This window comes from Panicum virgatum, chromosome 9K (assembly GCF_016808335.1).
Source record: "Panicum virgatum strain AP13 chromosome 9K, P.virgatum_v5, whole genome shotgun sequence".
NCBI lineage: Eukaryota > Viridiplantae > Streptophyta > Magnoliopsida > Poales > Poaceae > Panicum > Panicum virgatum.
In genome coordinates, this window is record NC_053144.1 from 66,133,956 (window position 1) to 66,264,910 (window position 130,955).

General features: G+C 48.6%; 21 protein-coding genes and 4 long non-coding RNA genes across 39 annotated transcripts in view; 13 read left to right on the forward strand and 12 right to left on the reverse strand.

Moving 5' to 3' along the window:
- Positions 1 to 16,916: 16,916 nt before the first annotated feature.
- LOC120647170 (cyclic dof factor 1-like) lies at positions 16,917 to 19,631 on the reverse strand. The gene is made up of 2 exons (XM_039923842.1): positions 19,283 to 19,631; positions 16,917 to 18,387 (listed from the first exon to the last, which is right to left on the reverse strand). Exons 1-2 carry the CDS (start codon positions 19,397 to 19,399, stop codon positions 17,203 to 17,205), a joined length of 1,302 nt encoding a protein of 433 aa, XP_039779776.1. The 5' UTR covers positions 19,400 to 19,631; the 3' UTR covers positions 16,917 to 17,202.
- Positions 19,632 to 23,791: 4,160 nt separating this feature from the next.
- Positions 23,792 to 27,907, reverse strand: LOC120647167 (probable glucomannan 4-beta-mannosyltransferase 4). Its single transcript, XM_039923834.1, has 9 exons — positions 27,341 to 27,907; positions 26,562 to 26,660; positions 25,491 to 25,743; positions 25,174 to 25,284; positions 24,973 to 25,109; positions 24,760 to 24,873; positions 24,478 to 24,677; positions 24,190 to 24,387; positions 23,792 to 24,080 (listed from the first exon to the last, which is right to left on the reverse strand). Exons 1-9 carry the CDS (start codon positions 27,677 to 27,679, stop codon positions 23,912 to 23,914), a joined length of 1,620 nt encoding a protein of 539 aa, XP_039779768.1. The 5' UTR covers positions 27,680 to 27,907; the 3' UTR covers positions 23,792 to 23,911.
- A 636-nt stretch (positions 27,908 to 28,543) lies between these two features.
- Positions 28,544 to 33,027, forward strand: LOC120647173 (50S ribosomal protein L18-like). 3 transcript variants are annotated; one of them, XM_039923846.1, is made up of 5 exons: positions 28,544 to 28,813; positions 28,899 to 29,002; positions 29,078 to 29,230; positions 29,306 to 29,469; positions 32,518 to 33,027. In XM_039923846.1, the coding sequence occupies exons 1-4, from the start codon at positions 28,684 to 28,686 to the stop codon at positions 29,456 to 29,458; spliced, it is 540 nt and encodes a 179-aa protein (XP_039779780.1). In that variant the 5' UTR covers positions 28,544 to 28,683; the 3' UTR covers positions 29,459 to 29,469; positions 32,518 to 33,027. The 3 variants fall into 3 exon arrangements, with proteins under 3 accessions (XP_039779780.1, XP_039779779.1, XP_039779778.1); XM_039923845.1 differs by lacking the exon at positions 32,518 to 33,027 and adding an exon at positions 29,853 to 31,156; XM_039923844.1 differs by lacking the exon at positions 32,518 to 33,027 and having other exon boundaries at positions 29,306 to 30,278.
- On the reverse strand, positions 29,679 to 34,925 carry LOC120647168 (pectinesterase 31-like). 4 transcript variants are annotated; one of them, XM_039923836.1, is made up of 5 exons: positions 32,546 to 32,688; positions 31,738 to 31,842; positions 30,876 to 31,063; positions 30,473 to 30,652; positions 29,679 to 30,279 (listed from the first exon to the last, which is right to left on the reverse strand). In XM_039923836.1, the coding sequence occupies exons 1-5, from the start codon at positions 32,570 to 32,572 to the stop codon at positions 30,108 to 30,110; spliced, it is 672 nt and encodes a 223-aa protein (XP_039779770.1). In that variant the 5' UTR covers positions 32,573 to 32,688; the 3' UTR covers positions 29,679 to 30,107. The 4 variants fall into 4 exon arrangements, with proteins under 4 accessions (XP_039779770.1, XP_039779771.1, XP_039779769.1 ...); XM_039923837.1 differs by having other exon boundaries at positions 30,473 to 30,638; positions 32,546 to 32,582; XM_039923835.1 differs by having other exon boundaries at positions 29,859 to 30,279; positions 30,473 to 30,638; positions 30,876 to 31,842; positions 32,546 to 34,925.
- Positions 34,926 to 36,892: 1,967 nt separating this feature from the next.
- LOC120647169 (rhamnogalacturonan I rhamnosyltransferase 1-like) lies at positions 36,893 to 40,721 on the forward strand. 2 transcript variants are annotated; one of them, XM_039923840.1, is made up of 8 exons: positions 36,893 to 37,259; positions 37,734 to 37,801; positions 37,890 to 37,978; positions 38,070 to 38,232; positions 38,315 to 38,604; positions 39,327 to 39,531; positions 39,791 to 39,948; positions 40,076 to 40,681. In XM_039923840.1, exons 1-8 carry the CDS (start codon positions 37,097 to 37,099, stop codon positions 40,311 to 40,313), a joined length of 1,374 nt encoding a protein of 457 aa, XP_039779774.1. In that variant the 5' UTR covers positions 36,893 to 37,096; the 3' UTR covers positions 40,314 to 40,681. The 2 variants fall into 2 exon arrangements, with proteins under 2 accessions (XP_039779774.1, XP_039779775.1); XM_039923841.1 differs by lacking the exon at positions 36,893 to 37,259 and adding an exon at positions 37,493 to 37,523 and having other exon boundaries at positions 40,076 to 40,721.
- A 291-nt stretch (positions 40,722 to 41,012) lies between these two features.
- LOC120647172 (ribulose-phosphate 3-epimerase, chloroplastic) lies at positions 41,013 to 44,947 on the reverse strand. The gene is made up of 9 exons (XM_039923843.1): positions 44,549 to 44,947; positions 43,871 to 43,979; positions 43,375 to 43,515; positions 43,169 to 43,282; positions 42,601 to 42,679; positions 41,971 to 42,080; positions 41,835 to 41,891; positions 41,658 to 41,727; positions 41,013 to 41,517 (listed from the first exon to the last, which is right to left on the reverse strand). Exons 1-9 carry the CDS (start codon positions 44,641 to 44,643, stop codon positions 41,468 to 41,470), a joined length of 825 nt encoding a protein of 274 aa, XP_039779777.1. The 5' UTR covers positions 44,644 to 44,947; the 3' UTR covers positions 41,013 to 41,467.
- Positions 44,948 to 45,364: 417 nt separating this feature from the next.
- Positions 45,365 to 48,781, reverse strand: LOC120647174. Its single transcript, XM_039923848.1, has 3 exons — positions 48,507 to 48,781; positions 46,368 to 46,441; positions 45,365 to 45,772 (listed from the first exon to the last, which is right to left on the reverse strand). Exons 1-3 carry the CDS (start codon positions 48,687 to 48,689, stop codon positions 45,703 to 45,705), a joined length of 327 nt encoding a protein of 108 aa, XP_039779782.1. The 5' UTR covers positions 48,690 to 48,781; the 3' UTR covers positions 45,365 to 45,702.
- An 864-nt stretch (positions 48,782 to 49,645) lies between these two features.
- LOC120647175 (methyltransferase FGSG_00040-like) lies at positions 49,646 to 51,764 on the forward strand. The gene has a single exon (XM_039923849.1). It carries the CDS (start codon positions 49,819 to 49,821, stop codon positions 51,433 to 51,435), a length of 1,617 nt encoding a protein of 538 aa, XP_039779783.1. The 5' UTR covers positions 49,646 to 49,818; the 3' UTR covers positions 51,436 to 51,764.
- Positions 51,765 to 55,391: 3,627 nt separating this feature from the next.
- Positions 55,392 to 58,864, forward strand: LOC120647177 (probable RNA 3'-terminal phosphate cyclase-like protein). 2 transcript variants are annotated; one of them, XR_005664698.1, is made up of 7 exons: positions 55,392 to 55,749; positions 55,858 to 56,007; positions 56,388 to 56,569; positions 56,648 to 56,823; positions 56,938 to 57,148; positions 57,581 to 57,915; positions 58,341 to 58,864. XR_005664698.1 is itself a non-coding variant. In XM_039923851.1 (6 exons), exons 1-6 carry the CDS (start codon positions 55,545 to 55,547, stop codon positions 57,788 to 57,790), a joined length of 1,134 nt encoding a protein of 377 aa, XP_039779785.1. In that variant the 5' UTR covers positions 55,392 to 55,544; the 3' UTR covers positions 57,791 to 58,106. The 2 variants fall into 2 exon arrangements, 1 of the variants encoding a protein (XP_039779785.1); XM_039923851.1 differs by lacking the exon at positions 58,341 to 58,864 and having other exon boundaries at positions 57,581 to 58,106.
- A 152-nt stretch (positions 58,865 to 59,016) lies between these two features.
- LOC120647178 (SWR1 complex subunit 6-like) lies at positions 59,017 to 61,639 on the forward strand. Its single transcript, XM_039923852.1, has 4 exons — positions 59,017 to 59,477; positions 60,379 to 60,481; positions 61,033 to 61,136; positions 61,228 to 61,639. The coding sequence occupies exons 1-4, from the start codon at positions 59,367 to 59,369 to the stop codon at positions 61,429 to 61,431; spliced, it is 522 nt and encodes a 173-aa protein (XP_039779786.1). The 5' UTR covers positions 59,017 to 59,366; the 3' UTR covers positions 61,432 to 61,639.
- Positions 61,640 to 61,769: 130 nt separating this feature from the next.
- On the forward strand, positions 61,770 to 64,633 carry LOC120647176 (cytochrome P450 704B1-like). The gene is made up of 5 exons (XM_039923850.1): positions 61,770 to 62,788; positions 62,890 to 63,105; positions 63,221 to 63,517; positions 63,620 to 64,033; positions 64,124 to 64,633. The coding sequence occupies exons 1-5, from the start codon at positions 62,462 to 62,464 to the stop codon at positions 64,505 to 64,507; spliced, it is 1,638 nt and encodes a 545-aa protein (XP_039779784.1). The 5' UTR covers positions 61,770 to 62,461; the 3' UTR covers positions 64,508 to 64,633.
- A 2,950-nt stretch (positions 64,634 to 67,583) lies between these two features.
- Positions 67,584 to 68,930, reverse strand: LOC120647179. The gene is made up of 2 exons (XR_005664699.1): positions 68,780 to 68,930; positions 67,584 to 68,689 (listed from the first exon to the last, which is right to left on the reverse strand). It is a non-coding gene; the product is annotated as an uncharacterized LOC120647179 (long non-coding RNA).
- LOC120647180 lies at positions 68,805 to 69,371 on the forward strand. The gene is made up of 2 exons (XR_005664700.1): positions 68,805 to 68,969; positions 69,045 to 69,371. It is a non-coding gene; the product is annotated as an uncharacterized LOC120647180 (long non-coding RNA).
- Positions 69,372 to 70,166: 795 nt separating this feature from the next.
- On the forward strand, positions 70,167 to 72,611 carry LOC120647182 (pentatricopeptide repeat-containing protein At5g15300-like). Its single transcript, XM_039923853.1, has one exon. It carries the CDS (start codon positions 70,603 to 70,605, stop codon positions 72,214 to 72,216), a length of 1,614 nt encoding a protein of 537 aa, XP_039779787.1. The 5' UTR covers positions 70,167 to 70,602; the 3' UTR covers positions 72,217 to 72,611.
- A 1,304-nt stretch (positions 72,612 to 73,915) lies between these two features.
- LOC120647183 (pentatricopeptide repeat-containing protein At5g15280, mitochondrial-like) lies at positions 73,916 to 81,342 on the reverse strand. 5 transcript variants are annotated; one of them, XR_005664704.1, is made up of 5 exons: positions 81,122 to 81,336; positions 80,346 to 81,031; positions 76,876 to 79,778; positions 75,424 to 75,623; positions 73,916 to 74,516 (listed from the first exon to the last, which is right to left on the reverse strand). XR_005664704.1 is itself a non-coding variant. In XM_039923854.1 (3 exons), exons 1-3 carry the CDS (start codon positions 81,169 to 81,171, stop codon positions 79,707 to 79,709), a joined length of 795 nt encoding a protein of 264 aa, XP_039779788.1. In that variant the 5' UTR covers positions 81,172 to 81,342; the 3' UTR covers positions 79,560 to 79,706. The 5 variants fall into 5 exon arrangements, 1 of the variants encoding a protein (XP_039779788.1); XR_005664703.1 differs by having other exon boundaries at positions 75,452 to 75,623; positions 76,876 to 81,031; XR_005664701.1 differs by having other exon boundaries at positions 76,876 to 81,031.
- LOC120647184 lies at positions 74,401 to 75,560 on the forward strand. Its single transcript, XR_005664705.1, has 2 exons — positions 74,401 to 74,539; positions 75,182 to 75,560. It is a non-coding gene; the product is annotated as an uncharacterized LOC120647184 (long non-coding RNA).
- Positions 81,343 to 95,489: 14,147 nt separating the features above from the next.
- LOC120647185 lies at positions 95,490 to 97,493 on the forward strand. Its single transcript, XM_039923856.1, has 6 exons — positions 95,490 to 95,814; positions 95,920 to 96,149; positions 96,243 to 96,329; positions 96,604 to 96,753; positions 96,876 to 97,070; positions 97,159 to 97,493. Exons 1-6 carry the CDS (start codon positions 95,769 to 95,771, stop codon positions 97,267 to 97,269), a joined length of 819 nt encoding a protein of 272 aa, XP_039779790.1. The 5' UTR covers positions 95,490 to 95,768; the 3' UTR covers positions 97,270 to 97,493.
- On the reverse strand, positions 97,414 to 99,637 carry LOC120647186. The gene is made up of 5 exons (XM_039923857.1): positions 99,226 to 99,637; positions 98,464 to 98,563; positions 98,245 to 98,368; positions 97,885 to 97,980; positions 97,414 to 97,773 (listed from the first exon to the last, which is right to left on the reverse strand). Exons 1-5 carry the CDS (start codon positions 99,557 to 99,559, stop codon positions 97,651 to 97,653), a joined length of 777 nt encoding a protein of 258 aa, XP_039779791.1. The 5' UTR covers positions 99,560 to 99,637; the 3' UTR covers positions 97,414 to 97,650.
- Positions 99,638 to 100,414: 777 nt separating this feature from the next.
- On the forward strand, positions 100,415 to 101,887 carry LOC120647188 (late embryogenesis abundant protein 29-like). The gene is made up of 2 exons (XM_039923861.1): positions 100,415 to 100,786; positions 100,891 to 101,887. Exons 1-2 carry the CDS (start codon positions 100,522 to 100,524, stop codon positions 101,682 to 101,684), a joined length of 1,059 nt encoding a protein of 352 aa, XP_039779795.1. The 5' UTR covers positions 100,415 to 100,521; the 3' UTR covers positions 101,685 to 101,887.
- Positions 101,861 to 105,813, reverse strand: LOC120647187 (major facilitator superfamily domain-containing protein 12-like). 3 transcript variants are annotated; one of them, XM_039923860.1, is made up of 13 exons: positions 105,554 to 105,813; positions 104,975 to 105,197; positions 104,790 to 104,859; positions 104,508 to 104,704; positions 104,356 to 104,431; positions 104,003 to 104,086; positions 103,830 to 103,909; positions 103,629 to 103,755; positions 103,077 to 103,136; positions 102,883 to 102,933; positions 102,633 to 102,791; positions 102,399 to 102,531; positions 101,861 to 102,270 (listed from the first exon to the last, which is right to left on the reverse strand). In XM_039923860.1, exons 2-13 carry the CDS (start codon positions 105,142 to 105,144, stop codon positions 102,104 to 102,106), a joined length of 1,374 nt encoding a protein of 457 aa, XP_039779794.1. In that variant the 5' UTR covers positions 105,145 to 105,197; positions 105,554 to 105,813; the 3' UTR covers positions 101,861 to 102,103. The 3 variants fall into 3 exon arrangements, with proteins under 3 accessions (XP_039779794.1, XP_039779792.1, XP_039779793.1); XM_039923858.1 differs by having other exon boundaries at positions 104,975 to 105,219; XM_039923859.1 differs by lacking the exon at positions 105,554 to 105,813 and having other exon boundaries at positions 104,975 to 105,502.
- Positions 105,814 to 106,916: 1,103 nt separating this feature from the next.
- On the reverse strand, positions 106,917 to 113,144 carry LOC120647191 (F-box/kelch-repeat protein At1g55270-like). 2 transcript variants are annotated; one of them, XM_039923864.1, is made up of 2 exons: positions 109,976 to 113,144; positions 106,917 to 109,147 (listed from the first exon to the last, which is right to left on the reverse strand). In XM_039923864.1, exons 1-2 carry the CDS (start codon positions 110,021 to 110,023, stop codon positions 107,897 to 107,899), a joined length of 1,299 nt encoding a protein of 432 aa, XP_039779798.1. In that variant the 5' UTR covers positions 110,024 to 113,144; the 3' UTR covers positions 106,917 to 107,896. The 2 variants fall into 2 exon arrangements, with proteins under 2 accessions (XP_039779798.1, XP_039779797.1); XM_039923863.1 differs by having other exon boundaries at positions 111,546 to 113,143.
- A 435-nt stretch (positions 113,145 to 113,579) lies between these two features.
- Positions 113,580 to 118,423, forward strand: LOC120647192 (serine/threonine-protein phosphatase PP2A-4 catalytic subunit-like). Its single transcript, XM_039923865.1, has 11 exons — positions 113,580 to 113,824; positions 114,389 to 114,445; positions 114,960 to 115,043; positions 115,166 to 115,237; positions 115,431 to 115,502; positions 115,722 to 115,762; positions 116,206 to 116,272; positions 117,102 to 117,293; positions 117,378 to 117,467; positions 117,554 to 117,661; positions 117,934 to 118,423. Exons 1-11 carry the CDS (start codon positions 113,732 to 113,734, stop codon positions 117,997 to 117,999), a joined length of 942 nt encoding a protein of 313 aa, XP_039779799.1. The 5' UTR covers positions 113,580 to 113,731; the 3' UTR covers positions 118,000 to 118,423.
- LOC120647189 (fatty acyl-CoA reductase 2, chloroplastic-like) lies at positions 118,113 to 121,520 on the reverse strand. Its single transcript, XM_039923862.1, has 8 exons — positions 120,878 to 121,520; positions 120,659 to 120,762; positions 120,338 to 120,537; positions 120,141 to 120,241; positions 119,797 to 120,007; positions 119,480 to 119,641; positions 119,326 to 119,407; positions 118,113 to 119,223 (listed from the first exon to the last, which is right to left on the reverse strand). Exons 1-8 carry the CDS (start codon positions 121,227 to 121,229, stop codon positions 118,630 to 118,632), a joined length of 1,806 nt encoding a protein of 601 aa, XP_039779796.1. The 5' UTR covers positions 121,230 to 121,520; the 3' UTR covers positions 118,113 to 118,629.
- A 1,487-nt stretch (positions 121,521 to 123,007) lies between these two features.
- On the reverse strand, positions 123,008 to 123,413 carry LOC120648893. Its single transcript, XR_005665112.1, has 3 exons — positions 123,357 to 123,413; positions 123,225 to 123,278; positions 123,008 to 123,148 (listed from the first exon to the last, which is right to left on the reverse strand). It is a non-coding gene; the product is annotated as an uncharacterized LOC120648893 (long non-coding RNA).
- Positions 123,414 to 124,933: 1,520 nt separating this feature from the next.
- Positions 124,934 to 130,955, forward strand: part of LOC120648253 (serine/arginine repetitive matrix protein 1-like) — a 6,424-nt gene continuing 402 nt past the window's right edge. Inside the window, exons 1-2 of the mRNA XM_039924982.1 lie at positions 124,934 to 124,952; positions 130,345 to 130,955. The exon at positions 130,345 to 130,955 is cut by the window's right edge and continues 402 nt beyond it. Coding sequence (XP_039780916.1) covers positions 124,934 to 124,952; positions 130,345 to 130,955 — 630 coding nt within the window. The remainder of the gene's footprint in view (positions 124,953 to 130,344) is intronic.

Below are 130,955 nucleotides of genomic sequence, written 5' to 3' on the forward strand. Positions count from 1 at the left end.
CTCTTGGCGAAGCAAATGGGGAGGGGGAGCTCGGCAGGAGGGGGTGTAGTAGAAGAGAGATTCGGCGCGTGCGCGGCGTCGCGGTGGCGTGCTCGCCGAGCGGCCTTAATGGCCGGTCAGGGCGAAGCGAGGAGGGTTGGGGGCGTCGGTGGCGCGCGGCATTGAAGGCCGGTGGCGGTCAGCGGCTCAGGCAGGTGCATGGCCGGCTTGTTGGGCGCCACGGCGGCGTCGCGGCGCGTCGTCGAGCACTCGTCGTTTGCGGCGTGCTCGTCGACGGAGCAGAGCGCGGCAGGCTTGACGGGACGGGGCAGGGGGAAAGTCAGCGGGAGGGCGTGTAGGCGAGGCACTCATGGCCGGGCAGCGAGCACGGCGGTGCAGCGGCGCAGCGAGCTCGGGTGCTCGAGTGCCCTGCCGCGCGCGTAGGGAGGAGGAAAGGGGGAGAGAGGGGGGGGGGAGAGAAAGAGAGAGGTCAACGGTTTGACTCGTTTCAAACTCAAAATTTTCAATTGAAATTCAAAAAAGTTTGAACACGAAAGTTGTTCAAAATTCAATTTCCTACAACTTTCCTTTCAGGCCAAAATTCGTTTGAGCAATGATTTGAAAGTTAAAAATTTGAATACAAGTTTAAATTAAAACCCCCTAAACCCACTGTTTTTCGGGGTTTTCACCAAATTTCATGTTGTAACTTGAAAAACTTTGAATACGAAAGTTGTTTATCTTGTCAAACTCTACAACTTTCGTTTTGGGCAAAAGTTCATTTGAGCCAAGGTGTGACAGTTGACTTTTTTGGTTCATTTAAACGGATTTCTGGCTTTTAAGTAATTGAAAATTTGGGGGTTTAACTTGTCATTTCACAATAATTGCATGTTTAAACAGTGCTAAACACCGGAGGTGTTACAGCTAGACTCCTTCATTACTTGGTCGACGATGAGTTGAGAGTCGCCGCGCACGTCGAGGCGTTTGACGCCGAGCTCGATGGCGATGCGGAGGCCACTGAGGAGGGCCTCGTACTCCGCCATATTGTTAGATGTAAGGAAGTGCAAGCGTATCACGTACCGCATGTGATCTCCGAGGGGTGAGATGAAGAGGAGGCCGGCACCGGCGCCGGTTTTCATCACCGACCCGTCGAAGTACATGGTCCAGCATTCGGCCTGGATCTGTGGTGGGGGGTAGCTGAGTGTCCGTCCACTCAGCCACGAAGTCAGCCAAGACTTGGGACTTGATCGCTTTGCGGGGGACGTAGGTGAGAGTTTCTCCCATCAGCTCCACGGACCATTTGGCAATTCTACCCTCGGCTTCCCCGTTGTGGACTATCTATCCCAAAGGGAAAGACGAGACCACGGTGGCGGGATGGGCTTCGAAGTAGTGGTGCAGCTTGTGCCGTGCCAAAACCACCACGTATAGCAGCTTCTGAATCTGTGGATAGCATGTCTTAGTTTTAGACAACACTTCGCTGATGTAGTACACCGGCCGTTGGACGGGCAGAGCATGGCCCTCCTCTTGTCTTTCGACAACGACCACCGCGCTGAACACTTGGGTCGTCGCGGCTACGTACAGATAGAGGGGCTCGCCATCCATGGGTGGCGTGAGAATGGGGGCGTGAGTGAGTGATGCCTTCAGCCTGTCGAGGGCTTCTTGAGCTTCGGGGGTCCACGTGAAGCACTCGGTTTTCCTCAGGAGTCGGTACAGGGGTAAGCCTTTCTCGCCAAGACGCGAGATGAATCGGCTGAGGGACGCTAGGCATCCCATGACCCTCTGTACCCCCTTTAGGTCTCGGATCGGTCCCATCCGAATGATGGCCGAGACTTTGTCAGGGTTGGGTTCGATACCCCGCTGGGAGACAATGAAGCCCAAGAGCATGCCTCGAGGGACTTCGAACACACACTTCTCGGGGTTGAGTTTTACCCCTTTGGCCCTTAGGCAATCGAATGCGATCCTGAGATCGGCAACCAGGTCGTCCGCCTTCCTGGATTTTACAACGATGTCGTCGACATATGCCTCTACGTTACGCCCGAGATGATCCCCGAAAATGTGGAGCATACACCGCTGATATGTAGCTCCGGCGTTTCTGAGGCCAAAGGGCGTCGTGACGTAGCAGTACATGCCGAAAGGCGTGATAAAAGAAGTTGCGAGCTGGTCGGACTCTTTCATCTTAATTTGGTGGTAACCGGAGTAAGCATCAACAAAGGATAAAAGTTCACATCCCGCAGTTGAATCTACGATTTGATCAATGCGTGGCAAAGGAAAGGGAACCTTCGGACATACTTTATTTAAACTAGTGTAGTCTACGCACATCCACCAACTCCCGTTCTTTTTCTTCACTAATACAGGATTAGCTAGCCACTAGGGATGGAATACTTCCTTGATGAATCCGGCCGCCAGAAGTTTCTGCAGCTCCTCGCCGATCGCCCGGCGCTTGAGCTCGTCGAAGCGTCGCAGGCGTAGCTTCACCGGCTTGGAGTTGGGTCGGATATCAAGGGAGTGCTCGGCGACCTCCCTCGATATGCCAGGCATGTCCGAGGGGCTCCACGCGAAGATGTCTGCGTTGGCGCGGAGAAAGTCGACGAGCACCACTTCCTATTTGCTGTCGAGGGTGGCGCTGACCTGCAACGCCTTGTCGTCGGAGCGATTCGGGTCGAGGGGCACCTTCTTGATACCCTCGGCGGGTTCGAAGCTTCCCGCGTGTCGGTGCGCGGAGTCCAAGGCCTCGCTTGCCATTTTGTCGAGGGTGGCTGCGAGGGCCTCGTCCTCCGCGTGCTCAACGCACTCGACATCGCACTCGTAGGCGTGCTCGAACGAAGAGCCGACGGTGATGACACCCTTCGGACCCGGCATCTTCCGCTTGAGGTAGGTGTAGTTGGGGATGGCCATGAACTTGGCGTAGCAGGGACGACCAAGAATGGCATGATAGGATCCCCGAAACCCCACCAACTCAAAGGTGAGCACTTCCTTGCGGAAGTTGGCTGCCGTGCCGAAGCAGACGGGTAGATCGATCTGGCCGAGGGGTTGGACTCGCTTCCCCAGCGCAACGCCATGAAATGGCGACTTGCTGGGGTGAAGCTTTTTCAATCCAATCCCCATGAGCTCCAAGGTGTGGGCGTACATGATGTTGAGGTTGCTGCCTCCGTCCATGAGCACATTGGAGAAACGGGTGTTGCCGATGATGGGGTCGACAATGAGCGGGTACCGTCCCAGATGCGGGACGTAGTCGGGGTGGTCCTCGCAGCCAAAGGAAATGGTATCCTTCGACCAGTCGAGGTAGGATGGCGTGGCCTTGGTGACGGAGAAGACTTCCCGGCGCTCACGCTTGCGCTGCCGAGAGGTCATGTTCGTCGTTGGTCCTCCAAAGATGAAGAAGGCGTTCTCCACCGGGGGGAACTCGTCATCTCCACCTTTGTCGCCAGCATCCTTCTTCTTATCCTCGTCGCGATGCGCGACGCGGTTGTAGTACTTCTTGAGCATTTCGCACTGCTCAAGGGTGTGGTTGACCGAGCCCTTGTGGTAAGGCACGGTTTTTTCAGCATGTCGTCGAATAGGCCGCCACCACCTCTAGGGGGGCCTCGAGGTCCTTTGCGGTCCGGGGCGGCGACGAAGGCCTCGTCGGAGTCTTCGACCTGCCCTGGTCCACGCTGGATTGGTGGAGCCTGCTTCTTCCCTTTCCTCCCCCGCTTTTGTTTCTTAGCGGGGGCGTTGATCTTGGCGTTACCGCGCTCTGCGGGCGCATCTTCCCTGCGTTTGTTCGGCTTGTCGTCGAAAATGGCACCAACTGCCTCCTCACCGGCGGCGTAGTTGGTGGTAGCGTCGAACAACTCGTTGTTGTTGGCGGGATGGCTTCGCGCAAGCTCGTGCACCAGGTTCCTGCACGTCGTGCCCTCGAGGAAGGCGTTGATGACCTCGACGTGGGTGACGCTGGGGAGCTCGGTGCATTGCTTGGAGAAGCACCGCACATAGTCGCGTAGGGACTCATTGGGCTTCTGACGACACCCTTTGAGGTCCCAGAAGTTCCCAGGGCGCACGTATGTGCCCTGGAAGTTGCCCACGAAGATTTGGACCAAGTCGGCCCAGTTGTGGATCTGGTCCGCGGGCAAGTGCTCGAGCCATGTTCGTGTGGCATCAGCAAGGTCAAGGGGAAGGTTGCGGATGATAACCGCGTCTTCCGTCGCACCGCCCAGTTGGCACGCTAGGCGGTAATCATTGACCCAGACTGCGGAATCGGTTTCGCCCGAGTACTTGACGAGGGTGGCGGGTTGTCGAAAGCGCAGGGGGAAAAAGAGCGGTCCGAATCTCCCGGCCGAACACCCGGGTACCCGGAGGCTCCGGTGACTCGCCCCTATCGTGCTCGGGGTCGAAGCGTCCACCCCGTCGAGGGGTGTACTTCCTGCCGTTGATGATGTAACAGGTGTCGCTGTCGCCGGCATGCCCGCGCGTGTCGTGGAGTCGCTCCCTTGCGGGAGCCTTTCCGATGCGGTCTTGCACCGAGGGTGCCTTCGCGTCGTGCGCTACGGCTGCCTTTCCCTTCCCCCCTGGCGGAGTGTGCACCGAGGCCTCGTGGTTCAGGCGTACAGTCCCACCGGGCTGCTTCGGGGCTATCGAGCGCATGCGAGACGCAGAGCTCTCGGCCTGCTGCACAGCAGCTTGCTCGATGAGAGCCTGTGCTTCGCGGCGCAGGTTGCGACCCGAAGTCGTCGACGGCTCGGGCATTGCTTGGAGTAGGTAGGCCGCAGCGACGAGTTTTTCGCCGGCTATTTTCAATTCCAGAGGTTTGTCGACGTTGTCATCTGCAAGGATCCGTTCCCGGGCAACGCGTGCCGCCGCCTGGGCATGTGCGCCATGCGCGGTGCGCTGTTGCTCGAGTGCGGTGCGTAGCTCCTGAGTCTGCCGACGCTTCTCGTTGAGCTTGGCTTGAAGCTCCTTGAGCTGCGCCAGCTGTGCCTGCCGCGCCGCCGAGCTCGACGAAGAAGAAGGGGCCGGAAGCGGTGCCACCGGTTGGTTCGCCTGCGCGTCTGCCCCGCCATTCCCTTCGTCACCCGGAGGGTTGTGCTCTTGCCCGTCCTCGAGCTGGACCATGAAGCACTCCCGGGCGGGATCGTAATCTCCCTCGCTGGAGTCCTCGGAGTAGGTGAGGCAGTAAGCCGTCGCCAGCTGGAACGAGCGGAAAGTGTCGGGGTCGCGGACCCCGGAGTAGTCCTCGGCCTCCTCAACCGTGAAGTTGTCCATGAAGAAGTTGATGTCGTCGGCGATCGAGCTCACCGTCTCGGGGTAGGAGTCGTTTGGAGATGATGCGATGAGGCTGCGGATCGTAAGGAGATGATGACCCGGCAAATCCTCGTACTCAGTGAAGTTGGTGCTGGATGAAGAAGCGTAGGACGCAGCATTGCGCATCCCGATGGGGAAGGGCGACGCCACAGTCGCGCCCCCTGGGAGGCACCAGGGATGCAGTCGATGATGGTGCCGGCACTGCCGACGCTGAAACACGTGATGATGAAGCGGTGGCCCCGTCGGCCGCGACGCTGAGCCGTGACATGGCAACCTCAACCCACGTGGGGGAGATGAAGCGCGCCGCCCAGCGCCGCTCTGCGCGCGCTTGTCGCGAATGCTGGCCCGAGCGCCTGTTGTGCCGGCTGGTGAAGTCGGAGTGTCCGGGTTGCGTCTGGGCGAGAGGAGCTCCATGAGGTAACCGTTGCCAGTTGCTCTGAACTCGAGACTCCCGAACCAGATCACATATCATGCTGGGAGCGGATCCGAGACGCCCATGGGGAATGGGTTGGATCTGCTCGCCATTCCTGGAGATCAAATGGGAACAAAAGAGAAAACATCACGCAGCGAGCCTCTACCTGGCGCGCCAACTGTCGGTGTCCTGACCCGGCGGTCCGGATCCCAACTAGTAATGCTGTGTGTTTCCTCGTCCCAGATGTTGATGCAAGAGGCAACACAGTAACGCACGGGTTTATCCTGGTTCCGACCACGGGGCCGTACGTCCAGCAAAAGGGGTGTGCGAGGGCACTGTATTATCTTGCATCGGAGGTTCCTGTAGTAGGGGGTACAGGCGAGGCGAGAGAGGGAGGGAAGCTCCCAAGTCTCTGCTAGAGGAGAAGTTGATTGAGGCGAGTGCCAATATCGGGTGCTGAGTGTTGTGTTCTATCGAGTGGTCGGATTGCGTGACGATGATCGCGAACGTCCCCTTTAAAGGAAGCCCGCCTCCTCCTTTTATAGTCACAAGGAGGGATGGTGTACATGCGCAGGGGAACGTGGAAGTCGTCGGTTTCCCCCGAATCGCGGGGGTGCAGTGGTCGAGCACTGTGGAAAGTACACTGTGGGGCATGGCGTCGGGCGTGGCAGTCGTCCTGAGTATCATCCTTGTCTTGCGGAGATCGCACCGGCGTCCTGCCTGCACCAGCAGTCAGTGCGGTCATCGCTGTAGGGTGTACAGTTCTCCAGATGTGGCGTGGTGGCGCTCCATGAGCCCTGCAGGTCAGGGTCTTGCGTATATATGTGCGCCAGCGCTGATGGTGCGCGTGGCGGTCCCGGACACCCCTTGGACGGAGTGCTGGCGCGTGCACTAAGGAGGTCTGGGAGTCACGTGGAGATCCCGGACCCCTCGAGGGGGGAGGTCCGGGCCTCCGGCTGCTAGCACTGAGCGTCCGTTGACACTCCTTAGAGCCCCAATTTACGTACCGCAAGCACACGGATCGTGGTAGCTTTTCCCTTAGAGTACTCCCTCAAGGTTTTTCAATCCGTGGATCGGAAGCGAACCGACTAGGGTTTACCATCTAATCTATTGAACCTATCCTAAACATGAAGCGAAGATTGCATATAAACTGAACACTTGATAGATATGAATGAAGCATAAGTGTTCATCACACCCACAACCGTAGATGAGATAACACAACCAAGGAGCTAGGGCATATCGTCTCTAGGTACAGTTCTAGTCAAAAAGGTGATCAAAACATAGATTGCATCTCAACTAAAGGTATACGAAATCATCTCTCAGAAAGGCGGCTCGCAAGCAGCCTACTTTCCCAAGGTCGCCGGTGCGAGGTGCGTGTTAATGCCTAAGGTTTCCCAAAGCTTTACCCCAAACGCCCACCAAGTATTCTTACTCGAAGCTCCTCCTCTTGGTGGCCGCGCCACGACTCCCATGATACTCGCCATCGATCCTATTCCACATCATGTCGTCACTAGGGCTTTTCCCTCCGCCATGCTGTCACCACACCGGGGTAATCAACCAACAAGCTAAAACACGCTACCTCAACGTATCCGCAAGATATAGACTAATCACCACGAATAGATCTAATCTTACTATGAACATATGGATGCATCACATATGAGAAAGAAAGCATGCATTGAAGTAGACCAAAGTCGAGACAACTAGAATAAAGAGTAGATTGATATCACCATCGTGTGTGTACATACCCCGACGAATGTTGGGGGTGACTCCCGAACTCCACCATGGCACAACCTCGCAGGGAGGCCATGGCGGCTAGGGGTGGCCTAAGCCATCTCCTAGGTACCTTCGAAGACTTGCGGCGACCGTCGTCTCCCTCCGGCCTTGTCTCTAGGTTTTCGTCGAGTTCTGGGTGGATTGATGCTACGAGTTGAATAAGGTGCGAGCTATTTATAAGCCGAGGAAGCCACCGGTCGAAGGGGAGGCCGAACCGCCTCGGAAATGGGCTATGGGCCTAGGCCGGCCGGCCTACCCCCTTTCGGGCTCGCCTCGGTCTCATCTTTCGCGTGCAGACTCCTCGCATCTTCTAGAGTTTATGTCCTTCACGATTGCACCCCTTTGGACGTTGTTATCTTGGAGATATCTTCGAGGAAAGGATATGATAGGGAATCCTTCCTTAAATCTTCATTTGCTTTGCTTAATCCCGAAGTATCTTGATCTTATCTTCGTGGGCTTGGTCCTTTGGGCTTTGGCCTTTGTCTTTATCCGTGTTAGCGCTCGATCACGGGCCTCGTCATTTCATGCTCCAAAATAGGCCAAAAACCTGCAGAAACGAAGTTCCTCCAAAATATATGTGCAAGTGTGAAAATGACCAATAATTAGGCCGGGTTAGGACGGTTAGTGATTTTGATATTAAATTCATGCCATTATCAAGGATAAACAAGGGATAAAATGGGTACTTCAGGAGCGCCAACAGCGTCCCTCCTGAGGGGCACGTGGCGACGCCGGACCCCTTCCCGAGCAGGGGGGCGGCCCGGGGCCATACGTGTGGTGAGGTGGAGTCCGGACAGCCGGAGTTGGTAGAATAGTAACGGGAGCTGTGCCGCGCACGTCTCGTCCCGCGTCGCAGGTTCCACAGTGCTGCCAGAGCGTCCGGGATGGCGGAGCAGTGACCGGAGTTGGCGGACGGGACTCCGGTCACAGCCACTGTGGGGAATGGCGGCCTGACGCCGTCTGTCCGCGCTGTGGAGGAGTGGTTGGCATTTAATGCCTCCGTACGACGGGCGGGTGAGCGGAAGGGCCGTTTGTCCTTTACGTCGACGGGTGGCCTCGAGCGAGGCGGAGATGATTCGTCCTGCTCGAGGGTAGGTTCGCTACCCTCGAGCGAGGCGGAGATGTTTCGCTCACTCGAGGGTAGGTTCGCTACCCTTGAGCGAGGCGGAGATGCGGGGCGCAGTCGAGGGTCTCGATGGGAGCCCTCGAGCGAGGCGGAGATCATCCCGCGGGTCCGAGGGGGTGCGGATGGGCCGCGTGCTGGGCTTCTTTGAGTCCCTTTCTTTCTTCCAGATTGGGAATGAGGCCGTGGGCCTTCGTGGGCTCAGTTGCCTAATATGTGTTTGCGTTTTTAGGGTGGTCTTATGTGGCAGCACCGCCCAAATTAATCCGGCTTAAGTGCGCTAACCATCATCAAAACGACAATCAGGGTTAACACGCACTTAAAACGGAGTAATCCGGCAGTGTTGTCGGGTAAAATCCCGATTAAACCACTTGAACAGGATCGACAAAGCAGTCCAGAGAATGCAACATTCCACAAATTTTACAGCACAAAGTATGAAATTGAATTATTATTACAAACCAAGTTTGAATTTATAAAAGTACAACAGAGTTTAAGTTTGACGGAAAAACAAACGATGGTCTAGCGACGAACCCAGACGTCATGATGAAGCCCGTACATGACGTCAATCGTAACATCCGATGTACCACCTGAAAAACAAAGCCACAAGCAAGGCTGAGTATACTAATACTCAGCAAGGCTTACCCGACTAAGGGTATACTTAGCCCTTTATCTAGACATGCAAGGCTTTTGGCTTGAGGGGTTTGTTTTGCCGAAAAGCAGTAAAGAGTAGATCCTTAATTTCATATTTTAGCTTTCAGATTCTAGTTCAATTAACCATTCTAGATGAGCATCTATCCAATAGCATATATGGTGGAAACAATTATCTTTCATCATCCAACCAACCATATTCATCATCATCATCATCTTTCACTTCTTACTCTATGTGGCAAAAGGGTTAAGCAGTCCCAAACCGTGAGAAGCGGACGATTCGAATCGAATTTGTTAACCTGGCCAGTCAGACCTAACACACACACATGGGGATCGACGTCTTGCTTCGCCCACGCGACTTTTCTCTTCAATTCCCGCTGCACGGAATAGGCCCACCGCCCTCGACTACAAGAATCCACGCCACGGTACGACGCCGGGACGTGAGCCTTCTTGCACCCGCATGTGGCCGCATGAGAACAACGTTCAAAGACGGTGGGGAGTATGTTCCGGCCTCGGTGCAATCCAGTACTTAAGCTTACCGATTACCATATTTCTCGGCATGTGGTTAGTACGTTCAAAAGCTTAACCACCACTACCACACACTGCGGCCTTATCCATTTTCACTAAATAGACGGGGTATCACAAGTACCACAACCCCGCCCGTGAGCCTTATAGTTGCAGTATGTAGTAGACATTCAACTCCTATAGTTCTCGCGAGTGACAGGAAATCACTCGACATCTACCGAACCATTAGCCTAGCCATCTAGCGACCTACAAATACTAGTGTTCAAGCATAGGTACCTAAGATTATGCAGCTAAGGTTCCAAGCAACTTCTGCAAACTTAAACGCGCAAGTAGATAAGAATAGTAATAAGTTGCATAAATTTAAAATAGATAGTACATGCTCCGGGGCTTGCCTTGCTAAGCAAAGTTAGGCTTGGGCTCTTCCGAACTTTGGTTCGGGTCTTCGGCGGCTTCAGTTAGATTCACTTGAGCTTCACGCTGCTCACTCTCGGACTCGGGCACCAGCTCGTACGTCCCGTCGGCGAGAGTAGTCGAATCTACACGAGATGCATATGCATAAGTTTACGTGATGATCTCAATTCATGATTTAATTCACTATAAAGTTGCAAACCAACACAACTCCAGTTAAGTTGGAGATTATGTTCTCTTTATTGGGTAATCGTTTATAGAGTACTATCTAACATGATTTTATTCATAAAAGGACTAGGAGTTTGTTGTCTTTCATTTTCTTGACATGTAGAAACTGTATTTTTCTTAAGTAACACTATACTAACCTGTAACGCCATAACTAGGGTTACATATATTTTCTGGTACTGAAATTTTTATGCAAGGTACATATCTGAGTAACATGCCTACTGTGAAATTTTTAGCTAATTTCATTGAGCATATTAATTATTAAAAAGACATTAAACAACTACGACTAGGAGCAAGATTCATTTATACAGAACAAACCACACAAGTAAAGATGCTACAATTTTTTTTACTGAGGCTTCCTACTCTTATGTGGCGTCTACTGTTAATTTTTCAGATTTTATGGAGTAGTAAACAGAGCATGAAAAATAGAGAAACATATAGCTGTATGGATCAAAACTAATTTCCATAGACTGTTACACTAAGATTATGTGCCTTAAAATTTATAACCATGGTTCCCAACTTAAGTAAAGACTGTAGTAAAAAATTATATTTTTCCAGGCACAGGAACTATTTTTCATGATTTAGTACATTTCTTCCCACCATAAATTATTTGGACCAGTTTGACTAAACTAAAAATTGCCAAACTTTTTGTGAAGAATACAAGAATCTATATAGAGCAATTGTAAAAGTTTCAGCTCATGAATCCTATCAGAACAACTTGGATAAATAAAACTATTTAACCTAGGCATAAAGCAAGACCTAAGTAAACCTATAGCTAGGCATGATAACTGACTACGACACTTTTACACAAGGCTATGAATCTAACATGTAACATACTGACTAAAAATGGCCAACAGATCATGCATGTAACTTGAGATCTAATAAAAGCTATATTTTCCTTGTGTTTTAAATGAAGCAAAAACTATTGAGCAAATTAAAAAGTGCATGTAAGGAAAGTTGTAGATCCAGTCACAAGAATTCCATAACAGTTGAGATTGCATTTTTCCGATTTTTCTACGAATTTATATCGATTTTACAAATTCGCTGTTTTTGGAAACAAAAAGAAAAACAAAACCGACTCTCACATATATACCCCTGGAAGGTTTTGGGGAATTACAAATAGGTCCCCGCTGGACTTAACAGGGGAGGGCGGACCTTGGGGGCCGAAATCCGGCGAGGTCGCTCGCCGGCGGCGAGGGGGAAGTGGGGGATTAGCACCAGGGGCTCAAGAGGAACCCTTCGGTGGTCTCGGTGTGCGCGGAGGCGGTCTGTGGCACGCCGGCCACGGCGAGCAGGGGCGTGCGGCGGGCGGACGTGGCGGCGGCGGCGCTCCGGCGGCTTTGGGCGGTGGAGGTCGGGTCATCGAGCACCGGTGGGAGGTGGGGGAGCTCGTGGGCGAGTCTATTTGGGTCGAGGAGGGGCGGAGCAGGGGGGTTCCGCGTGGACAGGGGAGGGGCGGCGGCAATGGCAGCGGCGGAGGTGGTGTTCTGATGGCAGTCTGGGGGCGGGAGCAGGCTGATGAGCTTCGCCGGCTGCAGGAGATGCTCGTGGTTGGGTTGAGTTGGCTCAGCGGTGGCCTGTAGGGGGACCTCCACGGTGAGGTTGGGCACGGCGGCACGGCAATGGCGGGGCGGCGGCTCCTGGGTGCGCATTTCCCGGTGAGGGAGGAGGGATGAGGCCAGGCCGTGCAGCCTCAGTAGGGTGGTGTGGTGGTGGTTGGGCCCCGGTGGAGCCTGGGACGGGGCAGAGGGGCGGGTTCGGCTGCGACCTCGAGCTCGGCGCAGCAATGGTGGCCGCGGTGCGGCTTGGTTGCGCGAGCAGGGAGCTCTGCGTGGGGAAAAAGAACAAGGGGGGAAAGGGAGGTAGGAGTGGGATGTTGTGGTTCCGCAAGGGAGGCCGAGCAACTCTTGCAGGCGCCGGGCAGGGGCAGGCCGTGGCGCGAGCGGCGCTGGGCCGGACGCGGCCGTCGCCGAGCGTGGCGTGCGCGGGCGGAGCAGCGAGGGCGGGCGTGCACGCTCGAGTGGGAATGTGATGGCCCGGCGCAGCGAGGCAGCAGTGCGGCGGCAGCAGGCGCAGCGAGCGTGCGGCAGCGGCGCAGCAGTGTGGGCGTGCAAGCTCGAGTGGCTGCGCGCGCAGGGAGAACAGGGAGAGTGAGGGGGGAGAGAGTAAGGGTGATTCGGTCAACGGTTTGACTCGCTTCAAACTCAAAATTTTCAATTGAAACTCGAAAAACCTTGAATATGAAAGTTGTTCAAAATGTCGAAATCCACAACCTTTGTTTCAGGCATTTTCCCATTTCAGGTTTGGTTTGAAAGTTACAAATTCAAATTTAAATGCAAAAGAAATTACCCTAAACACATTGTTTTTCGAATTTTTCCCCAAATTTTGTGTGCTAACTTGAAAAACTTTGAACATGAAAGTTGTTTGTTATATGCAACTCTACAACTTTTGTTTTGGGCAAAAATTAATTTAAGCTATGGTTTGCACTTTGTATTTTCGGATCTTTTCAGTTTTTTCTGAAATTAATCATGGGAGAAAATGTAATGTGGATCGACTTATCATTTCATGTGCAAAAACTCACTTTCTTCCCATGGCTTCAACTAGACTTAGGTTTATTATGATTTTAGTGAGGTGCCTATGAAATTTTATATGCAAACTTGCATCAGTTTAAAAACTATTTTAAGTTTTCGACCTATGCACATATACACCTGGACACACAGACATTCAGGCATTTGTTTCACAGTTTTCTGATTAATAATGCATGATTTGGTGCTAACAACTTTAGATTAGTTAATTAAAACTTGGGCTGTCACATCTTAGTACCCCGATTAGGGTATCCCTAATCGTGGTACCCGACAGTAGCCCCGAGGCTTTGGTCGAGTCAAGGGATTCGGCCAAAGGGTATTTCGGCGATTTTTCCCCCTTGATGTGATCGATCGATGTAGCGCTCCCACCGGGCGCACCTGGGTGCCGACCCAGCGGATGTGACAACTCGTCGGTCGGGGTAGTGCGCCTGCGAAGAGAGTAATTCGAGGCGCGCACCCCTTTTTGTTTTGTTCCAGGGACAAGACGCGTCAGCGTGCTGAGCGGGTCAGGGCCACGATGGCGCCTGCTATTCTGCAACTGGTGCGTTTGCCACGTTGTCCCGCACCCAGGGTCCCGGCCCCGCTTCCCCTGGTTGCCTTGCGGCGCGCCGTTCGAGGGCAGTCGGCCAGCGCCGATGCTGCGCCGCTCAGCGTCCAAGGGCTCAGCTTTGCCTTGCCCCGTCGTGTCTCGGCACGGTAGCCGAGGGTATCTTTCGCTCATGGAGGGCCGCGCCGTCACGGGCGGTCCAAGCCTTCGCCCTTCGACAGGCTTGAAGCTTGGCGCCCGACGCAGCTATAAATAGGGGTCGAGGGACTCCCTTTCCTCTCCAACTTCCCTGCTCTTACTCCTAACATTGCCCAAGTCTCGTAATGTTTTCTTTTGCCTTTCACGACCGGCCCCCAGATGGGGTGGCCTGGCTTTTTTAGGCTTTGATGTTAGAAGAATGCTTGCGAGCGGCGGGGGAAAGCCGGAGAGGGCTTGCGCACCATCCCTTAGCTTCAGTGGGATCATCAGAAGAGCATTGGGCCCGTGGGGTCCTGCTCCTGCGATGTCCCTTAGCCTGAAGGGGGATGGAGACGCCTGACCATAGCGTTGGTGCCAGGTTTGGTGGTTGTTCTTCGCATCGTCCCCCTTGGCGGCAAGGTTGCTCTCGGGGAGACGGTGTGGAGGGTGCTGTCCGCCAGCTTGACCCCCCGCAGGGTCTTTGGTGGAGGAGATGCTAGAAGAAAACTTGCGAGGAGGGCATCCCGCTGGACCCGTACGGTCTGGGGGCTGTTCCTCGCAATCCCTAGCAGCCTGGTCGTCGCGCCGGCCAGGGGCTTGGTGCTCTTCTTCGTCGCTCACTCCTCCCCAAGACAGGGAAAATTGCCACGCAAGTGGCAACGTGTTTGTACTCCTCACAGCGCCCAGGACAGACGGCGTCAGGCCATCATTCCCCACAGTGGCTGTGACCGGAGTCCCGTCCGCCAACTCCGGTCACTGCTCCGCCATCCCGGACGTTGTGGCAGCACTGTGGGAACCTGCGACGCGGGACGAGACGTGTCCGGCACAGCTCCCGTTACTATTCTGCCAACTCCTTCTGTCCGGACTCCATCTCACCACACCAACAGCCCCGGACCCGTCCCCTGCTCGGGAAGGGATCCGGTATCGCCACATGTCCCCCAAGGAGGGATGCTCAGCCCTAGCAGCCGGAGTCCCGGACCTCCCCCCCCCCCCCCCCCCTCGAGGGGTCCGGGACCTCCACGTGACTCCCGGACCCCTTAGTGCACGCGCTAGCACTCCGCCCAGGGAGGTCCGGGACCGCCGCGTGCCCCGCTGCCGCTGGCGCACATATAAATGCAAGACCTTGGCCTGCAGGGCCCACGGAACGCCGCCACGCCATATTTGGAAGACTGTACACCCTACAGCGGCGACCACGCCGCCTGCTGGGGCTGGCAGGACGCCGGCGCGATCTCCGCAAGACCAAGGACGATGCCCAGGACGACTACCACGCCCGATGTCATGCCCCACAGTGTACTTCTCACAGTGCTCGACCACTGCACCCCCGCGATTCGGGGGGAATACAACGACCTCCACGATCCCCTGCGCATGTACACATTCCCTCTTTTTGTCTATAAAAGGAGGAGGCGGGCTTCCTTTAAGGGGGTCGTCGACGTCACGCGATCAGGCCCACTCGATAGAACGCAACACTCAGTACCTCTGAAACCCGATATTGGCACTCGCCTCAATCAACTTCTCCTCTAGCAGAGACCTGGGAGCTTCCCTTCCTCTCTCGCCTCGCATGTACTCCCCTACTACAGGCACCCCTAGTGCAAGATAATACATTGCCCTCGCACACCCCCTTGCTGGACGTACGGCCCCGCGGCCGGAACTAGGATAAACCCGTGTGTTACTGTGTTGCCTCTTGCATCAACATCTGGGGCGAGGAAACACGTGGCGTCATCACTAGTTGGCATCCGGACCGCCGGGTCAGGACACCGACAAAAAGCATCAATTATCATTTTTTTCTTGTCAGAAACATCTACTTTGTGCCTAACTAGAAATTAGACTTTTTGCAGAAACTTTTATTTCTTTTTAATCGTATCGTGGCATGGTGAATACTGGCCTACACTTATCAGATATCCAGATGAGAACTTGCCTGAATTCGAATATTTTTTTGTGAACTTGTTTTCTTATTGGCTAGATTTTTCTGCAGGACAGTTGGCAGTATGTGTGAAGGCAATAATATATTCCTCTTTCGCATTTAAGGTCAGTGGGGCATTCAGTAGTTGTCTATCGCTTTCCTACTTTCTTCTGTGCCTTAGTCCACTTTTTGCATCACTTTCATGATCCAATTATCTCAAATAATAAAAGGAATAAAGAAACAAAGGATAAGCCGAGAAGGAAAGATACTGACAAAGAGTGACAAAGATTAAAAAAAGGGGAGAAAATTGCACCCGAGCCCCCTGAACATGCTCGATTGTCTCACCTGGTCCCTTAGGTTGCGATTTTCTTTTGCTGTTCCTTAACTTGTACAGCTGTCTCACCTAGCACATGGGATTTGCAGCTTACTTCCTCAACCCCTTGAACTTGCACTGTTATCTCGCCTAAACTCCCAAATTGAAGTAAAGTTTGAGCCTGAGTGAGAAAGCCAAGCAAGTTTGAGGGGCTAAGGATGCAAATTGCTAGTTCGGAGGGCTAGGTGAGACCAGGGTTTTATTTCCCGACCGGTAACCGGTAACCGCCGGGCTCCGGTTCCGGTTTACCGGACCGGTTTGACGGTTACCGGTCGGAACCGGTGGAATTCAAATTTGAATTCAAAAGACGCAGTTCAACCGGTTTGTACCGGTATACCGGCCGGTTAGACCGGTTTACCGGTCGGTTTGTCTGGTAACCAGTCAAATTCAAATTTTTTTCTTTTTTGGTTTAAATTCAAATGCCCGCAAAGTATACTAAATAAATGTTTGTATGATATATTTTAGTCTAAATGAACCCTTCAATCCTCTTTTGTACTACTTTTATATTATATTTGTATACTTTTGTATGCACGTTTTTTTTGTTTAACTTCAAATCTCCGCAAACTATACTAAATGAACGATTTTTTAAGAAAATTTGACACCATTAGATTCGTCGCATCTTGAAGTATTTTTAGGATTTTTTGGGGATTTTTTCATTTTTTTTAATTTAAATTTAAATTTTGAATTTGGACCGGTTTCATACCGGACCAAAAACGGAACCGGTCCGGTCCGGTTTGACCGGTAACCGGTCAAACCGGACCGGTTACCGACGGTTTGGTGAACCTTGGGTGAGACAACTGCGCGAGTTCAGGGCCTATATGCAATTTTCTAGGAAAGAAGAAAAGGACTCAGATACCGTTTCCTCAGCACCTGCCAATTCCTATGCAAAAAGAAATTTAAAAAATGAAAATGACTGGATATATGCTCAAAAGTATCAAATTTCCAAGGATGCAGTTGACCAGTTCTGTTCACTGAAATGAGCCAACAGCCAATTGTTTTGATGCTATAGCTTAAGGACAATTTTGTAACCAGAATTATTATATTATTTATCCACAAATAAGGGAACTTGCTCTCCTTATCCGCCCCCAACCCATATAGCTATCTACAAATATCTATTGTAGTTACAAGGTCCGCTTGCAGCTATGAGCTATGTCATACACTCCACTGTCCATACCTAGTTTACAATCCTCTAATGTACAAAATCTCAGCTGTACCATGATAAGGTCTTTATATCTTTGAGGCAAAGGTGATACTCAAGATCCCTCCTGGAAGGTCAGTGAACGTGAGAGTGCAGCTGGATTCCCTTGCAAGAATGGCAAGCTGTTGATGACTGTGTGAGTTGCCGTCTTTGCCTCTTCCTTCTGCTCAAAAACTCTTGCAAGCTTGCACCCTCTGCCATCTTTCCCCACCTTATCGCCATTGATCCCAATTAGTGACAAGATGGAACTCCTAGCCACCTCGTCTGCATCATCGATCCGGATCGTCTTCGGCACCCAGACCTTGCCATTTCCTTTGGTGTCTCCTTCCTCATCAGAGTCTCTAGAGCGCTTTCCTGGCGTGAGGCAATTGGACTTTGTGGATGCTGGAGAAGCAGTGCTAAGTGATGAAGCAGACTCAGACTGGGAGTGAGGTGGCCACGGGGCATTCCAGGCTCCTGGAACCATGCAGCCCCAGTAGGCAGCAGCTGCTGGGTAGAACGGAATTGCGATGCCTGATGTGTAACAGGCAGGTGGTGGTGCACAGCTAAATGGCCACATGGTTACCCCGTTCATGCATGGATGCTGAACAACATTTTCAGATTTATCTGCTGTAACTTTCTCCTTTTGGTTCATTTGGTTCGAGTCTTCTCCCTTTGCAGATCCTTCAGTGCAAGAACCAACTGATCGGTCATCGCTGCTCTTGATCCGCGTTATTGGGACAAGTTTCTCCTTTAGGTGCTTCATCTGTTCTGAGAGGTCTAAGGAGGGCATGTCGGAGCCAAAGCTGAGCACTGTGCCATTAGTCTTGGCTGCCGTGCAGAGAGGATCGATGGGCAGCGCGGCCCTGACCCTCTGAAGGAAGTGGGAAGCAGCCGACGCACTCTTGCTCTTGCGCCGTCCTGCACCCACAGGCACGTTGCGCATGGCACCGCCGGCCGTCCAGTACCTCTGGCAGTTCTTGCAGAAGTGGCGTGGCTGGTTGATGTTGTAGTTGTTGTAGTAGCAGAACTTGGTGTCCATGCTGTTGCACCGGGGGCACGGCAGGATCTTGTCAGGCTTCTTCAGCTTCTCCTTCTGGTTGGCCGTCTCGCTCTGCTGCTGGTCTCCTGACGAGTTCTTGGCAGCTGATGAATCTTCAGTGTCTGCAACCTCCTGCTGCAGAGGCGAGCCCGTAGAGTCCTGAAGGGTGTTCTCTTGTCCTTTCGGTTCAGACGTGCTGCTGCCGCTTTGTTGGATGTCCTGAAACCATGCAGATAGTCCAGCTGAGTTCTAGAATTACTGCAGTTCTTGTAAAGAGTGTTCAAATTTTCAGTTTAATTGTTAAAAATTAGAAGTTTCGACCCATGGATAATTGAGCCGGCTGGATCAGTAACTAACAAAGTTCTTTTTCCCCTAATCCTGATAGCTAACGAAACAGCTATTGATGTAGTATGAACTTCTAGTACTAGAGCACAATAGACAAATGTTCTGGACCCAAGCTTAAGAAACAAATTAAGGGTGTTGCAATCAGTAGTGGTTGATGCAGCAGCTTCTGGAGCCCAGTTTAAGAAAAAGATATGAGATGCTTTCAGCCTTTCAGCAAAATCTTTTGGAAGCAAGGGAAAAAGGGGCCAATCAGAAGAGGCAACATAGCAATAGGATTAGTGGTTCAATTTTTTATACAGCCAAATCCTGCACCACCTTTGAATAAACTGCTACTAGAAGTTTCCTCTGGTGACAAAAGTCACAAAACCATGCTCATAACTTCAACGAAAACAGCAAAGAACGCTGTTGCTATTCTCGAATTGGATGGTACAGAAAGAAGGCAAATTTGCTTGCTAATGGAAGCCAAAAGTGGCAAACATGCCTGCTTGCACAGCTACCTACCAACCCAAAGGAATGAACAGAAAGAACATAGACTTCGTCACCCTATAATCTTGGTAATCTTGATGGAGCAACTGTACATGAGTTGCCATGATCAAAACATGGGGAAAAATAACGAACTCACCAATTCCCAGCCAAAATTCAACACCCAATTCTGATTTCCCGCCCAGATCACTGTGTCCAAGCACATACTACTTCTCCCTCCGATTCCATGTTCCTCGCCCTTATGAAACACAGAACATCAGGATTCAGGATGTACGGAGAAACCAACCTTATCAGCCTCGCCCACGGCGGCGGTGGCGGCGGCGACCTCCGGCACCGGGATGGTCTTCCCGAACAGCTTAATCAAGCAATCGCCGCCTCCTCCTCCGACTCTGCACCCCGCCATCTCAGCGCCCTCCCACTCCACCACTCTCACGAATTACCTGGGAACTCCGTTTCTCTGCCTGCGTTCTTGGAAATTTTCTTGCAGCAGTATATATTATTCTACCGCATCGTAGCTGCAAGGAAGGGGGAAGCAAGCAGCCGCGGCAGGAGCGCGATCGCTCTGCGGGAACGAGATTTTGTCAGTCTCCGGATCGATGGATCGACCTGCAGAGCTCGGGCCCGACGGGAATGGGGATGGATAGTTTTTAAGGAGCACGGGGTGGGGGGTGGGGGCCACGTAGGCGAGCGGGCGGCGGTCGAGAGCCACAAGCTTGATTTGTGGCCTCGGGGGTGCGGTTTTTTGATTCTCCGGCACTATCTCGCTTTTGCCCCTAGGTCCCTCTCAGCCAACCTGACTTGGCAATCAAATCCTTCGCTGCTGACGTGTTCTTCTTCTTTCCTTCTAGCTTTCACCTCCACCCGGGCTGAGTGCTTTGCATGGAACGTGAAAAGGCCAGGCTCAAATTCATTTGGAACTTATGTAGTTTTATGTTGTAAAAAATTAGGGGTGTCAGGTGTCTTGAACAAGCCATTGAACAGATGGCGTTTTTAAATTAGGGGTTTGGATGGTGTCTTTCGCTTCAAAACCATCCTTGTTTGGATCTAAGTGTTAATGAGGTGCTAATGGATGAAAGTGCTAAACTTTAGCACTAGCTTCTCTAAGTGGGAGTGCTAATAAATAGGGTGGGCTAAACTTTTGCTAGGAGCCTAGGACTAAAAATTTGCTATAGTTTAGCACTCAACTTCTCCTTGAAACAGATTCGAATTTGATAAAACTAGCAATCAATTCAAAGACGGTCGATGGCGACGCTTATTCACGCTCCTATTTGAATTTCAGTTAAAAGTATATGTACAAGCCTATGAGTTTACATTTAAGCCCTCTAACCCTAGAAGGGGAAGAGACTTGCTTGGGTGCATGTAGGTTGTGCTGCAAATTTGTAATGAAGTTGGTCATGAGGAATTTGTTTGTGCTCACAGAGTTAGCGTGATTCATTTTGCTTTTACACAAAAAGTAGCATGGTTTTCACCTATGCTACCGCATAGGAAAGTGTCGGGCTCTAAAAGAACAGCTCGAACTCATGGCATTTGGTAAAGCTCATACATCTTTCATCATGTGCCACTTGGCTTCTGAAGGCGATGTTCCATTTATATTCAGGCTGGCAAAAGAAAAGACAAGAGTGACAATGTCGTGATATGTTTTAGTCTCCACTTGCATCATCTTTTTCCCATTTGATTCTTTTCACCTTTCCCATATTATATTTTTTTGTTTTGAGTTTTTCTTTGTGTCCCTCCAAAAACAGTTCATCGGTACGTGGCTTTCGTCATTTATGTGGGAAGGACAATGTGATTGTGATGCTGTTGTTGTTGGCAATATTTACACCTGCCTTTCTGTTCCTTAATTGCCAATCTATCCAAAACCTCTTCGATAACACACCCGCTTCTCTACTAATCATGTGTCAGATGTCCCTTGTTTGAAGCAAAAGACTGCATCGATCTGAAAGCGATTATTCATTTGATTGTAAGGTCAGCACTGTGATTCAGGTTTAAGTCCATGACAAAACACCAACTTAACGCATTATCATGGGAGTATGGGACTTGAACCCATAATTAATTAATCGATATGTTTTGCTTTCCTTTTTTTCTTTGTAGAGATGCATGTGCATTATTATTATTATTATTATTATTATTATGATTATTATTATTTTGAGAGCATGCAAGTGCATTATTATTGGGAGCGTTGCCTGTCACTACTCACTAGTAGACCTCAACTTAGCTGGCACTACATCATTTAACCAAGCATGCCGGTATTAGATACCGTATTATTATTGCTGTAGTTTCTGTTCCGATATACATATACGTCTTCTCATGTCCCCTGTTCATGTGGCAAACTTTTCGTGGCTACTTTGGCTAGGGTACATCCGTTTTCAGGCATATATCACAGGAACTGTAGGCTAATGTGTGTCCTTTATGAGCGATTGTGATTCTCAGCCGTCCATTCTGTACCAACCTATGAACTGAAACTGAGCGTAGCTACAGAGTTCCATCAACTTAAAAGTTAAAGATGGTTGGGCTGTTGAGAAAAGGCTTATGCTTTCTCATGATACCTGGCAACTTCTTGTGTTATTATAGCCGGACCTATCCTTGCAAATTCCAAGCGTTTTCATCAGGAAGCATTAATTGTAGTGGGGATTAACAGGAGTCAGTCATGTAGGTTAATTGTGTTAAATTTATAATTTCATGATAAACCTACATGTCCATGAGGAAGACTCTTGTGGCAATCTTTATATTTTTTCAATATTTATTTAGTTTATGGATTCATTCCCATTTGTTATTTGTGCAAAAAAAAATGCTACATAAGTTTAATATTTGCCCGTTTAGAAAGAAGAGTTCATAATGGACGTAGTGGCATTGCCACTATCTCCACGAACTACCGAGATTATTTATTTTTCTGAATCTTTCCTTGAAGTGGGTGCTTTGTAGTTTAATTGGTACCCCCCTCCGGTTATATAAAGTCTTTGCCGATTATACAACTGATACATGGTTTCTCAATTCTTTTCCAAAAGGAGGCACCCTACAATATCTAGACACTTTTGTTTCTTTTGTTCTTATTATGCCTTAACCTTGAACAAAACGCTTAGCATCCTCAAAGGCAGACTCAACACATACTATCATGCGAAATTATGGTTATTTGACATTAAAGAAATATTATAGGCGTTAGGCTAAATTTATTGTAATACCTTATCCGTTCCAAATTTTAGACCATTTTAGCATTTCTAGGGGTATAGTTTTTTTACTTTGCTTCTAGATATATACTATATCTATATAAATAGAGAAATTTTACAATGATTGAATAAAATAGAAGTCGTCCATCTGATAAAATCCTACTATAATGAAAGTAGGAAGTACCTAGAAGTATCTAGAGTAAAGTACCTGGTACTTCCAGAATGTGGGACCAAATACCAAAAATAGTGGGACCAAGTACTGATTTAATTTAATTTCTATAGTACCAAAATTATCTATAATTTGGAATGGAAGGAATAGTAAATTGACAAAGTTACAGGTGGGTTCTGAGAATTTACCCTCAACTAAGGAAAACTTGAAACAATGGAAGCTTCAGACTTGTGTCAGTTGTGTGTATCCTTCTTTCTCCGTCATTCCATTTTGCATATGGTACTGTCGAGGTAAGCCAGTACGCTTTTATATAGAATTAAATTTGCGGTGTTCTGCTCGGGCCTTTTCAGAGTGAGATGATTTTGATGGCTTCAAGGTCAGACACGCATACATTTTATACTATTATCTCGTGTCTTTCTTGGCAATTATTTTATTTACGCAAATATATACAAGTAAGCACCAACTTTGGTCGGCTATCGCAAGTACCTTTTGTTTCTACGTGTCAAACGTTGACGACGGACCTTTTGGTTGGGTCCTGGCCCGTGATTTTTTTGCATAAACCAAAACGTCCAAGATATCTTACACATGGCTGATCGATGAGACTTGTCCTAATACAAAAGATTATCCTGACCCGAAAAGTTTTCCCCATAAGCACGTACACGTGTAACGAATCAGAGGACACCCAGACGCATCATATCTTGGTACGTGCACAGAAGGAACAGTATTGTTCCGGTATGGACCCACCTGTCAGTGACGCAGATTGTCACATCGACGCCCTGTTGGTCGGCCCTTTTTTCTCCAATTTCCCTGCGCCTCGTGCGGACCGAGTTCCTGTGCAGTCGCTACTTCGACTCCAACTTAAACAGTTCTTAAGCAAATGGATGGCTCAGATCACATGCAGTTCTTAAATTGCAGTCGCTTCAGCGACTGCATTTGATCAACGTCGGAAAAGAACGGCCACGGAAAGCGACGAGACGGCACTCGGATCGCGGGCATCTGTACAAAGATCAAATCCAGCGCGGAGAAATGGGAGTCGTGACGAGAACAGGTGTCGATCAGAACAAGGGCAGCTGCGACCTCAATCAACTAACAAAGCGAGGTGGTGCCGGGATTTATAAATCCAGGAACATGTCGACCAAGGAAACGAGCCAGATTTTTTTCGCGGCCTGAAAGCGAGAGGTTTGTGTGCTTCTTGGCTGCCCTTTTCCGTGAGGGATCGAGCGTTTCTTGTTCGGCCTTCCGGCCTTTTTGTTTGCTTCTCCTTGCTCGCGGGGGACAAAAAGGGTTCGTGTGAATGAGTCATGGGTCTTACATTATTTGTGCCGTCCTGTGGCCGATGAAAGCGACGGCGGCGGCCCCGCCGCTGCTGTCCATCGTCGCAGCGCAGCGACGACGGATTCAGACAAGCTCTCATGGGCTGGTTGGTCCACTCCAGGCCCATCCTTCAGCGGCTGTAAAGAAATGCAGAAAAAATGCTGGTATTCACTTCATTCGAGTTCCGTTTACAGAAAAAAGAATTGACTTTTCTAGTTACAGTGAGGCCAATTGGGGAAGAATGCAGCTGCTGCTATGCAATGGTCTACTATGGACAAGAATAGGGTCCAGCTGTGCCGACGAAGCCAAATCCCAGCAAGAGGAAAGCGAAGGCCTGGAGGAAGATGTACAGGTAGTAGCGCCCGGCTCCGAGCACAAAATCGTAAGAGGCGCACACCAGGAGGAAGAACGCAACCAGGACCTCAGGAACGTAAATCCTGCAGCAGAGGTCAGATCAGCAAAGCAGTGTCAGGCACACGTTTTTCCACTGTTCTAACGGTACACAAAGGACACCTGTGTTATGTGTTGAAGTGATTGGATTGCTACCTCTCGACGCACTCAGTTGGCTTCACCGGTGTAAGGAGAGGGACCTCGAGCTTCTCCCTCACATGATCGCCCAACTTCTCGGTGACCACCCACTCGTCAACGTACATGGTCTCCAGCAGCCCAGTCAGGGCGGCACGCATCCGGTGCAGGGACATGACGTTCTCGAACAGAATCCATATCGGCACCATATGGATAGACCTGGCATAACATGAGATCAGTAAATATGCGAGATTAACGAGCAGATAGGGAAAGCCACTCCCGAGTCTGGAGAAAGATGGGGCACTTTACCAAGGATTCCTGATGGCGTTCATGATGGTGATGGCAGTGGGAATGTAGAACATTCCCCAGACAGGGATACTGACTTCAGGGACCATGACGGACAATGGAATCACAATGCAGTAGAACAGGAATGTTAGGATGGGAGCGACGACCCTGCGCACAAAGAAGAAGCTGTACAGAAGATGGAATTTCTTCCATACAGAAACTCCCTGCACCACAGAGACAGTAAATTGCATACCGTATTACAATGCCCTAACTTTTCATCAGTCAAATCAATTAAAGTATGCTTGCCTTGCTTCTAACAATGTCCGGTGCCATTTTTCTGAAGAGGTTGGTAGCACCACAAGTCCACCTATGCTGTTGATGACGGTAGGCCTTTAAGGTACTGGGGAGTTCACTCTTAACCTATACTAAAAATTGTTACTGCAACAGATAAAATGTATATGCATATGCAAATATGCATATCGAAGAATCATCCATTGGAAAATTGCACAAAAGACATACCCTTATATCACCGACATACAAGAATTGCCATCCCTTGAGACTCACTCGTACAGCCAAGTCCATGTCTTCCACAGTGGTGCGATCCTTCCACCCTCCTGCTTCACTAATAGCTGATACCCGCCACACACCAGCAGTTCCTGCAAAAGTTTCAGTCAGATACATTTGGAAACTCACATGATTGCTTCTGACAGAGGCTCTTACCGTTGAAACCAAAGAAGGCATGCATAGATGAGCCTGACTCCTGCTCCACCTTGAAATGATAATCTAGCGACATCTTTTGGATCCTTGTCATTAGGCAAACATCATAGTTCACTGCAAAATTTCCCGGCAAAGGCCACATCAGGAACATCCTGAAATCAGAATGAACAACACTCTCACTTCATATTACCACATTGCCGGTAGGCAGAGGAAATTGCGTCCAAATATCAGCACTAATCCAACTACCTCAATGTTCAATAACTAAAAACTATACTATATGTTGTCTCACATTATAGAAGGTAAATGAAAAGTATGCTTACCAAACTCCCAACGTGTTTGTACCAGAGCAATCTTTGGGTTATGCAAGAGAAACGGTACAGTTCTTAAAAGGAAGTCAGGTTCAGGTTGGAAATCTGCGTCAAATATGGCAACAAAATCGCACTCCTGGGCATAGCTGTGTTCCATGCCCTTCATCAGGGCTCCTGCTTTGTATCCTTTCCTACTCTCTCGAATTTCATATTTTATATTGATTCTCTTGCTGGCCCAATCCTTGCATTCAAGTTCCACAAGTTCCTGCACTTGATAAAAAAATGATAAAAACAAATAAAGCGGTCAATCCAGCACAAACAAACGGAGCTTAAAATAAGCTAAAGAATGAAAAATGGAGCTTTCTGGAGTTTCTTGTGAACAGGAAATTATTTGGTATAGTCATCTTGTAAATTGATTTTGATCTGCATCTACTAATTGTTTGATCATGCCCGTCAATCAATCCCTACTTGATTGGAATAGCAATGTCTTGCGGTTGAACTGAACTACGTGAAGTTTCTCCATAAAAAATGATTGGCTTTTCAGATAGCCGCCTTTACTATTAAAAGTCATACTAGAAAATTTTACACTTTCTGATAGCATGACACAATGGCACGCACACTCTTGCAATTCAAGCCACTTTGCTACCAGGCTACCACCCAGCAGTCCAAGCTGTACTCTCCAGCTGGCCGTACAAAATTTGTTAGCTCAATCAAAAACTGATAGAGATGGATCAATTTTAACTGATCAGCATTTCTTCAATGCCAGGGGCAGGGGAAATGGTTTCATGCAGAATTAGATGAACAATCACACGTGTTCGAGAAAAAGATGAACAATCGTAATTTGGTTTCATAGCGTGCAACAAAACAAAACCATATGATTAAGCAGCGCTGAGCACATTTTTTAATCTCATGTTCTTCTGAAGCTGATTCGGTGTTAGTTTATCATGAGAGCTGCTTGCTAGGTACTACCTGTTTGACATGGGCATCACATAAATGGAAGAACTACATCTTGATCCAAAAACTCTCCATATGGTCATGCAAAGATACAAAATAAACAGCATATCTTGCAGAAGTATGGGTTACCTTAATGAACGGATCAGTGGAATCATCCAAGACTTGGATTATAATACGGTCCGGTGGCCATGTGAGGGCACATGCTGCTCCAATAGAGATCTTGTAGACCTGCAAAAGAATGGAATACACACCACGTTCATTGTCACATGTTGTAAATGACCAAGCACACCACCTGAGTACAAAATTTGGCATGAAACATAGCTACTTAACGTTTTGGATTCCACCAATTCGACAGATTGGGCGATTAAAAAAATAGACAGATTGGGTGACCTGTCAAATGTTGATCTTCAGCTGCAGCTTAAGATATTGCCCGGGCTTTAAGTGGGGCACTGCTGAAAAGCAAACAATTCAGACAAACTGCTCTGCATTTTGTGACGCTAGCGATGTGGCCCCCACATCCTGTACCAACTAGCAGCAAGCATATTGTTGATTGAATTCTACATCTAACAGAACCCCAAGTCTCCTACTAACCTACAAATTTTGCGTGCTATGAATGAGTCATCAGAGACCCACTCCCCAGTTCTCCCCACCAGTAGAAAAACAAACACACAAAGCAGCTTACTCGGAGAACTGTACTGGTAAAAGCAATTGAACCTATACTACGTACCATTTACCAGCAATAGTAAGAAAATTAAGGGTTAGAATCGAAGCATTGCGCTGCTTAGTGTCGCATTTGAAAGTGAAACCTCATAATGCAAGCCGGTGATTCCGATGTTTGAATTAGAAAACAGGTCGCCATAACGAGAACCAGCAGCAACGTTGGAGAAAGCGAGCTCGAAGGGCCTCACCTCCCTCTCATTGTACATGGGGATCTGCACGAGCACCAGCGGGAACGCCTCTCCGCCGGGCACCGCTGCCTCCTCGTCCTTGCCGCCTCCGGTACCCCCGACGGGCATGGGCTCCCACTTGTACCGCCGCTCGGGGACGCGCCGCAGCAGCTTGACGGCGACGAAGCTGACGACGCTCATGTAGTACACCTCGAGCACGAGCATCACCGACATGGCCAGGCACACCCACACCGCGGCCTCCAGCGCCGGCGCCACCGCGCGCGCCCGCACCGCCGCCCACGCCGCCGAGACCCGGTCCCCCGACGCAGCGGCGAGCGCCCGCCCCCACAGCCCCTCCATGCCGCGGCCCCCCGGCTCCGGGCTCCGAGAGGTCGGAACCGGAAATGGTGGCGGAGCGGAGCTTGCAGCAGCTGGCTCCGAGAGGTCTTCGACTCCGTTTCGATTTGAAGCGGGGAAGGCTTTGCCCCTTGCCAGGTAGGCTCCCTCGATGAGCCTGCGCCGCGCTAAACCGGATGCGCGAGCACGACGCTCTGCGACACTAGCATTCTCATACGCGGGGATTTTGCGATTAGACCGCTCGGCCCGTGGTTTGACCTGCAGATTACGCATCAGGCGAGAGAGTTGAACCATTGACGTTTTTCAAAAAAAAGAATTAAACAATTGAGCACGTTGGTAAACGGTAACTAGCGCGTGCCAAGCTGTGGAACGGAGCACCGAGCACATCGATGGATCCACCTGCACGGAGTCTGCGTGTGTCGCGACGAGCTATTTCACCTGCATGGATCTCTCTGCTGGGTCGGTAAAAAAACCGTCCGATTTTAGCTAATTTCATCTACTTTTATAGTATTATGTGAGAGAATAGATTGAAATAAACAAAAAGCAGGCATACCGGGGCTTTGTTTGGTTAAAATTTAGAAGATATTTTGACCGTCTATTAAAAGTGTTAAATAAAGTCAGTTTGTAAAATTAATTTCAGATCCTCTGTTTTAAAATTTTAACAAATCTAATGAAATCTTTAACCGCGTGATTTGAAAATGGATGCTCTCTGTAGCCGTCGCAGTCCCGGCTCTCATCTTCACGAGCTGGGCCCCGTGCTCTTGTCTGTCTGGCATGCTTGCCGTCTCCGCATCCAGCATCCCTCATTCCACTACTGTGGCGCCGGCCCCCCGGCCCCCGGCCCCCGCCCCCGCCCCCGCCCAAATTCAGACATCTCTGGCACCGGGAGTCCCTCCCGCCAATCATCGCAGCGTCTCGCGTCGCGCACCCAACGGGCACGCGCCCACGCGGGACACCTGTTCGACGAATTGCCCCGCCAGGCCGCCAGGCCGGCCCTTCCCCGCGCCATGGCGTTGCCACGCGCCGCGCTTGGCCAGCCGCCGTTCTCGCCGTGCCCCGCGCGCCCCGCCAGCTGCTTTTCGACCTCGACGACAGGCTCCGGGCCTAGCCTCGCGTGCTCCCGAACGCAGCATCCCGGTGAGCAGAGCCGCCGCGCGCCGTCTCCCCGTGTAGCCCAGCAACGTCATGCGCGCGCGCTCTTATGTCTTTCATGCCCGTGCAGGCGTCGGCGCGCCGCAGCGCGCGTACCCCAGGATCGAGGCGACGGTGAGGCGCGGCGCGCGCACGGAGAACCCCAAGGTCAGGAACCGACGGCTGCAGAAGAAGGTAGGCTTCGGCGCCCTCCGTCTGGGTTCTCAGGAATCAGGATAAGGGCCCGCGGCTCAACGGAATGTGTTGCAGTTCAATGGCACCGCGACGAAGCCCAGGCTGTCGGTGTTCTGCTCCAACTGGCAGCTCTACGCCGTGCTCGCCGACGACCACAACAAGAAGGTCCTCTTCTACGGCAGCACCCTGCAGAAGTCCATCTGCGGCGACCCGCCCTGCAGCACCGTGGTAAGCCGCCGTCTTCTTCTCCGCCTGGATTTTGCATTCCGGTGGGCAGGCGTTTTTGAGTTATTGCCTCGACAGGAAGCTGCCCGGAGGGTTGGGGAGGAGCTCGTCAGGGCGTGCGAGGAGCTCGGCATCTCCGAGATCTCCTACGACCGCAACGGCTTTGCTCGAGGCGAGAAGATGATGGCGTTCGAGGTTCCCGTCTCACAGCACGGGTTCCTGCCAAGATAAGGAGGCACCAGGTTTGCACTGACAGTTCACCGTAGCATCTTACATTGGTGTCATCTAAAAGGCAGTCTCATACAGTGACGCATAATTTTAAGACCATCTACCAAACAACTTTTACAATGCCTTGTCTTTTTAGTTGTCTCATAGTTATAACACATCGCTTGATTTGTGAATGAAATAAGAAAATATTTTAAATTGCATGGCAACAACAACTCGTGCAATCGTGGAAAGTAGTCTCATACTCCTAAATTTTAGCCTATGAGAGTTGTTTTGCAAGGCAACCACCTCTTTCTCTCACCTTGCTCTCTTTCCTCCACATCACCAAAAAATTCTGTGGCATTGTATGAGACGACCTATGAGACCGCTGACATGTAACAATGTACCTACCCTTATTCAGGAGACGAGAAAGGAAGTTTGTTCCATTCCATTCCATGTGATACTGTAATTTGTGTGATCCATCAGTCCTTCAACATCATGTAGTTCATATTTCACAGCAGTCACTAAGCAAGTCAGGCATTGTCAGCAAGGACAGTTTCTTCCGGCGCTAGACATGATTCCAGAACTGACGGCTCAGCCCTCATTACATCCTCCCAATTTGCTCATCTAGGTGAAGATGCCGAAGCCTGAAAGTGGACATAATAGGTACTATGTCCTACGGCGAAGCTATTGAAACTGGGAGTTTTGTTCCCGATTGTGGGGAAACCATGAATTCTGCACATCTGGATCGACGGAAGTTTTTACAAAGGAATGGTATAGCTTCATCACTGACCACTTTTTTGCACCAAGCTACCCATTCCAACATGCTGGATCCTGGACTGGAGCACCTGTGATGAATGCCAATATCAGTTGGCTATGCCAAACATGCCTATTAAGCAGCAACCAGAAAGTTATGTATAGACTTAGACCAAGCGCAGCTAGACAAGAAAATGAATGATCCACCAATAAGCTTTCTCGGTATTTTTAAGTTCAAGTGACACTATTATTTAGGAGTAGAAAACAGAGAGACAAAGCTGATACCTGTACTCACAAAAACAAGCAGTTTGCTCGTTCTCAGGTCTGTCCCAGTTATGCCACCCAACAGGCTCTATGCAGTGATCCTGATCCATAAAAGTCTCCACAAAAACAACCCTCCCGAAGGGATCCCAAGGCCGACCTAGGTACATGTACACAGCTTCGCCATTACCTGTAATAACACACCTAGATGGTATCATTTCACTTAGCATGTAAGCTCTCTATAAGAAGTAAAAGGAAATGTTAAACTCACAAATGCAAGGAAATATCATTATGCCTCGTACTGTTTGTGTTATGCAAGGCAACCCAACTTTGAAGATTGCGATGAGCTCACTCTAGTCTCTAGATAATCACGTAGTAGGTTTCCATTAAAAGTTATAGTGAGAATACTGGTGGGTAGTAAACTCACTTGAAGAATACAAAGCCAGTTGATTCAGAAGAGGACTTCCGGCCATGAGCAGTGATATATCCTGTTGATTTGCAGTGGGTATGGCAATGCTCCAGAAGGGCAGTAGAATCCCCGAAGATAAAGTCACAATTACCTTCAATGTAACAGTTTTTGAAGAACTGCTTTCCACCATGCAAATGTAAGGTTTCCTGAATGATTTTGCATAGGAAATTAGAAAATCTGAAAGTAACAAAACAATAAACTAAATAATGACCAATATGTTTATGCCTCCAATCTCCATACTAATTGGCACCAAAGGTTCTTGTGTAGCATAAGCATACTACAATAGTATAATTCCAGCATTCTACTAAGCTACCACCAGAGGTGACTGGCTGACAAGTCAACCAACAAATGTGGTTAACCAAAGCCTCACGCTAAAGCTAATGTTTATACAATTAACATGTATGTACCTTTATGTCATTACGACATATTAGACAACCACATTACAAGGCAAATAGAAAACGTATCTAAAAGATCCTATTTCTTGTAACAGGAAACTCAGGTAAGAACATTTTGCCAAAGAAGGAAACATCCAATAAACATGCACAATACATAGTGCTAGATTGCAAAAGAACCAACACAAAAAAGAAAAGGATGCCAAAAATAATAAGCTGACGCAGGTACACAGACAGGAAGGAAAGAAAAGTACTTGCCACCCCAGGAATGGCAATTGTAGAAGGCACACCTATCTGCGGTGACACAGGCTGCAGCTGCTTGCCCAGACACTTATAACACAGAAGTTAACATCATTATATCAAAACTCACTGACTGACCTGATTCACCATAGGTACCATATATACAAGTCTGCTAGGATAATTAATACCTGGGGAGCTGAATTCTTAAAAATGGCATTTTCTGCAATGAAATCATCCCCCTCCACAATAACTGCTGCACTGCTAAATGTTCCTGTACCAATCACTTCTGTTGACTGGTGAGAGAATAGAAATGGAATATATGAGGAGTATCCAGAAAAGGCAAGAGGAGAAAATCATAATGCACAGACTTTGCATGGTTATTACATCCGATATGTGGTAGCAGAACAGCCAAAGTAATCCCAGCCAGGCTTATCACTCCGTTCAGATTCAAAGAACTGAAGAGTGCACACCACTGTTCTTTTGAAAAGAGATATTTCATCGCTATGAAGAAGATTTCAAGAATAAGGATGTCTAGGAAAATTACTCACTAACGAGTTGCACTTTGTTAGAGGTATGTATCACTTGAGTTTGAGACCAAATGACCAATAGTTATAATACTCAAAAGCCACAATCGTGCTGATAACCATAACATACTAACACTTTCATAAGCGATACAAATATACAATAATCTCAATTAATGAAAAAGGGTCGTGTCTTAAGCTACATGGGCATTAGCAGTACTAAAAAGTCAATACCCTTTGTGCATCATACTGTATCTGATCAATGCAAAATACACTAGTCACCTTCACAAATAATATTTTCACATCAAAATGGCATGATTGTTACATATATAAGTAATAGCAACCCTTACTTGTTAAGTGAGATTTTACCAGGCAGTGTTGTAATTTCTCTTAGGGATAGCACATACATGACAGACTCTCTATTCTCTAAAGTTCATATCTCATCAGGTAGGAGGCCAGCCAGAAGGGGCACTACCTGGGTATGCTTGATGCGAGTAGCCATGTTGTCACAACAGATCAGTGTCCTTTATTTCCGATCCGCACAAGTGATAAAGCTCTTCGTCTTGAGAATGTGCACTAGTTGCCGGTGCACACCGGAGGCAATCCTGATGATAGTGCGCACTTGGTTGCTCAGTGGCACAGCATCCTGCAGGCTTGCAAACGAACCAATTCCATCACAACCAAAGGCTGCTAACTCGGCAGACACAACAAAACCCTCCTATCCCCCATTGCTCCTTATTTTCCCCCAAGTCTTTGGTTGAAATATTTTTGGCCCATAGAACTGTATTTTATGAAGTCTGATCCTTCAAGATTCGGTGCCACTGAGGCTCCATACATGGTTGCTTTGTACTTTCCTTGCTGATGTGCTGGATATCACATAAACAATTCAAGTGATACCTATAGACTTGGACTATCTGTAAGATGCATTCATAAAGAGTTAAAAACAGAATTTGACTATGGTGCACTGTGCCTCTGTACCTGTCACCTGATTCCAGCATACCCATCACTGAGGAACTGATGTACATCTGTCATTAAAACGTCACTAGGAAGGCAGAGAAATATTGACACGTAACCAACCCTTAGGCATTGTCTGGTTTGAAGTGAAAATCAATTGTTATATCCCTCTAGGAGAGATTAGCTTGTGATCCAAAGGCTGACCAGATAGGCCTCGGAAAACTACTGTTGTAGAAAGGCAGTAGCCCAGCTGCTCCAGCCTGTAGTCTTCTTGGCTCCAGTTTCTTTCATGGCCCGTCTAACCTCCGTGGCATCTGCTGTTCGGCCAGCAGCTGTGTACATATCTATGAGCAAAATGTAATAACCACCCTCCTGCAGGTTTAGGCTCCTTAGTTTCTGGACTGCCTTCTCTGCCATGTCAATATTGCCATGCATCCGGCATGCACCAAGTAACACACCCCAGACCACATCATTGCTCTGAATCGGCATTTGCTCTGTCATCTTATATGCTTCCTCAAGTTGCCCTGCCCGACCAAGCAAGTCCACCATACACCCGTAGTGCTCAATGGTGAGTTCAACTTTGCCATAATTTCCTCTTTGCATCGCATTGAACATAGTGCGCCCCTCCTCAAAGCCCTTGTGTGCATACACCGTGAGCACTGCAAGCAGTGTCACCCCATCTGGCTTCACAGAATTGTCAACAGCCAGCATCTGATGAAACAAAGTAACTGTGCTATCCACATCACCATGTGATGCATATGCTGAGATAAGTGTGTTCCAAGATGCCAAGCTCCTCACGGTCATTCCGTCAAACAAAGCACGCGCTTCAGTTAGGCAACCACACTTAGCATACATATCCATAAGTGCATTGCGAAGTGAAACCATCCAACCAAAACCATTGGAATCAACATACTGCCGCAAACGCTCCCCAGTTGCAAGGTCCCCAAGCGCAGTGCATGCCGACACAACACTCACCATGGTCACCTCGTCTGGCTGCACTGGCATTGCATCAAACAACGCCAGGGCCTCCTGTGGACGCTGTGCCTTGGCATAGGCAGAAATCATGGCAGTCCAGGAAACGACGTCCCGGTGCGGCATTTGGTCGAACACTGTTCGTGCGGAATCCAAACGGTTGCCTTTGAGGTGCGCTGTGAGTAGCCCCGAGAAAGAGACAACATCCCGGACTGGAATTTCATCAAACACCCTGCGGGCGTCGTCCACGGCGGCACGAGACGCGTACGCATGCAGCAAAGCATTGTGGACGTGAGCGTGCGAACTGCGCGCACCAAGGCAACCATGCTTGAACGCCTGGGCGTGTAGGTCAGAGGGTAACCGTCCCGGTGAATGGCAGCGCGAGAAAGACTTGAGGACAAAGGTGAAGGTGAAGGCATCGGGCCCGGTGCCCGTGCGGCGCATTGCGGTGAAGAGCTCGATGCCAGAGCCGGGCGAGGAGGAGGTTGCGAAGCCGCGTATGAGGGTGTTGTAGAAAAAGGCGAGGTGGGAAGCGGCGGCGGAGATGAACTGGAGATGAAGGGAAAGGAGCGAGGAGGCGTGGCGGAGGTCACCAGCCGGGGAGACCGCGGCGAAGCGGAGGAGCTTGGCGAGCACCGTGACGGCATCGGCCGTAGGGAGGATGTGGCGACGACGGATGAAAGCGGCATGGAGGAGCCGGAGGTCACGCTCCGTGGAGCACCGGCCGGAGCAGACAAGCAAATCCGCCCGCGAGACCGATGCCATCACGGAAGCAGGCTGCCAGGTGGGAGAAGCGCGGCAGGGATCGAGAAGGGCGTGGCCCTGCCAAGTAGAACGTCTCCGGCGGGAATGTGGGCGGCGCGAGCCGCCGCCGCCGCAATCGCCTGTAGCGAGGAGGTTGTCGAATCATTGGTCCGATAGAATCTTGCCCGTACAAGTTAGATCCAACGTCTATGGGCACCCCGCCAAAATGAAGCATTGCCGTAGACGAAAATATTTGCACGACACTCCCTAGAATTTACACAAAACCTCCTAGATTGGATAATTGCGATCTAGGGTTTTTTGAAAATATACTCCTCTTGGTGCGGCCTCAAGCAAAGGGAGGCGACGCACGATGAGTCGACGACGATCAGTCGAGGAGGAACGTTGGCGAAGAGGTGCTCACAACATATTGCCGGAACGAGGGTCTCAAAGGTCTATCCGCAAGTGCGGATATTGTCACGTTTCCATCTAAATCTAATAGATGTGGTGGTTCGGAGGTCACCACGCTACCCGGGTTTTCTTTGGGTGGGGGGGGGGGGGGGGGGGGGGGGCAGGCGGTTAACCAACAACATTCGGTGCTCACAAAATGATCAATATTGTTCTCCGTTTTCTGATGGATTTCTTACCTACGCAATGCCGGAACATATTGCCGGAGGAGGAACGTTGGCGAAGTGGTGCTCACAACATAATGCCGGAACGAGGGTCTCAAAGGTCTATCGGCAAGTGCTCAAAAATGGCTCGCAAAATTTGCAACGAGCCAAACACCGTTCAGCTTTCCTTTATCCGCTTACAGGATTATCTGTCGCGATATTGATTTCTTCGACCTTTGCCCACCACGGATGAATGCCAAATTCTGGCAGTGTAACATCATCTTACACGGAGACAGCACCCTCTCCATCACAGCAGTAGAACAATCATTTGCCCATGCAATTTCGGAGGCAATAACGAGCTCAGAGTGATGAGCGAAGCACAATATTTACAATACTGTATGCTAGATTTCTAGTTCTGCTGTGCTCCCCCACATGTTAGCTCAGTGCTTAAACAAGTCGTATGTAATTCTATTTCTAACACAATTTGAAGAAGAGATGATGAGATTTGCTTCCAGTCTGAAGGCGCACTATTATTAGTACCTAGATCTGCTGCAGATCGCAGTGGGATCACACAACAAGCAGCTTGTACAACAAGAACAGAACACATTAACTTGAAACATCAATGCGTCATCATGTCTTGATGATCTAGTCACACATGCAGCCTGCAGCCGTGGAGAAGCTCATTTCCTGCTCTGCTGCGGCGGTTGCTGCTGCTGCTTGTGCAGCTGGGCCATGTTGTAAATCAAGAAGCCTGCACAGTTTTTCATACTTATTCATAGCCAGGAGTTTTTCAGCTAATGCAGCGGCTGCCGCAGCCAACAGTAGTCTATGGAAAATTAAACTGGATCCAAAATTAGTTCCGGCAAATATTCTTCCAAGTGCTTATATTTTTTTTTGATAGGTCCAAGTGCTTATATTGGTATAATTTACAAGGTACTTCCTCCATCCATAAAAAATTGCAATTATAGGATCCGTACCGGTCAAACTAGTTCAAATTTGATCAAATTCATAGTAAATAATATTAGTGCTTATATCTTTAAATAAATTTATTATAAAAATATATTCTATAACTAATCTAATAGTACTTATTTTATACCATGATTGTTATTACTTTTTTATTATATAATTTAGTCAAAGTTCAAACTTTTTGACTTATAAAAAGCGATAATCATTTTTTTATAAAGGGAGTACATTAGATTGTTTCTACTGTGCATTCTTTTCAAGCTGTTAAATTTATGCAACTCCATCTCCAGTGGCAACCATCCAGTGACAAGCATACAAAAGGCACCGTTTGTCATTTGTCAAGTAGTTATGGTTCTCTTCTAGTAGTCTTTTTTGGGCCAGACCTACAACAGGCTAGACAACTTTGCACAGGGTCCATGAAAATCTGGAGTGTCTCCCGGCCAGTGGTCACAAATCCAATCCTACTGGACTATACTCGTAGGAAGAAAGTGAAATCAAAGACCCAGAAGCCAAGCGCAAACCCCCTCAAAAAAAAAAAAAACCAAGCGCAAACAGCCGCCACGACACCACCTCCTCCACTCTCATGGACACGGCCTCACCTCCCCCGAGTCCCCACTGCCCCCAACTAGGCCAACAAAATCACCGCACCCCACCTCCCGGCCGTCGCGAATCTTCTAGAACATTCTCGAACCGCCGGAAACCCAAGCCGCCGCCGCCAGGACCCGCTCCAATGCCCGCGGCGATCGGGAGGCGGCCGCCCGCCCGCCGGGTCTAGGCTGCGCGCGATGGCGAGGTCGAGGCCTAGGGTTTGGCTCGTGGCGGCCTGCGCCGCGGTGCTGCTGTGGGCCTCAGTCGCGCAGCTCGTCGCCGTCGGCCGCCTCCTCCTCCTGTTCGGCGTCGCGGGCAACGCCGATCCTTCGCCGCCGCCGTCCGCGCTTCCGCCCCCAAGTGCGTGGTTTCTGGGTTGTTTTGTTTTCCTGAATAAGTTCGATTTGATTCTGCTCTTGTTACTTTCTGTTTGCATGGGACTTCTTAGAGTACTGAGGAAATGGAAATGAAAAAAAAAAACCGCGAGTTAACTGTGAAGTGTACTGTGGATGCATTTGTGATTGTCCGTACGCAGCTTGGCACTTGCACGTTTGCTAAGCTGCAAATGTTGCTGCCGAATGCTTTCGTGCGATTAATGAGATAGAAAAATGTTGCCTCGGATAGGTATGCCAAACTTATACTGCTGTGTAATGATCTGATGCTGACACCATCATGTTTTTTTTTCTAGAGGCACTATTGTGAAGTCGCCAATAGCCTCATGTTTTGTTGAGATGAACTGTTGTAGGCTCTGTCGTGCATTGGTTATATGTTGTGGCTCCATTCAATCTCTACGGAAATATGGCAAATTGAACCATTGTTCAATTGTTTTTTCAGGAATATACAAGAGCAATGGTTATCTGAAGATATCTTGTAATGGGGGTCTGAATCAGATGCGATCAGAGGTTAGGTGTTGTTTGCTTTACTTCCACTCAACTTCTGAATTCCTTTTTCATTCCTAACTTCTGTTACTACTTGGAACCTTCATGTCAGATATGTGACATGGTAGCAGTTGCTCGTCTGCTAAACCTCACGATGGTTGTCCCGGAACTTGACAAGAGATCATTCTGGGCTGATCAAAGGTAATCTTCTTTTTCTTCGAGAGGTACACTATGCAACTAACCAAGTAACCATATTGATATCTAAAGTGATTAATGTCTGCATGGTTGACAGCAATTTTGGAGATATATTTGATGTGAGGCATTTCATTGACTCATTAAGAGATGAAGTGCACATTATTAAACAGCTTCCAGAGAGATTTGATACAAGAGATTCAGACATTATACTTCAAATGCCACCTGTGAGCTGGTCAGATGAAAAATATTACTTGCATCAGGTTTGGAACTCATCTGTGATGCACCCTTAATTTCATGGTAAATGCATCACCTTATACTCTTGGCTATCTCTCATCTATGCAGATCTTACCACTGTTCAGCAAACATAGTGCCATCCATTTTAACAAAACAGATGCTCGGTTAGCCAATAATGGTATCAGTACAGAGCTTCAACTGCTTAGATGCCGTGTTAATTTTCAAGCACTGAAATTCACCCCTCAGATTGAGGGATTGGGGAATAAACTAGTACATGAACTTCGAGCTAAGGGATCATTTGTAGCCTTGCATTTACGTTATGAGATGGATATGCTGGCCTTTTCTGGTTGCAACCATGGTCTTTCACCTGAAGAAGCTGAGGAGCTAAAAAAAATGAGGTTTGTGGCTAACCTTTTGCTGCCTTACTGAGTAGCATAACTATCTGTTGGATATGACTCAAGTAGTTCTTTATAGGAAGCAGCGAGTTATCATATCACTTGAATGATCTTTATAATTTGTTTGGTGAAAAAATTGTTACGGTCTGTACTTGTCTGCCAATGTCAAATACAATGCATAGATATTGTGCATAACAGGTTGTTTCTTGTTTTTCTCCAAAGCAAAGGCATTATGATTTGATTTTATGTTTCTATTCTAAGCAAGGTATTTGTGACATCACTGCTGTTCTTAGCAAAATGGACTACTAAAGTGGTCATCAATTCTTGGCTTTGTTAAATTAGTTTAGTGACAGCTTATTCTGCTCTTACTCATTTTGAAGAGCTGAGTACAAAACGCTGCAGAAAGGGACACCGCATTATTGAGTTATCTTCCCTCCTTCAATTCCAATCCATTGAATAGAATTGCATAAAGTAAGAGACGATCAGTACTATCCATAGAGTCTAAATCCTAATGTATTTAGACAAACAAGTCATCGATATTTCATTTTTTCGTTCTAACTGTAAATGAGAATAGGATTCCCGAATGATGTGGCTTCAACCCTAGTATACTCTGCATGTGGCCATTATTAGTTAATACTGACTGTTATTAGAGTTGGCCTGCAAGTATAGTAATGTTCACTAGGTGCTTATTTTCAAGGAGCTAATCTTTTGTTTTTCCCAATCAGATATGCTTATCCATGGTGGAGAGACAAAGAAATTGATTCCCAAGCGAAGAGGTCACAAGGACTATGCCCACTTACTCCTGAGGAGACATCACTTGTTTTGAAAGCCCTGGGATTTCAAAAGGATGCTCTTATATACATTGCAGCTGGTGAAATTTATGGGGGAGATAGGAGACTAGAACCACTACGAGCTGCTTTCCCTAAACTTGTAAGTAGTTTTCTCTGTTAAAAATATCTGTCTATTATAGCACCCCTTGTTCCATGGCAATGAATCTTTTGCAGTTTTCTAGCATACCATTGTTTATTTATTTTTAGATAAAAGCATACCATTGTTTATAGTGAGTTTTCCCCTGTTTTCTGCCAACACCACAGCTCAGTTCTCCAATTGCCCATTATGTCTGGAGATACCAGTTTTTCTTCATCGTTCTGTCAAAATTACTGTATAAGCAGTGCTGAATATCTTTCAGGTAAGAAAAGAGATGCTGCTAGACTCTGATGTTCTGCGTCAATTCCAAAATCACTCGTCCCAGATGGCTGCACTCGATTTCATTGTATCCACAGCCAGTGATGTTTTCATTCCCACTTTTGATGGTAACATGGCAAAACTTGTTGAAGGCCACCGAAGGTATGTACATAATAGCTAAGGCCATTTTATTCAGAATAAGTGTACAACCAGTTCTCTTGCGCAATCAGTTTTTCTTTAACGAAATCTGACCTGGTTATTAAATACTTGATTGGATTATTTTCGACAGGTTCCTGGGTTTCTGGAGAAGTGTGGTGCTAGACCGACGGAAATTAGTGGAACTTCTAGACCTATACACCAACAAGACAATCTCTTGGGACAATTTTGCATCTTCTGTTCGGGAAGCTCACAAGAGCCGTGTAGCCCAACCATCCTGCAGGCGGAAACTTGAGAACAGACCAAAAGAAGAGGATTACTTCTACGCTAACCCCCATGAATGCCTGGCCAATTCAAGCTTGTGCAGCTAAACCAAGTTTCCATTCTCTGTAAAATGAGCAGATGAGAGTAAAATCACTCGCAACCTGGTGGAGGCTTAGCAGTCGTTTTGATGTGCAGGGGACTGAAGCTAACGTGCACAGCCCATCACGGTCAATTGACTGACATTCCTGATGTCTGTTGTATAGGTTAGATTTTTTTTTTACCGCTCGGCTATTGATTCATTCGCTTTCCAACGTGCCAAAATAGGGGCCTGTTTGGAGCATGTAAATTTTGGTTTGTTGTCTGTCGTACCTGTTCATCGATGATTACGTCGTGAATAGTTGTTGGGAGATTTTTTTTTTCCGCTTTTGCAAATACTTCTAGTTTTGCAAATGTTTAGTGGAAACTTCACTTCTAAGTTGTTGTGTGAATGCTGGAGTGTGCAGGACCTGCCTTTATTTCACGGAAGTCATGCCAATTTGCTCAAGGTTTCGATGAAGACACATCTCTGTTAGCAAAGCCTTTTATCATTTGAACTGTAGATGCACTTTCAGTACATCAGTACGGGTCTCATCTGGACTTATCCGTCTCGCCCCAGGCCCGTGGCGTTGCGTAAGGAATAGCAACAGCAGCATGCCGGCACATCTCCGGTTCATGCTTAATGAACGCTTTCAAGCGGCCGCAAGAGGCAACACGGTTTTCTCCTGCTCCGTTTGAGAGGTGTCGTATCAGGAACGGCGTCGAGTAAATTGAAGAGAGAAGTTCACCGTTGATTCATGATATGGTTAAAACGGCTACAAAAACAGTGCTAATACTCCTCTTGAGAACTCGTAAAACAATCACAAAACAGCAGCATAAAATGCATGTAACGTACTCCCACAACCCCTAAAGTTCCAGACAGGTTTAAAAGTGGAAAATTGAGGAGGCAAAATTCCATGAACGCCCTGGGACCAGGGTTTCGATCAACTGCCGATGTACCCATGGCTGGATTTTCGCCAAGAATGATCCCGTATACGTTTTAATATCACACAACATTCTGGGAAGCAGTACAAGGCAGGCACCCTTGAGGAAATGAGGGCAGAAGAGGGATATTTCTTCACCGCCCCCAGTCTTCTTTAATGTCCAATATAACGTATGGCTCATCAAGACACAAGTCGCAGCACTGCTAAACTTACACAGGGTAATTGAGTGCAGTTCCAGTTCCTCATGCTGGTACTGCTACAGGTCTTTCGCTGGTCTTGATTCCTTTGATAGCTGCAGAATTGCAAGAGGACCAATAAGAATTTTAGTATCGGTTGCTAATGTATAGTTGATCTGGAACCTATATGAAATTTCAAATTCAGAATATGAAAAGTAGACACTTGAACATTGATGACACTGAGAAGAAACCATGCCTTCAGCGTAGTCTGGAGCCCCAAAAACTGCAGAACCAGCAACAATGGCATTCGCCCCAGCTTCAATGACCTGTAAGTAAGGAGATATTAGCTCCTAACCGGACATAAGTGCAGGATTGATCCACAAGTGCAGTATGAGAGGACAAGTTAAATGCCAGCATGGCAAAAAAAAGTCACCTTGTAGGCATTTTGTGGACCAACACCACCATCAACCTCAATCCAGGGGTTTACTCCCTACAAAACAAGAAATTAAACTTTCAATGCTTTGACTCTCAGGGCAGTGAGAATACTTTCAAGCAAACAGGGGATATACCTTCTCTGCACATAATCTTCTCAACTCTGCAATTTTCTTTACTTGACTCTCAATAAAGCTCTGGCCACCAAACCCAGGATTCACAGACATAATCAAGACCAGGTCGACAACTGCACACACAAAAGTGATGTAATGTAATTAGAATGACAGTGTATGTGGGCTTATTAGTAATTGGGCTAGTGATGAAGTGATGAGAAAAGTAGTTAAATTTTGTCCAATGCAAACCTTATGTCTACATGGTGGGTAGCCAAGAAAGTCAAGAGTTCCATGTGGTCAAAACTGTCATCATATTCCCACAAGCAGCAGCATGATTTCCATCTTAATAACTAAAAACACTATTATAGTTGTGCTGGTAGAAGAAAAGCAAAATCAGTGGCTAAATAACGGGGGGTGAGTAGCCCGGTTCACACTTCACATGCCTACTCGGATGGACTTGTAATTCCTCCAATACCAATCCTCAACAATACCATTTTACTATAAATCATTAATAACTACTTATGAGTATAGGGGTTTTGGAACCTAATCTGGGAATAGATATTCTCAAACTGGTCTAGTAACATCAACAGATTTTTGGAACTTTACATACATGTCAAGATATCGTAGACACTGAAATGAGCATCACGATCTTACCATCAAGAACGTAATCTATTGCAGTGAGTGGAGTCGCTGGATTCAAAACAACTCCTGCCTTTGCTCCTAGACTTTTAATCTGACAGAAAATGGAAAGACAACATCAGTTACAACTTTCAGCATGACAATAAAAGGGATAACATGACGCCACCATGACTAGGACATTCAAAGTTCTGCAAAGGAACTTGGTGTGCCAGGTAGTCCTAAATCACAACTATAGTATATCTTGGAACATTTTGGTTGTAGGTCTAACAGTAGCAAGTAGCAACTATGCTCCTGTAGTAGGATCCCAGTAATAGTTCAACCTTACAAAGCATATACAAGAAGGCACTCTCCTTTCGGATAGCAGTCCATGATTCTATGCTAAATCATAAATGAACGAAAGTACAGTGAAGTGTTATGGTAAAATGTTAATTGAAGCCATTTTTATTGTATAGCATCATGTCAGCAGGAAAAGGAAAAGAACACATTCACTGGTTTATATCCAAATAAAATTGAAGTTATCCATACTGAACTCTATTATCAGAGATATTAACTTGTAGAAGATGATGGTGGTGCAAATGTTCACCTGATTGACTGTTCGGTGCAAATGGATGGTTGATGATTGTTCACAGTGGACACTAACAATATCAGCACCCGCCTTAATAAAATCTGGGACTCGCTGCTCAGGTTCCACAATCATCTGCAATAAATCCACATTCAGCATGGGTCAACAAGGGATGAAAGCACAACATATTACAACCTAGAACTTGACTGGGGCTTCCATAAAAGTACCAGATGTACATCCAATGGAAGATCAGTCACTGGACGGAGAGCATCAACAACCAAAGGTCCAATCGTGATATTTGGCACAAATCGTCCATCCATGACGTCAACATGAATCCAGTCGCATCCTGCCACCTCCACAGCTTTTACCTAGTAATAGTTAAACAGTATGGCAGGATGAGTACGAAATACTTGCTGATTGACATCAACAAAGTCGCATATTGTTTCTACGCCACAGCTTCTTCTATCGCCTTATTCATATTGTGAAAGATTGGGAAAAAGTTTCTAATGAGCTGGTGGAACAGGAATACATTGTGTAAGGCCAAATTTGCCGATAGATTGATGAAGATGGAAGTACCAATCTATTCCTTCAATAGTAGGCTAACATGCATGTGGTTGTGTCGTATGTATTGTTCACAGGTAGTTGTCAGTTCGCAAATAGTGGTCGGTGTGATAACTCATCTCAAGGAATTGGAGTTTGGTGGATTCAGGTATCTTAACGGACCTGTTCACCAAGCTTGGAAAAGTTTGCAGATAGAATGGAGGGGGACACAATGATGTCATTCTTTGAGAACTTGTCAACCCGAGCTGATGCCCTCACTTGGAATGCTTTCCTGGAAACCACAAAACAAAACATAGAGGGCTTAGCTCACATTTCATAACAAACCGAAGTAACAACCAAACAACAAATTCATCATCAAGTGGCCTGACTAGATTTTTTTTTTTTGGGGGGGGGCTTCCCCTTGTTCTCTCGCTCGTTAACAGGTAACACGACCGAAGATCACTTAACGAGCATCATCATAGACATGAGAGCTGTGAACTTAAGCATATGGCATTTCCAGATTGACAAAGTCCTCCACCAGCAACATCAAAGTGATCAAGTAGCACACGCAATTATTACCCTCACTACCCATCATGATAAGAGCTGTTCGGTGCCAGAGGGCTCAAGCCATTTGATCCAGAGCGCGCAATTCTGCTTCGGTGACGGCACAGCTCACAGTTTGCAGCAGCGCCGCTCGGGGCCATCGGGGGCGGCAACGGAGCAAGGGATCGCTAGTAACCTCCGGCGAGATCGGACGGGGGGGCGGATTCAAACCGCCGGCGACGTGCTACTACCACGCGCGTGGTCGTCGGGACGGCCAGACGGGGGAGGATAGAAGGGGCGGCGGCGCGTTTGACCGACCTGGGGGTGGAGAAGACGAGGCCGCGGCGGTGGCCAAGGGAGGCCGTCCGCAGGGAGGCGAAGCCGGAGCACAGCGACGACGACGGCGACGCCATCTGCCTTGCCAGTTGCCACCAACTCTTTCTCTCTTTCGCCTCTTCGCTTGTTGCACGAGCAGCTTTGCTCTGAGAAACGCTTCGGGTGATCGGGTCTAAAGCGATTTGGGTTGGTGGGGTACGCGTGTGCCTGCTGCGACCTGCGAGGCGAGGGGAGGAGATCTGGAGAAAGCGATAGGCCGAGGCGAGCCGCCCCGTCGTTTGTTATCCGCTCCGCCGCGCGCCACCGGACCCAATCGGGAGACGCCGGGCCTCGCCACAGAGATCGCAGCGTTTCCGCCGCCGCCCTGCGCCCCTGCGCGTTTCGTCAGGTCTTTTTGGTTGGTGGCGGCCGAACCCAAGGACCGCGGCGGTTTCGTCGGCACCCGACTACCCATCTTCCCCCTGTCGCTGTGCTGCCCACGATTCCGCGCCGAAATGGACACCCGATTTCTTCCTCTGTTGGCCTTGGGCCTTGGCCACTGGAATCGGATATGCTACTGTACCTGTGAATTCGGAAAGTTTTTCTCCGACTAAAATACAAAAGGAGAATCAGAGATCAATTGCTACACGACAAGCAGAACTTCTGTTTCTGGAAACGAAACAATCACTCTCATGCTGCCACGCTGGCTATCCTTCCCCACCACAAGCAACACAGGCAAAGCTCCCAATCAGGATATTCACATCTACATCCCTCTGAAATGGTGAATTATTGGCAATATTTTTTCCCAGTTTCTGACTATTACAGCATAAGGCCTCTGAAATGGTGAATTATTGGCAATATTTTTTCCCAGTTTCTGACAATTACAGCATAAGGCAAACAAATCCTCAGGAAAAGGGTAGCAAAATGATAGCAGCTTGATAGAATGGTTCTAAAGATATTGGGAGTAATACAATAACGTGCCCACCCTTTCCGATAGCAGACAAAAGACTGAAATGATACTATAAAATCCAAGCAACACTAAGTGTACAATAATTAAATGAGATGTGAGAACTTTGGTTGGTGGTATTACGATATCCAGAGTTCAGATATAGCTTGGCACACAAACTAAAGTAGGAAAACCCGAACATTCATGAGCTTCATTCATTGGGGTTTCCTCTTTCTCCGCTGCAACAGTAGAAGTGAGGTAGTTTCACCCGGCCACAACACCTGTGAGCCACAAAAGAGAGACATGTCACAACAGGGACAGGAACAAATGTAGCATTGGATCTGTGCTTGTTTTGTTAGGAGCATTCAGAAGATGAAGTATTTTTTTCTGCGACAAAGTTCAGGAACTTTGCTCTAATTATTCCACAGTGATATGACAAGAACCACATGAAACAAACATCAACGAAGTATGAAGGTAACCAAGACTGGAAATTGAAATGGGATAACCATTTTCCAGATCATGTGAAGATAACAGATACATGGCATGACAAATGTCTAGATCAGTAAACTACTGTCCTAGACTCTGAATTTTGGAAAGTACATTGAATTTTGTGTGTCATTCAAACACTCCCTGCATGTATTGATCGCAAACAGTCTAAAGGGTGAGGACCTTGCTAAAAGTAGCCTGTATGTTTCTATATGATCAGTTCAATAATTGTGCAAGACTACAACTGAATAATACAACTAGAGTCGATAACACTCTTTTGCATAGGGAAAATCATGATAATTACTGATATACCAAATTACTCGGTAAAGACTACCAATGAGTTGAACAAGTTAAATAAGGAGCACTAGTAAACTTAGCTTTTAAATGTACCTGCAACGGACAATCACTGGGACAGGCTTTAGGGCTTTGGGTCCATTCCTCAAGCCCTTCTTGTACTTGGAGACCTGAAATGCATAAAAGAGTATAAGGACATCTACTCACATCAGTGCCTATAAAAGGTGAAAACCATAAACCAGAAAAAATTTCTAAATGAGAAGAATTGAAGTACAACCGCTATTGGATAAGGTAGCTGCAAAGCTCTCTCATTGGAAAGGAGGCATGCTGAACAAGTCAGGACGCCTTAGATTGATCAATACAGTGCTAACGTCGGTGCCAACGTATTACCTGACTGTCTTCCAACTCCGCAAATGGGCAATAAAAAAATTGGATCGCATTAGAAGAAGTTTCTTGTGGAGAGGTGCTGCTGAGGCAAATGGTGGGCATTGCCTTGTGCGATGGGCAAAAGCAATTAGACCCAAAAAATTTGGTGGGTTGGGCATTCTGGACATTGATGCTTTCAGCAGGGCTCTTAGGCTTAGGTGGCTCTGGTTTGAGTGGGTTGAACCTGAAAGGCCATGGGTGGGTACTGTACCACCGGTAAATGCTGTGGACCGACAAATGTTTAGAGCAAGTACAGCTGTGCAACTTGGAGATGGAAGGAAAGCATCCTTTTGGCAGTCCTCTTGGCTACTTGGCCAAGCACCGATGGATATTTTTCCGGATCTGTTTAGGTTGGCATGGAGGAAGAACAGAGTTGTCAAAGATGAGTTAGTAAATCAGTGTTGGACGAGAGGGCTGTGGCGCATGAGCACGGTGGAGGAAATGGCCGACTTTGTCAAACTTTGGGACTATGTGCAGCAAATTCAGCTCTCCAATGAACCTGACCAAATATTTTGGAAATGGACTTCGGATGGTCAGTACACCTCTAAATCAGCCTACAGAGCACATTTCAATGGGTCTTTTTGCACATTCAATGCCACTGCTATTTGGAAAGCTGAAACTGAAGGGAAGCACAAGTTTTTTGCTTGGTTACTTGTGCAATCCAAGATTCTAACAGCTGATAAGCTAATGGCTAGGAATTGGCCTTGCAATCCGGTTTGTGCCCTTTGTGATCAAGAACCTGAGACAGCTAACCACTTGATTTTGCATTGCTCTTTTGCAAGGGAGGTTTGGCACAGAGTCAGCTTGTGGTCAGGAGTACTACTGCAACCTTCTATTGGCATGAGTCTGGAGGACTGGTGGAATGACTCTCTTGCTGGCCTTTCAAAAGAGGATATGAAATCCAAGGCGGCAATCCTCATCTACAGTGCTTGGAATATTTGGAAAGCAAGAAATCGTCAAGTTTTTTACCTTACTTTGCTCACACCGCCACAAGTTCTGCTTGAGATCAAGAAAGAGATTGCCATACGTAAGAGGGCAAGAGGAGAGGAGTCATCTTAGTTTTTTATGTTAATTTCAGCTCCTGTGCCTTTTGAGTCTTTCTGTTTTCTTATGTAATAAACATGTACTGAACTTTGCTTGCTTCTCTCCTTAAATGATATAGCAGAGCTCCTGCAGTTTACTTCAAAAAAAAATTCTAAATTCCACAATTGAAGCATATGGCTGGTGACATTATGCAGATTTTACTGAAGAACAAGCATTCGTATGTTGTTATGACTTATGACAGAGGTGCCAGTCAATGTTCTTTTTCCATGAAATCAATCTAATCCATACATCTAACTTCTGGAGGGTGTTAGATGATCATAACATATGCCTGAAATCATAACACCTTCTGAGTAAATTGTTCAGTGTTTGACTCTATTTGTTTCCTGATTTATCACACGGAACTAACAGTATCATGATGACTTACACCTACATCGACATGCTACTCAAACCATCAAACACATACAAACAGTTTATCAAGTCTGTTATTAAAACAAAACTAATACTAGTTATGATAGTTATGATAATCTGTACCGCATGCCTAAGATAGTTATTTCTCCAGGTGCAAAGAACACTATCTATCTCTATGATCCACTGGCACAACAGATCGAAATGACACATTTCTGCTAACAGGCAATTCAACGAACACCTAGAGCGCACCACACAATAACACACCTCCAACCGCGATCACCACGACAAGACCACACCTAGCTAGGCACTTGGCAACAGGCTTGAACGAAAAAGTATAACGGGGAGAAGCAGACACACCTTCTTCTTAGGAACGGCCATGAGCTCCATGGCGGGTCCCACGGCGGCGCCGAGGCCTAGGACCATAAGCGACTGCGCCTCGGCTAGAGGGGCAGGGGGAGGAGACGGTATGAGGGGAAGGCCAGAAGGCAGGCGAGGCACTGCTGCCGCCGCAGCACGCCGGAGCCAACCCGCCGCCGCCATGGATCGCCTTTGGGGTTCTGGGGGTTACGAGCAGGTGGGGGTCTAGGGGAGAAGTTCTCGGATAGGCGTGGTAGTGGTGTTGATCTGGCCGTTGAGTTTTCATCGGTCGGACTAGATGAAGCAGAAGTGGAACCTGAAGGCGGAGAGCATATGAATACGTAAATGCCTGTGCAATAACGTATTTTACAAGTTGAAACTCCGCTAAAGCAGGGTAGAGGCTCTAAAGACCGACTGAATTTTACCATGACTTCAGAGTTCAGGCTGATATTTGCTCAAACGCAGCCTGCACCTTTTTTTTCCTCCATTTCTTTTTTTTAAAAGAAACCAATCCCTTGGATAAAATCCCAAGAAAGGACGAATATGAATGAAATGGGTGAAAATTGGTGTGTGTTGTTGCTTCGTGCTTCTTGTGTAATGTGTAGCTATTGATGCAACAATCTCCCAATTTATTGCATCTCATTCCCGCCTTGTGGCCTTACACCGTTCTTCTACTACTGCTAAGAGCAAGGCTTATAATGACGCCTGCTTGCCGGCGAAAACAACATCCAGCTCAGCTCGGTGCTGCAGCTTTTTTCAGCAGCTGTGCCTTTATTTATTTGATGAAAGCGACAGCAACCAATTAACAAGGGAGGGAGGGAGCGTTGGTGGGCCCAAACAGTACATTCGCCCGCTCGTTGCCCGCTCGTTGCCGCTGCTGCCTTCTCTCTCTTCCACGTCGGCATTTCGCCGGCTCTCCGCCCATCATTATACATGCTCTAACCCAGTTTTCAAACCCAACCATTCTGAATTCCCGAAATCATCATTCGCATTGACACGCAATGAAAATCACCATTAATGAGCCGCCCTCCACTGACAACTCATAGCCGTTACCCCAGCTACAGGAGTCATGATCCAGCCGTTACCCCAGCTACAGGAGTCATGATCCAGCCGTTACACTCCACAGCATTCAAAATTTCCCAACCCCAAACCAGCAGTCCGACATCGCCGCGCCGCGCCCACTCAGTCCCCCTCGCTCCTCAAGTCGGCGTGCAGCGTGCGCCACACTCCCCGCTCCGCCACCAACCAAACGAGCCAACCCGCCCAAACAAACTGCATTAATCTCGCGAGCGGCGCCCACGGTCCCAGAGGGATGGCCGGAGTCCGGGGCGGCGGCCTCGACGACGAGACGCTGCAGCAGCTGCGGAGCCGCGCGACGCAGCTGCTGCTCAAGGAGGACTGGAGGGAGTACATCGCGGTCTGCTCCCGGATCGTCGACGGCGCCTCCGACGACCGCCGCGTGCTCTGCTCCGCGCTCGCGCACCGCGCCGACGCCCGCGCCCGCCTCGGGGACGCCGACGCCGCGCTCGCCGACTGCAACGCTGCGCTGGCGGCGGACCCAGTCCACCCCGGCGCGCTGCTCTCCAAGGGCACGATCCTCCGCGGGCTCGGCCGGTACGCGCTCGCGGCCGACTGCATCCGCGCGGCCGCGCTCGCCGCGGGCGGCGGCGCGGACGAGGCGCGGGAGCTCGTCGAGCAGTGCAGGCGGCTGGAGGCGCAGGCTCGGAGCGGGGCGGTGGACCTGTCGGAGTGGGTGCTCGCGGGGTTCGCCGGGAAGTGCCCGGATCTCGCAGAGTACGTCGGGCCGGTGGAGGTGCGCCGGTCCGCGCGCGGGGGGCGAGGGGTTTTCGCAGTCAAGAACGTCGAGGCGGGGGCTACTCTGATGATGGCCAAGGCGGTGGCTATCGGGAGAGGGGTGCTTCAGGACACCACTGACGGCGATGAGAAGATGGTGGTGTGGAAGGACTTCGTTGACAAGGTGCTCGACGCCGCCGAGAAGTGTCCGAGGACGGCGGCTCTGATTCACACCCTGTCCACCGGCGAGGAACGGCAGGACGATCTTGTCGTTCCGGAGATGGCATTGTTCAGGCAAGAACCCGAGGATCTCAGTCTCACTGACGGCACCAGCATGGTTAGGGAGGGGACACAGGAGGTTCTTGATGTGGACAGGATATTGAAGGTGCTCGATGTGAACTGCTTGACCGAGGACGCGCCAGCCGCCGATGTGCTCGGGAACAATGGTGTCGTAAACTGCGGCGTGGGGCTCTGGATCTTGCCGTCTTTCATCAACCATTCTTGCCACCCCAATGCCCGGCGCACTCACGTCGGAGACCATGCCATTGTCCACGCGTCCAGGGACATCAAAGCTGGGGAGGAGATCACGTTTCCCTACTTCGATGTGCTTGTGCCGGTGAGCAAGCGCAGGGAGGCATCCAGAGCTTGGGGATTCGAATGCAGCTGTGATCGGTGCAGATTTGAGTCCGAGGATTTCAATCTTAAGCAGGAAATACTGAAATCAGAAAACGATTTGGTCAACGGAGGAGACATGGGAGCACTGGTGGTGCGGCTGGAGGAAAAGATGAGGAAGTCCATGGTGAAGGAGAGGCGAAAGGTGTTCTTGCGCGCATCATTGTGGAACGCATACTCGGCCGTGTATGATTCCGATAAGCTGGTGAGAAAATGGGGGAGGCAAGTTCCGAGCGAGGCCCTTGTAGCAGAGAGCATTGCTGATGCTGTCGGTGGGAATAAGAACGTGCTGAGAGCAATGCTTAGGGGTTCGAAGGATGCCAATGGCTGCGGCAACCGGCTAGAGGTGGAGGACAAGGTGGTGAGGATTGGGAGGGCAACCTATGGCAAGGTGGTCAAGAGGCACGCAATGAGAGCTCTCTTCAGACTCACACTGGATGCCAATAACAACATTAACCTTTAGATTTTGATCCTGTTGTTGAGCAGCTTTCGATAGATTTATTTTGCTAATTGTTAAGGATTTATGCAGCAAACATTCAGGTTTGCGCAGCATTTATAATAAGCGGGGTGAGCAAGAATCAAAGATCATCCAACATCCATGAGAGCTATATTTTCATGCTCTCTTGATCTTGGTTTCAGATGCTCTCTCCGTGTTCACATGAATTCTCTCATAGTTCTTTTGATCTTGGTTTCAGATTGTTCTCTTAGTGTTCACATGAATTCTCTCATATCTATATCCATGTAATTTTTGAAGTGACAAAAAACTGGAGCCCACCAAGTGCTCTTTTTATAGTTTCTTGCAGTCTTTCCTGTAAATAACTTATCATGCTTCTCTCCAAATAGGTCCACCTGTGCGCGGCCTTTCTCAACCCCCACATGTCTGTGCGTGCAAGCATTAATTATATATCTTCGATGGATATTACAAGTTCAGCAGATTAAACAAAATCAATGTATATGTTGATGTGTATTGCCTGAACTCCGGAAAGTAGATCATGAGGTAGCTGTTGAAGGACTGGCGCATCTTCGTGGTATCATTGAAGTAGTGATCTCCTCCACTGCGGAGTATATAGCAAAGAAGTAGATCATTCAATCATAGACTATTCCTAACAAGCTAGCAACAAGTAAATCATTCATCGTAAGTGTGAACAGTCTGAGTACCTTGACAGGGTTGTAGCCTGAGCCAGTGACTTTATGTTCTCCAAGATTTTGTCGACGAACTCACAACCGGTAGTGCCGTCTGGGTAGACCTCTTTGATACAATTATGGTAGTATGCTGCTGCTCGAAGTACATCACCCTTTCTGATGAGATCAAATAAACCTTGCCCCCTTAGAAGGAGCACTAGCTCAGGGTGAGCTCTGTTGATATCCGCCAGATCCACATCAGTGTCAATGCTCGAAGCGACAACTTCTCCGCTTAGAACCATCAGGGTCAAGACGTCCAGAGTACGGTCCCACTCCCCTTGACGAAGGCAGGGTTGTAGATCCCCCGACCCCAAATGCATGTCGTACAGCTCCGCCACATGTGACACAACATACACTCTACAGAAATCAAAATGGAATCCATCTTGTCATTTCATTCGCAAGCTCACACAAAGGAGCAAAAAGATGAACACACACCCAACAACAACTGGTCCACCTTTGAGAACTTTGAGCAGGTAAGGCTGCTCTACTGCTGGTGACAACCACTTGTGAAGTTTAAATAAAATTGGACGAGTGTATATGCATGCGAGTAAAAACTAAGGACAACAATGACGACTCACGCGTCAAAGGAATTGAGTTCTTCATTTTCCCCGTTTTAGGATTCCACGCGGATTTTTGGTCTAAAATAAGAGTAAGCATTGAGATTAGATGCAGGCAGGTAAGCAGTAGAAGCTAGTGTGTGCCAGAGAGACTAAAGGCAAAGCAAACCGATCAATTCCTGCAACAGCCGATAGACAGCAAAAAGCAATCAGACAGATGCAGCAGGGCATTTCATCAAATGAAATCACCATCAATCCCCGCAATAGCCAATAGGTAGTAACAAATAAGCATGCGGATGCATGCACCAGGGCATTTTACCAATCACCATCAATTCCTGTGATAGCCGACGGGTAGCAAAAACGAGCGAGCAGGTAGATGTCAGCAGGTGTTTCACCAAGCAATCTCCCTCAATTCCTGCCACAGCCGACGGACAATGACCAATGTTCAGAATAATAGCCGTTTATAGTCCGCTATAGCCTTTGGGAGAGGAAAAGACTAGGATATCCATCTTTAGCTTAAAAAGCTAAATCCTCTAATAACCCGCTATATCCCACTATAGCTGCTAAATTAAGGGTTATTTAGACAGCTAAACTATATATTTGGTTTTTTGTTTATTATTAGTTTAATATTTATTGAGAAATCAATGCCTCTAACTTGACAACGACTTTCAAGAAGTGGTACCAAAGTTGCGTGATACACTTCTTCCGCAGACCCTATACCCACAATATATACCAAGAAGAATTTCACCGAGGTACCAATATGAGAGACCAACTCTATTTGGGGACTCAAATTTTTATTCACCATAACTTAGTACAACACAAGATTCTTACACTCTTTATGCGGCCACCCTACCATAACACTACAACTCTACATGATAACTTTACCATCTTCTACTTGAGACTCATATACTATAATATAGCAAGAGGGGAAGGGAGCACCACTATTAATAGGACTCCATGGTTTATATGGTTTTTCCATGTATTCATCTTCTACACATTTTCTACAAAATATCTAACTTTAGAATTTTTCTCATACTTATTTAATCATACAATGATACAAATATTTAGTTTTTAAAGTATTTCATATTTTACTATGCTCTTCTAGAAGCTTCTCACAAGTATGCATTGCTATTTTCAACAGTATTGAACTCCATCATTTACAAAACTTAGTATTTCACTAGTAATGAGGGAATGAAGCTCTATACATACTCCAGTGCATGATGTAATGAACTCTGTGACTTGTATTTGTTTGATTTGATGTTTTGAATATATAAATTCTTAACTTAATTACTCAATTTGCAAAACCGTTAAATAAAGTTAGCGGAAGCTATATCCCACTATATTCTTCTCTTAGTCTCTGAAAAACTAACCGCTAAACGAATTAGCTCGTTATTTTTAACATTGAAGGTGACAAGCAAACGGGCCGGCAGATGCTCACCGATCACCATCAATTTCGCCGATGGCGCAGCAACAAGGCAAGCTGTTCTACAATTTTGGCAACTGTGTTTCATGTGTTTATTTTGTTTTACATAAAAAACATTTCAAAATCTCACTAGTTTTCTGTAGGTTGAATTCCAATGCAAAAAAAAAACCAACAACGTCGGTCTCAAAATTTCCAAGCGTTTTGTTGCACACAATTGGGCATTGGAATTTTTTTTAATATTTTTCAAAATCGTTTTTTACATAAATATATTTTTGGTTTCATAATTTACAGATTTATACCCCTACCGCCCGGCTGCGGGGCGGCCGGCCCCCTGCCGCCCTCCTACCGGGTGGTAGGGATCTTAATGTAAATAAAATTTATTTTTAATCGCATTTTGGCCTCTGGGGGAGGCTGCCGCTCGGCAGGGGGGCGGCAGGCCCCTCCCGCAGGTTAAACCTTGACCGTCAGTACGGCAGTGCGGCATTAGATGTGGTTTTAAATATTTTGGATAGAAATAAAAACCGTTAGTAAAGTAGATGAATATGAAAAATATAACTTAGCAATTCATACACATACGCAACTGAGAACGAAATAGGTGATGCATGAGAACGAAATAAGTATAACATGACGATATGTCCATAACAAAAATACAGAAACAACTAGAAGCACCTCCTAACCACCCCGCCCATGTCGACCTCTTTTACGCTGTGCGTGGACGTGGTCTGTGTTATACGTATTTCGTTCTCATGCATCACATATTTCGTTCTCAGTTGCGTATGTGTATGAATTGCTAAGTTATACTTTTCATATTCATCTACTTTACTAACGGTTTTTATTTATATCCAAAATATTTAAAGTCACATCTAATGCCGCACTGCCGCACTGACGGTCAAGGTTTAACCTGCGGGAGGGGCCTGCCGGCCCCTGCTGGGCGGCTACCTGGCCTACCGCCCCGCCACCGGGCGGCGGATGCCTGCCGCCCGGCGGCAGCCGGCAGGGATCAAAATACGATTAAAAATAAATTTTATTTATATTAAGGTCGGCAGGGGGCCGGCCGCCCCGCAGCCGGGCGGTAGGGGTATAAATCTGTAAATTATGAAATCGAAAATATATTTATGTAAAAAACTATTTTGAAAAATATATAAAAAAAACGCTGGGCATTGGGCTAGTATTCGGATCCTGGGCTACATGGGCCATTACTTGAGGCCCAGGGGGTTACAGAATTGGCCTACCGATCTCACACGTCAGCCGCCTCCGCCGTTCTCACCCCAATTCCCCAAGGGACGGCCACCCACCACCCAAGTACAGCCTCGCCGGCGCGCGCTAAAACCCTAACCCCTCCGCGCCTCCGCCTCCTCTCCGCCGCGCGACCGCCCCCAACCCGCGAGGAGAACGAAGGCCGGGGTCGCGATGGGGCGAGACAAGACCCGGCGTCTCTCCGGCAGCCGCCATCTCCGGCAGCGGCTGGTGCTGGCGACGCTCACCTCCACCGGCGTCACCATCGATGACATCCGCTCCGGGGACGCCGCACCGGGGCTCCGCCCGTACGAGGTCTCCCTCCTACGCCTCCTGGACAAGATCTCCGACCGCCACACCATCGACCTCAACGAGACAGGCATGGCCTTGCTCCCGCGAGCTTCGCTTGAGCCGTGCGCGGCCGCCTCAGAGTTATGTTAAGGGTTGCCGGTACTTACGGGCCTATGGTGCCTGTATGTGATTGCAGGAACGAAGCTGAAGTACATGCCGGGGGTGATTCAAGGCGGGAAGGGCCTTGAGCACGACTGCGGGGTGCACCGGGGGATCGGCTACTTCCTCGAGCCGCTTATACTGCTGGGCCTCTTCGCGAAGGCGCCCATATCGATTCGGCTCAAAGGTGAGGCTTCGCTTGTTTGTGCTACTGTTTTAGTAAGTGTTGGGCCCAATGGAGTGCTCCAAGTAATTTGGTTACAGAGGGAAATTTCTTTTCGGATGATTTCCTCGTGGCTGCAGTTCATGGGAATGGAAGTTTTTGGATTGGGATTTCGTTAAATTGGTTGAATTAATTGGTTCTGGATAATAAAGTTGTCAGGTTGTTGGTTGAGTTACTCGTGCTAATTCTTTTTGGCACTTGGGAATGACCCTCTTGATGCCGTCAATCATAAAAACAAAAAACCTAGCCAGTACCACTATATCAAACAACATGAGTTATCTTTTGCTAGAAGACGGATATACCTTCTATTGTTTCAAAGTTTGAATTTGGTGCCCTGATTTTAGGAATCACTAATGATACAAAGGACCCTTCTGTGGATACTTTCCGGATGACAACCTTGCATATGCTCAAGCATTTTGGTGTTCCTTTGGAGGGTTTGGAGCTAAAGATTGATAGCCGAGGATCTCCACCCCTTGGTGGTGGTGAAGTGTTTCTCCGAGTTCCCAATATAAATAGCACACTAACGGTGCGTTTCATTTTGATTTCTCATTGATTATATGTCAATGTTGCTGACATTGACATCTGATGCTAATTACCTTCACAGGCAGCAAACTGGGTTGATGAAGGTATGGTGAAGAGGATAAGGGGTGTTTCATTCTCTACTAGAGTATCTCCACAGATTGAAAGCCGCATTATCTATGCTGCACGTGGAATCTTCAATCGCTTCATTCCTGATGTTCATATATTCACTGATCATAGATCTGGTGCTTTCGGTGGGAGGTATTTTTCCAGTCTGTTAGAATGTTGCTAACTGCACTGTTTTGGTCTTTCCTGTTATCTCTTGTGACTCAGAAATTTGCCAGTTATTTTTAACTTCTGTTCAACATGTGGCAGGTCACCAGGCTATGGTGTATCATTAGTTGCTGAGACCACAACAGGCTGCCTGCTCTCTGTAGATGCCACTGTGAGTTATCCTAGTGTTGATGAAATAAATGAAGAATCTGAGAAGCCAGAGCTGATGTCTCCAGAGGATCTTGGTGTTCAAGCTGCATCATTGCTACTAGAAGAGGTGGCTCAAGGAGGGGTTGTTGACTCTACACATCAGGTCTAGGTTTTTATACAAGCTTTTTCATTGCTCCAACATTAAATCAGGCTATCCCTCTCTGATAATTTGCATCTCATTATGCACACAATTCTGTTATGCTTGATGATCGCCCAATATTTTTTTATGTGGTCAATGAAGCTTAGACAGGGTTATGCAGCATTTATTTGTTGTTGTGGCCTGTTTATGTCTAGCAAAGCAGACCATATGCTCAAGTTCTATATGGCCTGTAGATAAATAGATATACAAAATGTACTTGAAAATTTTACTGTGTTTTACAAACTATTGCCCTCTCTTGAACTGACAGTGCTGTACATTTATGTCTGAGGTCATGTCTTTAATTAGCCTTTGTTTATCATGGTCATTTTTCATGCACGAGTAATTTACAGAAGTTTTCGTTTAGTGACATTACATTTGTTTTGTAAATGCTTGCAGGGCCTCCTATTTATCCTGTGTGCTTTATGCCCAGCTGATGTATCAAAGGTTCGTGTTGGACAGTTGACTCCACATGGTATAGAAATGCTTCGAAACATCAGGGATTTTCTTAACGTCATGTTTGTTATCAAGCCTGATCCCAATTCGAACACTGTTACTTTAAAATGTGTCGGTGCGGGAGTGAAGAATATTGCTCGGAAGAGTTCATAAGCAACAGGATTATGAATCTCGTCAATGATTGAGGACACAGCAAGAGACTACCGTGAGATCCTGTTTGTAGCTGTGAAACAGCAAAGGAGTTTCCTTAGCTACTGCTGCGGAATTTTTGTTCTGAGGTGCATGACATGCCCTACACTCTGATGTCATTTTGATATCTCAGCTGGTGGTATTAGAATGTATTTTTCTGATGCTCGCGCACCATATTTCTGTATCACATTGCTTTATCCAGCAACTATTTTTCAATTTCTACTTGCCGAGACCTGCTGACACATATGAATGAAAAATATGCAAACGTCTGGAGACAAAATGTTTGTTTTAGCATCCGCATCACGACAACAAATTATGGATTAATTAGACCTATTAGATTCATTTCGCAAATTAGCCTAAAGGTTATATGGATCAATTAGGCTTATTGGATTCATCTCACAAATTGTTCTAGGGATTATGAATTGTCAGTAATTTATGTTTAATACTCAAAATATTGAGATTCTGGAGGACTAATTATTAGCCATCCTGATCCTACTTTTCTCCTGGCTGCCAGCAGAGCAGTTAGTCTTCGTGTGGAACAATGGCGCTGATGTCTTCAAGATGGGTTATGCAACTTAGCCCCAGTCTGAAATAATTGCAATGCAAGCATTACTAAGCCACAGAGATGGTTCAAATCATCATTACCAATGATCTTGTACAGATAAGCACCAACCCCACCAGGTCCTATACTCATATTGCCGATATTAGGACTGACAAAATTGCTATTGGCCACCAACTGACACCACTTCGTCGCCATTACGGTAAGAACAAGCACAAGAGAACTGCTCTCACCATACTCTTCTCTGTCTGCTGCAGCATTCCGCAATCTGTTAGTGATGAGAATCTTGTGAGGACTTCATTGTTAATCACTATCAGTGCACTGGTACTTCAATAGCCACTAGGTAATGTGTGTACATGTTAACTGGTAAAGCATTGGAAGGAGTCAATCCGAGTCGAGTTGAGGCGTTGAGCAGGTCTCTGCTGCTTGTCATTTATCGAACACCCTTTTACAATGGAAACTATGTTGGATTCCATGCACTTGCAAGGCCTCTCTGAATTGAAGAACGATAATTTTCTCACCTGAGAAGGACTGTGGTGACGATGTGCAAGGCCATGGATGGATAGATGGACATTTTCAGACATTAGCGTATCAGAATGTAGAAAGCAATAGTTTTTTTTAATAGAATTGTAGCAAGCAATAGTTGGATTCTCAATAGTTTCAGAAAACTGAGACACTGAGTTGAGAAATACTAGGAGGCGCCGAACAAGACGGACTGGCCCAACATCTGACTAGCTCAGTAGCCCAATAATCTAAACAGAAAGCCCAGTAACCAACCCATGTGAAGACAAGAGCCCACACCGCAGTAGCCCACAGCAGCAATCACCACGCGCCGCCGCCGTACTTGCTCACCTCCTTCGGTGACCCGCCGCCGCCGGCGCCGGCGCCGCCCGCTCAATCCTATTCGCCCACGCCTCTGCAGCCCGACACCTGTCGGCCACATCCAGAGCCGCCTGCCGCCGCTGCTGTTGGTGACCGGGGATGGACGGGGAAGAAGAGAACGTCGGGCCGTTCCGCCGGACGAGCACCCGCACCCGCCGCATGGCCACGCGCATGGCGTCCGCGCTCGCCAGCTCCGACAACCGCGCCCAGGTACTCCGAGAGGGGTTGGATTCTCCATTGCATCGATCGCTCCACCTGATCTATCTATCATAGGAGTAGACTGACCACTCGTGCAGCTTGCCCCTTCATTTTCCTGGCACCTCCATTTCCTCTCGGAGTATTCTTTGTTTTACAGTTAGAATTGCAAAGTTGGCATGTGTACTTAACCTTCTTACGGAGACACGAATGCATCTTCTGTCTGCTCATGTGTTATAATGTTGAAACGCTCCAATTTTATTTAGGGGATATAGCAGAACCATTTGAAGGGATTGACCTCATTATAGTTTCCATCTTTGAGACGAAGGGGTTGGCCTTATTGGCAACTAGTTTTGGTAATTATGCTCTAGAAGACTCTTTATTTACACTGCTTATTATGTGTCATATGTGTTGTGGTGCCTTTGCTTTTCTCATGGTCTCTTGCCAAAGAACAAAGAACAAAAAACTATTAAGATGGATTTTGGATCCTTATTCACTTTCTGTTAACATGTCAATCATTTATCTTCCTCTTTTGTTTTCATAAAGTCTACAGTCAGAAGGGGCTTTCCCTTTCCAATCTGTTAGATTTGTGAAAAGTCAAAACAGACACCTTGATTTGTAAATCAAAATAGGTGCCAATAGCTTACTAACCGCAAGCTCCACTCTACCGTGTAATTCTCTATGTTCTTCCATTGCCATGATGTATGTTTTGTCTGCCTGCTTTCAGATCCTCTTTCCCTGGCATTCTTGGTCTGACACCTATAGTTTATCCCTGTGATAAATTATGAAGAATTTAGGTGTTAACTCAGCTTCATCTCATGTAGATCATTTCTGTGCTTATAGTTACTGGTCTATCATCGTGCCTGAAATAATCTTTTTTTTTTTTTGCTACTCTCTGTGAACATATCCATTTCAGGCTGCATTAGCTCGTCTTGAAGCTCTTGAGAGTGATAATGCTGGGGTTGAAGTGGTAGATCTTAATGATGATGAGTATGGATCCACGGATGAGGAAGACCCTGGTTAGTTTCCTTTCCCATTTACATTTGTAGTAATCCATGCTCCAAAAGGATAAGGTTCATACATTATGTAGAAACTCAATTACAATTTACAATTGGGCATGTTAATCTTTGCAAATTGCAAACAGAGAATACTGAAACACAGAATGGTTATGCATGATATGTTTTGTTGTTGCTTGTTTGCAGAATAAACAGCATTCTTTATTTCTTTTCCTTGCAAAGGAATTGACAAATAAGTTTAAACTAACCTTAACAACTCTGGTACAAACACCACCACAAATTATTTAAGTTGACCGTGTTATTGGCATCAGGGATGCCCTATGATCTGTCATTTAGATATCACATAGCTCCACATGCAACAGCTTCTCAACTAAGAAGTTCATGGGGTTCACTATTTCTGGAAATGGTGAATTTAGGCACAGTATATAGGCCTTTTGGGTTGTGAACCAGGGGGTGTACGTTCAGTTCAGATGTCCTAGCCACAGATAGCTAAAGTTTGATTCTGTAGTGATCTAATGGTAGTCATATTTTGTTTTCTGCTTTCCTTTCTACAGTGCTCATGCAAAAGAAGCAGTCCAAGATCATGAAACGCAAGACAAGGCAAGGGAAAGCTTTGGAGAAGAGGGCAGCAAGATCATTCATGGATGTGCTACAAGAAGTAAGTAATTTTGTGCTGTAAGTTCATTTCTTATCCTGCTTTTTCTGTAGGTTGGGCACTTAAACAGATTTTCACTCTTGATCTGTAATAGGCAAATCTTGAGTCCCTGGCTCACAATGTCCCAACATATTTGAGGGCTGCTGTTGGTCCACCAAGTACTTCGTCTCGACGCCACTACTGCTCAGTTTGTGGGAGTTCTGCAAATTACATATGCGTGAGGTGTGGAACACGGTTCTGTTCATGCCGCTGTCAAGTCATACACAATGACACTCGCTGCCTTAAATTTGTAGCTTGATCAGCTACATTTGATGTATATCTAGCCCCCAGCGATTCTTCATCTATGCTTTGATCAGTAGGATATGCTTGCTGTGTATGTTTTGTACTTCATAGCCAGTGCTGGTTCGGTAAGTGGTAGAATTAGGTACTGCAGTTGCCAGGTAGATCTCTTGTAGACCGACTATGCTAGATAACCACAAAGTCAAAATGTCCTGGTTCCATGTGCAGTAAGTCAACAGCATCATGTGAGGCCATGTTTAGATCAAAAAAATTTACCCTAAAACTCATCACATCGAATGTTTGGACACAATTATATGAATTAATTAGGCTCATTAGATTCATCTCGCGATTTACAACTCATCCGTGCAAAAAGTTTTATAAATAGATTTTATTTAGTGCTCCGAAATAGCAAGATTTTTTTTCAAAAAATTTACGCCAAAGAACTAAACACGGCCACAGAGCAGCACATTGCATGAGCACTTCCAACACTAAGCAAACTAAACACGGCCACAGAGCAGCACATTGCATGAGCACTTCCAACACTAAGCAAGGGCAAATTGGCAAGAGCACCAGGTGACACAGCAGCAATGCCAACCTCCCACTGGGAAGATCGGTTCTAGCATTCGCTGGACATTGACATGGTATAACCCAGCAATCCTTAAGAAAAGAATCCGCTTTGGGTTCACAATCTTCTTTCTGGTTGGTTCAGTTTCGAACCTTCAGTGTACCGAGCTGATGGATCACAACACTGGATACGATGTCTGACAACAGAAATAGAGCATGTCCTAATTGCAATAAAATGCATAACCTGTGTATTAGAGTGACTCATTTTCTTGGTTGGCAGATCACAAAAAGGAACACAAACACAAGCCCCAACTTGTCCGGGAGTTAGGTCAGGGACACCATATGAATGAAACTATCTTAATTTCAGTCACACCAAGATTGTCCCAAGTTTGGTAACTGCAGTGTCCAATATATCACCTAACAAAGCCACCCAACACCTGCATACATAGCATCTCTTGCAGACTGAACCCTTCATCAGGAGCGCCATGGTGGAAGCTCATGCCACGCCGGCGACGCCGTTCTCCCCACTGACAGGGCTCCACAAGTACATCGCGATCTTCCTCGTCATCCTCTCATGGATCCTGGTCCACAAGTGGAGCCTGAGGAAGCAGAAAGGCCCAAGATCATGGCCGGTGATTGGCGCGACGGTGGAGCAGCTGAGGAACTACCACAGGATGCACGACTGGCTTGTCGAGTACCTGTCGAAGAACAGGACGGTGACCGTCGACATGCCCTTCACTTCCTACACCTACATCGCGGACCCGGTGAATGTTGAGCATGTCCTCAAGACCAACTTCACCAATTACCCCAAGGTGAATGAACTGACCCAAATAATGTTCAGTTTCTGCTGCAGTACTCAACTGTGCAAATTTTCAGTACTGAAAACTGATTCAAATGTCTGAACACTGTGTAGGGAGACGTGTACAGATCCTACATGGATGTGCTGCTCGGCGACGGCATATTCAACGCCGACGGCGAGTTGTGGAGGAAGCAGAGGAAGACGGCGAGCTTCGAGTTTGCCTCCAAGAACCTGAGAGATTTCAGCGCCATCGTGTTCAGAGAATACTCACTGAAGCTGTCAGGCATACTGAGCCAAGCATCCAAGACAGGCAAAGTTGTGGACATGCAGGTGAATGAAACACCTGTTCACTACTCCCTTGCCAAGATGAGCATTTCTTGGGCTGTACATGAGGATGAATCTGATATCAATGTTCTAACACGCACGAGAACTATTTTCAATTCAGGAACTGTACATGAGGATGACGCTGGACTCGATCTGCAAGGTTGGGTTCGGGGTTGAGATCGGCACGCTGTCGCCAGATCTCCCCGAGAACAGCTTCGCCCAGGCGTTTGACGCCGCCAACATCATCGTCACGCTGCGCTTCATCGACCCGCTGTGGCGCCTGAAGAGGTTCTTCCACGTCGGGTCAGAGGCCCTCCTGGAGCAGAGCATCAAGCTCGTGGACGAGTTCACCTACAGCGTCATCCGCCGGAGGAAGGCCGAGATCGTCGAGGCCCGGGCCAGCGGCAAGCAGGAGAAGGTAACTGCTTTGCTTGGTTCGTTTTGGTTTCTTCATCTTCTTTGTTGGGATGAAGAATTGGGCATGAAAATAAAATGATGCGCGAGGGCAACGATCGAACAGATCAAGCACGACATCCTGTCGCGGTTCATCGAACTCGGCGAGACCGGAGAGGACAGCGGTGGCCTCGGGGACGACAAGAGCCTCCGGGACGTGGTGCTCAACTTCGTGATCGCCGGGCGGGACACGACGGCGACGACGCTGTCGTGGTTCACCTACATGGCCATGTCGCACCCGGAGGTGGCCGAGAAGCTGCGCCGCGAGCTGCGCGCGTTCGAGGCGGAGCGCGCGCGCGAGGAGGGCGTGGCACTGGTGCCCTGCGGCGGCGGCGGCCCCGACGCCGCCGCCGACGACAAGTCGTTCGCCGCCCGCGTGGCGCAGTTCGCGAGCCTCCTCAGCTACGACAGCCTCGGCAAGCTGGTGTACCTCCACGCCTGCGTCACCGAGACGCTCCGGCTCTACCCCGCCGTGCCTCAGGTGAGCTGAGCACGCACGACCTACGACAGCATCGGCAAGAGAGATATAGAGTGAGCTTCAATTCCAATGCATGCAATGGCAAAAATGCAGGACCCCAAGGGGATCCTGGAGGACGACGTGCTGCCGGACGGGACGAAGGTGAGGGCGGGCGGCATGGTGACGTACGTGCCCTACTCGATGGGGAGGATGGAGTACAACTGGGGCGCCGACGCGGCGAGGTTCCGGCCGGAGCGGTGGATCAACGAGGACGGCGCGTTCCGGAACGCGTCGCCGTTCAAGTTCACGGCGTTCCAGGCGGGGCCGAGGATCTGCCTGGGCAAGGACTCGGCGTACCTGCAGATGAAGATGGCGCTGGCCATCCTCTGCCGCTTCTACAGGTTCCACCTGCTGGAGGGGCACCCCGTCGAGTACCGCATGATGACCATCCTCTCCATGGCGCACGGCCTCAAGCTCCGAGTCTCCAGGGCCATCTGATTATTAATTATTTCCATAATTACTTGATTGCATTGCATCCTAGATGATGTAATGCAATCTTTGGGATCTCGAGAGATGTGATGATGAGTCAATAATCTGAATCTGCTATACATACTATTGCCTGCCGATTCAGATTTCAGAGTGTACCGAGTATCGACCAGTCAGCATGAGCTCAGAGCGTATATATGACATTGTTTCAGATCGAGCACAGATCAAGAGATCATACAAGGACGTGAAGGAGAAAATGGAGGAAAATTGGAACTATGTGCTGATCTATTTTTATATTTTTTTCTCTTTTAAAACAGCTCTTCTCCAGATTAGACAAGGCTTTAATTTGTTGGCATTCTAATCCATACCACAACGTAAGCAGATTAGTCATTTCCGATTTCAGCATCCACTGCTCTACATCGCAAGCCATGAAACATGCATGGAACCTACAATTTCTGGTCAAGAACCAATGTATGAAAATCCATGTATATTCTTTGTCCAGGCCTCCAGGGTTTAACAGTGGGATAGTGGTTGGAAGCTTACTGTTCCCCTCTTCCTCCTGTGCTTCGTTAAAAAAGCTTACTGTTCAATCAAAGGATTAGCCGAAACCCTATGAGTACTTTATTTAAGGAAAAAGTCTAAATTACTCTCCTCAACTATAGGCAAAGTCTGGATAACCCCCTAAACTATTGTTTGATTTAGTTTACCCCTCAAACTATGCATTTTGGTTCAAATTACCCCCAATAAAATTTGTCTTTTTCATTTCTCTATGCATAGGTCGAGTTTTAAGTTGAAATTTTACAAGATAATAGTACACAACATAACACACGTTAGAAAAAATATATCATATTTTTTATCAATAATGTGATAGGTTAGAATATTTAATAATAAATTATTAATTGGAGTTCAAAATTATATTAAAAATAATGGTAAAAATTATGATTTTTTTTTTCTAAATATTCATTGTGATGCCCACTACTACTCTGCAAAATTTGAAATTAAAATTCAACTTGTGTATGGAGTAATAAAAAGACAAATTGTATTATGGGGTAAAATGAACTAAATGACATAGTTTATGGTGTAAATTGAACCAAGTTATAGTTTAGGGGGTTATCCAGACTTTGGCTATAGTTGAAGAGAGTAAATTGAACCTTTTTCCTTTATTTAATCCTGCACAGGCTTGCAACAACCCCTCCATATAAAGCTCCATGTCTTCATAGAGAAAGTAGCAGAAAATGCTCCGATGCGGAACTTATTTAATAACATTTGATATAGTAACTACGGTGTATACAGGAATAATCGTTGATGCTTCAAAATTACAAAAAAGGACTATGTCAAAATTCCAAGTGATAGAAATCAATATTTGTTGTTTCATAGAATGAAAACTAGCATCACGAAATTTCAGTAAATAGAATGAACTGAATTTTGCCATTTCAATAAATAGAATGAACTGAATTTTGCCATTCCAATAAATAGAATAAATAGTAACATAATATTTTTTTTATCTTGCAAGCGTTCAGCAGGTGGTGGTGAATATCTAAAGATTTACTAGTCAAGATTTAGTTTTTGACTTTCCAAAAAGGTGTATTCAGGGTTCATGAATCATATACATTCTAAAATGAAAAAAAGAGAGAAAAAATCAGTTTCTTTTCTCGAATACGCAGGAGAGCTGTGCATATTTTGTATTTAAGGAGAAAAAAATCAGTTTATATTTGGGTTCGTGTAACCAAGAAAAAATGTCTCACTTTTCAAGAGATTCACGGAAAAGAGGTCTGATATGACGTGGATCCTATATATTGTTTCGTACCGGGATCTAATATGACGTGGATCCTATTTTGTTTCATACCGCCGGCACATGTGTGCCGTGGCGGTAGTATACATAGAGACGCCATCCACGGTCGTGTGCCTATAAATACAATGCCTCATCCCTTCAATAAGATACATCACCTGAACATTAGGCGCCTTTTTTAATCTAAGAGAAGAAGGGCTCCTTGCGGCTGGCAACAATTATCCTTATGTTTTTGTGGGTCATTGTAAATCACACGGCATTGCCATATGAATGCCTAAGGGAGTTTCAGCTGATAGATCTTGGATGTTGATCCGATGGCCCAGATTGAAGTTTGCATAGTTTGCACGGAGATGTTAGTTTGCACCTGATATGTAACTAAGGTTGAGGCATCGACCTTGGAATTCCATGGATGGAGAAAACAAGTATGTTGGTGAGTGCAACTAAATTTCATCCGATAGCATCAATTTGCATTGTAGCTTGCTTGGTGTTTCCTTTTTCCAAGTGTCTTAGTTAGTTTTCCACATTTTGGTGCGTAGGTCTACCTTGTTTGGAAAGTCTATGCGGTCGAGTCCTCAAATTTTCATATTTTGCATTTAGTTACTCCAAGAGCTCGCTGAATAGGATTGTTTTTCCTTAGATCTTCTTAAAATCCAAACGAAAACAACCGAGTTGCCTAGTGTAGATAGAACCCCATGTCAACTTACCTTAAATTACATGCATGTTTTCTTGTATTGTAACTCATTAGAGAAAAAAAATGACAAAGGATGCTAGCCCAGTTGGTTAGTCGCTCCGGTGGCACCCCTCAGGTCCTGAGTTCGACTCCCCGTGGGAGCGAATTTCAGGCTGAGGGTAAAAAAATCCACTCGCTGGCCCCGTGTGCCAAAGCACTGGTTGTGAGACGGCCCAGGTCGGCCTGAGGACCCTTACATGATCCAGGCGCACAGTTCCCAAGGGTTACGTCTCCTAGTGTCAGGGCGGGGCCAGGGTTCGGGGATTTTCTCGGTCGGGGAAGCCGAGGCTTCTTCTTTAGTTAATACCGGTGGGGCTGTCTTTCCCCACCCGGCCGAGTTTTTTTTAACTCATTAGTAAAAAATTTAGAGTGGGGAGATTGCAACTTGCAATTCCGGATAAATCCGTATTATACTCAGCATGTAAGGGTAGCGCGATTGTGCAAACAAGATCACACGCCACAGATGGGAAATCTGAAGGAATGGGAAATACACAACCAGACGGAAATTCACATGAAACAAGTTGATCACACAACCTCATTGCAGTATAAGACACACTGACCTTCCACAATTTCAGCAAGAAATCCAATCATACCTTCCAGTAAAGTAGATATAGATATAACAAAGGTCACAAAATGCCAACTTTTTATGCAAATACACATCAGCTTCCTCTATCCTGGAGCATAAGCCGTGCCGCCTCAGATAAAAGTCATAATGGAGTGTAAGAAACACCAAAGCTAAAGCATGGAAATAAGTAATAGAAGAAAGAAAGCACCTAACAAATCCAAACATGACCACAAGAAACAAAACTTCTGACTGTACCTATGTGCATTTGGATAAGCAACAGAACCACTTTTTTGAGCGATAAACATGCATTAAACTGAAAAGTTCGAAAAGGGGTTTGTGTTGCTAGGATGAGGTATTCTTTGCTTCTGAAACAAAATTTCCTTCAGCTATAAATACCTCATCCTAGGCCATCCCCATTTCACCACTACATGATTTCCATCTCTTGTAGAACTTGTCCAGTTAGTTTGAGGCATGTTGTGCTTTGAAATACACCCTTTTCTTTAGCATTCAGGAGTCATGGAGGTGCTGACTTGTTACATACTCCGTTCTGTTTTCAGTTCAAGGGCGCTGATGGCTTCAGCTTTGATGAACCATTGGGTTGTTGGTCGTTCATCTCATCATGGATATGCAAGCAACCGATCTGATGGTTGCTTCAAGATATTGACTCGGAACTATAATGGGATCAAGGGGAAGCAATTCTTGCCCACAGAAAAGGTTGCCTCAACTGGTTGGCAGATCACTAGAGCTGTACCAAAAGATCCCAAAAAGGTAATTTCTATAGTAATCAGAAACTACCTCTAATGCTTGGACATATCTTAATCACAAAACACACAAGTTCCCATAAAGGTAATCCAGATAGAATAAAAACAGTTTCGTTAAAAAACAACACAACTCAAACATTCATTCAAACACATGCTGAAGCACTACAAAGATGGAAATGATATTCAGTTGTGGTATTAGGGTATTCACACAAAGTGGTGGGAGAAGGAAATGAACGACAACATGAAGAATATCAAATCACAAGAAGATTTTGATAAACAGCTATTAATTGCTGGAGATAAGTTCACAGTGGTGCACTTCTTTTCACCTAGTTGTGGAGCTTGCAAGGGCCTACGCTCAAAGGTAAAAAAGGACAAGCATGTAGATTCAACAATTTTACAATTATACCATGTTCTACATAGCTTCATGTTGATATAATACCTTTTTTTTTGTCATGTCCACAAAGGTTCATCAATTTGCCAGGATGCATCCAGGACTGCAATTTCTCATGGTTAATTATAATGAACAGACAGAGATCTGCAAGAAGCTCAATGTCTATGTCTTGCCATTGTTCCGCTTTTACAGAGGTGCTGAAGGTCGTATCTGTAGCTTCAGTTGCACAATTTCAACTGTAAGTATTAGATGATGTCTATTTGTGAATACACCCTATTAAGCTATATTAAACTAGAAATTTGTGATACTTCAGATTCACAAGTTCAAAGATGCTCTGAAAAAGCATGGGGTTCAGACTGAGAGTCTTGCAACAGAAAAGGGCTTAGTAGAATCTGAATCCAAGAGCCTTGCCCCACCTTCTGATACTCCAAATGCAAGTGATCCTTCGCCGAACATGGATGGAGATGACGGTCAGGTTGAACCGAGCAATGAATAAATCAATTTGCTGCAGACTGCCGAGTTCGATAGTTTTCATATATGCATATAGAAGCTTTGTAATTTAAAAATAAGGCCCATATGCTCTTGAACCGGCCCTTTGTTTTAAAATTTTGACGGCTAATAAACATTAAATGTATATCTAGTTCTGTAAGTGGTAGTAATTAGTGAAGAGTATGAGTGTGTCAGAAATTGCTTACGGTAAAGCATGGAAATATGAGAGGGATCCGAGCATCCGACGGAGTCGCGCGGAAGGTCGCGGTCCTTCGGGTGCCGGCAGACCATGGAGGGCGTAGGATACGGCATCCTCTCGCGGCGTTTCGTCGAACACGTCGAGAGCCGGCCGCAGCCACGCGCGGTCGGCGAGACTTTCACGGGCGGAAATGATGTCGCCCGTCGCGGAAGGCGGAAGCATACGGGGCTTGAGAAAGGTGCTGCAGAGGCGGTGGGGCGAACAATGGGGGAGGAGAGGAACGACGCGCCGGCGCCGTCATCGGGGACGAGGACACGCCGACGAGCAGCGAGAGCGGAGCGGTCAACGTAGGCATGGACTTATGACCGCAGGTATTTTATAAAAGAGACCCTAGTTCTGAAGTTTTCGTTCAAACACATCCCCAGAATTGGATCGAACGACTTTGAACCGTCAGATCGGTTATGTGCGGCTGGTAAGTGGTAACGCCCGTGGGGCATGCTTCCAATGGCTATTTACCGAAAATGTCCTTAGTATTTCAGAGTCCCTTCAAACACACCCGAAATTGGAATCGTGATCCCGTTTCGGAGGAATTTGAACCATTGGATCAACTTCGTGCGGCTCGGAATGCCGTGGGGCGAACTGGCAGCGGCTATTTTTATATACACCCTTATAGTTTGATATTTCTCTCAAACACACCCCTAAAATGAACCGTCAGATCGAGCCTCCGCCGGCCAGATCGAGCGCGAACCGAAACGGCTGGTGGAATTTACAGAAACGACCTTTCATTGACTAGGCAAAGTGGTAGCTTGACCCCACGGCGGCGGCGGCCGGCGACGGGTGTATCCGCCGCCGCTTCGAGCTTTCCCTGAGAAGTCACTGATCCCACGCGTCCGCGGAAGAGCGCATTCGGCTCCTCGCAGAAGAGCGCTGTCCTCGTGGTGGATCCGGGCACATGGTGTAGGCCGGCATCTCGGTGCGGCGCTGCGACGAAGAGGCACAGTCGCCCGCGGCGGGGCGGCGAGCGCCTCGTTGAAGGAGTTCGGGGTGCGAGCTCACAGCCCGGAGACCATGAAGTGGAAATTTCTTCGTCGTGCTCTCAATGCGTGCACCGAATTGAAGCAGCTACTACTTTGGAGGCGCTGAACCAATTGCGCGCGTGCCCCCTGCCCCGCTTGCGACAGCGATGCTGCGCAAGTCGGGCGCCCAGCGCCGGCAGCCGGCGCTTTGGCGGCGGTGCCGCAGCCTCCGGCAGATCAAGCAGGTCCACGCGCTCATGGTGCTCCGGGGCTTCCTCTCCGACCCCTTCGCGCTCCGCGAGCTCATCTTCGCCTCCGCGGTCGCTGTCCGCGGCGGCATTGCGCACGCCCGTCTCGTGTTCGACCGAATCCCGCACCCGGACCGGTTCATGTACAACACCCTCATCCGCGGTGCCGCGCACAGTGACGCGCCCCGGGACGCCCTCTCCGTCTACGCGCGCATGGCTCGGCACCGCGGCGACTGCGGCGGCGGCGGCGTGAGGCCGGACAAGCTCACGTTCCCGTTCGTGCTTCGCGCCTGCGCCGCAATGGGCGCGGGGGGCACCGGGGCGCAGGTCCACGCGCACGTCGTGAAGGCTGGGTGCGAGCCTGACGCTTTTGTCAGGAACGCGCTCATCGGCATGCACGCGAGCTGCGGGGATCTAGAGGTGGCGGCTGCGCTGTTCGACAGCGGGGCGCGCCGGGATGCTGTAGCGTGGTCGGCGATGATCTCAGGCTGCGCAAGGAGAGGGGACATTTGTGCCGCCCGGGAGCTGTTCGACGAGAGCCCTGTGAAGGACCTCGTGTCCTGGAACGTGATGATCACAGCGTATGCTAAGCGGGGAGAGATAGCCATGGCGAGGGAGCTGTTCGACCAGGTTCCTGAGCGTGATGTTGTGTCGTGGAACTCCATGATTTCTGGGTACGTAAGATGTGGCTCTCTCAGGCATGCGATGGAACTCTTTGAGGAGATGCAGGGCATGGGAGAAAAGCCGGATACTGTCACGGTGCTCAGCTTGTTGTCAGCCTGTGCGGACTCTGGGGCTCTTGATGTTGGCCGGAGGCTCCACTCCTATCTGTCAGAGAGGTTTTCAAGAACTGGTCTTACCACCATTCTTGGAAACGCACTGATTGACATGTATGCAAAGTGTGGGAGCATGAAGAGCGCACATGAGGTGTTCTGCTCGATGCGAGATAAGGATGTCTCGACTTGGAATTCCATCATAGGAGGAAATGCATTGCATGGACATGTCAACGAGTCCATAGATATGTTCGAGAAAATGCATAAGGGAAATGTCAAGCCTGATGAAATCACCTTTGTTGCTGTCCTTGTTGCTTGTAGCCATGGCGGGATGGTTGACAGGGGGCATAAGTACTTCAACTTGATGCAACAACAGTACAGGATTGAGCCCAATATCAAGCATTATGGCTGCATGGTTGACATTCTGAGTCGTGCAGGATTGCTCAAAGAAGCGTTTGAGTTCATCGACACAATGAAGGTCGAGCCTAATTCTGTCATATGGAGGACCCTGCTTGGGGCTTGTAGGATCCATGGTGAAATTGAACTGGCTGAACACGCTAACCGGGAACTTCTAAAGGCAAGGAGTGATGCAAGTGGGGATTATGTGCTTCTATCAAACATTTATGCTTCAGTTGGAGAATGGCTGGGGTCAGAGAAAATGAGAAATTTGATGGACGACACTGGTGTCAACAAGGAGGCAGGTCGTGCAGTTATTGATGGCAGTTCAAAGGATCTAATGCAATCTTGTAGACAGTTCTAATTGCGTGCTAGATTCAAATAATTTTTTGTCTATCATGCTTCCAGCTGCAGTGTCAAGAAATTGGATACCTTGGCCCGTTCATCTGTCAATGAAGAGCAAAAGGCCCAGTATCACTTCCCATGCTATTATTGGCTCCAATCATGCTAGAGACATTGCTGATGTTTTCACAGAAATGCAGCTAAAAGGGCATGTAAGTCTGATCAATTGATATGCATCCACTTGTCCATGTTATTCAAGAGAGCTCTGCATTTGTAGAATTGTAGGGACCCTAGTTTCAATCCCTACACTGTTTACTACACACTAAATATTGTACAATTCACTGGAAAATCTATCTTCCTTGTGAAAATTTGATATAATCTATGAAAAGGGGAACATTGGTATAAGAAGGAATAATACATATCATTCTTAGCTTTAAACCAGGAACTAGACACATTAAGTTAACTTTCTAATTTTAGTGTGGCAATAGACTTCTGACATCTGAAACATAATTGTGGGAATTTGAGAATATCAATAGGGACACACTATTTTTTGGATCTTATTTGCATGCACACAAGAAGCAACTTGGTGGTGATGGAGATATAAAGATTTATTAGTAAAATCAAAGGTTTTTTTTTTGCCTTCCCAAAGAGGTGCACTTCGGGTTTCATGAATCACATATATTCTAAAATGGAAAAAGAAAAATCAATTTTATTTTTGGTCTCGATAAATCATAGTGGGAAAGAATGATCCTTTTACCTGAGCGATAAGGTATATATGACATGGATCCTACATTGTTGCAATGATCCATCCAATTCACTACTGCATCACACATATGGTGCCATGGTGATAGTAGATGACATACAAAGATGACATGGATCCATGCAAAAAAAAAATGATGACATGGATCCTATATCATTCCAATGATCTACCTTATTCATTACTGCCATCGCACATAGTGTGGCGTGGCTGTAGTAGATAACATACTAAAATGAAGTGGATCCTAGTTCATTGTTCTTCAAATGATGCACTTGAACTTTTTTTTTAAGAAACTACGGCAACCCTGGATTGCCTGAAATTTATTAATTCTGAGACAGATAATTACAAGAAATTACAAAGATGATGCACTTGATTCACTACCGACATCGCACATATATTGTGGTGTGGTGGCAGTAGACAACGTACTGATAATGATCCACCCATTTAATCACCCAATCACACATAGTGTGGCATGGTGGCAGCAGACGACATTCTAATATGATGTGGATCCTACATTGTTCCAATGATCCATCCGAATCATCGCGGTTACCATTAGGCAATAGACATATATAGCATGGTCGCCTACCTATATATATTAACTTATCTCTTGAACACGATACATTTCTCAAACATTAGGCACCTTCTTCGAACACGAGAAGATCTCGCCACGGCTTGCGGGGGGAGGGGGGGCATGTCGACTCGCAAAACCCCACGTCAACATAACTTAGTTCCGAAATTACATGCACAACCCCGCGGCAGAAATTTTGCAAACAGAGCATGCGCATCAGATAGGAAGTCTGAAGGAATAAGATATACAGAACCATGAGTGCTGACCTGCACTATCTGCTGATGCACAAGGAAGAAATGCAACTCATGTAGAACAAGTTGATCTCACAACCTCATTGCAGTATTTGACACACCGATCTCACACAATTTCAGCAAGAAGTCCAATCGTACATTCCAGTAAAGTTAGATATAGAAATATCATTTACACATCATTCATATATCCACAATGCATGAAGATTACACCAAAAAAGATACAAAAATTCTGACAGTACCTATGTCACTGTGTGCATTTGGATGAGCCAACAGAACCACTTTTGAGAGTGATAAACATTTTTTTATAGGCAGAGTGGTAAAACATTGAACTGGAAAGTTCAAAAAAAAAAGCAGGTTTCGTAGCTAGGATTAGGTGTACTTAGCTTCTGAAACAGCAGTATCTTCAGCTATCAATACCTCAGTACGGCCATCCCCACTTCAACATCAGAAGATTTCCAGATTCTGTAGAGCTTGTCCAGTTAGTTTGAGGCATGCTGTGCTCTTTCTGTAGTATTTTTCATGAAGCACGATTTGTTACATATTCCTTTCTGTTTCCAGTTTAATGATGTCGATGGCTTCAGCTTTGACAACCCATTGGGTTGTTGGTCGTTCATCTTGTCGTGGACACACGAGCAATGGAACTGATTTTTGCTTCAAGGTATTGACTTGGAACCACAATGGGATCAAGGGGGAGCAATTCTTGCCCAGAGAAAAGGTTGCCGCAACTGGTTGGCAGATCACCAGAGCTGTACCAAAAGATCCCAAGAAGGTAATTTCCCTACTGCTCAGAAATATATGATCTTATGCGGTTGTTTTATACGAAAACAAAAGAAAAATGCCAACTTAAATTCTTGGAGATATTTGAATCACAAAACATACAAGTTCCTATAAAGGCTATCCAGCTAGAATAAAGGGAAGATAGAAGATCCAGTCCAGGTCAATCTATGTCAAGTATAGAGTATCTTGCAATCCCAAGAGGACAAAAGATCTAAAGTTTTAAGAATCATGTTGCCTCCTTATTTAGCACAGAAAATAAATACGTGCATTCAAAATGTAGGCATGGGATTCTGAATGCGATATTCATTCAAAATGGTATTGCATCAGGGAGAAATTTCTATATTAGCAGCAACTAAGCTACACAACTGCATTTCTTTAGGAACAAATTATTCACTGGGTAGTTTTATTTGAAGAGATCTAGCTGCTTGGTCAGACATATTATCCAATAATGAAAAGTACAAAATTCTAAAAAATCGTTGGTCTAAGATGCCTTCTCTATATATGCGTACCGTAAATTTTGCCTCAAAACAGAGAAATATAACAGTTTTGTTCAAGAATAACATAACTCAAATATTAATTCTAACACATGCTGAAGCCCGACAAATATGACAGTGATATTTACTCGTGGTATTAGGATATTCACACAAAGTGGTGGGAGAAGGACATGGAGAGCAACATGAAGAATATCAAATCACAAGAAGGCTGGAGATAAGTTCACATTGGCGCACTTCTTTTCACCTAGCTGTAGAGCTTGTAAGGCCCTACACTCTAAGGTAAAAGAAGAAAAGTATGCGCATTGTATATTCAACAATTTTACAATTATCAAAAGAAGAAATAAATGCATTTTCTGCATAAATTTACATTGATATATAGTACCTTTTTGTCAAATGTCGATATATAGTACCTTTTTGTCAAATGTCCACAGAGGTACATCAATTTGCCAGGATGCATCCAGGAATGCAATTTGTTATGATCAACTATAATGAACAGACAGAGATCTGTAAGAGGCTCAATGTATAAGTCTTGCCATTGTTCCGCTTTTACAGAGGTGCTGAAGGTCGAACATGTAGCTTCAGCTGCACAATTTCAACCGTAAGTATTAGATAATCCAACGCCATTTGTAAATACACCCTATTAAACTATTTTAAACTAGAACTTTGTGCTACTTCAGATTTATAAGTTCAAAGATGCTCTTAAATGGCATGGTGTTCAGACTGAGTCTTGTGGCACAAAAGGGCTTGGAGGAATCTGAATACAAAAGCGTTGTCCCACATACTGATGTTCCAAATGCAAGTGATGCTTCACCAAACATGGACACAGATGACGGACCCATTGGACCTAACACTTAATAAATTCTCATTTGCTGTGGATTGCCTAGTTGGGTAGTTTTGATGCATTGTCTATAGAAAGCTAAAAAAGTAAAATTAGGGCACATTGCTCATAACAGCCCTATGTTTTAAATGTTGTGGGCTAATAAAAGTATATAGTTCTGTAACAACAAAGCGTTTTAAAATTCTTGTATTTCATTTCCTTGTACTACATGTGCTCATAAAAAAATAAGCCCTCTGTTTTAAAGTTCCTGGGGGCTAATAAAAGTAATATAGTTCTGGAAATAGAAGGCCTCACATGACATAAAGCAGGGAAAAAATAAATGCCACAATTCTGTAACAACAAAGCGTTTTAAAATTCTTGTATTTCATTTCCTTGTACTACTGGAAATGATGGTAGTGTGCAATAAATATTCTCCTTCGGTTGGTTTATTACATAAGCATATAAGTGCCCTGATTAATCATATCGGACTTCGCGAGCATGGAGCAACACTAAAATACAAAGGAATATATAATCCTGGTTACCCAGCGAGGCAATCTCACAATCCCTACATACTAGATATCTCACAATCCCTACATCTAGATATCTCATTTTATAATTTAGTGTATAAAAAGTTGCTAAAAAAGGAAATAGAAAGGCCTCACATGACATTAAAGCAGGGGAAAAAATAAAATGCCACAAGACAGATTGTAAACCACAAAAGGAGCACACACCATATACTAAATACAATGCAGGCTTCAAAAACTCAGATCATAATCTCGTAATGGCAATGCCAATCCAGAAAAGTATTAGTGTATTACTGGTACTGAGTACTGACAGTAGCAGAGTTGTTCAAAAATGTCTAATATTTGCCTTTGCTACCACCAAGAATTTGCTATAGGGAGAAATGTACATCACAAATCACAATTGTGAGGAAGGGCTGGAAAAAAAACCGTCATCTGCAATTGACTATGCATACTTCAACTGAGAAGATCAAAAAGCAGTATAGGGATAAATTACCTTTGCTGAAGTGATAAATATCACTGTTGTCTTGATCAACACAAAAAGTAGTCTACGTACTTTATGTCCATGCCAATAATGAAAAGAAAATTTTTCAATATTACTGTTTTCATTTGTAAGATAGATCATGCTATCACCTTTGCATGATCCCTTTAGCAGGGGCACACTCTGTAAGCTAAGTCGCAGAGAAGAAGGTTGTGGTGGCAAGTAATGATCTGATCTGATTCTCTCTTTTGATACTTCAAATCAAAGATACATTGTTTCTCCAGCGTACTCTTGCATTTCTATGAACCTTCATTCCCCGAGTAGCACATTAGAGTTGCAGTGTTGCATAAGCTTGGTTTCACTGAGTGTTGTCAGTTCCACAGGGTTCAACTTGACAATAGTCATCAGTTCACCATTTTCTTAAAACCACATGTCAAATTATGACTATTATGGGGGATTAAGGAAAAGGTTTGGCAAAATGGGCTCTCCATGCCCTTCAGCTTTCTCATTGGTACTGCTGAAATTGCTTATAATCGACCAATGCATCTCAAAGTTGGGTACATGCCCTGCTTGTTGCATGTCATGCAAAAGTGCCGTAGCCTTCTGTAGATTATTACTTCTGTGATAGCTATCAAGAACAACTCTATACATGCCATAGGATGGTGCAGATCCCAAGGTGATTAGCATTTGCAAAATCTTCCTAGCATCACAAGTTCTTCCTGTGGCACAAAGGCCGTGTACAAGTGCATCACAGGAGGTCTCACTTGGTGTTAGGTTTGTAAAATGCATTTCCACAAGAAAATCAAGTGCCTGGTCAAATTCTTTTAATATACACAGCCTGTATATAACAGAATTGTAACTGACTTCACTAGGTAGTTTGCCTTTCTTTAACATTGTATCTAGCAGATTAAGAGACGTTTTCAAGTCTCCTAGTATGCAAAATTTCTTGATGAGGTCATCAAAATTGGTGTACGATCCGATAAACTCACTTTTGCTCAGGTTGTTCAGACATAATTTTGCTTCCAAATGTCTCCCAGATGAAAGGAGACATGAAGTGAGGATGGTCCTAATGATAGAACCATGCTTCCATCCACTGCTCTCAATCAAGTGAAATAATGCTAGTGATTTGTCAAGGTTTCCTAGCCTGCAGTAATGACTCAACACTATTCTAAGACCGCGGTTGCTTGGTTGTATTCCCTGAGCAATACAGGCATCAAGCATACAAACTGAACTATTGGCATCTCCAGACTTGTGAAATCCATAAACAAGGAAGTCATAGGTCGTTCTGTCTGGAGAAATACCATTACATTCCATGTCCTTCAATAAATCATGAACCTGTGAGGTGTTCCTTCTCTGAAAAAGATAAAATATTAGAATATTGCATGAAATTAGCTTTCTTGACTTGTCACTATGTTGGAACAGTGTCCTAAGGCTTGATGCACTAGAAAACCGACTTTGCTCACACATTCTACAGACAAGGAAGCGATAGCTAGATATAGAAAGGTCGGCATGCATCTTCAGCATCATGCAAAGAACTGCATCTAACATTCTCCAATTTTTTAGACAACCATATGCTTGAATTAAAGAATTTAACAAGGTGCCACTGAACTTCCCAGGAGTTGATTCTTGCAAGACTGGCATTACCCGCTTCATATTTCCTGTTTGCACTAATTCCTTCAAAATGCAACTGCAATATGAGAATTCAGTAAATTCCATGTTCAGTATAGATTCTACCAAGTTCTTGGCTCGGTCCGTATCAAGCAATGGCAGTGAAGGCAATATAGCACTGAAAGTAAATGCATCTAGTTCTTTGCATTTGTAAAGCCACATGTCATACATTCCAATTGATTCGGCAGTCTTCTGCTCCTTTAGGAAGCCCTCCATCACACAAAAGAGCATTGAGCGATCCACAACCATTCCCTTTTCTTTGAGAGCCTCCAACATTGCACATCCAACACTGGTAAAACCTGTCCTGCACAATTCTTCGAGAAGTGTATAATATGCACTGAAAAATAGATCAGGATAACAGTCAAATAACGGGTTCATAAGCTTCAGGGCTTCCTCAATTACTCCCCATTTGCACAAGCAACTGGTGAGGGCCATCATATCCTTGCTATCAGGTGACCACCTATAATTTGTTGCAAGATTCCAACATTCCCAAAACCCTGCTATGTTTCTTTCTCTGCAGAAACCTATCATCAAATAAGTATATGTATCTTGACTGATTGACAAGCCTTCTCTGACCATTTTTTTAAAAATCAGTCTTGCATGAGCTGACATCCCATTCCTACTCAAGGTTTGGATAAATAAATTAAGGTTTTGAGCACCAAAGTTGTCAAATATAGCTGGCATCTCCTCCATAAGGTCAATGGCATCTATTATATATGCAGGGCTCACACATAAGGCCTTGAATAATTCTGCGCAGCTAGCTGGTGAAATGGCATATCCCCATTGAAAAGCTTCATCTTTCACGAGAAGAGCACTTGCAACATTGCCTTGCTGAGATGCACTGACTAGCTCTGAGTTAACATCTGGTTGAACTGCAGTATCCAAAATCTGTGCCAATGAAATCTCAAACTTTTTTGAGTCAGTGTCCAAATAAAGACCGTTGCCAACCGAATCAAAAAACTCAGCTTTCGGGAAACCAGTGGCATTATCTCTCTTAATTTTCACTCCTAGGTGATCTAGCCCCAAGAATGATAAGGTCTTAGAGAGTGCACAGTTTCCAGAGGGAAGATCATTTACACCATTGGTTTTCATATCCCTCAAGACTCGTTCAATATCATCAAACTGTCTATACCAGCAATATCCTGCCAGAATTATCTTATATGTTGAAACATTAGGCGTTACTTTTCTTTCAACCATATCTTCAAAGACATACTTTGCATGTCTGTACAGTCCCTCCCTGAAAACGCCACCTAAAATAGCATTATAAGCACACACTCTAGGTTTAATATGTCTAGAAAAGCACTCTGATAAATATACGAATGCAGATTTAAGTTTCATTTCTCTAAAGCTATGAAATATGAAAATTCCAAAAGTAGTAGCATCTGGAGAAAACCCTAAGGCCTCCAATCTTTGGAAGACCAACCATGCCTGATCAGTACTGAGATTTGTGCATGAAGACGCAAGGATTCTGTTGCAAAGACGCAACTCAGGTAAACATCTCCACTCTTCCAAAAAGTTCATCATATCCCCAATATCCTGTTTCTTGTTAAATTCTTCTACTATAAATGATAAGGATCCCTTGCTTAATTTAAGACCCAAACTCTTTAGTTGCCGAAGTATAGCAAGAGCTTGCAAAAAATTGTCTTTCTTGATTAAAGCCATGACAACAGAATCAAGAATGTCTCCTTTGGTGTAAGAACCGAACCCAGCTTCAAGCATGTCCAAATATACTCTTAAAAGCAATTCATCCTTTCTCTTTCTGATCAGAAAATGAAGAAGTGCTTGGTAGCATGAAACTGAAGGAATCAAACACTTACACCTTGCATAATCGTAAAGTGCAACTGATTTCTCGAGGTTGCTTGCTTCTGAATACGCTTGGATAATCCGACTGAATAGTTCACTTGAAACAGCCAGAGCCATATGATGATGCAATGAGAGCAGTAGTGATTCAGCCAGACTGAGCATATGAGCATCCACAAGTATGGCTACCATGGTCTCATTTGACCTTGGCAGATGTTGGAACTCCTTGCTTTGCTGTGAAGCCCACCTGTACAAATTCCATAAAAACCTCGCCTTCCTCACTTGTCCCGGGCTAGACCCAAAACCAATCAATATGTCAAGAAAATCATCAGGCTTCAGCTCAGAGACGCGCCAGAACCGGCGAAGGGTCTCCGATGAGAGCCACAAACCAGGCTTAAGAACATCTTGCAAGCTGCAGTTGCCATCAAAGGTGTCCCCTCTACTCTCAAATATGTGAGCGCACTTGGATATAACCAGACTCCCAATACCAGAGCACGATTTTACTGCAGAATGGGCATCGGGTTTGAACTGTCCTTCAGTTTTCTGCCCCAAATCAGACCCAGCTTCCTCCGGAGCGCCTGCAAAGACTGGATTGCGTTTCTCCCCAACGTGGCTGCTTCCACCTCTGAACAAGCTCCCGTTGTCGGAGTTCAGCTCCGGGGCATCATTGGCAAACCCTCGGCCTCCAAACTTGGCTTCTCTCCTGACGTCAGGGTTGGAATCGATCGAGTCGATTAGAGCGAAAGAAACGTCGGTCGGGGCATTGATTAGCTGAAAGCTGTCACTTGCTCACCTGAGATAACGGATACGAATTGCGCCGGGTAACCGCCATGGCTTCCACATCTACTCCTATACGGACTCTTAGCCCCGCCGTTGAGAAAAGACCCGCACGCCGCATCTGATCAGCGACTCCCGCCGGACCCGGATGAGGTCAGGGGAGCTGAGGAGGCGGAGCCGAGAAACGGCGGCGGCTCGAGGAAGACGATGGCCTCTGAGGCGATTAGGCCGTTTTCCGATGGGCCAGGCAGTTAGACTTGGGCTCTGTAAACGCTAGGCCGCTACTGGGCTGAATAACTGGTCAACCTATAGACCTGCCCAAATTCTGAAATTGTGGTGAGTGGATTACAAACACGTGCGGAAACGGCTCGGTCCACCACCACGGCCTGCTGCCGCGGCGTTTTTTTATTTTTATATTTTTTAAAATCGTTTTTCACAGAAATATATTTTTGGTTTCACAATTTACAGATTTATACCTGTCGGTACCCTGTAGCAGGGATACCCACTCTTACTGCAGCAAGACAGGACCCGCGTAGTTATCCGTAACTACGCGTAAGGACGGAGTAGCCAGGCCCCACCGGTCAGGCTCTTTCCTCACCAGGCTAACGGCCCCGGACCCGTTCCCCGCCTGGGGATGGGTCCGGAGACGCCACGTGTCTCTAAGGAAGGGAAGCTCCGAGCTGACAGCCGAGGCCTCGAACCCCCCCATAGGGGTCCGGGACCTCCTGCGCCCATCCGGACCCCCTTACCGCGAGGGGGTCCGGAGCCGCCACGTGTCCCGGAGGCACGGGCGCGGGCTCGAAGCGAGTCCTCCGTAAGGAGACTCGCCCACCCACCGCATTTAATGCGGATAGTTGAGGCGTGCTCTATCGCCGAGGCACGCGGGACAGCCTTTGTCAGGCCTCACTGTGCACCGCGTATTACCAAGGTACACAGTGAGGCCGCCTGTGCCGCACCCGCGCAGAGCCCGTCTGCAGCATTAAATGGATACACCTGGCTCAGGCCTCCCCCAGTTCTGCAAGAACTGGGCAACGACCTCCGCCCGGCAACGCGGTGGTACCTTACCGCCAGCGTCAGGGCGGTGCGTCGGCATCCGTGCACTCCCCTACCGTTAGGGGTGCACGAACAGAAGACCTGCGGGCAGAGCTCAACCGCCGGCGCGCGGGAGAGGATGCCCGCGTCTCCGTTGAGAGGGCGCGAGAGCGCCGTCTTAACATTGAGGGCCGCAACCTCAACGCCGACTTGGACGTGGTAGCACCCAAGCCCCCGGTGAACGCCCGGATACAGCCAGGCGCACCAGTTGCTGGGGTGGGCTGCGCTGCGCTGGCGGAGCACCTCCGCGCAGTGGCATGGCCATCCAAGTTCCGCCCCCACCTGCCGGAAAAGTACGACGGTACCACTAACCCGTCGGAGTTCCTGCAGGTGTACGTTACCGCCATCACAGCGGCTGGTGGTAACGGCGCCGTCATGACAAGCTACTTTCATGTAGCCTTGTCTGGGCCAGCCCGGACCTGGCTCATGAACCTCACACCTGGGACGATCCAGTCCTGGGAAGAGCTCTGTGCGAGGTTCACAGCGAACTTCGCCAGTGCGTACCAGCAGCATGGTGTGGAGGCACACCTTCACGCCGTGAGGCAAAAACCCGGAGAAACGCTCCGGGCCTTCATATCGCGCTTCACCAAGGTACGGGGTACCATTCCTCGTATCTCTGATGCATCTATTATCACTGCTTTCCGCCAGGGGGTACGTGACGAGAAGATGCTCGAGAAGCTGGCGACGCACGAGGTGGAAAGCGTCACTACGCTTTTCTCCCTGGCAGACAAGTGTGCCAGGGCCGCTGAGGGCCGTGCATGGTACTCAGCCCCCCAAGACGGAGACGCCAAGGCTGGCGGCTCCAGTGCTACCGCTCAGGGCGGTGGCAAGAAGAAGAAGAAGAAGAACCGGAATCACGGGGAACTGCAATCTGGCGGACCAGTCGTTGCAGCAGCAGCGCCAGCGGCGGCGCCGGCTGTGGCAGCAACGGCTGGGGGCCAGAATGCACATGGCAAACGCCCTCGCCCGCAAGGTGGAAGCGGAGGTTCATGCCCAGTGCATCCCACCGCTCGGCCACAGCGCCGCTGACTGCCGCGAGATCCAGAAGCTCGCGAAGCGGGTCAGTGGGCGGCGTGAGCAGTCCTCCAAAGACGGCTCACCCCCTCCTCGCCAGCGGGCCGGCAAGGAGAAGGCCTCCGACAGCGGGGCCGCCGCTGGGGAGAAGGAGCTGGGGTACCAATCCCCCGCTCGAGAGCTCAATGGCGTCTACCACGACTTCGATTCTGACAACGGCGACCGCCGCAAGAAGCTGTACGTAATGTACGGCGGAAGCTGGGAGCTTGTCTCCCGGCGGGACGTGAAGACCCTTCGCCGGGAGGTCCTTTCGGTGAAGCCGGGGGTCCCGAAGGCGGCGCCGCACCAGAGGTGGATGAACACCACCATCTCTTTCGGGCCATCCGACTGCCCGGAGAATATGGCCGGAGCTGGCGTACTACCTCTAGTCACCGCTCCTGTCATATCCAACGTAAGGCTCTATCACGTGCTGATTGACGGTGGGTCTGGCCTCAATGTCATCAGCTATGCAGCGTTCAAGCAGCTGCAGATCCCGGAGTCCATGCTGACTCCCTCTCGCCCATTCTCTGGAGTGGGCCCACACCCGGTGTTCGCTCTGGGGAGCATCACATTGCCGGTCACGTTCGGGACCGAGGAGAACTTACCGCACAGAGAGCGTTCTGTTCGATGTTGCGGAAGTGAACCTCCCGTTCAACACCATCATTGGCCGGCCGGCGCTCTACCGCTTCATGGCCATTGCTCATTATGGGTATTTGGTCTTGAAGATGCCTTCCCCTGCCGGAGTCCTCACCATGCAGGGCGACCGCACCGCTGCCGTCGCTGCAGTTGAGAGACTGCATGCTCTGGCGGCAGAGGCTGCACGTTCCGAGGAGGATCCATCCACCTCGCAACCCAAGGCGCCTGCTAAGGCTCCCAGGGTCCAACCGTCCGATCCGGACCATGTTCCCGTGAAGACGGTTCAGATTGGAGCGGACTCCACCAAGACCACCCGCATCGCGGGGAACTTGGAGGAGAAATAGGAAGACGCGCTCATCGCTTTCCTCCGGGCAAATGTCGACAGTGTTCGCCTGGGAACCGTCACAGATGCCCGGGATCCCCTAGGGAAGTGATCGAGCACAATCTGAGGATCTACCCCGACGCCGCGCCGGTGCGCCAGAAGCCTCAGAAGCAGTCCGTGGAGCGACAGAACTTCATCCGCAAAGAAGTCCATAAGCTCCTACACGCCGGCTTCATCGAGGAGGTCCACCACCCCGGGTGGTTGGCCAATCCGGTCGTCGTCCCAAAGGCCAACGGGAAGCTTCGGATGTGCATCGACTACACTAGCCTCAACAAGGCATGTCCTAGAGACCCCTACCCTCTTCCGCGCATCGATCAGATCGTGGACTCCACCTCCGGGTGTGACCTTTTGTCTTTCCTAGATGCATACTCTGGTTTCCACCAGATTCAGATGTCTAGAGAGGATAGGAAGCATACTGCCTTTGTAACAGTAGATGAGCTTTATTGCTACATTGTCATGCCGTATGGTCTAAGGAATGCCTTACCCACGTTTGTACGAGCTATGAACAAAACCTTCTGTAACCTAATTAGGGATATTGTTGAGGTTTATGTCGATGACATTGTGGTCAAGACTAAGGTAGGGTCGACATTAGTGGAGGACCTGTCCCTCGTCTTCGACAGGCTCCGCGCCACGCGCACGAAGCTGAACCCAGATAAGTGCATCTTCGGCGTCTCAGCAGGGAAGCTGCTTGGTTTCCTGGTCTCACATCGAGGCATCGAGGCAAACCCAGCCAAGATCAAGGCGATTCGAAGCGATGAGGCCTCCTGGCCGCATCAAGGACGTCCAGAAGCTTACTGGATCTCTCGCTGCTCTTAGCCGCTTCATATCGAGGCTAGCTGAGAGGGCCCTCCCCTTCTTCAAACTATTGAGGAGGTCCGGTCCATTTTCTTGGACCGAAGAGGCTAAACAGGCCTTCCAAGAACTGAAGCGGCACCTTACCTCGCTGCCAGTATTGGTGGCTCCAGAGCCCGGTGAGCCGTTGTTTCTGTATCTTGCTGCGTCTGCGGAAGCAGTCAGCATGGTGCTGGTCGCCGAAAGAACGGAGCAAGCTCGCCAGGGGGGCACCAGGGTCTCCCTGGCCAAAGATGGTGAGCCGGACCCCGGACACAGGGGGCCCGTCAGCCTCACCTCTGCCTGAAGCCCCGGACCCCGCACAAGGGGGTCCGGACGAGCCTTGTGCCAGTGGGAACCCAGAGCCGCTGGGGGCCCAAGGACCTGATGTGGTGGATAAGGGCGAGCCGGACCCGATAACCAGGGTCCTGGACTGTCCAAAAGCCAGTTTACTACTGTCAGTGAAGTCCTCCACGAGGCGAAGGTCAGGTATCTTGAGACGCATAAGCTTATCTATGCAATACTTATTGCGTCCAGGAAACTGCGCCACTACTTTCAGGCACACCGAGATGTCGTAGTGACCTCTTACCCGTTAAGAGCGATCCTGCACAACTCCAACGCCACAGGCAATATCGCCAAGTGGGCGGCAGAGCTGGCCGAGTTCCAACTGGACTTCCAGCCACGCCATGCAGTCAAGAGCCAGATCCTGGCTGATTTCATAGCGGAATGGACTCCGTCCCCAAGCAATTCTGGGGGTCCGGTCGTCAACGCTGGACCCCCGGAGCCGGAAACCAGGGCACCAGTCTTCACCGAGCCCCACTGGACACTCTTCTTCGACGGGTCCGCCCGCGAAAAGTGGGCCGGAGCTGGTGTGGTCCTCATCGACCCAAACGGATATCAGCTGAAGTACATGGTGCACCTTGAGTTCAAAGCCACCAACAACATGGCGGAGTACGAAGCTCTGATCTTTGGCCTGACGCAAGCCCTCTCATTGGGGGTCCGGCAGCTTTTGATGAAGGGGGACTCCCAGCTAACCATCAAGCAGGTCCGAGGGGATTGCAACTGCAACAATCCCCAGCTCGCGGCATACCTCATACACGTGAGGAAGCTCGAGAAGGACTTCGACCCCTTGGAACTGCAACACGTTCCCCGCGAGCACAACTCAGCAGCAGATGATCTCTCTACAAGAGCATCTACATGGGCATCCGTGCCCGAGGGTGTCTTTGAAAGACGGCTACTGAGACCTACCGCCCAGCCTGCCGAGCTGGGTGAAGGGGATCAAGCTAGCACCTCGAAGCTAGCGGTTCCGGCAGCACTCCACCTATGGAGCCCGACCTGGGCCGTGTGCCCTGTTGAGGATCCTAGTGACCTCACAGAGCCACCCCCACCTACTCAGGGAGCTCCCGATGCATGGATCTCCGAGATCCGGGACTACCTAAAAGATAATATCCTCCCTGATGATGATGTGTCCACTGAGCGCATAGTCCGATTGGCTAAATGCTACGCGGTGGTAAAAGGGGATCTCTACCGCCGTGGCGCCAACGGTGTCCTCATGCGGTGCATTTCCCAGGGAGAGGGCCGCGAGTTGCTTGCGGAGATCCATGGAGGCGAGTGCGGAAGTCATTCCTCCTCTCGCACGCTTGTTGGCAAGGCCTTTCGGCATGGCTTCTACTGGCCAACAGCACTCCAGGATGCAGCTGAGCTGGTAAGGTCCTGCAAAGCATGCCAATTCCATGCAAAGCAAATACACACCCCAGCTCAAGCTCTGCAGATGATTCCGCCCTCATGGCCATTCACTGTGTGGAGTGTGGATATCCTGGGGCCATTCCCCCGGGCTGTCGGCGGGTACCGGTTCCTCTATGTCGCCATCGACAAGTTCACCAAGTGGCCGAAAGTTACCCCTGTGGTGAATATCACTAAGAAATCAGCAGTCGCATTCCTCAGGTCCATTGTGTGCAGATTTGGCGTCCCAAACCGCATCATCGCGGATAACGGTACCCAATTCAAAAGCAGACTCTTCCAATAGTACTGTGAGGACATCGGCATCCAGCTATACTTTGCGTCCGTAGCACACCCCCGCAGCAATGGACAGGTTGAGAGAGCGAATGCAGAGATACTCAGGGGACTCAAGACCCGCACCTACAACTGCTTGAAGAAGCATGGTGCCAAATGAGTTGACGAGCTTCCATGCGTAGTATGGGGAAACCGGACCACACCCAGCCAAGCCACTGGGGAGACTCCGTTCTTCTTGGTCTACGGGGCTGAAGCATGCCTTCCCCCAGAAATTCACCTGGGCTCACAACGGGTCCAAGCCTTTGACGAATCCATGCAGGAACAGCTGCGGCGTGACAACGTGGACTTCGTTGATGAGCGAAGGTGGCGAGCAGCAATCCGAAATGCACGCTACAACCAGGCGCTCCGGCGCTATCATCAACGGTTCGTGCACAGTAGGGAGCTCCGGGCTGGCGACCTCGTCCTCAGACGGATCCTGAGCCGAGCAGGGCTCCACAAACTTTCCCCCAGCTGGGAGGGGCCCTTCAGGGTTACAGAGGTATGCCAGCCTGGATGCGTTCGCCTCGCCACAGAAGATGGAGTGCCGCTGCCCAACCCATGGAACATAGAGCATCTGCGTAAGTTCTACACCTAGGCAGAGCTGGAAAATAAACTTTTCCTTTGTAATAAGATAGAGTTACCGTGCGGCCCAGAGCGGTTGGGGGCCACCCTCGTAAACCCGACCTCTGGCATCCATCGCACCGTCGGCTAATGCGCGGCTCAGAACGGTAGAGGTCCGACCTCATAAACCCGGCCTCTGGCATCCATCGCACAAGCCATGTACATCAAGATTGCAAAGGAAATAATTTCTCCCAGTTCTGTCTTTGTGTCAAAATTTAAATTCGCATTCCGATTCTCAAGTTTTTACTTCTCTAACCCCCGCGGGGACCTCTACCCTTGTTGCTACAACTAAGATCTGAATTGAGTCGCTGGACTGCCGTACAGATCCGGACCCTCTTGCTGCTGGAGAGGAGTCCAGACCCCTAAGGACCTACTCTGGAGAGCGGGTGCTTGTTTCCTAGGGTGGTCCGGAGTCCTGTGTAGCCGCTTAGCCGGTTCCGTACCCAAAAGCCTACACACTCCACCACCCTGTAACGAGTACTCTAGTACCTGGAGCTGGGTAATTAAGGACCCGGACCCCGTTCCAGCTCAAGAGTTGGTTCCCCAAGTCCAATACGGCATGTCCAGTCCTATATCTCAAAGGATCGAGTACAACAAAGTGACCTTGCCCACTGCTGTGAGAGGCCTGGGTCGATGAAGCCAGGTCCGGAAAGGTCGTGCTGTTTCCTGGAATGGTCCGGAGCCCTGTGTAGCGCCTTAGCCTGGTCCCGTACCCTAAGCCTACATACTCCACCACTCTGTAACAAGCACTGAGCAACCTGGACCTGCGCATCTAGAGCCCCAGACCTAGTACCAGCCTGGCGCTAGTCAGGGATAAGTCCCGCGGGCCTGCTACTAAGCTGTAAATTTGAAGTGGTACACAGGTTAAGTCCGGACTGGTGGTAGCCAGCCTCAAACCATTGAGCCTACCTACCAGGGGGTCCTAGCATCCGCTTCAAAGTCTTCATGCAGATCAAGGTCCGGTCTCAATGGTAGACAGACTCAAAACAACTGAGTCTATCTCCCGGGGGGGCCGGAGCATCCGCTTTGTCCCACACATCATGAACGGATTCTGCATGCGTCAAACAACTAAGTTGCAGTATCATTGCTACTGTATAAGTGAACTTGATTCTTCTCCCTGTAGTTTTGTATGCTACACAGGGAACAAGGCGCTTGCTCGTCTTACAAACTATGCAGCCCTATGCCCAAGGAGGTCCGGAATATCTTCTACGGCTCAGGTGGCAGACAGGTCCAAGCAAACTGAACCTATCCGCCAGGGGGCCAGGGCGCCGGGGTGCTGCATACCGCAAATCAACAACTGACAAACAGCTAAGTTGAAGTTTCTTCTATTTCAAAAATTTCAACTAATACAGTGTTTGTTACATAGTGCAAAAAGAAAAAGATACAATGCCCAGCTCAAGGGTCCGCAGCTTCCCGTTTGAAGTAGACTGGCAACGAAGTCGACGACCTCTCGCACGCTGTCCCGAGCGGCGGCCTCCGTCTCCGCTACAGGGCCATCGACCACGGGTGCCAGCAACATGGCCGGGTCATGGCTCCGGAGGCAGGTCAGGATGTGCTCTGCCACCATCCGTATCAGCTCGCGACCCTCGGCTTCAAGCTGACCAGCGAGGACTGGCTCCAGACGATGGAGCCTATCCGAAGCAGAACTCAACACTGGGAGGGCGTCAGCTATCGAAGCTGGCGGCTCCGCCACCTAGATTGGGCTCATCCCAAATGGCACCAGTGCGAGGCTCACTTCGGCCGCCCAGTCAGCGATCCGCTGGGCTCCCGCACGCTGGTCCTCCTGGTGCTTCCGGACCGCCTCCTGGACCGCCTCTCGCACCCGGGTGTCCAGAGACGCCTTGGCCACCTCCACCTCGCGGGACTTTTCCTCGAGCTCGCGGGACCTCTCCTCGAGCTCTGCCTCCCTCTGCTCCGCCCGCTCCTTCAACTTCTTGAGCGAGTCTCGCTGGCGGCCAAGTTCCTTATCTATGCCGGTGGCGTGGGCCTCTCGCTTGGCGAGGGATTTCCGGCCCTCCTCCAAAACCGCCTCATCAGCAGTCAGCTGGCTGGCACTCTCCTGCAGTTGCTCGCGCCATCCCTGCAGAGTCGCAAAGAAGACGTCGAACTCCTGCCTCCGGAACTTGAGGTCCTGGCTGCGAGTCTCCAGCTCGGCCTGCTGAGCCGCGAGACGAGCCTCGAGGTCGAACCACTGAGCCGCGAAGCCAACAACCTCCAGGGTGAAATCCTGCTCCCGCTGCGCCAGGGATTTCTCTCGGTTCGACACTGCGAACTCCCAGTCAAACACCTTCTTAAGGTTGGCTCGGTAGGCCTCTTGGTCCGCCTTGAGCTTTGACCAAGTTTCTGCAGCGCGGGAGGCTTCAGCCTTCGTATGCGCTTCCAGGCGGGTGTGCCAGTCGGAGAGGCGCTGGCGCTTCCTCTCCAGGGCAGACCACTCTCGCTGGAAGGCCGTCTTGGCGGAGGAGGTTGCCTCCTCGATCGACCGCCGGACCTGAAATATCACCTGGGGAGGGGAGTCACATCCTCCTCCGGGAGTTGGAGCTGCAGGAGCCGCCTGCCAAAGACCACCTCCAACTCCTCCTCTGCAACAAGACCGGAGCTGGAGGTGGGGGCTACTGCTGCAGCACTTGTGTCTGCCACCTCCGCTGCCGCCGCGTCAGATGCGGCTGTGCCCAGCACCGGCGCCTCCGCCGTCGATGCGTCAGATGCGGCTGCGCCCAGCACCGGCGCCACCTCCGCCGCCGCCGCGTCGGGTGCGGCTGCGCCCAGCACCGGCGCCGCCTCCGCCGCCGCCGCGTCGGGTGCGGCTGCGCCCAGCACCGGCGCTGCCTCCGCCGCCGCCGCGTCGGGTGCCCCTGCGCCCAGCGCCGCCGCCTCCGCCGCCGCCTCCGCCGCCGCCGCGTCGGGTGCGGCTGCGCCCAGAGCCAGCATCTCAGCCGCCGCCGCGTCGGGTGCGGATGCCCCCAGCGCCTGCGCCTCAGCCATCGCTGCGTCGGGTACGGCAGCACCCCACACCGGCGCCTCCGCCGTCGCTGCGTCGGGCACGGCTGCACCCAGCACCGGCGCTCCCACCACCGCTGTGTCTGCTACCTCTGCCGCAGGTGCCTCCGCCGCCGTAGCGTTGTGTGCCGCTTAGTCTGGAAATAATGCGCCTGTCAGCATCACGTCGTACACCACCAGGCCGGCATAGGAAACTGTACCTGAGGGTCCCGCACCCGCCGTCGCCGTTGCCGTCGACGCCGAGGCCGCGGACGCCTGGGTACCAGCCGACGAGCCGGCGATGATAGAAGAACCGCTGGGGCGAGGAGCCCTGGTAACAAAGCGGAGAAGCCTTCAGAAAAAAAGCAGAGCACCGGCGTAAGGGAAGAAAGCAGGATAACACTAACCCAGAGGTACCGGGTACCCAGCGTCCTCGGAGCCCCGGCCTCTTCTCCTGCGGCTGCTGCTGTTGTTGCTGCTGCTGCAGCTGCGATGCAGGCACAACCCGGGCTTGTTCCTCCTGCTGTTGTCCCCGTGGCTGCAGCACGGGCGCGACCCGGGGTTGCACCTATTGCTGCTGTTGCCGCCCTCGCGCCTGTTGCCGCTGCCCTTGCGGCTGCTGCTGCTGTTGCTGCCGGCGGGAGGAATTCCTCGGCGGCGATGGTGGTGGTGCAGCCGCCCCAGAGGATGCGTGGGGGCCGGCAGCCCGGGAGCTACCCTGGCTCGCGCCCTCAGAAGACCTCTGGCGCTTTGCGTCGGGCTCCGAGACCAGGGTCCCGTCGCCCCTGAGTAGCCTGCGCCGGCCTGCGTCTCCCGACGATGCACCGGAGCTGCTCTGTGCCCGGCTGGAACCGGCTGCGGCCGCGCTGCTAGCCGCGGCCTGCTTCCCCTTCGTGGTGGCGCCGGACCCCGCAGCGCTCAGCATAGCTTGATCCCCGGACGCGCCAGGGATCCGGAGCCCACGGTTCGGGTCGCCTCTGGTCTGGCGTGGGGCCAGCCCCCCGTCGTCCAGAGTTGGCAGGCCAGCCCCCCGTCGTCTCGCGGGGTCCTCGCAGAGGGGGACGATGCTCTGCGGGAGGATCAGGTTCTCCGGGATGAAGGCGTCCCCCGTCACGTTCCGCACCAGAACCTACAAGGCCTCCTGGGTCACATCGCTCCCCTCTCCGCGTTGGGTCCTGCTGCAGTCGTTGAGGCCGGTGAAGTTCCACGCAGGACGCGGCCGCTGCTTCAGGGGGGCGATCCGGCGCTTCACGAAGTCTCCGAGCACGTGCCACGAGGTGAGGCCGCTCTCCGCCAGCGACCTGATCTTGTCCAGCACGGAGTCGAACTCCGGCTGCAGCGACGGCTTGACCCTCCAGGATGCCTTGTCGGAGGAGGGCCCCTCGGTTGGCAGGGCGAGGCGCTCGTTGGCTTCGGTGGTGGCGATCACCCAATCCCTGCGCCACTCCTCCCACTTTCCGCCAGCAAGGCCGGGAATGTAAGGAGTCACCAGGTCACTCCTCATCTGGAAGTAGTACCCCCCCACCTCGTCCTTGCTCCTTCCGGACCTCACCAGAATGAAGAAGTAGCGGAAGAGGATGACGCAGGGCCGCACTCCCACGAACATCTCGCATAAGTGCACGAAGATGGACGTCAGGAGGTGGGAGTGGGGCGTCAGATGCTGAAGTTGGAGGCCAAAGTCTTCCAGCAGCAGCAGCAGAAACGAAGAAATCGGCAGTCCCACGCCGGTGGAGATGTGCGAGGTGAATAGCACAAACTCCCCGGCGCGGAGGTTGCCAAAGGGAACTGGGCCTGCTCGCACCCCCCAGCCGGTCTCCTGAGCACTCCACCCAAGCAGGCGGCGCACTGTGTTCAACTCTCCCTCGGTCTGGTAGCGGCGGGGATGAACAAGGGATGCCATCTCTTGGTGGAATGGGGAGCAGCCTGCGTAGGGGAGAGAAGGGCAAGGGAAGCTCGGAGGCAAAGGGGTGCAAAGGCTAGAAGGAAGAAGACGAATGCGGGAAAGTAACCGCGGAATGCGGTACGCCCCATTATAAAGCCTGACTCAACCGACGCACCCCGGAACCGTCGCCGGAACCCAAGCGACGCCCGCGCCTGGCGTTAACCGCCCAGTCCATGACATGGGGGCCCGGGCCCACCTGGCGGGGTGAGCGGGTAACCAACAAGGGTGCGAAAAGACAGGATCTGAACCGTCGCCCGCGCGCACGGGGAGCGAGGCGGAAGCTGAGCTGACGTGCGCGTATTAAGCGCTGGCGTGGCCGAGCTTTTCGGGAACTGCGCCGGTGGTAAATGATCCGTTTACTCCGGCCGCAAGAATGCCGAGCGTCGCGCGCGTGACTAGGTGTATCACTGTGCGTGGGGGGCCATGAGTCAATAAGTCGTTGCGATGTGATGAGGCAGCAAACAACCCGATGGATGGTCAAAGCCGGTCAAGACATCTGCAGCAAGAAGCTTCAAGCTATGCAGAGCCAAATCGCAGTAGTGGCCCCACCTGCGGGTTCGTACCTCCCCCAAGGTGGGCCCGGGGGCCACTGTCGGTACCCTGTAGCAGGGATACCCACTCTTACCGCAGTAAGGCAGGACCCGCGTAGTTATCCGTAACTACGCGTAAGGACGGAGTAGCCAGGCCCCACCGGTCAGGCTCTTTCCTCACCAGGCTAACGGCCCCGGACCCGTTCCCCGCCTGGGGATGGGTCCGGAGACGCCACGTGTCTCTAAGGAAGGGAAGCTCCGAGCTGACAGCCGAGGCCTCGAACCCCCCCCCCCCCATAGGGGTCCGGGACCTCCTGCGCCCATCCGGACCCCCCTTACCGCGAGGGGTTCGGAGCCGCCACGTGTCCCGCAGGCACGGGCGTGGGCTCGAAGCGAGTCCTCCGCAAGGAGACTCTCCCACCCACCGCATTTAATGCGGATGGTTGAGGCGTGCTCTATCGCCGCGGCACGCGGGACAGCCTTTGTCAGGCCTCACTGTGCACCGCGTATTACCAAGGTACACAGTGAGGCCACCTGTGCCGCACCCGCGCGGAGCCCGTCTGCAGCATTAAATGGATACGACGGCACGACACTTTTCCATCATGCCGCCTATGCCGCAAGCTACACAGCCCGTTCAGCTACGTGGCAGGCGACGCCGCTGGCAACGACTGGCGCCGTTCCGACAAGACAGCGCCTGGACATGCTGAACGGGGGACCCCAAGGGCAGGCAAGGATATCCAGAGAAAGATCTCCTTTGCCTGCAACGGCATAATGTATGAACAGTATGTTATTTTATACTGCATCGCTGGGCCCACTTGTCGGGGTCCCGGCAGCCATGTACGCGCCTCCCTTGAGATATAAAAGGGAGGCGCTCGCTGGACACGCCCAGACTCAGTCTGGCTCTCCGGACACATAAGCTCTCAAAACCTCTCTCACTCTCGTGGGAAGGCAATACAACACACAGTGGACGTAGGGTATTACGCTTCGGCGGCCCGAACCACTCTAAATCTTGCTGTGTTCATCGTGTTCTTGAGTGAGATCCATCTGGGACTAGCTAACCCCGAGTACACACCCTCTGGGCTAGGGCGGGTGCCTTCCGCCACCCGGCCGTGGTTTGCAGCACCACGACAATACCCCTACCGCCCGTCTCGGGGCGGCCGGCCCCTACCGGGCGGTAGGGGCCTATATGTAATTAAAATTTGCGGTAGATACCCTCATCCGGCGGTAGGGGCCTATATGTAATTAAAATTTGCGGTAGATACCCTCATCCAGTTCCTCTTCCTGTCGGTGGCAGTGGGCTTCGCTGTTGCAACTCCCTCCATCACCCTACGTCTCTCATTTTTTCCTCTATGGATGTTGTTTGCAAAAGTAAATTGATTTGCCGTTACCCGTTAGAAAACCCTTAATTTGCTGTCCCTGTATAAAAAAACCTTGATATGTGGCCGTGGTAACAAGAGAATAAAACTACCATAGGTTTTGGTAAAAAAAAAGGAAAGCAAGGGATCAGCACAAGCGTTTCTGGGCGCAGCCGTGCATGCTTGTTCCCTTTCGCGTTGAGTTGTTGTCAGGTTGGGCTTCCGTGCACGCACGACTTGTGAAGTGAAATATCTCAAAACCAACATGTTTGAATGAAGCGCAAATCTCCTAGCTCAGTTTACACTTATTTAAGTCTCACCCTTGAAGCTTCGACTACTTCTGTGCTTGTACAGCATCATCTCCCTCCAAGAAAGGAGTCAAATTTGTTCACATGGCAAAGAGAAATGTGCAGAGAACATATGCAGTGGGCAAGCGAATCACTGCACGCAACAAAATATCCCGGTCTCTTCGGTTACGTGTATCCATCCATCATGTAGCTGCGCCTAATTTTCTTGTCTTCGGCCCTGTTTAGTTATTTACATGTAAACGCAAAAAAACCGTAAACGCATTAAAGTGAAAAGAAATTTTGCTAATTTGAAGTACTAAATGAAATCTATTTACAAAACTTTTTGCATGGATGGGCTGTAAACCGCGAGACGATTCTAATGAGTATACTTAATCTATGATTTGCAACAGTGATGCTACAGTAACCATCCGCTAATTATTAATTAATCATGGATTAATTAGCATCATTAGATTCGTCTCGCGATTTACAATCCATCTATGCAAAAAGTTTTACAAATAGACTTCATTTAGTACTTCAAATGATCAAGATTCCTTTGCAAAATTATTTTGCAAAATGAACTAAACAGACCCTTCGCAATTTTTCCCCATGTCTGCAGCTACCAGTAGCGTCTGACAAACATGGTCGGAGAAGACTATAGAGAGCCCAGCCACCGCGAAAAAGCTCGGGAAACTCCTGGCGCGACATGGAAGAAGAGACGCGGCGTGTAGGACCTACACCTACTACAGAGAGACAGGCTCAATTGCCTTTCCTTGCAAGAAGGCTCAACCCCGCACGCCAGCCATTGTGGTGTTACTTATTGGCCCAGGAATCGATCAGGGAAACCCCATAAACTCGATCAGCTATTGGTAGAAGAGCGAGAAAGATTGCCATCGCAGGCTAGAGATGACAATGCTACACCTCACTTCATGCCATCTCGCAGCCCATCCAGGTGCCTGTCTTTCCTTCTTTCATGGAACTTGTACTTCATTTTTGTCAGAAATTTTTCTAGTTTAGTCGAGTATGGCATATTTGACTGATAGGGGTGATGTTACAGTGTATAGGGGTTCTGGATCAGGAGGGAGCACGATATTCAGATCAGTGGCAGATCAGAGATCAAGAAAGGGCCTTGTTCAGAACTGTCCATCGCCGCGGTCGTTCATCACCACACGCGCTCTGAAGACGCCTTCGCATGGCGGCAGATCGAGGGGGAAGATCAATTCCAGAGACTTGTTCACCTTCTCTTACAAGTTCAACACCGACATCCCTATGAGTGAAACACAAGGGGTATGTCGTGCATATACGCTGTATGAATTGGTTGGAGTTCTACCGTGCAATTTTCAGATGATCCGATTACATGGAGCCTCTATCTTTCTGCAGGCGTCCATTGATGAGTACCTGCAGAACAGTCCCAGGATCGTTGGAGCTGTGTTTCCGGATCAGCGCAAAAGAAGGAAGCTCAATGATGTTAGTTGCTTTATCGTTTCTTCATCAATTTCGTATCTGAATTCTGAACTGGTGTCGATCAGAACATGCTTGCACCGAAAATGCAGAAAAATTTCAGTGTCTTCTGTTCCATTCATTGACTCTGAAACCTGACGTTCGAAACAACACCTCACCTCAAGTCACAGTTTTCTTGCCGGCAACCAATGGCCTCAATTTTTGAAACAATCACTGCTTCACGGAACTATTCAAGTGAAGGATACACGCAATGCTGAAAAACGCCACCGCAAACTTTCAGGAAGAATGGAGCGTCCAGCTTCTGCCCATCCAGTTCCTCTTCCTGTCGGCGTCGCCGGTGATCGTCATGCGCTTCGTCAGGAAATCCGGCGGGAAGGAGTACCCGCCCAACGTCCCCATCCACGCCACCAGCCTCCTCCTCATGGAAGTGGTAAGTGGTAACTGGCACTAACCCCCAACCAAGAACTCAATTTATTTCTGAATGTACCATCAGACGTCTGATCTGAATGTACCTTGGTGCCTTGCTGCTGCTGCTGCTGCTGCTGCAAGCAGACAGACTACAAGCTGAACGGTCTAGACAGCAACTCCATGCCGTCGCACCTCGCCCTCACAGTCAGGGGCTTGATGTACCCGCAGCGGGAGGGGAGGAAGAGCCTCAGGGGCCACGTCGAGATGACCGTAGGCTTCAACCTCCCGCCGGTGCTCGCCATGGTCCCGGAGAGCATCATCAGAGGCGTCGGCGAGACGGTCAGAGTCTGCTCTTGTGCGACAATAGTCATGGGTGTTCCTTCTCTTCTCAGAATCGACATGAATTTGATCTGTGAACAATGCGCAGGTGCTGCGGCAGCTGGCAGAGCAGATGAAGCAGGACTTCGATACAGGGCTGGCGGCAGATTTCAAAAGATACACGAGGGAGAAGCTAACTGACAGACGCACTTCGCCCTGAATTTTGAGGCACTCACATTTCACAGCCCGGTAACAGTAGGCAAAGCAGCAGACATGACTACGGATTCTTTGGAGTGGCCGTGTCAACAACAGGGTCACCAGCCCTTTGTGCATTCACCAGTTGGATGACACCAGACAATGCAACTTGATGAATCACGTTTATTCATTGTAAAATGAAGTTTCGGAATGTACATAATTACAAGAATATTCAATTTCAAAGAGATATCTGGTGTCGACTGTCGAGCTATCGTCTGTGTTTACTGTCAGACTGACTTCTTTCATTCCAGCTAGGGAGTTATATGTACTATGTGGTGTACATGGTCTATGGCCTTTCAACAGCTATAATACAATTAACAGTTCTATATAGTGTAAACAAACAACCCTAGTCTTCCAAAGACCACCTTCTCGCCCTTAAGTCGTGCTCGAGGCTTTGAGGCATTGGAGGAGTCCTTCCACGTCGGAAAAGAACAGCAAGGGCTTTCATTTTCTGGCACATGCTGAAAACCTACAGACAGCCACAATTATGACAAGTTGTTACGTGCCTGATCAGTTGGTTACGTGCCTGATCATTTGGTAACCAGAAACTATGAATGTCCACCAAACAAATTTATCTTACTGATGATGCTTCTATCTCTGCAATTCCCTCGCACCATTGACCACCACCCTGAAGAAGATCACAATACTTTACAGCATCATCCTCATCCTCAAATACCTGCAGAAAAGGACAAGATTATTCATCAGTACTTTGTATGTTGGTCGACATATTTTATATTTGAGTTTGGCTGTGCATAGACCAAAAGGGTGAATGATTATATTTTAGCTAAGTACCATCCCAAAGATGATGAGTTAGAAAAGGAGTGTAAAGATTATGGACTAAACAAGTGAATGTACTACTCAGTCAAAAGAAAAGGAAGAATGGCAAGTTGTCTGCCAAGAACATATCTTCAAACATGTACTCCTTCAGACAGCTACTCACCAGCACTCCCTCTCTGATATCTTCAACGACCATGTTAAACTTGGAGCCAGAGTACTTTGATTTAGTTCCAACTCCTGAACCCCCTCCCTTTGAGAAAAGCATTCCAAGTTCCCTTTCAACTTCACTGCAGAAGATAATTGATAACATGAGCAGTTTATAATGGTCAGTGAGCTGCAGAGTTGTGACAAACTAAATGTAACAGTATCACTCAATTCTGACTTGCGGCTCCTGCGTGTTTTCATTGTCCATAGCTGGTTATCATTCCTGGCCAGTACATAGACTGGCTTGGAATCTTCTCTCCATGGGTTTGTCTCCAATACTGAACCATCATGAAACACCAAATGTTACAAAATTTCAAACTGTATAGTTCAAATATTGTGCATATTTATCTTAAGGGGAGAAAGGAAAGAAAGGCAATAACAACTGGGTACAGTCTAGTATGTGCATCAAGACTCAACTAATCAAATCCCCAAAGCTGCTTGATACTGGTGACAGTATCCTGTCATACCAAAAGCAGCTTCTGCATATCAATTAGTAATTGCCAGCACCCCATCAGCAGACTTGTCCAATTGCTCACGCAAGGCATGGCACGTGATTTAGGACAGATGCGAGGAAACTGCTGGGGCTGAAAGAGCTATCGTAGCCTATCTTGGCCTACCTGAAACGAATGTCTGAAGAAACACGCGACGCGGGAACCTACCCTCCAAGCCTCACAGAGTAGGCGCTGATCTCCAGTTCATTGCAGCACGCAATCTTCCCGCGCACACAAAGATCGCATCATTGGACAATTGGTACCAGGCATTTCAGCAAACACGACGCACGCACAACTAGACCCTAAACATTTTCAGCCTAACCGGCCGCCACCAAATCTTAAGGCTTAAGCTATACTGATTTGCCAAACCCCAAGTGCGAACCTAAGGGAACCAAGGCAACGGGAACATGATCAAACCATGAGCAGTGTTGAGATCCTAGAACCGTTACCATCGTAGGCGAGGGAGTCCAGCGACTCCATGAGGTGTCGCCGCATGCCGTAGGCGCGGGAGGAGACGCGGCGCAGGAACTCGCCGGAGGTCCCGGGGATGCCGCCGTCCATCCCCATCGCCCTCTCCACCTCCTGATCGTCGCCGTCGCCCCCCTCCGGCGCCGGCGAGGGGCGAGGCGACGCGGCCGCGGCCATGACCGCCCGGCGGTGCGCCGCGGCGAGGCGCGGGCGCGGCGGCGGGATGGACAGGAGGGAGGAGGCTGTGAGGTTCCCGGTCAGCGTGGTGGAGGCCGCGGCACCCGGCGGCGGGAGGGGCGGCGAGGAAGCTGCCATTTTTACGTTCCAGCAAAGCGCGGCGAGGGGTGTGAAACGGGGACACGGCAGCTCGGCAACAGCAAACGCTACAGTCTTCCGGAGATCTTTCCCGTTCCACTTCCACCGCGGGTTGTTGAGGTTTGGCACGTTTCAAGGCGGGGTTCCGTCGGGGCTCCTCCTGTGGGCTGGCGGCGGCCGGCATCTCTGTGACCCCGGCCCGGCCCCATCTCTCTGATCCGGGGTTTTGGGCTCTTTGGCCTTTGGGTGTGAAAAGATGGGTAACATTGGGGAAAGGAAATGCTGGCTAATGTTTGGTAGGTTGTTAATCTCGTGACATGCATAAGAAATTTATGTTTTTAATTTTGTTTCCTTTGATTTTTCTTCCAAATTCATATACTTAATTATTATTGATGTATTTTTTTTATTTCAAATATGTAATTTTTTGTTATACAAGGTGCTTTTCCTCACGAGTTCATATCCTAGTCGGTGAGCAGCTACGGTCACTGAAGTCTCAGCTTGTGGCCAGGGTCTTGAAAGAGGAAAGGCCAACACGCCCACTAGGGGAGCATCCGTAGCGGTACCTGCTCGTGACGAACTCCCGTCCCATGCGCTGCCCGCCTTGGCGCCCCGAACGTCTCGGTCTCGCGTACGTGTGTAGCATTTCGGAAGCCCAGAAGCGACGAGAAGCTGTGCCGCCCTAGGGCCAAAGCGGCGACCGACGAGACGACGTGTGCGGCAGCGTGCCACCTCAGCCGGACACCCGTCGCCCACTCGCCCCACCACAAGCCTCGCTCGAACCGCCCCCTACACGCGTCCAACCCCCTCCTGCCCATAAATTAAAAACCCCGCGCGCCCTAAACCCAGCACACGACCATCCGCTCCACTCTTCGCATCCCCTCCTGACAAAGCAAAGCACTCAGGTATCCTGAATCCGCTACGGCACTAGTAGCGGCTGCCAAGCTTAAGCTTTAGGGCGATCGATGGCGCGGTCGAGGGGGTTCGCCGTCCCAGCGGTGCTGCTGCTGCTGCTGCTGCTGCTGCTGGCAGTGGCCTCGGCGTCGGCGGTGGGCGTGGCGGCCAAGGCGAACGCCCACGACGTCGCGGAGGAGGAGTCGTGGACCGACTGGGCCAACGACAAGATCTCCGAGGGGCTCGGGCTCAAGCACGTCGACGAGGAGGAGGCCGCGCGCAAGGCCGGCCACACCGCCGAGTCCGCGCGCGAGTCCGCCCAGCACGCCGCCTCCGGTAATAAGCTACCGCCACCACCATTTCCCTTCCCAACCTCAACTTGCTCTTCTTCCCTCTCGCGCCGTGCATGCCGCACTAATTAATGCTGGTTGCTGCTGCAGAGGTCGGGAAGAAGGCAGGCGACGCCAAGGACGCGGCGGGGGATGCCGCGGCGGGCGCGTCGAGCAAGGCCGGCCAGGCCAAGGATCAGGCCAAGGAGACGGTGAAGGGCGCGGCCGGCGAGGCGTCCACCAAGGCGGGGTACGCCAAGGACAAGACCAAGGAGGCGGCCGAGACGGCGACCCAGAGCGGCGCCGAGGCGCACGAGCGCTCCAAGCAGGGCAAGGCCAAGGTCGAGGAGGCCGCCAAGGACAAGGCCGGCAAGGCGCACGAGACGCTGCGCCAGACCACGGACGCGGCGGCGGAGAAGGCCGGGACGGCCAAGGACGCCGCGTGGGAGACGACGGCCGCCGCCAAGGACAAGGCTGCGGCGGCCAAGGACGCCGCGGTCAGTAAAGCCGGCGCGGCCAAGGACGCGGCGTGGGAGACGGCGGAGGCGGCCGGCAACAAGGCGCAGCAGTCCAAGGAGGCGGAGAAGGCGGCGTCGGCCAAGGACGCGGCGTGGGAGACGGCGGAGGAGGCCGGCAAGAAGGCGCAGCAGTCCAAGGAGGCGGCCAAGGGGAAGGCGGCGTCAGCCAAGGACGCGGCGTGGGAGACGGCGGAGGCGGCCAAGGAGAAGGCCAACCAAGGGTACGAGAAGGTGAAGGAGAAGGCGCGGGAGACGGCCGACGCGGCCAAGGAGAGGATCGAGGAGACCAAGGAGAAGGTGACCGGCGCCGACGGCGACAGCAGGGAGAAGCACCGGAGGGCGGACGTCGACGCCACGGGCAAGCACCGGACGGTCGACGAGCTGTGAGCAGCTCGGAGCCGACACTCGACTCGACTCGATCGATCAAATCTTTCTTTCACACTCCATGCCATAGCTCCTGTTCATGATGTTTTCAGTGTGTTTGCTCTTAGTTTTTCACACAGCTGTGCACTTCTTGTTCCAGCCATGGTGCTGTTCCTACTTTGTATAATAATCTGATAATGTGCAGACATGCTTCTTTCACTTCAAAATTGGAATTGTGATGCTACAATGGTAGTACAAGACAACATAACTCATATTATTATTACAAAAAAGTGGCCTCCTTTCAAAACTAATTGAAAGAATGCGACAACGCACAACATTCCTCTTCAAACCTAATTGAAGAGGACGCGAATTTCCTCTTCTGTTCAATCCAAATTCTTACATACACAATGTGTGGGAGATCACCGGTTCTTGAACACATTGCTTCAGACAAGTAGCGGCGCTTCCAGTGCAGCGGCTCTCGGAGTGGCGTCCTGCAGCCTCAGCATGGAGGTGACCACCAGGGAGAGGACGGCGAAGCAGGAGGGGATCAGGCCCGTGCCGTACCTGCTCACCGTGTTCAGTCCCCTCGTCTCGCCGCAGCTCATGGTGTCTGCAACAAAAGAGCCACACCCAAATACCCAATCAGTTGCTGACATTTCCAGCAGAGTTTTTTTTTTCTGTCAAGACACATCAAATTTGGAGCTGCATTCACTCTGTTCTTGCTGATCTCAACGTTACCTTCGTATGATTCGAGAACGAACAGGGCGATTCCGCAGGAGATCTTGTCCAAGAAGCTGAGCGAGCCGTAGACGAACGCGCAGCCGTTCAGGTCCTCCCCGACCAGCGCGCTCTCCAGCCCAACCGTCGTGACCTGCTCAGTGCTCCCAAGTCAGAGCAGGCAAAAGGCCCAAACGAACTAGGAGAAGATTTCGACTTGGCATCAGGTTGCAATCCAGGCGCCCGGTGTTTTACCATGACGAGCGCGTTGGCAGCGCCGATGACCATGGCGAGAGGGTACATGAGGTTGTGCATCTGGCTCGGGAGGACGAAGACCGCGACGCCCGAGATCACCCAGAGCGTCGCGCCGACGGTGAGGAGGGACTTGAGGCGGCGGCTGTTCCATTTGATCTCCTGCATCGCGTGCAGTTGCAAGGTGTGTGAGGAATGACTGAACTTTGCAGAGTGAACGTTTGTTTAACGGGTTCTGTGCGGGGTGTTGGACCTGCAGGACGATGGACACGACGAAGCTGCAACAGAATATGATCGCCGGTATCTGCACAGAGAGAGAGAGAGAGATCAAAGGGGAGAGAAAAAAAGGAGAGCGTAAGTGTATGTCAACTCAATACGGATCTTTTTTTAAAAAAGAAAAAGAATGCTAAGGAATAACTGAAATAGAAAAGGAATAAGGAAACTCACTATTGCTTTCGAGTATTCATTCATTCTCAAATCTCTGGTGACGTAGAAAGCGATGAGAGACTGGAAAGGGAAAATGAGCACATGTAAGAGATTAAATCCAGAGATAATAACATGGCAGAGCTAATTCTGGCGTGTACCCATGGAGCAGGGAAAAGGCTTTTTTTTTCACAGCGGGGGCCTCCCTCGCTGTGTACAGTTCAAAAAAAGAAGCAGGGAAGGCCCCAATTCAAATGAAAAAAAAAATCTCATGACTCACCTCACTGCGCTAAACATGACTTACTTCAACTGGATTTAAAACAACGTGAACTGAGAAGTCAGGTTTTGAGAGATTTTGTATATTAAAACGTTCTAGTATAGAATTAGGAATGGACGGACAGTAAAGATATCTTAGGGACTAGTGTTCGCATGGCAGATGGAATCTTATTTTAAGAATCCACTAACAACAAAGCCAACAATAGAGCATGCCATGTGCATTTTCATGGATATCATAAACTTTATTTTTGAAAGAAGAAACATAAACTTTCTGATTGCACATGGTGCCATATGCCCAACCTGAGAGACGTTTGTGATCAGCCTTGCGAGCATATACAAGAGAGCAACTTGATAGTACAATGTCTTCTTGAACCAGTAGCCCCAGGAAATCCGAGCCTTCTTCTTACAGTTAGATTCAGACTTCAATCTGCAAAACCACACATTCAGCACAAACACAACCTAACAGCACATATATCGACTCAGAATGATCTATCAACATACGTCGGTTCATTGGTCCCAATATGAAAGACCACCAGGAAGCCGCATCCGATGAAAATGGACAGGTATGCTATCCACCGGTACTGCAGGGTGAAGAAATGAAGGAGAAAGTTAGTAACCAGAAACATCTGCTTATGTTTCTCTGGTCTATAACTGCAAGCTTTGGCTTCTCTTACCTGAAGAACAATGTCTGAGCATTCTTTTGCCTTTATGACACCAAAGACAGCTAACGCAATCGCATACAGACCAAGATTTGCCACCTGTGTTTGCTATTCTTGTGAGTATATGGCCCATGTGAAAGTTTGTTTAAAGGTGAACAACACACAGTTGATTACTTGATTTGGACATTAACAAATGGGTCCACACACTTCTAGCACGTCAGTTTTAATAAATAAGAAAGGGACGACAGTAAGAAGATTCGTGTTGCATGTATAATAAGTTCTAGTTCGATTGCAGAATTCTAGTAGGAACAACTGCCAGCTACAAAGTGTCCATAAGGTGAACATGCTAATTGCTGGTACTCACTCACCATAGTGAACGCATTTCTGCAGCTTGCTAAGGCCACACGGCTTGTTGGATTCAGTGTCATGCAGTTCACCATTGACCTGAACGAAGAAAATGCATTAGTCAGAGCCCAAATATCAGGCAATAATTTCAGTCCGATTGCAACAAGAACCTTACATGTGGGAAACTTGTGTGGCTGCCCAACCGATGTTGAACACCGCTGCAAAAATGCTGTAACCTACTGTCCTCACGAGGTATGAATCTGTCCCCAGAATGGTGCAGAGGAGACAGCCACCGAACACTGAAGAGAAGGAAACGCCGACCAGGACCGATCCTGCAACGTGCCACAGCTTGAAGCGGCCAAACCTGTCAATCTGATCATGTGGCGCATTATTTAGAGATCAATTAGTAACGTATTATATTCTGCAAAATTATATTTAGTTTGAGTTCTGTTTCAACCATCTCGCCTGCGAGGATCGTCATCAGCCCATCTGCAACCTGGCCTGAGAGCATCACAATTGCTGCATCTCTGCAAGAGGTAACGCAAAGTTTAGGTCAGCTGCTTTAAACATACGTGTTCAAAAAGAACGAAAGTTTATACTGTCAAGTAGTGTGATGCTATCTGTAGAGATTCTCTGATATACCTTGGAGCAAGGCCGATTTGCTGCAAGAAGAGCAGCAGGTACGTGAACCAACATGCCGAGGTGATGTCGTTGAGCATGTGCCCGACGCCGTAGGACAGTATCGGCCACCGTCCGAGAGGCTGCGCGATCTGTGCCTCGGCCATGACCCCATCATCCTTTGCATCAGCCATGGAGGGAGCTGGGTGGTACTACTGGCAGCTTCTGAATGTCTTGAGCTACAATTCTGGATTTTGAGACAACTGAACCTGCATTAGAATTCAGGGGTGGTGGGGATGGATGAGGAAAGTGTCTCTGCGTCTTGTAAAATGCTAAGCAACTAGCAAGTGCAACAACAATTTGACAATGCCGCAGGCTTTCAGAGCAACAGCAAGGAAAGAAACTTGACAAAACCCACTCGGAGAAGAAACAAAGAAAACACAACGACGCAATCCCCACAGAAGAGCCGTCAGTAGCAAAACAATCAGAACTGTACGTCCTACGCGGACTCCCAGCACAATCTAATCCTCTTATCTTTATCGCCTCGAATGAAACAGGTCAGGTCTCTCAAAAAGCGAGAACAAGAAACAAACAAGTCAGAACCTGGAAACGTTGGGAGGCAGCAACGCGCGCGGCGGCGGCGGCGGCCGCGGACGGGAGCACGCGAACCGCGCCGAGATTCAGTCACAAGAAGCGAGAGAAAGGGCGCAGTCAATGCGAGAGAGCGCGGTCGCGTGTGCGCACGTGCCCTGAGGAAGACAGGCGAGGGGAGCAGCGGTGATCGCTGATCGGCGAGCGCGGCACGACGGGATCCGGCGGTGGAAGGGAATTTTATAGGCGGCGAGCGGGCTGCGCTGCTACCAACTGGCCGAGCGTAGTGAGCGGTGGACGCCGCCGCCACAGGGCATTCAAAGTTTATTAATCGAAGAATCCTCCAACCTATTTTCCATCGTCGTTTTCCGGATCATGATTTCCCCGTTCGGCGCTGGAAAAGAAAGCGATCCGGCCTTTCCGCAGTTCAGACGCCGGTCGGGTTGCCCGTTTGGCCGTTTGCGTGGGCGTCTGGCGTCGCGGCCTCAGACTCTGTAGCGTTCCGGGCATGCTCTTCCCTTATCTTCCCCGTCTCGTCCTGGGCTGGAACTCAGATTCGCGCGACTTGCAACTTGTAAGACAGAAGATACCCCTGCTGTTCAAGTGCACGGTGAAGCATCTGACGACGCGGTGGCGCGGCGCGGCGCCGGCGATGGCCGGGGGGCAGGGTTAGCGTTACTGACTTCACTGTGGCATTGCCCGTGATTTTACTCTTCGTTTGGAGTCCTGCTTTCTGTTGCTGGGTCAAGAAAATAATGTGAATCAAGGTAACGACATTTCATCTTGGAAAGTTATGATTTGGGCAAAATATGTCAACAAGTCATGGCAGATTTGGTCGTTCCAGGAAAGCGGGAACGGTAGCAGCCGGGCCTGGATTAGGTATTGCTTACCATTACGAGCGCATTTGGTCATATCTCGTGCTAAAAGGGCCAGACGCTACATTTTCATCCGAGGAAAAAAAATCGAATACTAGGTATGTTATACAACTACTATGTATTGAGTTGTCAGCAACATGGACCAACTTGGCTGGGTGTCGTCCAAATTCTCTCTTTCCTTCATCAGCTAATGGAGATGCATTCCAAGGTAAGGATTAGCACGACATGGCTGGAAATTCCTGCTAGCTATATAGTACTCCTTGGCCACATTAGCAACATTATATTGAAGGAAAGAAACATTAGCAGCCCATGGTATGCCTTTGACAAGGAAGGCAGGGGTTTAGCAGCCCATGGACTTCTGCAGTCCTTTCCCTGGCTTTGACCTGCATACCTACCAACTAAAAGATCAGATACTCAGATCACCATAAAAATATCACTAGTCCATCATCATCGTCATCACCATCTATTCCTGCCTCTGAAAATGATCGCTAAACAACCGATAAACATCCCGGCCCATGTTTGTCATGTTCCGCAAATTTGACAAATCATTTTCCAGTCAATGTTTTCAGCTAGTGGACAAGGTAGAGTGATATACATGTTAGATCAAACTGCTGGAGCACCAGTTCAATATTATACACCTGAACTCATTCTCAAGCAAATTCATAAAACCGGATGAGAACCGATTCTCAAGCAAACTCAAGCAAGTATATCAAACCACTGATGTACGATATCCAATGGCATAGAGTTGATTTGCTCATACCTCATAGTTCAAAGGGCAACCTTTCGGGAGTTCTTACAAGATTGCATTATTCATAAACTCAAAAGGAGAGAATATCTATTGGAAATTTCTTTCAGAAATATCTCCACAGCTTCTCAGCAAACAACCAGGCAGGAAAGAGTTCAAGGCATGAACATAAGATTAGTTCACATGCCTGCAGTACAGTGATAAGGATCGTTATTCTTCCTTTACTGAACAATATATGACGGCACGGCAGTATCTTTTGCTGCATACATCAACTGTAGCAGCTCTCACCAAAATCATGGAGTACTTCTTAAACAACCTTCGATTCTATGGAAGCTTTTAGTGATCTACGTTCTACCAAACTGAACTGACAGCTCTATGTATCAATCCATGGGGCCTTTAGTCATAGTCTCTGCCAGGCTTCGTTCCTACTCTAGGCTTAGACATTCCTTTCTCAGTGCTTCCTGCACTTCTGACCTATGGAGGCCAAGCTGCAATACAACCCTTAATTCTCATGAACCATGGAAGATTCTTCCTCCGGCCCCCATTTTCAATCCCTTGGAGCCCTATCTGACAAATTGGATGCAGCCGTGCCAAAATCAGAATATTCCAAAGGGCGGAATCAGTGAATTTTACTGAGGAAAAAGCAGGTCTCTTTGCTTCAGTTCATGTATCCAATTCAGCTTCTAACTGAGCCTTTCAGGGTTGTGTATGTTTTCACTTCACATATGGCCAAACTCAAACTTGGAGCACTTGGCAATGCATAATGTCTGTCTTCAGATTACGGCCTGTGATGGTTGACCACAGGTTTGCCATGAAAGACCTGTGCTGCCCCTTCCGTGCAAAAGCCTCCCACATGTGCGCACTGTCAACCTCAGTGACCGTTGTTGGGTCTGATATATCAATAAGAGTGATACTCATATTGTTACGGATAATGCAGAGTTTTCCATTAAGGGAGACAAAGGCTGCAGCTTCGAGAGCTCGTGAGCTTCCGAGGTGGTGTCTGGTGTCAATGAATCTTGTCCACGATCCAGTCTCTATATTATAGACTTTAAGCTTACAACCATCACGGCAATCAGCAGAGTAAAGCCAGCCTCTAAAGGAAATGCTTGGATTCCGCCACCCTGTGACCATTTCGTTACCGTTGGTTGACCACATTTTAGATGCTGGTACATAGACCTCACTTACAACCTGGCGATGAGAATTGAGACCTTTTAGGAACCACTTGCCATCATGTACTACTCCAATGGAGGGCACCATTCCTGTGCTCATTTCAGCAATACAAGACCATCTATTCCTGTTAGGATCATATACCTCAGCGGACCTCAGAGTTCTCTGTATCCCTTCGCATTCCCCGCCAGCGACATAAAGACAGTTGTTTATGACACAAGAACCAAAGAAGTGTCGTTTTTGCAGCATATCTGGAGCTCGCAGCCATTTGTTTATCCGAGCATTGTAAAATACAACACGCCTCATAGACCCATGTACTGGGTCTTTGCCACCAAATAAGTACAGGTAGCATCCATTGAGAACAGCACAACCAAAGCCAACAGCTTCTGAATACTCTGGTGGAAGTGGAGGCAATGACTTCCAGAGCTGGTTTACTGGATCAAAGGCATACCAAGACAGCTTCTGATCACGGTCCCTTCTGAAGACATAAACCCATTCTTCTGCCATGCCGAATTTCTTGCGCAAGGAATAATAATAATTGCCAGACAAAAGTCGGTTCCATCGTTTACATACTAACCGCATATTTGGGTGCTCGACCCGAGCAACCCGCATGAGACAGGAAATAGCCAGTTCATCAGGAAGACCAGGTAGCAGTGGTGATTGAGTTTGGGATCTCTCCTTGCGTGAGCTCCTTGACTTGCGCTTGTTTGGTATGATATCAGGTTGCATGCACAGCTTTGCACCAGGGACAAACTTCCTAGCACTTACAACAGTTTTAAGACCTCCATCTACCCTGCAGTAGCAGGAGACAGACTCTACCTGCAGATGCATTGATCAACCAAGTCAGAATGGCTATATTAACCTGAACATGAAACAACAGAAGATTAAAACAAAAGCAAGCAAAGCCCATCCTTTCAGTTGGGTATGAATTATCAATGACAGAAATATATATTCCTGTCATCTACTAGTAAAATGTTATGCAGATGATATTCAGACATTCAGTGCTGGAAGACAAACCATGTTTGAAATTATCAATCTTGGTCATTGAACATGCAAAATAAAGGGAACAGATCATTCAGCAGTCAAGTAGGGACAATCTATTTGATACTGGTAAGGTGGCTTAGAAGCCCGAAACTTAATTAGATCCTTACCCCACTTAACTTCTAATAAAGAAAAAACAATCGTACAGTTTCACAAATTTAAAACTAGAACTCAAATTAATAGTACAGTGGGAACAATTAGTAGCTACTAGCCTACTATTCAGACAGGATTTGTTTTTCTTGCAATCCCAATTCATAAAACTATATCAGCATTTGCTAAGTAGCTTCATGCTCATTAACAGATGATCAAATGTTCTTGACCATGTAACATTTTCATGTGAAACAGATGAAGCCGTGCTAAACAGTGGCAGAGGACGGATAAAAATTAAGGTGTGGCGGAGTCAATTGATCTTCAAGCAATCAAACTTGCTATTTGTTTCTGACTGTGCAGGCCGCTTGCCTCTTCCACTGCTGAGCTAGAGCTTCCTCTTGCTACCATCCTCTATCATTCAAATGGAGAAATCTAATAGAATAGAACTGAACTGGAAGGGCATGATGAATAGCAGTAGGCTACTACAGAGAAAGCAAGGTACAGCAGCTTCCATACCTTGCCATCACGGTCCTCCACCACTGGTGCTAAATAAGTGATGCTCATACAATGATATGAAATTAGCTGCAATTTGTGGAAGTACCACCTTCATAGCAATAGCATGTCCATGAAAGACAAAAGCAACACTAAAATGTCTCTCAAATGAATAATTTTGAACTTGGTGATTTAATAGCCTCCAAAACAATTCTTGAACTTTGAACCCAAACTACAGAAACAAACCCTGAGGACCAAAGTCCAAACTCAAAGCACAGAAATTCAACTGTTAGAAGGAAGGTACTAGATTCATCGAAGGATTAAAACACTGAGCCAAGGGCAATGCCTTCTAAAACAATAATCTTGACAGCAAGCCTAAAAATATGGCATTGAGGGGGGGAAAGGAGAGCAATGCTTGAGGCAAGAGATGCAAACAAATCTCACTAGTGTTCGAAGGACATGAGTTTTGCTGGTGAATGGCTCTGGTCTACATGCTGAGTCCATCTCAAGATTGAGCAAAATGGATCCTGAAAACTTGGCCTAAAAAAATGGAGCTCTCGCCTTGGCCCCTCTCTTGCTAACACAGACCAAAAAATAGATACAGGAGATAAATGTCTTATCATCCTGTATCCAACACACAGTGCTTCATTTCTTATGTTTGGTTTTCAAGGTATTAAATCAATATTGAGTCCTCAAGACTCCTGAAGGTCATTTTTTTGCCTATATCTATTATCATTTAATGCACAAATATTTGATGCTTTAGTCTGTAGTTTGTCAAACTAGACATAAAAGATTAAGTTTCCAAAATTTGTAGTGCATCAGATTACCCAACAATTTTTACCAACATTAAGGTTAGTAAATATCAAATGCCTAAGAATATATATTTTGATGTCGAACAGCTATTATCTATGCTAATTGTGTACTGACATTGTTATATTAGTGTTACCAGCTAAGGTCATGTTGCTAAACAAAGTGCTTACAAAATAGCATTGCAATGATTAGACATTCTAAAATTCGAATTGTATATAATCCATTTTTCTTATCATTAATTTATTCCATATGGTAAAACTAGGTCATAGACATGACTCCTAGCTAAAGATGTAACACCTGTGGCTCATGAGCTGTCTAGCTTATAGCCGGGTCAATGCAACTATCTTTAGCTAGTAGATACAACCTGTCTAAGTTGGGTTCATGGTGAATGGGGCCAATAAAAAATGCAATACATGTTATGGTGAATTGGTGATAGTCATTGCCCCTACAACAGTGGCATCTCCACACCACAGGTAAGATTGCTCAGAGCAAAAACAGCTAACAAACTAACCCAAGAAGAGTACACCAGACACTCCATGGACCATGGACAGTTGGATCTAGACTCCACAACCAAGCCCTAAGCACCCAGATCGAGACTTCGAACGATCCACAAAACCCGCAATCCTCCAAGTTTTATGCGCTAAAACGCCAGATTCAAGAAGAAAGATCTCAGCTTCAAGCCAAAGGAGGCGTTTTTGGCACAGGAACCACCATCTCTGCGCAATCTGCATCTCTCATACGTGCTACTCAATACCAAGAAAGGTGGGAGAGGAGCTGAGCTCACCAGTGGGGCGCGGACACGGATACCACCCGCACGTCGCGGCGGGGCACCTCCGGCGGCCGCACGCATTGCTGGATCGAGGCGAGCGGACGAGGTAGACGCTCGATCTTGGCCTCTGGAAGCGGAGAAGATCCCCTCCCAGTCTCCACAAGGACTCGAGCGCTCCAAGCCTCGCCCTCTTCAACAAAACAAACGAGCAACGAACAAAGAGGATATCGGAACACACACAGACAGGAGGATTCACTTCAAACGAGCGGCAGCTTTGACTGAGAGGTCAGAGCCTCGGTCTCTCAGATACTCCACTCTCACCCAAGATCAAGCGACTAGGGATTGGTTCGCAATCGCAGGCTAAATTTCGTTTGCAGATGAACTTCACCTCTGACACGCGGGCACGACCGGGGTACTCCTAGCCAAGCGCAGAACATGGATTCTCAAAAAAAAAAATTAGATTTATGTCATTATAATTTTTCGAGTTCAGAAATCTACCATTAATATTCGTGATAGTGATACTGTAAACGCGTCGTTACAATTTCACGATTCTTGAAAATATGTCACTAATATCTCTTCATCATGTTTAAAAAAATTTGGACTAAAATACCCTCGTCTTGTTCATTCGGCTCATAGTCCCCTTTTCTCCCTGTTCCTCTCTCTCTCCAATGAAAAACTGCAGATTCATTTGGATCCCTCGCTGCCCATAGCCTCACCTCGCCAGCTGCTTTACCTCGCCTCACCTGTTCGCTTAGGAGGGCAATGGGGTTTTGGTTGCTTGCCGCCGCTCGCGCACCATGCATGCCAGCACTTGAAACGACAGTCCAGCAGCTCGATCCGGCGGCGAAGCAACTGATTTGACGGTGAAGGAGCGCGATTCGGCTACGGCATAGTTCGATTTAGCTGCGTCAGGGCCCGATTTGGCAGCAGCACGGCCCAATTCGACGGCGGCGGACTCGATTCGACAGCTACAGACCTTGATTTGGTATCTATGCTCGTCCAGCGTATCTCTCGAGCAAGCTATCCTCTGACACGGCTCGTTTTTGCCCGCGCTTCCACTGCTCTCCCTCCTCCCGGCCTGTCGCGCGCGAGCGGTGCTCCGACACAGTCCGGCTGGGCTGCCCGTCATGTTGCGCCTCGGCTGCCGGCCTCTCGCGAGGGCGGTACTCCAGCTCGGCCTCGCGCGGACGCGCGCAGCGGCCCAGCTTGGACTCCGGTCTGTCGCGAGGGCGGTGCTCCAGCTCGCCAGCTCGACCCCGCGCGGACATGCGCCGCGGTCCAGCTAGGCCGTCGGCCTGTCGTGTCGGTGGCGCTTCGGCTCGGCGCAGCACGAACGCGCGTCGCGATCGAGCTCGGCCACCCGCCTGCCATGCGTGCGGCGCTCCGGCTTAACCCCGTGTTGTGGTGGAGGGCGGGCACCGCATCGGCAGCACTCGACGGCGCGGCGCAGGGGCGCGGATCATGGAGAGGAGAGAACGGCCGCCGTGCTGTGATGGTAACGAGGAGGCGGTTGAGGGAGTGGAGGGAGAAGGTAGCGGAGAAGAGGAGCGCGGCGAGGGAAGCAACACCATCCAGCGGGTAGAGACGGCCAGAGGAGCCATGGAAGAGAGGAGATGGAGGAGGAAGAAGAAGATATGGGCATTTTGATCTAAAAATTTTATAAAACACATCGAAATGGATAAACAGTGGTGTATGTCAAATAATTGTGAAATTGTAATGGTATATTTGAAATATGACCCATAGTAATAATAGATGTCTGAATTTGAATAATCGTAATGGTATAAATCTAATTAATCCCAAAAAAAAAAAGCGCAGAACATGGGTCCACCGGCCAGAGACCCATCCTAACCGTGGGGCTTCCTCTTCGCTTCGGTCTCCACTCCACGTCGCCTGGCGCCCACAGTATTCCCCCAACTGACAGCATGGACCCACACACCGACCAACCTGTCAGCCGTGGACGCGTAGTTTCCCAACCACTTGCCACTGCGCACGCGGCGTGGAGCAGGCGGGTCCATGTGCGGAGCAGGAGGCCCCACCTGGCAGCTGGCCTTCCGTCCACTCGCTCTCTCCCTCCCTCCCTCCCTCCCTCTCCGATTTTCTCCCCCGCTGTCAGTCTCACTCCTCGCTCTCTCTCTCGCCTCGCCGCCGGCGACGAGCTCGAGCTCGAGCTTCTTCCTCGTCTCGCCGACGACGGCGGCGTTATGGAGCCCATGAACGTAGACAACGGCGGCTGCGGCGGCCTTGACGCGCAGATCGAGCAGCTGATGCAGTGCCGCCCGCTCGCCGAGCAGGAGGTGAGATCCAGCTCAGCTATGTCCCCTTTCCATTCAGGTTTCCGGTACGCTCGGCGGTGATTTTGTGCCGCGATCTGGTGAATGCTGATTTTTTTTCGTTCTGTCGCGAGGGCATGCCTAGGGTTTCTCGCCGGCTCTTTGGTATCACTCATTGGGTTCGTAGTGTGATCCGACGATTTGATGGCTTTTTTAACCTCTTTTGGTGTCTGGTGATTCGGTGGCATGGAGGGATGATATGGTGTGTAGTTTGTGGCTGGCGAGTGCGGCTTCGAATCATTCCGGTGCATTTATTCAGATTTGGTTTTGTTAGTAGTAGATCTCTTTTAATTCTAGCAGAAAAGTAGCACAAAAATGGAAAATTGTATTTGATGTAATCTGCCAATATTAATCACCCCATTCAAATTCAATAGTGACGGTTAGAGTGTCATGGTACGTGTACACATTGGGTCCATGTACTCCATGTATGCATGCTATGAGCCCGCTTCACCAAAAGCAGGAATATTTGGTGCATCTTGATGTTCTAACATTCTCGGAATCGCCATAACGGGTCCCCGCATGTTTCAGGTTAAGTCGCTGTGCGAGAAGGCCAAGGAGATATTGATGGAGGAAAGCAATGTTCAGGTATGACATGCTGGCAATTCGCCCCTCACTGTTGGGGTCAGGATCTTTAGCTATAGATAGATGCAGGAGGATATCTATATTGCTGGTTCCAAAGTTTGTTTGAACAATGTTGGATAGGTTTTTATCATTGCATTCGAGCAACAACATTTCTTAATGTGTTGCTCCAATTTGGTTGGCAATTTTTGAGGTCTTTTGTATCAAAGGTGTTATGATTAAAGAGTCTTTCACATTTTCAGTGCTTTCATTCGATTCTTGTTCCTTGTAGAACACTACACCGACAATTGAAATAGACATAGTGATAAGGTTTTCCTCCTGTCTCATTCCATTTCATCTCCTCAATCATTAGCTTCTACTGTATGTACTAAATGGAACTGGTATATGTTCAAATGGCTACCAGATTATGCATGCATTATGGTATGAAGGCTTCCTAGAAGTGTTTGCAATTCAAATGTGTTGTGTACTTTTGTCAGGCTATAAGTATTTGAGTTTAAGCTTTTGTAACTTCCGCATGCAGCCTGTCAAGAGTCCAGTGACGATATGTGGTGATATCCATGGACAATTTCATGATCTTGTAGAGCTTTTTCGGATCGGCGGAAAGGTACCGACTATGTTAACTGAGCTTTGCTTCCTTTTAATTTCCTGGAAGAACTTCGTGCCCAATACTGAAACCATCCATTCCATCCTCTAATCCCTATCAGTTTTACTCTTTTCTGTTTCCAGTGTCCAGATACCAATTACTTATTTATGGGGGATTACGTGGACCGTGGCTACTATTCTGTTGAGACTGTCACTGTAAGAAATAAACTACTATCTTGTTGAGTTCTTCTGTCTGTAGTTTTGCAGAATTATCTAGTTTCACATGTAGTTGAGACTGCAGAAAGAAAAATATGGTTTCTGGAGTTACACTTTCACACATTTCTTGTGAACTTATATTTCACCTCGTATTTTGTGTAAGCCTGACATTGATGTGGCTTTTCTTATCCAGCTGCTAGTAGCACTGAAAGTGCGCCACCCACATCGAATTACGATCCTTCGTGGGAACCACGAAAGTCGGCAGGTACCGTTAAATATTATTTTCTTGATGCTTATGCATGTGGCCTTTTGGCTATATTTACCTGAAACTAATTGAGATCAGAGGAAATTACTCTAGTTGTTAGAAATTAGTTCCTGTTCAGCACAGTATTTGCTTTGTTGCAATTTAGATGCCATCCATCTTAATAGTAGAGTTGTTGTGTTTTCTGTTTGAACTGAAACTCTTTTTTAATTATGGTTGCAGATCACACAAGTGTATGGATTCTACGACGAATGCCTGCGAAAGTGAGTTTGTTTAGATGCTTAAAGTTCAACTTAATTTGAGGTCTAGCATGTTCCTATGTTATCAATACCTATGTGAGAAGATCTGTGCATATGTTTTTGTTTATCATAGTTCTTTGTTAGCTTCAGATTTATTTTCATACTCAAATATATAGTTGTCCCAATTTTTGTCACATGCAGAATCTCTGGCATCATATGCCTTTTCTTTTGCTGCATTAATAGGCTTCTTTAGACTGTCAGAGACTTCTTGTTCATTGTGTATACCATCTGATGGTGCACTATCACTATGCTTAAGAGTTGGTGTGAAAGTTGAGTGCTCCTATTGTTTGTTATCTTATATAAACTTCTTGGTTCATGTGAGTTGATTGTAAGACTGATTTTTCCTGCAATCCGACAACATTGTCCTTGCTTGCATTTCTGTTGCTAACTCTTTTGTTGCAAACCAGGTATGGCAATGCAAATGTATGGAAGACATTTACAGACCTTTTTGATTATTTCCCTCTGACGGCTCTGGTGTGTACTCTTAAGACATCTCCTTTTTTTAGTTGTTTTTCTCTGTGTCATCCTCTTAATAGGCGTCATGCAAATCATGAAAGACTTGAGTGGCATCGTAATTAAAACAATTAAATAGCTAAGTAGCTATATGACCATACTGTTTTTGCTTCACTAACTTCAGATTTTGTAGATGGCAATTGGCAATATGTTTATGGGCTATGACACACTAACTTCAGATTTTGTAGATGGCAATTGGCAATATGTTTATGGGCTATGACACTTTATTTAACCCATTAAAGCATGTTAAAACAGAGAATCCATAAAGCATGTATATTGTACTTGAATGTTCCAGGTATGTGGAACACCCAATTGAACATCAACTATCGTATTCATTTGTTAGCTGACTCCGGCAGGTGTAAATGAAATGCATGTGAGAACTCAGTATTTGGTCATTAGGGTTGAAGAATATGGTACCAACTGTGTTGTGCTATGTTGCTGTCTTAGGTTGGTTTTTATACTTGCTTATCCGTTCACTCTTGTTTTGAAGAACCAGTAATATGGGTTGTGTTGTGGTGGCTGACTCTTCTATGGAACAGAGCTTGGTCATTGAAAACTGAAAATATGTTGTCGTCTCTAAACTGTATGAATTGATTGTTCAAACATTGGAAATGATGATAAATTTTGATAATGCACCAAAAATTGTGTGTTGTTTGTTCTGTATCTACAATCCTAATTGCTGTTTACTGTAGTACTGCACCATAAGATAACTTTATCCCTTGCATTTTCTCAATATCATGGCATTTTCTGTCAATGGATTACTGATACTATGTTTATGTTCTGCTTGAAGGTGGAATCTGAGATTTTCTGCCTTCATGGTGGTTTATCTCCATCAATTGAAAATCTTGATAGCGTACGTAGCCTAGATCGTGTCCAAGAGGTTCCTCATGAGGGACCTATGTGCGATCTTTTATGGTCAGATCCGGACGATCGATGTGGTTGGGGCATATCTCCTCGTGGTGCTGGCTACACATTTGGCCAGGTACACATAGTCTGGTTTTTTTTTGTTACCTCTTTTTGTACCTTTTTAGTTCAAATTTATTCATTGATTCCTTTGTCTCCCCAGGACATATCAGAGCAGTTTAATCACACGAACAATCTCAAACTTGTAGCTCGGGCCCATCAGTTAGTTATGGAAGGATATAACTGGGCTCATGTAAGCGATTAAACCTTTGTATACTTATCAGCTTAAGTTTTGAGTGAGTAATCATTCGTGATCATGGATGATGCATTTATTTACAGGAACAAAAAGTTGTCACCATATTCAGTGCTCCAAACTATTGCTACCGATGTGGCAATATGGCATCCATTTTGGAAGTTGACGACTGCAACAGTCACACTTTCATACAGGTAATTTACCATGACATTCTTCCTTGGTTCATTCCATTTTCTTGGACTCATTTTTTATGGTATGGTATCACCCTTATATTGAATCTACTGTCTATTGTGGATATGAGTGTAACCATAAATGGAAAATTTTGAGTTGGCAGATAGTGCGTTTCTGAAAAGACACCTGCTGATACCTTAGACTCGTTGTGATTTCCCGAGTAGACTTCTTATGATGTGTGTCCTGCAAAGTTAATTTTGTATGATTCGCCAATTTGGTTTGCCCATTATTGCAGTTTGAACCAGCCCCTAGGAGAGGTGAGCCAGATGTGACCCGAAGAACACCAGATTATTTCCTTTAAGTTATCGAAGTTACCATTTTCCAGCATGTGCTGTGAGAATCGATGTGAACATCTGCTGGATCAAGGGCCATCCAAAATAACAAGTGAATATCAAAGCGCTATGCAAAACTCGAGGTCCCCCCATTGGTCAATGCAGGAGATGCTGCTATCCTGGAAGAAAGCAAGTGTGCCATGTAAAAGCCATGCCCGAGTTTTGAAGCCCTTCAGGTGATCGAAGGGCCATCTACTTTCTACTCTCGCCCTCCCTTTTTAGGCATATATATTTTTACAGAGGCGTGGGATTGGCAAAAGACTGAACATCAATTTGTACTTTTGTAGCATAGTAAGCTTGTACCAATAGGCCTGTACTAATTTGTATCATCATTCATCAATGGCAAGGCACAATTAAACTCCTTTCGTCAGCAGTAATCTAAATTTTGGTGAAGATGTGCTTATAGTACATGAGCATGACTCCTTTCCCTATTAGCACTTGTATACTGTTGATTTCCACAGCCTTTGTTTTTTGGAACTACTACAGGATAATACAAGAATCAACAAGTCAACATGCATGGAAGAGATGAAAGTCGTGTGGTGGCGTAACAAGAGTCGTCGTCTGTACACGCCGTGGATGGGATCGCGCATCACACGAGGTCACACGGAGGTGCTGGCGAGCAGCTGGTTGGTGGCGCCGACGCCCCTGCCCTTCATGACGTGCTTCCGGAGGCCCGGGATGTGGACGTTGGTGATGTAGTCCGTCCAGTCGACGCTCCGCACGTCGAAGTGGAAGCGCGCCTGCTCCGGCGCCGACATGGCCGCGAAGAGCGCCTCCGTGTTGCCGTTGTCGAAGCGGCCGCCGTAGAAGGTGTAGGGCTGGTAGATGCTGCCCAGGTGGATGGTCTGCTCGACGGACTTGGCGCAGAGGTCGCGCGCCCGCTGCGAGATGAGCCGCCGCCGCTGCTCCGCCGACGAGCTCCGCCGCCGCAGCAGCGCGTCCGTCTCCACGTAGCTGGCGAACTGCTCCATGCTGTCGAACAGCCGCATCGGCGGCACCGGGATGGGCCGCCCCGCCGCGTCGCTGTAGGGGCACCGCGTGAAGTGCTGGAACAGGAACCGGCTCAGCTCGCCGAACACCAGCGGGTTCACCGTCGACGACGACACGTGGTACACGTGCATCCCGGGCGACGCGCCGCCGCCGTGCTTCGCCATCGACGCCAGCGTCGCGTTCACCACCATGTCCGCCGGGACCTTCAAAATATAATTTATACATGATGCTTGGCAATTAATTAATCCTAGCTAATAGCCAACATGTACTCCCACGTATCAGCAGCAGCTGCTTAATTATATTACCACATCGAGAACGCCTTCTGGATCCGCGAGGAACCCACTCAGCTGGCCTTTGCCGTAGTAGAGGACGACAGGATCCATCATCCTGTGTGTTCATCAATTAATTTTGCATACCTGAATATCTGATCACGCCGAAAAAATAGTTTTGCATGCATACCTGTTCCCTTCCATCCAGCCGGGGAAGGGGTCCCTCCAGGTGCTCTCGATGACGCTGGGCCTGATGGTGACCACCGGTACCTCCCCTCGCATGCTGTTGATCACCATCTCCCCCATGGCCTTGGTGAACACGTAGGTGTCTTGCCAGCCATGAAGCTTTGCCCTACCAAACACAAGGAGCACATGCAGATCAAACAAAACTAATGCTAGCTCTTTCATGTCTGCATTTGCAACCATGAATAATAATCTTGATCAGATGGTTATTAGACTACTGAACAGTAGAAGAAGAGAAGGTAGAGAAAAACACTACTGCCCTACCTCTCCAGGCCTAGATCTTTCATTTCTTGAGCGAAAGAAGCAGAATCACCGGAGTGTCTTCTGGAGTAGCCGAAGGCCAGTTTGATCTCTGCCTCGATGTCCAGCACGGCGCTGCCCTTATCTTCTGAAGATCCCAACTCCTTGGCTATGGTGTCTCCCATGCGAAACGGCTTCTCCAGCACCAGGCCTTGCCTCTTCCCATTCACATATGCTGTTTGGCAAACACATCAGCAATCATCACACAGTGCTGAGTCCTGTAATAAGCTTAGGAAAGTAAAACAAAAAAAAAGGCAGGAGCTTTTAATTTCACCACAAGAACTACTCGTGTTTTGCACTCATCTGACCTGTCGACACTTGCAAGAAGAGCTTGAGCCGCCGGAACCGCTGCGCGAAGCTCATGATCCGGAACGGGCCCACGGTGTTGATGTCCATGGCGACATCGTACCTGCCAACAAAAGCGCAGCACACTAGCTAGCTCATGGCCATGCATCTTAATTTGGAGCAACAAAATTAAAATGGCCGGTGTGGCGGCGTCACGAACCGCTCGTCGAACGTGGTGTTGGCCGCCGAGTTGATGATGATGTCGACTTGGCCGGCGATCTCGTCGGCGAGCTCGGGAGCGATGCCGATGTTGGCCTCCCTGACGTCGCCGACGACGGGGATCAGCTTCCTTGCGATGAAGCTGCTGTAGTCCTTCCCGTGGATTTCCTGTAGGCATCTGAACAGCTCCGTGTCCACTACCTGCATGTTATATAGCATGCGTGCAGGGGGAGGGGGGGGGGGGGGGGAACATGGCCATCATCATCTGGATGAACGAGCTAGGAATGTTGGTTGGTTAGTGTGCGAGAAGAAGCAACTAGACCTCGTTTTGCAATCTCCTCAATGCTGCTTCGCTGTCCTTGGCCTTGATCAGCACGTATATCTTGCCAACGTCAGGATTCGTCCTCAAAATCTTCTCGATAAGAACTGGATGGCGCGTGCAGAATATATAAGAGGGGAGAAATAAATGAAGCGCAGCGCAGATTCATTCGGATGGTACGTGATGATGACTAGTAGCTAGACGGTAGAGACGACGTATCACCTTTAGCCAGGAAACCGGTTGCGCCGGTGATGAGGAAGTTCTTGACGCCGAGGAACTCCGCGACCCCAATCCCTCCGGCGTGATCCTCCGGCGACGTGGTGGTGGAACCGGCCTCTCCCGAATCGCCGCCGAGCCCGTTCACTGCTGGGAAGGACGACGATGGCGGCGGCGGCCTTGATGAGCCTGTAGCGGACGACGAGCAGCACGCCAGGGCGCCGCCATTGCCGTGCCGCCTCGACAGCAACGACGGCGGCGACGGGAAGAGCAGGCCGCCCCTGCCGTGCTGGTGCCCGCGGCGGCCTCCGGCGAAGAGGACGGCGCGGGAGAGGTTCACGCATGACGAACTCCCCATGGCCGCCAACGACAAAGAGGTGCAGGTGCGGGCTAGGTGTACAAGGGATCAGCTCCGCGCGGTCGCAGCAGCAGGGTAGGTGGGTGTGTGGTGTGCAGGACGATGGAGCTGCTGCTACTTCGTTCCTGCCTGGATCGAAACGGATCGAGACCAATGCCAAGCAGGCGAAGCCGGAGCGGAGCCAGTGACCTACAAGGAAAAGCCCCGGGAGCTGCGCTGCAAAGAAGTCAGGGCCAGCTTTAAAAGTTGGTGATGTGCGGGGAGGAAGGCACCGGCGAGCCAGGGCATCTTTGTGCCGCCTGGGGGAGGGGAAATTTATAACGCGCGCATGATGGGGAGGTGATCGAGAGCCGAGGGGGATCGATCAAACGGAAAGAGAGCCACCAGCGGGGCGAGCGAGCTCCGATCTTGATCTGATGAGGCCCGGGCCGTAGGCGAGGCACGCAAAGCTCGTGCACTTCTTGGGAATTTGGTGACGCGATGGGCGGCGATCGGTGCGATGGTGTATGGTGGCGACTAGCGCTTGCGTACACACAACGCGCTCGAGGAGGCAAACGGACGGACGCAGCAGCTATCCAGAATCCAGAATTCAGATCAGTACTGCTCCCGTACAGCGTCGTCGATCCGCCATGGCCTGCAGCAGCTGCATCCTATTCCCTATCCCTGGTTTCAACCAGATGTTCTCGGAAGTCGATGTGGCATCCCAAGAGTTCAGATCGATGATTCTACAATCTGTACTATGGTGATTGTACAAGAATCTGACACTGCCCAGGTTAAGAAATCTCCAGATCACCCATGGAAAAAAAAAAAAGCTCTCCGCGGGGCCGCACGGCGCAGCAAAGGACAGAGGAAAACGAGCTGGGCTCGACTGCAAACGGGCTGAGCGTGCGTGCGGGCCGAAACCGCTGCGCATGGACCTCTTGTTTATCAGCCAGCCTCTTCATGGCGTCTTTTTTATTTTTATATTTTTCAAAAACATTTTTTACAGAAATATATTTTCGATTTCACAATTTACAGTTTTATACCCCTGCCGCCCGGCAGGTGGGCGGCAGGGACTTATATGTAAATAAAAATAATTTTTATTTGCGCGGAGGCCCTTGGCGGGAGCCTGCCGCCCCTCCACTGGGCGGCAGGCTCCGCAAAATGGCAACGTATGCTATGGAAACTAGCCTACTGTGAAAACTCATGCAAACCACGGTAAAAGGATCGTCTAAATTCATCAAAAAAATCACACATGCAGATGATATGATGATACACAACATTGTAAAATATCTTATCCAAAATCGACTTCGTTTGTAAGATATAAAAATAACAAATTTCAACCCAGAAAGCTGTCAGATGATTTGTTAGAAATTTGTTATTTTTATATCTCAAACGAAGTCGAGTTTGGACAAGATATTTTACAAGATCGTGTGTCATCATATCATTTGCATGTGTGATTTTTTTGGTAAATTTAGACGACTTTTTTATCGTGGTTTGTACGGGTTTTCACAGCAGTCTGGTTTCCATAGCATACGTTGCCCCGCAAAATTGCGGCAATGGCCCATTAGATGTGGTTTTAGATATTTTGGATACAAATAAAAACCATTAGTAAAGTACATGAATATGAAAAGTATAAGTTAGCAATTCATACACATACGCAAATGAGAACGAAATAAGTATAACATGACGACATGTCCATAACAAAAATACAGAAACAGCTAGAAGCACCTCCTAACCACCCTGGCCATGTCGACCTCTTTTACGCTGAGCGTGGACGTGGTCTGTAGAGTAGGTGTGTCGTTCTGGAGGCCCTACGTCTCTACCTGGACGTCCGGTGGCCACAAGTGTCTGGAAGGTAGGATCGGCCTGCTGGTTAGGTGTAGAAAATAACCGACTCCAATCTTCGAAATTCGCCTCAAAGTTATCCTGTGTGGGCCCTATACAGTAGCAATTAAGATATCTTAATCATCGTCTTATAAGTCATATATTTGGGTACATATTCATCATACGTACCTGTTGGTGGTGGATACGAAGAAGGACCCATATCATGAAGCTGGTGGTGCGATCCTGTAAACCATTCAAATTATTTAAAATGTTCATAGAAATAAGAACATGATAAATTCGGGCTACGGATTAGGTATTTACCTTGCGTTCCTTCTGCTGTCGCTGTAGGGTAATACGAAGAAGGCCCCGCATCATATAACTGTTGTGATCCTATATGTAAATACAAAAGGAATTAGACTTCATACCATAATTAATTGAAATTAAGATATGGACTATATGTTTACCGAAAGGTCGTGGTGGTGCCTGTGTTGGTTGAAATGACATCCCTACAGCTGGTGCCATGGTACTAAACTGAGTCCCTCCGTGAGGTTGATAAGATGGGTGTGCATCACCTGTATGGACTGAGAATTAATTGTTGGCTTCAAAGTAGGAAGTCAGTAAGTATCCTCACATACCTGGATAATGCTGCTGAGACCAATAAGTTGCTTGGGAATGCTGTTGCTGTGTGGGACCACAAGGAAACGAGGTCGAGGCTTGAGACGAACCGTACGAGTCCTCGTACGATGTCCGGCTACCAAAGGCTTCAAGCATGGCATGTGCTCTTTGTGAAACTCGGGTCCAGGCCGACTCTTGCTCATTCCTATCCATCATAGATCCCGCTCGAATCCTCATCAAATTCGCCCTGTCATCTACGTCCATCAACTTGCACATTTCAAATTGCAAGTAAGAAAAAGAAAGACATTAACACTGTAATCCAAAGTATTTGAAAAGCGATGATAACTTTGACTCACCGCCCCAGCTAATGCCTCATCCCTATGTCGTGCGTAGCCATCCTGTGGTGTCGCAACATGCGGCTGTGGTTGCATGTCAGCATATATCAAGCGGCAACGAGTCTGAGGCTGGTACCAGCTCAGGTACGCCCTGTACGAAGCCTCCGTGTGTGCAGGGGTCGCAAGCGCCACGTTCTCCTCTGCCTGGTCCCAGCCATCGACCCAAGGCTGCACCCTTGTCACCCACATGTTGGAGAAGGGTTGACCAGTCCTCGACAAACTAAATATTGAAAACAATTTAGTCAAATATGATTAGTTAACTATACAATGCATAGTCACTGAAATGACATATGAATTGTTACATGTGGTCATGGCGTTCGACCCGATCCAATGCTGACGGCACAGGATACAACTGCCTTTGACCGAACTGTCTCCTGACTCTGTCCGGGCAGTGAGCCTCAATGTAAACGTCGTACACCAACGCTGTAGTTGTCATCCAAAAGGCCTGGTCCTGAAAGCAAACCGAAGATATCCCGATCGGTGCACGAGTGTTTATAGCCAACTCGGAGTAGGGCTCCCACACGACATCTTCAGGTGTCAACCGATCAAAATCAGCCACAAATTCAGGATATGCCCGATGAGACTGTACGTGGGCCCAACTCTTCTGCACAAAATTAACAATAATATGTACCAATAAGAAATACAAAGAGGGTCAAACAAAGCAACAGAATTGCCAACATAATAGTACGAGTAGCAGTCATTTCTGTACCTGACGAGCGTACCAGAGAGTCCCCATGGTGGACCTATCGTCCTCGGTGTCACCGTACATATCCAGCTCATACGGTGAGTGGTCGACAATCGGGCGACCAATTGCTATCCTCTCGTACGACCAAAGCTGTAGCAGAATCGGACATCCTGTAAGAATTGCATTGTGCTTATTTTACACCGATGCCTTGCAGAGGCCACGGTACGTGGCTACAAGTACCATTGAACCCCAACTGTATTGAGGCATTTCCTCCACATCTGCCTCTGCGATCTCCTGTGCGTAAGGCACAATCACCCTATCCGCATAGGCCCCGTGTGAGTTGTTGAACATTATGTATCCAAACAACCACAACAGGTATGTCTCAAGGGATCGAGTGACGCTATCCTCATCAGCATCATGTGCCAAATTGTCGGGCTGCATAGAAAAAATGAACATTTATGAGTACGAGATCAATTATAAAATAAAACCATAACTGCACTAGTCAAAAGCATAACTCTAACATTAATCATAACAAAACAAGGTATGTACCTGGATGTAACACCCCTGTGTTAATCATGCTCGCTAATCACAATTTATCTCGCTAATCGTGGATTCAATTCGTCATTAGCGCTAATCGCGTTCGCTTAGTAAACATCTACTTAGCCGTTTTCGATCTCGTTTTTGTCATCGATTCGAGCTCCAAATCAACTTCCGCCCAAAACAAAAGTTGTAGATCTTCTTTTCCTCTACAACTTTTATTTTAGCCAAATTTCATGTTTCCATATCAAAATTTGAGTTCTAGCGGGTCAAACTGGAGTCAAAATCTTTCAAACGGGTCAACAGTGAGAGCTCCAGCGTTTTCACTGTTTTGCCCATACCGAGACCGGCGACCGTCGACGCCGGCGAGCTCCTCCACGCATCGCTCATCCCGGCGTTCCTCGGCGTCTGGGCGCCGCCCTTATCCTCTCGCGAGCACGGGAACCTTCTCCTCCCTTCCAGCCCTTCTCCTTCCTCGGAGCTAGGTCGAGCTCGAGCGAGCAGAGACGAGTTCGAGCCGTCGTCGTTCGTTGCACCGGCCAAAGCTCACCGCCCCACCTCGATTCTTCGCGCTCCAAACTGCTGCACCTCGCCCCGAAGCTCGTCCATCCCTCCACGAACGCGACCGTGCCCTACCCCGGCCGAAATCGAGCTGCAGACGCCGTCCGCCATCGCCGTCGTCGCCGAGCTCCGCCACTCTCCGCCGATGACCCTACTCCGGCCTTCCTTCGCGCAAAACGAACCCCCGGTGAGCTTTCCCGTGGCCTAATCCTACTCCCCGACCCCTTCCCCAATCGATTTCGGCGCCGCCGCCGTCGAATCACCGCCGCGCCGCCGCGAATGCACCGCCCGCCGTGCGCGCACGCCGCCAGCCCCCCTGCGTCTCCCCGTGCGCCACCTCCGTGCGCCCTAGGGCCGCCTGGACTTCCTGGTGCTCGCGCCGCCCACCTCCGCCGTCGGCCGGCCCTTGCCAGATCGGAACGCCGCGAGCCGCCGCCGCCCTTGGCCGTGCACCGCTGCTCACCGCCGCGGAGCGCCTCTGCGCCTCCCCGCGAGCCACCGCCGCGCGCCAGGGAGTCGCTCGGCCTCCCTGAGCCCCGCACCACCCCGTCCGCTGCCAGCCGACCCCGCCGCCAGCGGGGAACGCCCGCGCCGCGCCGCCCCGCCCCACCCCTGTCTCGGTGCCGCCACGGAACGCCGCGCGCCCCCCTTCTTTGCGCCTCCCCGCGGGCCGCCGGCCGCCCTGCACCCCCGGCCGCCCCGGGCCGCCGGCCGCCCTGCACCCCCGGCCGCCCCGGGCCGCGGCTCGGCCCAGCCGCGCTGCCGGCTGGCCACCGCCGGTGGGGCGCCGCCGCGGGCTGCGCTGCCCAGAGCGCGCCGGCCTTGGCCGCGCGGGCGAAGCAGGGGAGTGGGGGGGGGGAGCAGCTGGGCCGGCGCCCACTGCGTGTGGGGCCCGGCTGTCAGCCCCCCTTTTATTTGTTTTTCATTTAGATTAATTTGGCTGAAAACTTCTATAATTTATAGAAAATCGCAGAGAAATCCTAAAAATGCAAACCCAATTTTGTTGGGGTTCTAAAACTGAGATATTTATAAGAAAAATACCCATGGTTGTCAAATGTCAGTTTTAGCCCTGCTAGAATTTACTTTTTGTTTGAGCTTGTCTATTTTATATCTGCAGTTCTATTGATCGAAAAATTCTGAAATTAATTTATTAGCCTCCTCTTATCATGTGTAGTCCTCTGTAAAATTTTCAGATGCATGGCCTATGTGCTTGGTTGTGGATCTGTTAGTGTTTGTTTTCCTTTTCTAGGGCTAAAAGAAATGTGTTTCTATATCAGTAAATGTTGGAAAAATTTGTGAGGCATGCTTTACTGCTTTCGCGTTGAGCTGGTTAATTTGTGTTGCTAGATCATGTATGCAAGTTAGGTTTTGCTTTTATTTTGCTCCTAGCTACTCTTTTCTTTATGTAATTGTTGTTAGTTGTTTATTTTCATGCGTGTGTAATCTCATCAAAGCAAGAATCTGTTTTAATCCCTGCTACCATATAGCACTGCATTGTTTTGAAATGCATCGCATCATAAGCACTCATGCATTGCACTGTGTTCTAATTGTTGCATGGCATATTTTATCCGTGTAGACGCCGCGAACGAAGCTGTCCACGAGCTAGTTGCTGAGCCGGTCCAGGAGACACGAGCAGGAGAGCAGCAGGAGGACGCCGTTGAGCCCGCTCTAGAGGTTTTCGTTAACCCCGCTGACTTGCAAGGCAAGCCCCGGAGCATAACCATAATTTAAATTATTCAATGTTTATTTAAGTATTGTGCATTTATGTTCTAGGAGTTGAATGGAACCATAGTATGCATGTTTTCCCTAGGTACCGTGGGCCTATACTAGTATGCAGGTGTCGATAGAAATGCTTTGCTAAATAGGATTTCGGTAGAAGTCGAGTGATTACTGTCACTCGCGAGTTTAGGATCTTGATCCCTTAGCTTTGGCTTTGATTTGAGTTGATGAGTAAAGGGAATTGGAGACCGGGTGGAAATGAGTAGGAGTATTGCTATGGATTAGATGAGAAAATGAACTTCCGCCTGTGTCGATTGAGGACCGTACCGTTGTTGGCCCTGATGACCGAGTTTGAACAGTACTAACCACATGCCGGAAGTAGGAGGTAGTCGAAACCGGTAAGCTAATTGCCTGATTTGCAACGATACTTTGAATCGCGACCTGCTACTCTGGAAGTGGAATGATGACGGGTGTTGGATAGTATGTCGCCTCCGGGTTCTCTGGGAGTTCGCCGTGAGGGACCCTTCACTCGGGTTTTGGCAGGCGTGATTCAGACGTCGGGGTGATGATGGGAACAGTTGACGTGTGTGGCCCGACGGGGTTTACACATGTCGTGTGAGTTAGGTCCACCTTGCAAGGTTAAATCGGATCGATTCGCCGTCTCTCTCGGTTAAGAGAACCTTGGTCACTGCGTCACATCGTAGTAAGAAGTGGAATAAGTATTGAAGGTAGCGATGGAATGTTGTACCTGTTGTTTTGAAGACTTTAATCTGATCTACCATGTGTGCTCTAGATGTTAGGCGAATATAGTTAATACTCGCTGTACTAAATGGAGCTAAAATATTGAAAGTAAGGACTCACTGCTAGTAGCCTTTCAGCAAAAGAACTCCAAAGCCAAAAAGCTTTGCATGTCTAGGTAATGGGCTAAGTATACCCAAAGTCGGGTAAGCCTTGATGAGTATTAGCATACTCAGGGTTGTCGTTGTAATCCTTTTTAGCAGGTTGTGTTCCCGCTGACTTCGAGGAGGTATGTGCGTCCTAGATTGGACAGCCGCTTCCTCCGGGTTGGACCGTCGAGTGGGCCCCGTCTTCCCCGTGAAGATCGAGCAGGTTGGCATCACATCGGTGGGCAGGATGTGGAGCTCACCTTGTATCGTCATCGTAGTTATCGTATTGTTTTTCGAACTCAGTTTTAACCTTCCGCTGTGCTTTTGAACTCTGTCGTTTGTATTCGAACCTTTTATGTAAAACCTGTATTGTAAATTAATTTGAAGACTTCTGTGTGCTGGTATTACCTGTGCTCGTCTTCGTACGGGTCTAAGTGCAATTGTGATCCTGGAGTACAGTAGTTTAATCGGGATTTTACCCAACAGCCTGTCAGGTTACACCGTTTTAAGTGCACAATAACTTGATTAAGCATTAAGATGATGGTTAGTGCATTTAAGTCGGTTTAATTTGGACGGTGCTGCTACACTTGAACTGCAGGATCCATGACTTGGCAGGCCCTGTTGATTTTGGGTGCTCCTCTACATCAATCGCGATGTCAATATTTGCAAAACGGTCTTCTAGATCGTCCAACCACGTAGGCGGGACAACGCAAGGCCCTACGGCATCCCCACTGATAGGAAGACCCAGCAGCATCGCAATGTCCTGTAGGGTCGGTGTCATCTCCCCACAAGGGAGGTGGAAGGTGTGTGTCTCAGGCCTCCATCTATCAACCAGAGCCGTCCCTGTCCAGCTTTACTGAACCACTCTCAGCAAGACGACCTATAGTAAGAAGACCAGCCTCACTCAACCAGAAAAATAGAACGATCAAAGGTAAGTACATTATGTACGAAACGTATACGAAACAAACGTATTCTTAGAAACATAATCCGACGACATATCACCTGGGCACCCATCGTGGGTCAACAGGAATAAACTTCGCTGGTGGACGTGGACGCAGCACGTTAAGTTTCACGCGCTGAACCACTGAAAGGAAGGACCGGTGCGACGAGTCTATGACTCCGTCAAGTAGAGCTGGCGTATCTTCGGCCATACCTAACAAAAAAATATAAGTTTTCTGCATTTTCTACAATTTATCTGAAATTTTCATATAATTTTTCTAGCATTTTCTAGCATTTCCTACAATTTTTGTATATTTAATTTTTATAAATATTTTTTCTAACATTTTCTACAATTTTTCTGCATTTTCTACAATTTATCTAAAATTTTCATAAACTTTTCTAGCATTTTCTACAATTTTTGTACAATACATTTTTATAAATATATTTTTCTAATTTTTTCTGTATTTTCTACTATTTATATGAATATTTCATATACTTTTCTAGCATTTTCTACAATTTCTGACTATTTTTCCGAAATTTTTTCTCGTATTAAACAACTAATCAATACCATAAAATTGGTTGGTAAACCTAATTGGTTTTTCTAAAAACTAATCTTAATTCTACCTAAATCATATTAAAAACATTACCTAAATCGCTAAAATATCATTACTGCTGCATACACTAATTATAGAATTAAACATACAAAAAATTTAGATTGAGAAAATTGAGAAATATTTATTACCTGCGGTTCGGATCCAATATCCGGTAGGGCTTCGCCGTTACAACTCCGTCCCTAGACCTGGGCATTCGGTTAGTACCGAACCGATCGGTTCGGTTCCTCGGTTCTCACAGAAGTTCGGTTCCCAAAAAACAGGAACCGATCGGTACTTTATATAGTTAAGAACCGAGCAAATTCGGTTCTCGGTTCTTCGGTTCGGTTCTCGGTTCTAACCGAGGAACCGAAATCTCAGAAGACGGAAGACGGTTGGGGACGAGCGCCGGCCGGAGCTGGGAAAGGCACTCCGCCACGCCGGACAGGGTAGCCGGGCAGGGGCGGGCCTGCGGCAGAGGTGGCAGGGGCCGAGGCAGGGGTGGCCGGACACCAGCCGGCAGCCGTGACGCGCTCGCAGAGTCGCAGGAGGGCGGGCGTCGGACGCGGGCGGGGCGCCGCCGCGCCGGGGGCAGCTTGGCGGCTGGCGGCCGGACGCGGAGTCGCTTGGTCGGGTGGGAAAGAATCAGGGGGACCGTGCTCTCGGAGACGCCGAGCGCCAAGCCGAGGCCCGAGCCCAAGCCCGTCGCCAATGCCGTCCCCGACGCGGAGGAGCGAGGAGCGGAGAAGGCGAAGAAGCAGGAGTACAGCACCGACGCCGCGGTGAGCGACCTCGGCAGCTGCGTGTCGCTCTCGCTCGCCACCGACGAGCTGTCAGAGGCGGCTTCGGAGTCGTCGGCCGCGACCAGCTCGGTGGCCGGGCCGGAGCGGTCGCCCGGGAGGAAGCCGTCGGCCAGGAGGCGCCCGGTCTCCGCCGATCTGGGGCCCGCGCGTCGGGACCGCGCCGCGGCGGCCTCCTACGGCGTCCGCTCA

What these genes read in the sequence shown, in the direction of transcription:
- LOC120647169 (XM_039923840.1), top strand. Translation starts at nt 37,097, where the DNA reads ATGGCGAGGTCGAGGCCTAGGGTTTGGCTCGTGGCGGCCTGCGCCGCG. An exon ending in GTCCGCGCTTCCGCCCCCAA is followed by an intron (nt 37,260 to 37,733) that starts GTGCGTGGTTTC and finishes TTGTTTTTTCAG; the next exon opens with GAATATACAAGAGCAATGGT. An exon ending in GAGCTGCTTTCCCTAAACTT is followed by an intron (nt 39,532 to 39,790) that starts GTAAGTAGTTTT and finishes AATATCTTTCAG; the next exon opens with GTAAGAAAAGAGATGCTGCT.
- LOC120647178 (XM_039923852.1), top strand. Translation starts at nt 59,367, where the DNA reads ATGGACGGGGAAGAAGAGAACGTCGGGCCGTTCCGCCGGACGAGCACC. An exon ending in GCTCCGACAACCGCGCCCAG is followed by an intron (nt 59,478 to 60,378) that starts GTACTCCGAGAG and finishes TATCCATTTCAG; the next exon opens with GCTGCATTAGCTCGTCTTGA. An exon ending in CACGGATGAGGAAGACCCTG is followed by an intron (nt 60,482 to 61,032) that starts GTTAGTTTCCTT and finishes TCCTTTCTACAG; the next exon opens with TGCTCATGCAAAAGAAGCAG.
- LOC120647172 (XM_039923843.1), bottom strand. Translation starts at nt 44,643, where the DNA reads ATGGCGTCGCCGTCGTCGTCGCTGTGCTCCGGCTTCGCCTCCCTGCGG. An exon ending in TTCCATTGGATGTACATCTG is followed by an intron (nt 43,283 to 43,374) that starts GTACTTTTATGG and finishes GATTTATTGCAG; the next exon opens with ATGATTGTGGAACCTGAGCA. An exon ending in GAAGATTATGTGCAGAGAAG is followed by an intron (nt 41,892 to 41,970) that starts GTATATCCCCTG and finishes CTTGTTTTGTAG; the next exon opens with GGAGTAAACCCCTGGATTGA.
- LOC120647173 (XM_039923846.1), top strand. Translation starts at nt 28,684, where the DNA reads ATGGCGTTGCCACGCGCCGCGCTTGGCCAGCCGCCGTTCTCGCCGTGC. An exon ending in CTCCCGAACGCAGCATCCCG is followed by an intron (nt 28,814 to 28,898) that starts GTGAGCAGAGCC and finishes ATGCCCGTGCAG; the next exon opens with GCGTCGGCGCGCCGCAGCGC. An exon ending in ACCGACGGCTGCAGAAGAAG is followed by an intron (nt 29,003 to 29,077) that starts GTAGGCTTCGGC and finishes AATGTGTTGCAG; the next exon opens with TTCAATGGCACCGCGACGAA.
- LOC120647188 (XM_039923861.1), top strand. Translation starts at nt 100,522, where the DNA reads ATGGCGCGGTCGAGGGGGTTCGCCGTCCCAGCGGTGCTGCTGCTGCTG. An exon ending in CGCCCAGCACGCCGCCTCCG is followed by an intron (nt 100,787 to 100,890) that starts GTAATAAGCTAC and finishes TTGCTGCTGCAG; the next exon opens with AGGTCGGGAAGAAGGCAGGC.
- LOC120647174 (XM_039923848.1), bottom strand. Translation starts at nt 48,689, where the DNA reads ATGGCGGCGGCGGGTTGGCTCCGGCGTGCTGCGGCGGCAGCAGTGCCT. An exon ending in TGGCCGTTCCTAAGAAGAAG is followed by an intron (nt 46,442 to 48,506) that starts GTGTGTCTGCTT and finishes TATGCATTTCAG; the next exon opens with GTCTCCAAGTACAAGAAGGG. An exon ending in CCAGTGATTGTCCGTTGCAG is followed by an intron (nt 45,773 to 46,367) that starts GTACATTTAAAA and finishes TGTGGCTCACAG; the next exon opens with GTGTTGTGGCCGGGTGAAAC.
- LOC120647167 (XM_039923834.1), bottom strand. Translation starts at nt 27,679, where the DNA reads ATGGAGGGGCTGTGGGGGCGGGCGCTCGCCGCTGCGTCGGGGGACCGG. An exon ending in CGGACATTGTTAGAAGCAAG is followed by an intron (nt 24,678 to 24,759) that starts GCAAGCATACTT and finishes TCTGTGGTGCAG; the next exon opens with GGAGTTTCTGTATGGAAGAA. An exon ending in AACGCCATCAGGAATCCTTG is followed by an intron (nt 24,388 to 24,477) that starts GTAAAGTGCCCC and finishes ATGTTATGCCAG; the next exon opens with GTCTATCCATATGGTGCCGA.
- LOC120647186 (XM_039923857.1), bottom strand. Translation starts at nt 99,559, where the DNA reads ATGGCAGCTTCCTCGCCGCCCCTCCCGCCGCCGGGTGCCGCGGCCTCC. An exon ending in AAAACACGCAGGAGCCGCAA is followed by an intron (nt 98,369 to 98,463) that starts GTCAGAATTGAG and finishes TATCTTCTGCAG; the next exon opens with TGAAGTTGAAAGGGAACTTG. An exon ending in ATATCAGAGAGGGAGTGCTG is followed by an intron (nt 97,981 to 98,244) that starts GTGAGTAGCTGT and finishes CCTTTTCTGCAG; the next exon opens with GTATTTGAGGATGAGGATGA.
- LOC120647183 (XM_039923854.1), bottom strand. Translation starts at nt 81,171, where the DNA reads ATGTGGAAGCCATGGCGGTTACCCGGCGCAATTCGTATCCGTTATCTC. An exon ending in ATTCGTATCCGTTATCTCAG is followed by an intron (nt 81,032 to 81,121) that starts GTGAGCAAGTGA and finishes CCCTGACGTCAG; the next exon opens with GAGAGAAGCCAAGTTTGGAG. An exon ending in ACTTTACGATTATGCAAGGT is followed by an intron (nt 79,766 to 80,345) that starts GTAAGTGTTTGA and finishes TGGCGTTTTCAG; the next exon opens with GGAGGGACTGTACAGACATG.
- LOC120647175 (XM_039923849.1), top strand. Translation starts at nt 49,819, where the DNA reads ATGGCCGGAGTCCGGGGCGGCGGCCTCGACGACGAGACGCTGCAGCAG.
- LOC120647191 (XM_039923863.1), bottom strand. Translation starts at nt 111,611, where the DNA reads ATGCGTGCGGCCGCCGGAGGTGCCCCGCCGCGACGTGCGGGTGGTATC. An exon ending in TCCGTGTCCGCGCCCCACTG is followed by an intron (nt 109,148 to 111,545) that starts GTGAGCTCAGCT and finishes ATGCATCTGCAG; the next exon opens with GTAGAGTCTGTCTCCTGCTA.
- LOC120647187 (XM_039923860.1), bottom strand. Translation starts at nt 105,144, where the DNA reads ATGGCTGATGCAAAGGATGATGGGGTCATGGCCGAGGCACAGATCGCG. An exon ending in TGATCACAAACGTCTCTCAG is followed by an intron (nt 103,137 to 103,628) that starts GTTGGGCATATG and finishes TTCCCTTTCCAG; the next exon opens with TCTCTCATCGCTTTCTACGT. An exon ending in TCGTGTCCATCGTCCTGCAG is followed by an intron (nt 102,792 to 102,882) that starts GTCCAACACCCC and finishes CACGCGATGCAG; the next exon opens with GAGATCAAATGGAACAGCCG.
- LOC120647189 (XM_039923862.1), bottom strand. Translation starts at nt 121,229, where the DNA reads ATGGGGAGTTCGTCATGCGTGAACCTCTCCCGCGCCGTCCTCTTCGCC. An exon ending in AACCGGTTTCCTGGCTAAAG is followed by an intron (nt 120,763 to 120,877) that starts GTGATACGTCGT and finishes CGCGCCATCCAG; the next exon opens with TTCTTATCGAGAAGATTTTG. An exon ending in CAGAAGGCGTTCTCGATGTG is followed by an intron (nt 119,224 to 119,325) that starts GTAATATAATTA and finishes TATATTTTGAAG; the next exon opens with GTCCCGGCGGACATGGTGGT.
- LOC120647182 (XM_039923853.1), top strand. Translation starts at nt 70,603, where the DNA reads ATGCTGCGCAAGTCGGGCGCCCAGCGCCGGCAGCCGGCGCTTTGGCGG.
- LOC120647192 (XM_039923865.1), top strand. Translation starts at nt 113,732, where the DNA reads ATGGAGCCCATGAACGTAGACAACGGCGGCTGCGGCGGCCTTGACGCG. An exon ending in ATTTCCCTCTGACGGCTCTG is followed by an intron (nt 116,273 to 117,101) that starts GTGTGTACTCTT and finishes TTCTGCTTGAAG; the next exon opens with GTGGAATCTGAGATTTTCTG. An exon ending in AAGGATATAACTGGGCTCAT is followed by an intron (nt 117,468 to 117,553) that starts GTAAGCGATTAA and finishes ATTTATTTACAG; the next exon opens with GAACAAAAAGTTGTCACCAT.
- LOC120647177 (XM_039923851.1), top strand. Translation starts at nt 55,545, where the DNA reads ATGGGGCGAGACAAGACCCGGCGTCTCTCCGGCAGCCGCCATCTCCGG. An exon ending in CATATCGATTCGGCTCAAAG is followed by an intron (nt 56,008 to 56,387) that starts GTGAGGCTTCGC and finishes CCCTGATTTTAG; the next exon opens with GAATCACTAATGATACAAAG. An exon ending in ATATAAATAGCACACTAACG is followed by an intron (nt 56,570 to 56,647) that starts GTGCGTTTCATT and finishes TTACCTTCACAG; the next exon opens with GCAGCAAACTGGGTTGATGA.
- LOC120647170 (XM_039923842.1), bottom strand. Translation starts at nt 19,399, where the DNA reads ATGGCGGGGTGCAGAGTCGGAGGAGGAGGCGGCGATTGCTTGATTAAG. An exon ending in CCGTGGGCGAGGCTGATAAG is followed by an intron (nt 18,388 to 19,282) that starts GTTGGTTTCTCC and finishes GCATGGTTTCAG; the next exon opens with GACATCCAACAAAGCGGCAG.
- LOC120647185 (XM_039923856.1), top strand. Translation starts at nt 95,769, where the DNA reads ATGACAATGCTACACCTCACTTCATGCCATCTCGCAGCCCATCCAG. An exon ending in AAAGAAGGAAGCTCAATGAT is followed by an intron (nt 96,330 to 96,603) that starts GTTAGTTGCTTT and finishes GCAAACTTTCAG; the next exon opens with GAAGAATGGAGCGTCCAGCT. An exon ending in TCAGAGGCGTCGGCGAGACG is followed by an intron (nt 97,071 to 97,158) that starts GTCAGAGTCTGC and finishes AACAATGCGCAG; the next exon opens with GTGCTGCGGCAGCTGGCAGA.
- LOC120647168 (XM_039923835.1), bottom strand. Translation starts at nt 34,761, where the DNA reads ATGGCATCGGTCTCGCGGGCGGATTTGCTTGTCTGCTCCGGCCGGTGC.
- LOC120647176 (XM_039923850.1), top strand. Translation starts at nt 62,462, where the DNA reads ATGGTGGAAGCTCATGCCACGCCGGCGACGCCGTTCTCCCCACTGACA. An exon ending in GCAAAGTTGTGGACATGCAG is followed by an intron (nt 63,106 to 63,220) that starts GTGAATGAAACA and finishes TTTTCAATTCAG; the next exon opens with GAACTGTACATGAGGATGAC. An exon ending in TCTACCCCGCCGTGCCTCAG is followed by an intron (nt 64,034 to 64,123) that starts GTGAGCTGAGCA and finishes GCAAAAATGCAG; the next exon opens with GACCCCAAGGGGATCCTGGA.